The 144,179-nt window shown below is 38.4% G+C and overlaps 2 protein-coding genes across 5 annotated transcripts; one reads left to right on the forward strand and one right to left on the reverse strand.

The window, feature by feature from the left end:
- Positions 1–21,323: 21,323 nt before the first annotated feature.
- DCLRE1A (DNA cross-link repair 1A) lies at positions 21,324–41,924 on the reverse strand. 3 transcript variants are annotated; one of them, XM_024756096.1, is made up of 11 exons: positions 41,834–41,924; positions 40,189–41,312; positions 38,154–38,276; positions 36,582–37,724; positions 34,992–35,125; positions 33,782–33,900; positions 30,768–30,908; positions 29,059–29,204; positions 28,124–28,278; positions 22,914–23,055; positions 21,324–21,900 (listed from the first exon to the last, which is right to left on the reverse strand). In XM_024756096.1, exons 2-11 carry the CDS (start codon positions 40,652–40,654, stop codon positions 21,740–21,742), a joined length of 2,730 nt encoding a protein of 909 aa, XP_024611864.1. In that variant the 5' UTR covers positions 40,655–41,312; positions 41,834–41,924; the 3' UTR covers positions 21,324–21,739. The 3 variants fall into 3 exon arrangements, with proteins under 3 accessions (XP_024611864.1, XP_024611862.1, XP_024611863.1); XM_024756094.1 differs by having other exon boundaries at positions 36,582–38,276; XM_024756095.1 differs by lacking the exon at positions 41,834–41,924 and adding an exon at positions 41,647–41,706 and having other exon boundaries at positions 36,582–38,276.
- A 186-nt stretch (positions 41,925–42,110) lies between these two features.
- On the forward strand, positions 42,111–96,771 carry NHLRC2 (NHL repeat containing 2). Of its 2 annotated transcripts, XM_024755973.1 has the most exons (11): positions 42,111–42,506; positions 45,420–45,572; positions 57,840–58,295; positions 60,754–60,875; positions 72,132–72,261; positions 85,525–85,624; positions 88,780–89,011; positions 89,582–89,704; positions 90,618–90,827; positions 91,832–92,051; positions 96,355–96,771. In XM_024755973.1, exons 1-11 carry the CDS (start codon positions 42,329–42,331, stop codon positions 96,609–96,611), a joined length of 2,181 nt encoding a protein of 726 aa, XP_024611741.1. In that variant the 5' UTR covers positions 42,111–42,328; the 3' UTR covers positions 96,612–96,771. The 2 variants fall into 2 exon arrangements, with proteins under 2 accessions (XP_024611741.1, XP_024611742.1); XM_024755974.1 differs by lacking the exon at positions 57,840–58,295.
- The last annotated feature ends 47,408 nt before the right edge of the window (positions 96,772–144,179 follow it).

Below are 144,179 nucleotides of genomic sequence, written 5' to 3' on the forward strand. Positions count from 1 at the left end.
TTCACAGTTATATTAACCTTCCTATTATCTGTACTAGGGAGATTTAATTGATTTAGCTCAGTGTTTCTCAGTCTTGGCTACAATTTAGAATTCTCTGGTGAGCTTTTGAAAATATACCAATGCATGAGCCCCTCCCCAGACCAAATTGAATCAGAATCTCTAGGGGTGAGACTTGGGCATCAGTACTCTTGAAAACATCCCACGTTGTTCTAATGAGCAGCTGAAGTTGAGGATCACTGATTTACAGAGAATCTGACCCTAGAAACATGAATGATCACATGGTCTATGGTCTAGAAGATGCCATTGCAGATCCACTACCAGCAGGTAGCAGTAGAGGGAAATAAAAAACCAGGCCAGACGCCAGCCCTGGTTAAGAAGCCTGGCCAATGTGTTACCAAACCCAGGTCCGGCTACTCGCCGCTCGAAAGCCAGTTCTCGAGAGACAAGTGTTGGTAGGAAAGGAAAGTTGCTTTATTTCGGAGGCCGGCAACTCAGGGGGTGGGGAGAGGGCGGACGCCTGTCCAAAGGCCGACTCCCCCCTCCCCCGACAATCAGGGGGCAAGAGCTTTTATAGACAGAAGGAGGGGGCTACATGCAGAAACAATACAGTCAGCTCTGACAGTTATCTTGAAATTGGTCATTGGTGGTCTGACCAGTGTCATCTCGATTGTTTCGGGCATAGTTAATCTTCAGTTCCAGGGTCAGTTTGTTTCCATTTCTTAAAGGCCAATTCTTAGAATTGTGGCAGCTTGTGTCATGGCTACAGTCTTGTCATCATGTAGTTCATTTCTTCCACCTGGTGGGGCTTTCAGTATCTATAAGACAGCTCACAGGATATGGCTCAGAATATTATCTATAGCCCTTAAGGAGGACCTAAAGGTCCTTGACTATGCTTAATGACTAAACTATTATTATTTGGTGTCCTTTGACTGTTTTCCTCTGTTTCTGCATTTCTCACTTGTCTGATTAAACTTATTCTTTGGCTAAAGTTTTTCCACGGACAAAAGGCGGGCTGAGGACATGGTGGGGCAAGGACCATATAGGGTCCTACTCTGCTTCAAATGTACATTGGGCACCAAAAGGAATCTTTAAAGACTGGAGGACTTCTTAAAAATTATTCTCAAGTTTGTGTTTTTTGACTTTTTCTGAAACTTATCTTTGGGTCTGATATTTGGGAAGTTCAACACATTAAACCAAGGCAAGATATATGAAAGCCTGGAAAATGGAATGGGAAGGAAAAGAAATCACAGATTAAAAGATGTTTCTTTCTCAAGGACTTCTTTGCTTCCAAAAAATGCAAAGTTATTGAGAGAAATATCTGTATCTATCTATGTCTGTATTTATGTTCTAAACATTCAAGACTTTGGAAAGAACCATGGAATTTAAAATTAAAGGTGAAGGAATCTTGACGCCATGGCAGTGTAATCTTGAGCAAATTAATCTCTATGACCCCCAGTTTCCTCATTTGAAAAATATGGCTTAGATGGAAAAACAATTGAAATGCAAACCACGTACAAAATTTTCAAATGTGCAACTGCTAATTATTTTCTTTAAAGTTGGCTTTCGGGTATATTGGAATTTCAAGGTCAATCCCTCAGCTACCATTTTTTGAGTGTCTCCCACGTACAGAGCCCTATACTAGGGGCTTTGATCTAATGAAGGCCCTGACTCGTTACCAAGAATGGTTAAGGATACTCATCACAAAAGTAGCCATTGTTCTAAATACTTGTACATGCCTTGACTTTTTCTTAGTCTCAAACTAGCTAATAAGGAGTTAATAGTTCAATTAAAGTTACTTAAATGTGACTAAAATAGGACATTCTCTTCTCAGCAACTGGAAAGAGTGCTGGCTTCTGGAGAATAGCCGAGTTTTAAAATGTTTATATCCCCATGTCCTCCTGCCCCAAAAGGCTTAATAAAGATTCTGGTTGGAATTAAATTTACAATATGGTGACTAGACATTTCATTTTTACTGAGATGCAGTCTAATCCCCTTAGAGTATTGCATTTCATCTGTGTAAATATCTACAATTCGCAGATGCCTGTCCCTACTCCAATAAATTGCAAAAGACTGTTGATGATATTTGGCCTCCTAAGAGCTCACAGATTTTTTTTACAAACTGTATCCAGTATTATTTTCAAGCTCTGCAATCAGGATTGTGAGTCTCGGCAGTCAGCCGCTTGGGCATTTCATAACACATAGCCTTGGACTGATGACTTGACTCTTGTTTGAAAGCCTTAACCCCTCAACTGCACTGTAGTTACTGAAGGGCAGGTACCAGGACTTCTGTTTCCTGTCTGTCCTTACAGTCTCCTATATGTCTCATTCACAGCAGAGAGTCAAAGATTCTCCATAATACAGAAAGTACTGGAATTGGATGGAGTATGGGAGGCCATTTGATCTAATAGTCTTATCTTCAGAGTAAGGTTGAAAGACTCCAGAAAGTCAAAAGACATGCCCATGGTAACTCAGTAGCAAAATGAGAACTTGAACCTAGCACTCCTAACCCCCAGATTCACTGGATGAATTGGTAAGAAGCATTAAACATCTCATAGAAGATCTGATGGTTTGAAAGTCTGCCAGGAAAAAAAAGGAATAAAAAGTGTGGCGTCATTCTATTCCCCCAGCTCCCTCCAGGTTCCCTAAGATGGAATGACACTAGGTTACCAGTCTGAGTAGCACACATGAAAGCAGAAGTAGTGGCATTTGCAGGGATATAAGGATGTGGAACAAAAGTGGGAGGGGTCTTCTATTCCAACCTACCTCCAGGAACTTTCCCAGCTTGTGCAGACCTGGTTCTTGAAAGAGAACAAACTGATAACCAGAGCTCTAAGTAAGGACTTTTAGGACATCTGCGTATATTGGTCTGGATTTGGATAAGTGAGATGAGTGAGACAGGGATTTGTAAATAATAAAACACTAGACAAGCAAAAAGGAGATTATTGTCTATCATTTATTTTAATCCAAAAAAGGCATGGCTTTCATTTGTACTTTCAAAATTTGGAGTCAGAAGAAAACAGTACCAAGAATGGTACAAAAGTCAATCTCATGCTCAACATCACTAATCATTAGAGAAATGCAAGTCAACACTACAATGAGGTATCACCTCACACCACAACAACAAAATTCAATCTCAGCTTTTACAGTGCAGAATGGCCATATTTGTTCCCTTCATCACAGAAAAGCCCCAATTACTACAAGTGAAGTTCTCTCACTATTTTCTCATTCTAAGGTACCTAGAAAGTACATATCTTTTATTGGATTCAAATCCACACATGCTAAATATTTCAAAGGCTGACAAAACACAAGAACAGAAGGACAGCTTTTTGAGTAATCCTCGTGTAATGTAATGATTTTAGGCATTCCAGCACTTGAAGTTTACAAAGTTAAATGTCAGTTTCAGCTCTGTTACTTGATTCATGACAAGAAATCAATGACAGTTACAATTCAGCTAATAAAAAGCTACTTTACTTAGAAACCCCAGTTTTTTCCAATGGACTTTTTAACAGCCCCTCCCAACTTCCCCTTCTCCTCTATAAAAGTTTCCTCTCTTTTGTTTTACTAGACTTGCATGTGGTTCACCATAATTGCATGTCCTGAACTGCAATTCTTTGCTGCTCCCGAATAAACTTGTGTTGCTGATAAAATAACTAGCTGTTTTATTGTTTGACGTTAATAATAGTCAGTAGGTAAGCAGTATTTGTCAAAACCTATAAGGATTGTATAAAAAAGAAAAACTCCCTAATTTAGCAACATAAACCTTTATAAATACATTAAAAAGCAGAACTGTTTTCTATCCAATTCATCGTTCCACAAAATGTTCATTTAATCCACTCAGTGGATTACTGACCTACAAAAAACTTTAATTATTGATTGTTTTCTTCTTGGAATGTTCCATTCTTCAATCCCATTGTTTATTTTAAATGATCCTATTTTTGATAGAGTTAATTTGGTTTAATTTAAGTACATATAAGAATTTCTTTCTTCTACTCCTATCCATGAAAAAAAAAAGTTTAAAAGATGGGTCATTACAGAATACAAAATGGAAAGCATAGGGGCTTTTTTGGTTGGTGTTTGTTTGCTCGTGTCTTGAGTTATTCTCAGATACCAGGTTTTCAGGTGTACCTGATGTTTTATCTGACACCATGAGGTGGGTTGTCTTTCTACCCTTCTGTGGGTCATTTCTGATTATCTTCTGGAAGCCCCTGCACATTGAGTCCCCAGGAGAGAAAACCCAGAAACATGGGCTTGCATTTTGGGGATAAGCCAGCTACCTGGCCAGGCACTAGATCTCAATGTTTTTCCACCTCAAATTCATAGTACTATTCAAAGTCAGCTGCATTTCCTGGACCCACAACATGCAAACTGTGGGTAATGAGCTGTTGTGTCCACCACGAGGCAGGGAAGAATGCCTCCATCATGGAGAGGAGGCAGCCTGTGCTAGAAATTCACTGCAGTGAAGTCTGCTGAGAGATCCCTAACAAAGCCACTTCCTCATTCAAGCTTTGCTTTCAGGTGTGTCATCTTTTTCCTTGTATATAGTACTTATATTCTTAAGCCACCAGTAGATGAGCTTCCTAATTTACTTCCTTTTTGTGACTCAGGGTGCTGGTATCTTTCATGGTATCTGACTATGTATCATAGCAATGAAGCAACTGTTTTCTCTTTCAGTGTTTGTACACACACTTTTCTTTGATGTTTCAGGATGCTTAGAACTAAGCAACGCCTACATTTCTTGGCTAATGACGCAAGTGCTACAATACTGTTAAATTTTATCCTTTACAGGGAGAAAAATGGAGCTCTGAGGCCTATGGATTAAAGCAGTGATTCACGAATTTTGGGGGGCCGTAAGAATAATCTGCATCCTTCCTCCTTAAATACAAAGGAAAAAAAACCCTGCAGATTGTAAATCCCCAGATTCCCCCTCCACCCATTGGAGATACTGATTGAGGTCCAGGAATTTGTCTTTTTTTTTTTTTTTTTAAACTAGGGCCCCAGGTAATCCTGAGAAATGCCCACAGATCATACTCTGAGAAACCCTGGAATGAAGGAGAGCTGTTTTAGCTATACTCACCCCTTTATTAAGCTGTCGTCCGAGCGATCTCTAAGCTCAGAAGGAAACCCATGAGGAGTTAGAAAGTCCTTCTGTGAGTGAACTGAACAGTCCACAGTGGGAGGTTTCTGGATACCTGGGAAGAGATAAAGGCAAATGCTTTGTTACAAAAAATGGTCTCATTTCATCATCTGGTTGCCACCTTCTTCTCCTTCCTGCTGTCCCCCTCCCCCCTCATCCTGCTTTTCCTCCTCCCTCTCCTCTTCTAGGCACTGTATTCTTTTCTCCTTTCACTATCCAACCTCCTTTTCCACCAGCTGTTGCAAAGTCTGTCAGGTGACTATTTTTAAGAAGACAGAGTAGGTAGAAAGTATCATCTGCTAGCAGAACTTACAGGTGAGACTCAGAACTTCTGAAGAGCTGAGAGGCTGCTCTCTGCAGTCTTGGCATAATTACCTTCCTTATTTTTAGGAATAAAACTGGGAATAAATTACCTTTCTTATTTTTAGGACGAATCTGATAGGTGTGTATAAAGTGGTGACGAAATTCAGTAGCACCCAGTTGCTCAGATCCTAGCAGGGGAGCATTCCTCCCCCATCCCTCTCCACACAAACACTCCCATTACCAGGAGCAGGCAAACATAGAACACAGATTCACCATATCCCACCAGATTCAGAGCCATCACACACAGGCGCTAAGACTCCGCCAGAATGAAAACCTCCAGGAGCCGATTACCAAGGTTAGTCACCAGGGTGACACAGTCTAAGAAGGAGCAGGGCTTTTGAAGTAGCCGTTGGGGAATGCAAGGGTAGCAAGGCTAATTTAAGAGGTGGCTAACACAGACAAAGCTATTTACAAGCAAGGACTTTCATTCTTTTATCGGTGAGGCAAACCAGCCGCCCTGTTAGTCGTGACACTGTAATCTGACCCCTAAAATGACAGTCGGTTAACAACATCCTCTCTCACCAAAGCCAAGAAACGGTGAAAAACTTGTCTCCAGGGACCCCTTTAGGGATAAACAGAGGGTAGTGCTTATTATCTTTTGATCCTTTAGCTGTTAGGAGGATAGGTGTTTCCAAAATGGGTGAACAATGACCAGTGGAGATTGAATCTGGTGTGTTTGTCTCCATCTTACTTGTGGTTGAAAAGCTGGCTCTGGAGACTAATTGAGAGAAAAAGAGAAAGAGAGAGAGAAAGAATGGAACTTTAAAAAGCCACTCCTTTTTCCAAAAGCAAAATAGCTTGTCCTCTTGTGCTCCCACTAGGGGCCAGGCCTCTATCTTGCCTTATAGGGAATTAAGCTATTTTCCATCTGAGAATCTGGCTATCTTAAGCCTATGGAGGGTATCCTGAGTATATGGAAGGGAATGGGATGCAAAATTCCCTCCTATGAGTAGGAAATGAATGAGCAGTTCTTTTTTTTTTTTGGTAGGCGGGCCTCTCACTGCTGTGGCCTCTCCTGTTGCGGAGCACAGGCTCCGGACGTGCAGGCTCGGCGGCCATGGCTCACGGGCCCAGCCGCTCCGCGGCATGTGGGATCTTCCCGGACCGGGGCACGAACCCGTGTCCCCTGCATCGGCAGGCGGACTCTCAACCACTGTGCCACCAGGGAAGTCCAAATGAGCAGTTCTTACTCAGGGTCACTCAACTTCTATTCTCCCCAAAGCCACCCCAAACCTTCAAATATATCCTTCTTGTTGATGCCTCTTGGATCATCAATTTATTCTAAGTTCAGGGGAAGAGCAGATACTGCAGTATATTATTAACCAACAAAATCACCAGAGAGGTTGCATAGATCTGCCAGAACCTGTTAACGTACTGCACCACTAGGCTGAATCCGGACACTGCAGCTCTAAACTATGTCATTATTTGGCAATTGATGTAATATATAGGTCTTACCAACTGCTTGTATAACACCTTGTTTATCAAAATGAATAATCTGCATTTGTGGATTTGTTCTGCTCCTGTGTGCTCACTATCTCCTGAGAATGCAGAAGAATGAATGTACTCTGCTTACTCATTCTTTCATTCACTTACTGACGGGCAGGTCTATTGCTATTGGCTCCTCGTCCTAGTTTAGAGTTAATACAACCGTTTTAGTTAATACCACTATAAGGGATCAATTCTTCCATTACTTTACCTTCAAGGTCCCAAATCTAAACTGAAGGAAGTTCTGCTATCTATATATTTATATATATGTATAGATATGTATATATATATAAATATACACATACATATATATTTAAATTAAATAATAAAATTAATTGATTTAAAACATTTTCTCATCTAACATATTTTAATATTATAGAATATATATGTTGTGATAAGTAGCTTGACCAAAACCATCATGTCCAAGTCCTGGAAAAGCATGAAACACTCTGAACAAAATAGCAACTGAGCTAACAGACTCATAGAATTATATAGCCATGACCTAGAGATCTATCAGCCCTCTCATTCTAGTGGAGGAAACAGACCTCATTTCAGTAATTCAGGGAAGTGAATTCATCTGCCCAAGGTCAGAAATTAGTGGCAGAATCAGGCCTAAATTATAGTCTCTGGACACTAAGCCAAAATGTTTCATTACGACACCTCTCGTGTCAGCAATATCTCTTCTCAGAGAGTCATAAATTAATTACAAGTTGTATGATGATGATACCAATGGCCTTTTTGCAGAGCTAACACCTGACTCCTTTGAGCATCATGTAATGATGTTAGTGTTCCCAGCTCATCTGGCTAATTTCACCATGTTTAATTGGAGCTAGAAAAATTTCCTTCTTCCTTTGGTTGGTGGCCGTTCCAACCAAAAAGTTTTCATCATCAAAGAGCCACGGGGAGTGAGGGTGCTTTACACATTCATGTTCATCTCTAAAAGGTACTCAAGACCTGCCATCCATCACTTTATCTGCTCCTGTTTGGGCTGCTGTGGTAGGGACCACCATTGCTGTCATGGCTTTATCTACAGGGTTTTCCAAGTGTGACGTCTAATCTCATTTCATACTCTCCCCACAAACTCCTGTCTGTATCAGTGACTGCCCGAGGTTTCTCATTCATTCAGAAAATTATTGAATAGTTTCTCAGGCCTGTATTTGCTATTGAAATTTATAGCACATATGTGGTGCCTGCCACCGAGAAGGTGCTGAGTAGTACTGGAGTAAATGTTTTGATGACAAAACAGGTGGCATACAATTAGAGACATTTTGTTTGAATACAGTACAAGCTACCGCATAATATTCTTATGTAATTTGCCAACTCACTTATTGCTTACAAGAATTATTATAAAGAGAAAATCATGAAATACAAGACGAGAAAGAGATTTCGTGTTAAGGAGAAGCAAGAAGCATGGCTGGTTAATTACAAAGGAAAAGTAATAATATTATGGAGGTGTGCTAAAAGAGAAATAATGGCTTGAGGGAAAAAAGAAAAAGGTGGGGGAATGCTGTATTCAGGAAATATCCATGTGGGAATTCCCTGATGGTCCAGTGGTTTAGGACCCCTCACTTTCACCGCAAGGGGCACAGGTTCGATCCCTGGTCAGAGAACTAAGATCCCATATGCCGCCTGATGAGATCAAAAAAAAAAAGAAAAATATTCATGTGCTGAGAGTATCCTTAGTCAAGAAAATTTGGAAAAATACACAATCCAATTGTCAATCAAAAATATGACAGCAGCATAATTTGTACAGTTACAAAACCTATTATCTTTTTCTGGATCTTGAGTGTGTGTGTGTGTGTGTGTGTGCATGTGTGTGTGTATATCGTTATTCTAGGAAAGGTGAAAAAGACACATAGGAACCGTGGATGTAATCATAGAGCAGGAAGAGCCAAGCGTTCGGAGGACTGGTTTTGTAGGGCCACATTCTGACCAGCACAAAGTGCTGTCAGCTCACTGATAGTGCACTGATTACAAATGTGACCAAGTGGAAAAACCTTCCTGCTGCCAAATTAGTCACTGGAAACTTGATAAGAGAGCGACAATGTAGTAGTGGTTACAAGTTCAGAGAAGCATTAAAATTAAAAGGGGAAAACCCTAAAAAGGAGGAAAAGGTGGTAGCTCACTCCGTCAGTCTCCTTAATACAATAAAATGGTCCCCAGTCCCTATTACCTCATATATTCTAAGCTCCCCAAGTGATCATCACTCATGACCTCTTTGTTCTAAATACTACGGGCATTTTTCAGAACTGATCTTAATGTTCTATTGGCAGCATTCCTCATTTAATGCTGGTGACTCTCAAACCTATTTCTAGCCAAGATCTTCTAGCACTGGAGATCCAAATGTTCCCCAACTGCCTTTATGTCAACAGGCAACAGGAATCTGTAAGCCAACAAGTTCAAGCTACTCACTGGTCTCCCTCTCTCCACGCTGCCCCTCATGTCATTGCCCAGCGAACAGCCCATCAGTCACCCAGGTAACCTAGTCAGACTTCTGAACTCACCCTTGATTCTCTCCTCTTCTTTAGATCACAAATATTCACTGTGTCCACATGTACCAGCAACTGTTCTAGGTTGGAGGTCTAGGTTCCAGGATGGAGTAGTAAAAACCGCCCTTGACCTCACAGAGCTTATAGCTGTGAACATGCCCCACTCTCACCAATCCTGCTAACACTGTCCTGTTGTTCTTGAGGCAGCCCTCCTCTCTCTAACCCAGCCGCTGCTTTCCCGCTTTAGGAATCCATCATTTCTTGCCTTGATTACGTCAACTGCTTCCTGAATCGTTTCTCTGATTCTAGGCTTGGCTTTCCAAACCATTTCCACAATTCAGGGAGAGGAAACTGCCTGAAACCAATCTTATCACGCCATCCCTGCTTAACACATTCCAGTGGCTCCTTACCGCTCTTAGATTAGGGTAAAACTCCTCAAGAAATGGCGCATTAAGTGGCCTGTAGGACAACTAGGAAGGAAGGTAACATGGTGTCTCTTCAAACCTAAAGTCTTTAAATATTCATTCGACATTGTTAATCAGGAAAAAGCTGATTCTATTAATAAAACCTGAATATCCATTTATATCTAAAGTTAGGAATTTGCCATATGCATTGACTATAACCTAGCATCTTTTTTATGCATATATGCTTCATATATATACAAAAATGGATCCTGCTCTACATATTGATGTGTTATGTAACCTACTCTTTTTTTTTTTTTTTTTTTTGGAATACAAAAATGGATCCTGCTCTACATATTGATGTGTTATGTAACCTACTCTTTTTTTTTTTTTTGCGGTACACGGGCCTCTCCCTGTTGTGGCCTCTCCCGTTGTGGAGCACAGGCTCCGGACGCGCAGGCTCAGTGGCCATGGCTCACGGGCCCAGCCGCTCCGCGGCACGTAGGATTTTCCCAGACCGGGGCACGAACCCGTGTCCCCTGCATCGGCAGGCGGACTCTCAACCACTGCGCCACCAGGGAAGCCCAATAACCTACTCTTTTTATTTTCATATTTCCATGTCATTAAACATTTTTCTACCCCTGTGATGACCACACAGTGTTTTATTGATTTGTTTATTTTTAAATTTGATCTTTCCCAAAGTGATAAATGCACGTTAAAAAATCAAATAGTATTAAAGCGTTTATAATAAAAAAACAATAGCACCCTGTGCCAACGGTCTCCCCTCCAGCTCTGGTCCCCAGAAGCGGCCATTTAAGAATATTTTAGCTAATTTAGCTAATATTTTTACTAATTGATCTCTATATTTCCAAATAATATGGGTATGACACTTTGTATTGATTGACCTATTTTGTCTTTTGACTTGCAGTGTGATGGAGTCAATAATTCAACTAATACCTTTTACTCACTACTATGTGCCAGACACTGTTCCAGGCAATGAGCAAAACAGACAAGATTATTACGTTGTGAAACTTAATTCTAGGAGAAAGCCAATTAAAAAGCAAAGAACTAAATACGACAATTTAATATACTACTATGTGCTATAAAGAAAGTAAAACAGAGTAAGAATGACTTCAGGTAAGAAGTAAACAGAGTAAGAGTAAGAATAACTTCAGGTCAAGAAATGTTCCTCCGAAATGACATTCAAGTTGAGCCTGTATTGTGAAGATCTAGAACAAGAACGGTATTAATTAGGATAAGGGTCAGGTGCATGTAACAGACCCTATAACAATGGCCTAAACAAGTGACTTTGTTTTCTTTTTCTTTTTTTTTCCTTATGTAATAGCCTGAGGGTAGGCCAGCCAGGGGTCCAGTCTCCTTCTATTTTCTTGTTCCTCATCTGTAAGGTCCAAGGTATCTTCACTACATTCATGTTTCACAGAACAAGATGGAAAAAAGAGAAGGGTGCATCTCTTCTTTATAAGGGCACAACTCAGAAATTTCCCATGTCTTATGCTCACATACTTTTGGCCAGAACTTAGTCACATAGTCACAGCTAGCTGCAAGAGAAACTTGAAATGTGTTTTCTATTCTGGACAGCCATGTGCTGAGCTAAAATTCTATTCCTGTGGGAGAAAAGAATGGGTAACAGGGACCAACTTATTCTCTGACAAAAGAACATTTTACACACAGGAAAGATCAAGGGCAAAGGCTCTGAGGAGAGCAAGACCTTGACTTGTTTAAAGAAGAGAAAGAAGGCCAGTGTCACTGAATGATGGTTCAAGAGGGGAGGGTGGGAGGCTATGGGTTCAGGGAAGCAGACAGGGACCAGACCATGTGGGAATCTTAAACCATGATAAGGAATTTCACTTTTACTCTAATTGCATTCGGAACCCACGGGAGACTTTGCAGCAGGGAACTGATTTAACCATTCTCTCTCACATCTTCCCCTTTTCCATTCCTTATTAGCATTACATCACTGACTTTGATTAAACCATTATCACTGTTAACATCAGTGTTAATTTTGCTCATTGCAGAACCAAGTAGTTTAACTGAAGTTCATTTTCCTTTCTTGTGTAGCTTTTGGTTTGCCTCATGTTAATAGTATCATTTGTTTTTCACTTACATAATTATACACATATGCACACAATTACACAGCTTCAATTCATTCCAGAGTCTCTATCATACCATCTGTCATCTAGTCTGTCCAGTTGATCTTTTTCTGTCTTCCAGAAATTTCTTGTTTAATCTCTCAACCACTGATGGAATTATTCTTGTGAATCTATTTCTTTTTAATACCTTTACTACCATGTTAATGAATTTTAGGAAGGAGAGGAGAAAAATAAGCATGGTCTATCTACCAATTTAATTGAAATTCCATTAATATTAATTCCATTAATATTTTAGCTTAAGAATTCTCTCCTTTTACAATAACTTTTAACAAATATACATTGAAAAGAAGACTCCCCTTTTGATACTTTTGTGAGACGTGGAAGATTCAAAAGGCTTCCAGAATGTCTCTGTCAAGTTGTTGCTTTGAATGTGCCTGAATGCCAGGAGGGGATGCTCAGGCCACACTCATCTTTCAACTCCCAACTTGGACGCTATCTCTGCCCACACCATCCTATTTCCCCTATAATGTATTCAATATTATGACTCCCCATTTACTTTGTATATTCCACAAGCCCTGTAAACGCAGGTATCTCTGTATTTTTGGTTGTTTTCGAAATGTTCTGTTTATTGCCTGAACTCCTTTTGTGGACACTTAAATGTTTCTTGGCTGTATGGATGCTGCCCACCTAGTCCTTCAGTGGAACCTTTCTCACAAGCATCTTTGATTTTTTTTAGATACAACAGCCACTCTGAGCTTTTATCTTTTATGAGTATCCCAATTGTACTCATGTTTAAAATTCATTTTAAATGCTACCTGGTCCCCCTAAGGAATCAAGCCCCTTCCTCTGCCCAGCAGAGTGTCTTACAGATAATTAGCACCCAGTAAATGTTTCCTGAATTAATGAACTAAGTCATTCAATGAGGATTTAAATGAACGTTTCCATGCTATGTATTAAAAAAATTTTCAAGCTTCTACCATTAAATATTGAGCAGCTGGAAAGGCCAGCATTGTTAATGTTAAGCACGATTCCTAGCCTAGACACAGACGTGTAGCAAAAGGATATGTAACATTTTCCTTAATTGTTTATTTGGCACAGCAAGGGTAATGTAACCAAACCCATCTGTTTCCTCTTGTCCAGGGATTTCAAATGGTGACAAAAAGAACTTTATGCTGACCTTCTCACGACTCCTGACTTAACTCACCTGTTCTTCGTCAGACACTTGTTAAAAATTTTAATACATATGAATAAATTACTAGAACACAACCTGGGGTAAGTAAAAAGTTCTTATATAAACGTCAACAGCTTAGAAACAAAAAGATAAGTTTCTTGGCTGATTACTCTCATGACGTGAATAGCTGAACTGTTTAAAACACTATGCTTTATTATGTACTTAAAAGAACCTGGATGTTAACCAGGAATTATATAATTAGAGGATTTAAGACTAAACAGGACCCAAATAAGTTCTTTATCTCATTATCGAGCCTTCACAAAAGATCTTAAATAGCATGCTGCAATTTTATTTTATTTTATTTTATTTATTTTGCGGTACGCGGGCCTCTCACTGTTGTGGCCTCTCCTGTTGCGGAGCACAGGCTCTGGACGCGCAGGCTCAGCGGCCATGGCTCACGGGCCCAGCTGCTCCGCGGCACGTGGGATCCTCCCGGACCGGGGCACGAACCCGTGTCCCCTGCATCGGCAGGCGGACTCTCAACCACTGCGCCACCAGGGCAGCCCTTATTTTATTTATTTTTTTTAACATCCTTATTGCAGCATAATTGCTTTACAATGGTGTGTTAGTTTCTGCTTTATAACAAAGTGAATCAGCTATACATATACATATATCTCCATATCTCCTCCCTCTTACGTCTGTCTCCCTCCTGTCCTCCCTGTCCCACCCCTCTAGGTGGTCACAAAGCACCAAGCTGATCTCCTTGTGCTATGTGGCTGCTTCCCACTAGCTAGCTATTTTACATTTGGTAGTGTATACCTGTCCATGCCACCCTCTCACTTCGTCCCAGCTTACCCTTCCCCCTCCCCATATCCTCAAGTCCATTCTCTACGTCTGCGTCTTTATTCCTGTCCTGCCCCTAGGTTCTTCAGGACCTTTTTTTTCTCTTTAGATTCCATATATGTGTTAGCATACAGTATTTGTTTTTCTCTTTCTGACTTACTTCACTCTGTATGACAGACTCTAGGCTCCATCCACCTCACTACAAATAACTCAATTTTGTTTCTTTTTATGGCTGAGTAATATTCCATAGTACATATTGCCACATCTTCTTTATCCATTCATCTGTTGATGGACACTTAGGTTGCTTCCAAGTCCTGGCTATTGTAAATAGAGCTGCAGTGAACATTTTGGTACATGACTCTTTTTGAATTACGGTTTTCTCAGGCTATATGCCCAGTAGTGGGATTGCTGGGTCGTATGGTAATTCTATTTGTCGTTTTTTAAGGAACCTCCACACTGTTCTCCATAGTAGCTGTCTCAATTTACATTCCCACCAACAGTGCAGGAGGGTTCCCTTTTCTCCACACCCTCTCCAGCATTTATTGTTTCTAGATTCTTTGATGATCGCCATTCTGACTGGTGTGAGGTGATACTTCATTGTAGCTTTGATTTGCATTTCTCTAATGATTAGTGATGTTGAGCATCCTTTCATGTGTTTGTAGGAAATCTATATATTTTCTTTGGAGAAATGTCTATTTAGGTCTTCTGCCCATTTTTGGATTGGTTTGTACCTTTTTCGTTAGAAGATGTTTAATCACAGTTTCAATTTCAGTGCTTGTGATTGGTCTGTTTATATTTTTTATTTCTTCCTGGTTCATTCTCAGAAGGTTGTGCTTTTCTTAGAATTTGTCCATTTCTTCCAGGTGTCCATTTTATTGGCATATAGTTGCTTGTAGTAATCTCTCATGATACTTTGTATTTCCACAGTGTCAGTTGTTCATGCTGCAATTTTAACGTTTAAAAACCGGATAAAGATTTACATTTATATATTCACATCAACACTGTTGACCATTTTTATAAATTGCATTGCTTATTCAAGTCAGCTGCTGTTATCGACCGTAATATTTTATAACTTCCTATCTGAAGTCTTCCCTTCCAACTTATAATTATGAAGATCATTTTGCTTCCTTTCTGCAATCTGAGGCACTAAATCTGTGTTACCTGCATTGCATATAACCACTTCATATCTGCAATGCTGTTATGCATTTAAATTTATCTTATTATTGATAATTCAAATAATTCTCATCAGACCAAAATTATACACCTGTCATTATTAATCATCATCTTCTAGCAAATCAAGGCCACAACCTATAAAAACTGACTGTTTTACTTAGGCTTAAATAATACATTTTAGAACAATCATTTAATTGAGCTTTCTGTACAGTGCAATCTTTCAAGACAGAGTTAGTGGAAAAATGCTCAACATCATTAGTCATTAGGGAAATGCAAATAAAAACCACAACCAGATACCACTTCATATCCAACAGGATGGTTGTAATCAAAAAGGCAGATAATAACAAGTGTTGGTGAGGATGTGGACAGGTTGGAATCCTCATACATTGCTGGTGAAAATGTAAAATGGTGAAGCACTTTGGAAAACAATTTGGAGTTCCTCATAAAGTTTAAACCGAGTTGCCATATGACCCGGCAATTCCACTTCTAGGTACATACCCAAGAGAAATGAAAATATATGTTCACATAAAAATTTGTACAAAATGTTAACCGCAGTATTATTCACAAGAGCCAAAAAGTGGATAACCCACATATCCACTAGCTGATGAATGGACAAAGTGGGTATTTATAAACACTGGAATATTATTTAGCCATAAAAAAGGAATGGAATACTTACATTGATACATGCTACAATATGGATGAACCTTGAAAACATTGTCAAAAAAGCCAATAACAAAAGACCATGTACTAGATTCCATTTATATGAAATGTCCAGAATAGGTAAATCTATAGGGACAGGAAGATTTGTTGTTGCCCAGGACGAGGGGGTGGGTGGTAGTCAGCTGGGTGGGGGGGAGGAGAGGAGATGCCTGGGGAGTAACTACTAATGAGCATAGGATTTCTTTGGGGGTGATAAAAATACTCTAAAACTGATTGTGGCGATGGTTGCACAACTCCATAAGTATACCAAAACCCAACAAATTGCACACTTTAAATAGGTAAGTGATGTGGTGGTATGTGAATTATAACTCAATTAAAGCTATTTAAAAAAAAAAAAGAAAACCAAAACATAACAAAACAGAGTTTAGCACTCTTTCCATGGATAAAAGACACTAATAAAAAAACCTGACTGATTTAGCAAAACAAGAGTATTTGGCCTTTATTCCCCTTCCAGACACTGTTGCTTTTGGTTCATTTACAATTTTATCTGCTTATCCCACGTGATACCTAATCAGAGCTCAGAGCCTCAGCAGGAAGTCCACAACAGTTCTTTCAAACAAACTTAAAAAAAAAAAACAGTTTAATAACATTATCTAATAGTGTATTAAAGCATTGCTTTGAGCATTGCTTTATGATCTTAAGCTCCTTGCTTTCCATTTTGAAACAGCAGAAGGGCTTATACAGGTTAATGTAATTTGTCTTTACGAAATTTCCTCTTTCATTGAAAAAAAGTCTATCATATTTAGGACAAATAGTGTTCTTAGGTGTTTTAAATCCCTATGTAATCTACAATAGCTTTAAAACACAAAATGTAGTCCCAAACAGAACAGCAGCACTTATATAAACCAAGTTTGATCTAAATTAAATGAACTTCTTAAAGACCAGTTCAATTGATCACTCATGAATTGTTTACGTGCGGTTTTGTTTCTTAACTAGTTTCACGTGTATCCTATTTCATCAACTAGCTCATACAACTCCAACCTACCCCAAACTTTCCTTTCTCAAGATCTAAAACCACACTAATTTATCTCTTAACTATCTTACATATATTAGCTTTTTTCCAGCCCCCTATGGAAATGCTAAGCTCCTCAAAGGCAAGGATTTTGTGTTAAATGTCAACACCTCAGATATTCCATAATTATCGCGTTTCTCAAGGTTCAAGGCTTAGCCCAGTTCTCCTGTCAAGCTGTGTATATTCATATATGTATAAGTGTGTATATATCAATATCTCTCACTTTTACTTCATTTCCAACACATAGGTATATGTTGGCTGCCCCCAGATCTTCAAAAACTCTCAATATTCTTCAGAATAACCTCTAAGCTCCTTAGTACGGTTATCAGAGTTGTGTGCCATCTTCCTCCACCCATTCCTTCTAGTCTGAGCTCCACACGCCAACGCACGAATTGCTCAAAGCTCCTCTTGCACAACTTACACTGTCACAGCTCCAGGACTTGGCTGTCTCTTAGATTTCTCTCCAGTCTATGAAAGGTCTGTTAACCCTTAGATTTCTCTCCAGTCTATGAAAGGTCTGTTAACCCTTAGATTTCTCTCCAGCCTATGAAAGGTCTGTTAACTCTTAGATTTCTCTCCAGTCTATGAAAGGTCTGTTAACTCTTAGATTTCTCTCCAGTCTATGAAAGGTCTGTTAACCCTTAGATTTCTCTCCAGCCTATGAAAGGTCTGTTAACTCTTAGATTTCTCTCCAGTCTATGAAAGGTCTGTTAACTCTTAGATTTCTCTCCAGTCTATGAAAGGTCTGTTAACCCTTAGATTTCTCTCCAGCCTATGAAAGGTCTGTTAATGTTTTAAGGACTGTGTAAACAGGCATCTTCTCTATGGACTCTCCCTTATCAGAATTAATTTCTCCCTTTGAAGTGTTTGGTATTATACCACTTGTCATGGTGCCTAGGGACATGTCTTTCGCTCCTAATACTACTTTTCTGACATTTGAGACTATTTTATTTATGTGTGAATCCCTGAACAAAGAACATGTTTATACCCCCTTCACCTTATGCAGAATAATCAGTCAATAAATCCTTGTTAGATTGAATTACTCTTAATTTCCACACAACACCACGAATAGTGTGGGGTACACAGCAGTTACTCAGCAGATAGAATAAGTTCTAAGAGAGAGGATTCAAATACTCAGTGACTGATTTTAGTGACAATTAAACTAAAGTGATAGATCTTGACAAAAAATAAAACTTTATTCTCTAAATTGTTCCTACACTGAAGTCATGGACATTTTAATATACCCGAACAATCAACTGAGTAGTTTCAATACATTTTTATTTTTAGTGGTTCTTCTGGAATCACACTATTTTCACCTGAGGAAAACATGTAAAAGAATTTTGGAAGTCAGATTCTTAGAACATAGATGGATTTTTCACTGTTTATTCAAGATTCATTCAAGCATTTACCATCTGTTAGAACTGTCTCTGAACCAGACCACATACTGAAAAAGGTACTAGATCATAAGATGAGTAAGATATGAGCCCTGCCCTGAAAGTGTTTACAATACCCCAGCGGAAGGATCTCAAAGGAATCTGGGTTTTGGTGCTGGTATAATTAGCTCTATATCGATGAATCTGGAAATTCTTGAAAATGTACTCTCCTAAATTCAGATTACAATATTTATGTTTCAATGTATATTAAAAACAAAGCTCTAACGATATTCTATTTAGAAAACCACTTTGGATTCACCAAAATAGCAAAGAAACATAATTAGGTGCTACGAATCAGGACCTGGAACTAGGCTGAGGCAAGAGAGATTTCCTAGAATAGCGTTTAAGGAGACACTCACTCTCAGGGTCATGCAAGCGCAGGGTCAGCCTTAAAAAGGATTTTTACCTTTTGCCTCTTTAAATTTTACATTCTAGGCATCTCTCCTGCCTCACCCTAGTTCTGGCCTGGCTATGACTGTTTAAGAAAAGAATAATTTTGTGTTATACTTGGTGTTGTATAATTGGTCCACTCCATAACAAGTGTTTCATAAGATATTTCTGGCTTACCAAAAATAGAACAGTGAAATCATGGGGGATTGAGTTCCTAAGCAAAGCGAGTATGCCTACTTTCTGGAGAAGGGGTAGATACTAAGGGAAAGTTGAAATATAATTAGCATACAAAATGATTACCAAGTTAAAAGCTTCCAGCTATTCAGATTAGAAGGAATTCTCATACCTAAACCATTCTATTAACTATAACCATTAGCTTATGATTTTGCTGATTTCAGATAACTTCTTATTTGGAATTTTTCTAAGATCAATACCAAATGAACTGAATGAACAGCAATAAAACAACCAGAAAAGTTACAAGGCAATATCAATAGTCTTTCAAGACAGATAATTTTGGGTATTAGTACTTGGAGTTCCCTAGTCTAGTATAGATAGTTATTCAGGACCAAATAAGGAAATTCTAAATGCATTTGGTTCACAAGAATATAACTCAATAACTGAAGAAAGCAATAATTTAGTTTTTCTGAAAACCAGTTTCATATTTAGGCACATTAATAAATACAGGGTAAATGATAAATAACTTAGAAATAAAAGGCATTGACATCAAGTGGAAAAGGTTTTCCTATTAAATCAATGTCATGAGAACTTGAAAACATCCTGTCAAGTGTCAGTGCATCTAGTAATTCAATGTTTAGATAAGAGTGTAAAGGAGCTTTCTGAAAAGTTCCGAATACATGTAATGTATAGTAAAGCATTTTCCCCTTTGTTGGCTTAATTCTATTTCTTCTTATCTACACATGGTAAGGATGTTCAAGAGCTGCCATCCATTTATTTTGGGTTGATGGTAGATTTTTTTCTTCTTTTGTTTTGCTTTAAAATTGAACTTTTTTTTTTTTTTTTTTTTTCTGTACACGGGCCTCTCACTGTTGTGGCCTCTCCCGTTGCGGAGCACAGGCTCCGGACGCGCAGGCTCAGCGGCCATGGCTCACGGGCCCAGCCGCTCCACGGCATGTGGGATCTTCCCGGACCGGGGCACGAACCCGCGTCCCCCGCATCGGCAGGCGGAGTCTCAACCACTGCGCCACCAGGGAAGCCCTAAAATTGAACATTTTTACCTACCAAAGTGTTAGGTTATTGGAACTAAGAATTTCACATACAGTTCTCAACAGAGCCTTGAAAAGTTCGGTTGTTGCGACTCATTTGTAAAATAAATCCCATATTTGGGATGGTCCCTAAATGAGGGTTTGCATATTCTGCAATAATAACAGCAAAACAAATCATTTCCAAGCTGCCATAATGGTGCTAATTGTGTAGAAAGATGTTTTTGTGTTCGAAAATAAGACGGCTGAGGCTGCTTTTAAATAACATGCCTGGATTTCCAAAGCAAAACATTCAAAATCATGAAAAATCTTTTTACCAATGAAAAATGACAATTCTAGGAAAAAACTATTACTCAAAAAAAAAAAAAGACCTTAAATGACTTGGCTATCTCCTCTATGTTAAAAATATCTGTATTTGTAGACTACATGCAATTTTTCTAGTTATAACTCTTAATTAATGATTTATAAAAAGTTTAAAACACCAAGCCCAAAGAAGTCAAAATATTTTAAATATGTAATTGAAATCAACTCAGAACATAGTTACACTGGATTTATTACTACTGGGCCCCAAATGCTTTTCCTTCCCTAAACATGATTCCCTACTAACACCACCATAACAAAGCAAAATCCAAGTTTATGAAAATAAAGTTCATGGAGAGTACTATTCTTCTGGTGACCGAAATCATCACAGAAAATAATTTTCCATTAAAACATTAAGGAATCCCTAAATTAATTTCATTAGAGGCAATAGAAGAATACACATATATACACATGCATACTTTCGTTATGCTAGCCATTTTCTTATTTAAACCCCATAAAACCATTTTTAACATGTATTGCCCCAAATTTTCATTTTGGATCAGTTAATCTCTGTTGAAGAGATCAAGACTCATAAATAAATTATATAATCTCCTTTAAAAAAAAAATTGCGGGTTTCCCTGGTGGCGCAGTGGTTAAGGGTCCGCCTGCTGATGCAGGGGACGCGGGTTCGTGCCCCGGTCCGGGAAGATCCCACATGCCGCAGAGCGGCTGGGCCCATGAGCCTTGGCCGCTGAGCCTGCGTGCCCAGAGCCTGTGCTCCGCAACTGGAGAGGCCACAACAGTGAGAGGCCCATGTACCGCAAAAACAAAAACAAACAAACAAAGAATTGCAATCTAAACTTTTACTTATCTGATGTCTTGAGTAAACAATTCAGATAAACATTATTCACGCAAACTTTTCTCCATCATTTACTGAGTAGTTGTCTAGTCTCTTTGAGTCATCCTTTTCAGAGTCAAATTTTGACTTACTGTCACTGAAATTTTATGATTGCATAAATGTCAGTTATAAATCCTAAAAACCAAACGACACTATGGCAAATTTAAGATCAATTTTTTATTTAAGTATACATATCATAGAAAAGCTTTATCTCATAAAAATATGCCCCATATTAAATAATTTTAAAGATACGTAATTACTTACATATAATGCTTTCAACCTAGTTTATTATCATGAATCCTTTGGTCCCCAAACCTGCCTATGTTTACGCTCCTACTGTTGGATGCGGAATACAACAGCCCCACAGGGAGGGGCAAGAAACAAGGGTACTAGGCAGACCAGTCTCAATTATCACTGATGATGCTGAGCGGCCCTGCACTGTGAACACGTTATTCAAACATAAATGAGAAAATAAGCTGTATGAGTGACCTTCATGAGGTTTTTCACATAAAGTGAAATACCATATCACTGAAGATTTAACTACTAACAAGCCGGGCCGAAGTTACTTAACTACTTCTGAGTCCTCTGAGGTAACATCAATATCCAGCTTCCAACTTCCACTCTTCAAAATATTTCTCCATTGTGCGCCTGGATCTCAAGGTGCCAACATTCACGGTAGGTATGATTTTCTGCGGCTTCAGCCATTGAACAAAACGTTTCATCTCTAGGTAGCTGCTGTGTTCACTATAAGGAATCCCTGCAACACGAAAGACAGTGCCTACTAAAAATCAAGCTAATAAAGAAAACTGCACAAGCCCAAAATAAAATAAAAGAGAAAAGGGAAGCATTCCAGAGTATTTTTGCCAAAAATTCCTTGGTGCTTTTTTTCTGATAACAAAATCTGCTAGTATCTTTTACAAATAATAAATATTAAAATGATACAAAAACTTTTGAACATTAAAAAATTCTATTACTTTGCTATGTAGACACTTAATAATATGCATTTCTATAGATTCTTATTTATAAGTAGGCTTTTCTTTTTAAACAATTCTTCCCTTTAAGCACTTTGCCCAGCTATTGATTTCAGGAAAATTCTGGAAGAAATATGAGTAAAATTTAAAGAGTAACCAGCAGAAGACTCTTGATTTCCACAGCAAGTAAGCAGATTCCATCCCCAAGCTTTGTACACATAAAAAGAAAAAAAAAAAAATTAAGTACTAAAAATCTCTTCACCTTCTTTACTGAAGATCAAATACCTCAGAGAAAGAGGGAGAAAGGGTCCTGTTTTGAGTAAACTAGGATCCAAAAATGTTTCCATCAGCCATTATTGTAATAAGCCAGTCTCTGAGGACAGTGGTAAACATCCTCCAAAGATGAAAAAATTAAAGTCAAGTCTGTATCTCTTGCTGTCATCACATCTAATCCACTGTCTTCCTGTTCTCGGTGTCGCAGCGTCATTTAAACTTCCAGGACACGATGGCACTACCCACCCCTCCTTTCAAGTAGTTCTACAATCTCCCCTACATGTCACTGATCACACATATAGACTGATCTGTATTAGTCAATGTCTATTTACTACAATCATACTCCTTTATATGCACTTACAACATACTAAAGATACAGGTGTAGAGCATGAGGAATGATTTGAACCTGTTAAATTATTAAAGATTCTTTGGTGCCTCTTTTTCCTTGGATCTTAGTTTTACTGCTTTTAAAAAAAAATGTAAGGTAATTACAAACATTAAGAGTAAAAAAACTGAATAATTATACCATATATTGAAATGTTTCCTTTGGTCTGGGGAATAATACCCGCCATACTAGTTAACTTGTTAGAATGCGTCCATCCTGTAGGTCGAAAAGCCAAAATCTGATCATATTTCCCACCACACTTCTTCAAATGATTCTGTAAACCCTGTTAAATAAAAACAGGATATTTATTTAATGGTCAGTGAAGATGGTTTATATGGAATAAAACAGAATGATTAAAACGTTACATTGGCACAGTCACCGAGTTTTCACTTGGTGAACATTAACTTGGAAAACCTAGTGCTGTGCTCCCCCAAAAAATAAAATCACCGAAAAAAAAATCTTTTCCCCTTTACTTACCTAAGTTAAACAAGTTTAAGTACAGTCTGAGAAAAATAAGATGAGGCAACTTTAAAGATAAGTAATCATGTGTTTTAAAATTACAATTCAGATAGCTACCCAAAACAAACAAAACAAACACCTCTCCAAACCCTACAATTATTAGGATATTAGAGATACTAGCATCTAATACTATCCTTATGAGAGATACTGATATTAACACTGGTAAACATCAATCCAAACATATCCTCATACATATACACCAGTAGAGGTCTGACAGATGGATAAAATATGGAAATAACTTTATAATGGCATTATACTCAACTCAGACGTACATTTTAAGATGCATAGTATCTAGTGTTCCCTTTTCAAGTGTTTACTCCTTTTCACCCTTTATGCATGAACTAGAATAATTTCAAATCTTTTCACAGTGCTATGATCAGAAGTAATATGCTAATAAGTCTTGAGGTCAACATTAGTGAGGTCATCATTAGTGAGGACATTAGGTAAGATTCTCAGAAAATCAATGACAAAGGTTCAACCTTTGCAAGATAAGAGAAATCCAGATAAATATAACAATGACAAGAGGGATACAAAAAAACTCTAATACTTTTCGGGCTAAAGATTCAACCCAGAGTGTCAAAGGCTTAGTGTAAATTTATAATAAAATTTTAATTTTATTTAAAATAATAAAAAACCTAAAGTGTATATAGTATCATCTTGGATTTCTAGAAGTCTTCTTTAACCATACATACTCTACTGAATTTTTAAAAGATGCTGGTAGGAAGTTCTGAAGAAATGATAAAGACAAATTCACTCATCCATCTATTCATTCGTTCAATAAATATCTGTTCCAGTATTAACACCAGGTGCTGATGTCAGAGTGGTGAGACACAGCCTTCACCTTTTGGAAGTTTACAGCCTAAGGGGAAGGCATCAATAAACACCACCTTCTGAGTCTTTTTTTTTTTTTTTTTTTAATGGAAACCATCTGCCCTTTCCTAACTTTTTAAGACTCTCATCATCTATTATACCATCAGCACCTAGGAACTTACAGATTGATCTCTTCAGAAAGGACTCATTTTTTAGTATAAATTTCTAGAAATGGAAATAGTTGAGGATTTACCCTCTTTTCCATTATTATCCAAGTGGATGAAGAGTGCCAATTTCTCTGAATCTCAGCACAGGAATATTACCTTTTTTAAAAGTACACCAATTTGGTAGAAGACAAACACATCATTTTTTTTTTAATTTTTCTTTTTGATTACTATTTAAAGGTTGAACAGTTTACTGTGTCTATCAGACATTAAGATTTCACTTGACAAATTAATAATAACGCTTTGATTTCTCTTTTGCATCAAATAATGATCTTTTATTAATTTGTATACCTACCATTAAACAGTCATATTTCTTACCAACTACTACCTCCCAAAAAAAAGTTTAAGTTATATAGCTATATAACTAAGTTTTCATTACCATATCCCTGGCCCTGCAAATTTTCAGATTTTTGTCTTACTTAGTCTAAGATCTATTGTAATACTATTTGCTTAGTTACTAATCCCTCTCTCTTCCTGTCCTCACAAAGAAAAGGAAATAATAGGAAACAGGTTTAGGAGCAATTAAACACATAATATCATAAACTGAGAGTCCAGCTATCAATGCAGGTCATCAAACTTATCCATTCTTATTTGCCTCTGTTAAAACATTCGGGAGAACCCACTCAGAAGTAATTTCATGCTTTTCATGAGACAAATTAGAGTTACCATGAAAACATCATTAATCCGTGCCACAAACAAAAACATAGGATATTATCATATAAGCCAAACACACAGAGAAGACTGCTGACAGCCACTGGTCTTTCATTAACCACAACTGCAGAACTACTATCATGAGGAATTTTATTATCATTTAGTCAACATAACGTCCCTGATCTATGACTTGTCTCTCTGTTTACTGGTAACCAGTTTGTGATTAAAATGCATTCAGTAGATGCCCCTAAAGTTATTTTTTCAGTATGCAAATAATCATCTATAACATTACTGTCATAATGTTTTACCACATCCCATGAATCAGGTTTAAATCAGAGGTGATAGTAAACTATATACTTACGTATATGAACTTGGGATGTTGAACTAGGTAGCACGAATGGTTTCATTTATAGGGTTTCTAAGTCTTTCAAGCCTGCCTTAGAAACCCTGACAATTGTATCAGGTTTACATTTTCACAAAAAAGTCATTAGCTCTGATACAATAAAACTATTTTTGGCTGGTAAGAAAAACTGGCTTTAAGTACTAACTAAAATATAGTCTTACGGTAACTGGCAGCTTCTGCTCCGTCTGTATTCTGAAGATATGAAATTGTAAAAAATGTCATCAATATCTGGCCACTTGCATGGAGGAAGGGGAAGGGCTACTAAACAATACCAACAACTTATGACAAATAATGGACATAATACAGGCAATGATTTCAGATATTCCTTTTTTTGTTTTTTGTCTTCAAAGCAGGTAACTGCCAGGTTTTTGGGTGTTTCTTAAGCATACAGTTCAGTGGTTGTTGGTATAGCCACCAAGTTGTATGACCATCACCACTATCTAATTCTAGAACATTTCACCACCCCTCCATAACACCGTACCCATTAGCAGTCACTCCCCATTCCCTCTCCCTGAAGCCCTGGAAACCACTAACCTACTGACTTCTTCAGATTTACCTATTCTGGATGTTTCACATAAATGGAATCACACAATATGTGGCCTTTTGTGTCTGGCTTCTTTCACTTGGCATGTTCTCAATGCTCATTCATATAGTAGCATGTAGCAGTAATTCGTTCCTTTTTACAGCTGAAGAATATTTATATTTTATGTATATATAACATTTTGTTTATCCATCCATCATTTGATGGACATCTGAGTTGTTTCCAGGTTTTTTGCTATTATGTATAATGCTGCTGTGAACATTTGTGTAGAAGTGGACACATGTTTTCAATTCTCCTAGGCATATACCTAGGACTGGAATCGCTGGTCATATAGTCACTCCATGTTAACAAACTGCTTTCTAAAGCAGCTGCACCACTTAAAAATCTCATTAGCAAGGCATGAGGGTTCCAGTTTCTCCATATCCTCACCAACAATTGGCACTGTCTTTCTTAGCACACTCCTTGTGAGTGTAAAGTGGTGTCTCACTGTGGTTTTGATCTGCAGTTCCCTGATGGCTAACAGTGTTGATCCTCTTTTTATGTGCTCCTTGGCCATCTGCACACCTTCTCATTCATTCCGTAGCCCTCTGCTGTCACTGGCTTTCTCCAACATCACTTCACTGAAACAGTTCCTGTGCAGGTCATTTTTTCCTTATATGACCTCTCCACAGCATATGGCACTTTTAAACACTATTCTTGAAAAGGTCTAGTCCCTTCATTTCCATAATATTCTGACTTCCCCACCCCTTTTGTCCCCCTAAATGGATAATTTGTCCAAATGAAACTAAGTTAGCAGGAAATAAGGCTGTATTGCATGAAGTAATCTTTATAAAAATTATAAAAATATGCTATACTCTCCGCAGGATATCAGTGTTCATTTTATAATTAACCAACATCCTCATTAGCCTCCATTAAACTGGATGCCTCTCAAATTTAACATATGTTTGCAAAGCTGGCTTAAACACCAGTGGACAACACTATGACCTGATTATCCTAGACATTTTTATGAATTATATACTCATGAAAATAGGCCATAAAATTTTTACCATAATCTCATGAAAAGAGTAGTTACACCCGTGAGAATTTCCTTACTCAAGGGATAGAACTAAAATCCTCATTTTCTTTACACAATGTGTTATTATTTATAAGACAGATACAGTAATCAACACCTAAGCTATTTCAAAAAGCTCCATAAAAGCTATTTCATAAACATTATAGCAAAATTAAAAACATATTTTTTGGTGTACATTATGTTCTGAATTACTTTTTGGGGGTAGGAGTTTATTAATTAATTAATTTATTTTTGCTGTGTTGGGTCTTCGTTTCTGTGTGAGAGCTTTCTCTAGTTGTGGCAAGTGGGGGTCACTCTTCATCGCGGTGCGTGGGCCTCTCACTATCACGGCCTCTCTTGTTGCAGAACACAGGCTCCAGACGCGCAGGCTCAGTAGTTGTGGCTCACGGGCCTAGTTGCTCCGCGGCATGTGGGATCCTCCCAGACCGGGGCTTGGACCCGTGTTCCCTGCATTAGCAGGCAGATTCTCAACCACTGCGCCACCAGGGAAGCCCTGAATTACTTTTAATCCATAGGTTTGATGTATTCCATTGCAAGGTGTCAAAACGTTAGTAAATGGAACGAATCTTAGAATCTGAATAAATCTGACAAATGAGCCCCCATAAATCACAGGGAGGTCATGTCATATGTATCTTAATCTATATCTCAGAACCAGCACTAGAATTTTCTCTTTCACTTCTACTGTTTCATTTAATCCTCACAAGTATATTTTCAACGTATACTAATGTTATAGTGGCTTAATATTATACAGAATAGACCTGAAGAAAAGTAAGAACTCCCTAGAATTCTCCACTCATTTCCCTACACATCCAGGAAGAATGGAGAACAATCTCAGAATGTTTGAATGACCAGAGAGCTGCACACTTTTCTATTTTTGTTTCTTCCTTTATGACAGTTCTCTAGTTCTCAAACTCCTGGTGGGCATATGAGTTACTCTGTACAGCTGCACACACACACAAACTTAAAACATTTAAAATTCCACTTAAAAGATTTTCTAGGGCAAAGTTTACTTTGACTCCACTGTAACTGAATTCCTCTACGTTAAATGCAAGTAAAATGGGATTCTAGTTTACAATCATCAGATTGCCTTTTCTAGTTCATCCTAAGAAGACATGTCTCTTGAATGCTTACCTTAAAATTAATTTGCATCATTGGGAGAAGGTGAACCAGCGAATTGCACATGTCTGTAGTGATGAGGGAATTAATTTCTGGTATATTGAAGCACTGCAGTGTATTATATTTTTCTTTGGACATGCCCACTTTTGAACCTAAAACATCAGCAATGGCTAAAGGAAAAGTTCAAAAACAGTAAAATTACAGCTCATGAAAAAAAATAAAATTACAACTCAACTTTAAAATAAGAATTTACCAAATTAAAAGAAATTCAAAACATTCACACTTTTGCCATAATATCTCAAAAAGGCTGAACAGGTTTGTCAGTTAACTATGTAGAATAAATTGTGAGAAAGCCAAGAATCTATTTTTAAAGACCTAGTATTTAAAAATTGCATAAGATATATGGAAAGAGTTAGAGGGAGGGAAAAAACAAAATTTGGAGGAGTTAAAACCTTAGCTTTATCATTTCACGTCTTAATGTTTGACATTATGGGACCACAGTTAAGAAGAAACGGAAGTACTTTGCAAAATAGTACAATACTATGTAGACAAACTACAGTTACATATCCAAAAATCATTTAGGAACAAAAACTAAAACTGGTCTCTAAAATAATTAATTGATGGTTATCATCAAAGAATGCAGTGAAAGACCTATGCACTAGTCATCTTTCAAAGTTTACTAAAATACTAATGTAGCATGGACTTTTGCTCTATAAACATTTTGTAGATATGAAGGCTACCGTAAACATACTTATCAAATGTTTCCATTAAGTTCAGGCTTTCAAAATTTAAATGAATCAAACTCTATCAAATTTTTCTTTCAACCTCAAAGGTAATATTGAACTGTTTCAGGAAATAAATATCAACTGAAAGAACAGAGCCTGAAAGGGCTTTATGCAGAAAGAATCTGATCTTTAGAATACAGTAAATTAGCTACAGCTACCACCCACCTAGGAAGACTTTCTCTTTTCCAATAGCATAAGTGCCACAGACAACAAGAGCACGTGGGTTTAGAGTTACAGTCTCAAAGGCAGTGTTGATGGCAAACTGGATAACCTCTTGCTGAGACGGAAAAGAGTATTCTGGGCTGCAATATCTGTAATATGGAAATATGGTACTTATTAAAAGAACAACAAGAAAGTCATAGCATTAAGTTGGATGCTATTTTAGAAAACAAGCTTTAGCAAAATTACATACAACAGCAGTATAGTACATTAACGCCACCGCAGTTATCTCACCAGTGCCTGTGGTTAAAATATTTGTTACCAGCTATTGATTATTTATGATGGAACTATACATTTCAATATACCTTTTTAATTATATTTCTTTTATAACCCTCAAATAAAGAAACTGCATTTTTTTTCCTTCAAGAATATTTCTAGGTAGCTATTTTAGCTATGAATTATAAGCCTTAATATCTTTTTTTTAACCCTAATCCCTATCAAAGGAAATATGATTTATAGAGATTATCTTTTTGGACTAGAGAATTCTGATTTAGTTTTAAAAATTACATATATATATATATATATATATATATAAGGGAAGCCCAAAAAATATATATATATTTTAACATAATGAAACTGAACATGAATTTGGTGAAGTAGCATTAAATCAAACAGTTAATATTCATCTGGTTGTTACTTTCTTTTAGGAGATATAGAAATATATATAGTATTATGGGACTACAGCAGATCCAGTTGGGTCTACTTCAATACAATGAAAAATTGTATTGAAAAATTAACACTATTTTAATGAAAATAGTTAATGAAAAATTAACACTATTAGTTATAGATATTTGAGATGAAAATTAAGCACTTTTTCACGAAAAATCTCATAAAGTATACACATTAAAGAAATATTTTTCCAATTTTCAAAATTGTTTTTGCTGTTCAGCCATAATTCTTATTATTAAGAAAAGACTGAGTCCTTTCTCCTATAAATACTCACAAAGAAATCCAGAATTGTATGTAGAATTAAGTAACAAAGTTTAAAAAAAATTATTTTCTTAGTTCACCTAGTATTTAGGTGAATGGAAGAATTAACTATAGTATTAGAAAACTGGTTGTGGAAAGACCATCTCTTACTAAGATATGCCATCCAAACTCACTTCTTCTTAAAACAGGTTGAAATGGTTAACATAATTTCTGACCAATTGATGAGGTATTTTAATATATAAAAGAAGATAATAGCTTATACCATTATGTAGCACTTAGGAATTCAAGGTTGCCACTTATAGATTACCTTTTGGAGAAAGGAACAAAGTAAGTTTGAATATTCAGACAGAATCTCATTCTCTGTTTTTTTCTTCACAATCATGCTTAATAGTTACACAGACACTTTGAAAGGATAACTTTAAAGGGCGTTTTCCTAAAGTTTGCTCCCGAATTTTTCATCCTTGTTTCAGTAACAAGGTTTTTACATAAACCATATTTTCAAAAGGATATTACAAAAAAAACTGAGCTGGAGTCAGTTAAGCCATGCAATCCAAAATTTGTTCTTAAGTATATATTTTTTCAAATAGCATCCACCTAATACTTAAAATGATAATTGACAGTAAGCCATCATTTTGATTACCTAAGCAAAAGTTCAAATTATTCATAACATGCAGGGCAAATGCTGTTGGTGGAAAAAAGAAGTACACAAACAAAGTTTCTCTTACGTTGTATCTAAGTAAAGCGTGTGGACTTTCTGGCCTGCAAGAAGAGAACGTTCCATGGTGGGATCTGCTCTGAAGTCTCCAGTGTGTAGTATGACATAACCATTAGGAAGATAAAAAAGGATCATGACAGCACCTGGACAGCTGAACACAAACATTTCAAAGGAATATTCTTAACACAGGCAAAGCATCTAAAGAAAGAGTGTTCATTTCAATATCAACAAGTTAATATACTTTATTAGCTGACCACAATGACATAGCATCGCACTACAAAGGTATGTAGCATTTTCACTTAAAGAAGTTTATGTCACACACACAAAAAAAATGGTGTGCAGGAAAGGGTTAATTCAGCAGGCCAGTGTTGTGCAAACTCCACAGGTCCCCAAGAAAGGCCTGTCCTTAGGAATAGTCATTGGCTGGCCCTTGGGAGATAAGTTTAGAGTCCTTGAAATATTCTGCCTGCTAAGAGTGTTTTGTATGCCTGACACATTGGGCCATGTGTTACTAGTTTGATAAGATATTTTATGTTAACAGTGTGATCTATGGTGAATATCTGTCTTTGCTCTAGGGGACTGGCGTCTAAGTACCCCAGGTCAATCAGCATGGGTGTTGCATGTGTACATGACTGACCCTCAATAAAACCCCTGGATACCAAGGTTCAACTGAGCTTCCCTGGTTGGCCACACCTCTTATGTGTTGTTACACACTGTTGCTGGGAGAATTAAGCACATCTGTGCCACTCCACTAGAAGAGGACACCTTGAAAATTGCACCTGGTTTCTCCTGGATTTGCCTCCATTTTCCCTTTGCTGATTTTAATCTGTATCCATTCACTGTGATAAGCTGTAACCACAAATAAAACAGCTTTTCTGTGTCCTGTGAGTCCATCTGGTGAACCATTGAGCCTCAAGGTGGTCTCGGGGACCCCTGACACAATAGGGTTTGGAAATTACTGCCGAAACACAGAGAATTTTCATTTTAAATTCTAGGAAAACACAGGAAATAATTACAATTGTAATTAAAAACTTCCCCTTATCTCCCTGACTCCCAAATTCAGGCCCTGATGACTTCACTAGAGATTTTCCACTAAACTCTTAGGGAAGAAATAATAATAATTACTACATGACACCTTTTAGAAAATAGAGGAAGGAATATTTCATGAGACCAGTATTACTCTGATATCAAAATAAGACAAAAGTGTAGTTAAAAAAAAAACCCTATAGACCAATATACTTTTTAAAACAGACACAAAATTCCTTAACAAAATATTAGCATATCAAATCCAGCTATATATTTTGAAAAAGGGTAATACATGAAGACCAAGTGGGGTTTATCTCAGTAATGCAAGGCTGGTTTAAGTCCATCTTTGTCATTTACCCCATTAACATTATAGAGGACAAAAGTTGTATTATCACCTCAACAGATGCCAAAGAAACATTTGACAAAGTTCAACACCCATTCACGGTTACAAACTCCCAGCAGAATAGGAATAGAAGGGATTTTCCTCAACCTGATAAAAGGCATCTATGAAAACCCTACTGCAAACATCATACTTAACGGAGAAAGACTGAAAGCGTTCCCCTTAAGATCGAGAACACGGCAATATGTCTGCTTACATCACTCCTGTTCAACACTGTATTGAAGGCATAATCCCGTACAATAAATAAGAGAAAAAATATCATTCTAAATGTAAAGAAAGAAGTAAAACGAAAGCATCTTTATTTGTGGATGACATACGTAGAAAATTTTCAAGAATCTACAAAAAACCTACAACAACTAATGAGCAAGCTTAGCAAGGTCTCAGGATACAAGATCAATAAACGAAAATCAGTTGTCCAACAAGAAGTGAATGGAAAAAATAATTGTATTGTGTCCACACAATAGACAGTATTCGGTAAGTAAAAGGAACACACAACAGCATGAATGAATCTCAAAAACATGAGGAGTGACAGAAGCCAGATACAAAACAGAAGATACTATATGATTTCATTTAGATGAATCGCTAGTAAAGACAAATCTAATCCATAGTCATAGAAAACACATCAATGGTTTCCTGGGTCAGAGTCGGGGTTCGGGATTGACTGGGTAGGAACACAAGGAAAACTTTTGTGGTGGGGAATATTTTCCATATTTTTATTGTGGTGGGAATTACATGGGTGTTTATTTTTGTCAAAATTCAGCAAAGATTTAAAATGGGTCCATTTTATTTATGTAAATTGTCCCTCAATAAAGTTGACCAAAAAAAAAAAAATCAGAACCTGAGTTATCATAATTGGTGATTAAATAAATAAGCAGCAGCGAAGTTAGCAGACAAAAACTTATAGGCAACCTGAAAAAATAACAAGCCTGGATTTTAGGAAACCTAGGTTTAGTCTTAATTTTAATTCTCTAGGCATCTATGATCTCTAAGGTACATAAGGCTAACATTCTATGGAAATTACACAGATGCATAGCTGACTGACAGTTACATTTTGGCAATGTGAATCCTGACAGTACTTTACATTTAAAAAAATGAGGGAAAAAGAAAACCAATTTCCAAGAAAAAAATCTTCCAAGACTTTAGTATCAAAAACCTAAAGGATTTCTTAAAGGAAAAAAAAAAAAACCTCTAGAATCTGAATGGAGTTCCAGCTGTTAATTTGTACCAGCTGTTAATTTATGTAAGTGATATTAAAGAAAATGGCAAAAGGTTATCTCTTAAAGAACAGCAGCAATATGTTAAAAGATTAAAAAAAATAAGATGGAGTCTCATGTAAAGCACAGTAATTTAAACTGCATTAAAAAATGGGTTAGAGAACACTTAGAGAACTCTCTATGTTTAATTTTTGATCCTGTAATTGGGTACATTTTTTTTAAAAAGGAGAAACACACTTAACTGTTTCTTATCTTACTTAACTAAGACATTTATGAAATATCAAGCATAATAGTTCCAATAAAAAGTTCTTAAATAACCATGCAATGTGTTTTCCTTTTGAATATTTAAAAATAGGGTATTACTAAGGTAACTTTAATACTTACTGATTGGCATCTAGCAGAACAACCTTGACACCATTCACTATACATTCAGTGTCTGTTGGCAATGGATGGATGTATTGTTCTTGCACGTGAAGTTTGCTCTTCAACAGATTGCCAGTTATCTGCAAAACAGGATGTGCTTATTGCTGATACATTAAAACATTAAATATGTCTTTTATTTCGTATCTAGTTTAGAACCCAAACATCTTAATAATCTCCTGGTTCTCCCACTTATACTCGTGTAAACCCTCCAGAATGCCAGGAAGAACTTTCTAAAATGACTGTGTCACAGCTCTGCTTAAACACGGTCACTGATTCTCCCTCACCTGTAAAAAGTCCATCATCCCCATCACGTCATACAAAACCCTTCTTGATCTGGCTCCTACCCATTTCTGTGGATTTATCTCCTGTTATTCCCTATCTTGTCTTTACTGATTCTGAATTATGTGAAGTTCCTGGAATGGGCATACTTCTTAGGTGTCTGTGCCTTTACACAAACTCTTCTCTACCTGGAAGGCTCTCTCCTCTTTCCTCTACCTTGCTCTGAAATGAGACAGACCTGCGTTCAAATTCTGGCTCTGCCATTACTAGCTCTGTGACTTGGGGCATGCCACTTAACCTCTCCAAGCCTCAGTTGCTTCATTAATAAAAAGAAGATAATTCAAGAATGCTTGAGGATAAAATCAAATTCTAGCCAAAGCCCTTAGTAGTACACATTAAAATGCTCACCTTTTAATAATTATTTCAAGGTATCTCTTTCACCGTGAAACTTTTTCTAACTTTAGCCTAGGACACAGTAAAGCCCCGCTTCTCCCTACTTTTAGGCATTCTGTTCACTTTTCTATTACAATACAGATCCCATTGCGGTACTGTTTGTGAATGTGTAGCCTGAAAGCTCCCTGAAGTTAGGTATTTTGCCTTGACTGTCTTTTTAGGCATTCAGTAAATATTTACTGAATGAAACTTACATGTTTCAGTACATCATGAGGTATCAATATTTATTGTTTCCACATAACAAAGCATAATTTAAAAAATCTATTGTAACTATTGACAATAACTCATTTACTTTTAGAATCTCAATGTGGAGTCTGTTTTTTCATATATTTTCTAGAAGAATGATAGATCTTACAATCTTAATTGCCTTTTTTTTAACCAGACTGGTTAGAAATTTGCTGCATTCTACAAATTCAGGATTTAGAATACTAAAACTTACCTCACTACAATAAACAGGAAACGTGAAGTTTTTAGACAATCCAGCATAATGATCAGAATGAAAATGTGTGAGAAAATAGGCCGTGCAACCTTCAACCAATCCATACCGAAAGGCATCGACTGTAAAGCCAGTTCCTACAATGAAAACACCAACACAGCTGCTTGAGCGATAGCTAACTAAGTAAAAGCAACCCAATTTGCTTATATAGCAAACCCTCTGACACCTTTACATCTCATTTCCAACTTAACTTTACATTTTAATTTAAAAATCTACACCACATAAATTCAGCAAAAGGTGATACTAGAGACGAAAATGAGTCTTATAAGTTTCCATTAAATATCCCAGTATAGGCTTTTTAATGAATAACTGTACAAAAAAAATTAAAAATACTAAGCTACAAATGAGTTACCTTTTTGTTTTGCTGAATGTTTTCACAATACTTACTGGGCACCTAAAATCCTTTACTTCTGCAAAACAGCAAAAGGAGAATGCTAACTTTCTTTTAAAACATGAATTCTCAATGGGGGTGATATTGGTATGCTCCTAAGGGGCAAAAATGGTTGATGACCCAAATAATCTAATGGCCCTCCAAAGGGCCACAGTACAATAACACAGAAACAGGGTATCTGTAATATTTGAATTTCATTGTGGGAGGTGGGGAGGAGGAAGGGAAACAAACAAACAAACAAAAAGCCTAAACAGGCTCCCTAGAGGAGCAATAATGAAAAAAAATAAATAAAAAAGATTGAGCTGTTCTGAAATTTGTTCATGAGAAAAAACAAGTGCACTGGCTGTGATATGCAGGTAAATAAACATACCTCCACAATTCTACGGAGGCCTATCCACACATGGCCCACTAATTCTGGGCTCACTTAAAATACAGAAGATTAATCAAAATAATTATTAAAAACAGAACTGGTATTATGATGTACATAAATGCTTTTCTTTACATAAATATTTTGAACAAATTATACTGAATAGATTTAGAATATCAAAAAAGCATATTAAAAATTTTTTCTGAAACCAAGTATATTTGGGCAGTTTTATATTCTTTTCAGAAGAAGGGTACCTGTTTTCTTCAATAATAAAATTCATTTTACAACACATTTTTCTACTAACTCATCTATGACGACATGAGAAATTATAAGAACATGAAAAGACTGAGAAACTAAGTTATGATATGGTTTAAAAATGTTTAGCATTTATTATGACCTGTATAACCTGTGACATTTTCCTTCTTCGAAGCTATTTAGTACTTGCACTTTTCTTAAGTGCTTAGAGACTGTTATTATGGTTACTTACAGAGAGCCTTTCCTCCTTCTGTATTAAGCTGATCTATATGAATCTTTGTCAGATCTGTAATATCTATCTAAATAGTATAGTACCTTATATATATAATATGTTTAATAAAAGTTTGCTGAATTGGAGTAAAAAAGATTAAATAGGAAAAAAGTCTGTTACAGGTCAATGAGGTATAAAAAGTAAACACACAAAAAAATTGTTTCACACACACATAACATGGGCAATGAACATGTAATACAAAAAAGTTGCATCTTCGTAGATATAGTAAGCCTTGATATGTCAACTTACCAGGTATTTTCTTATAGAATGGACATGTCCTTTTCCTTAATTCTCCTGCATTCGATGACTCTGGGATTTTCGTGTTCCCTCTCTGCAGCCTGCCATGAGCTGATTTTACGAAGACTCTGTCTTTACTTAACTTGACTGTTCCAGGTTCTGTCTTGTTACAGTGACCTGAACTCTTCTGATGTACTCCTTCCTGCAATGAATCTGACTTTTTAAGTCTCTTTCTTTGATGCTGTGACCTCTTACGAGAAAGTTCCACAGAGGGCTGACTCTCACTTAAATTATTTGCTTCTAATTCTAAATCACTTAAAGATTTTTCTGTTTTCCTCTTGCGCTGCCGGGACCTCTTTCCATTAGGACTTACAACTGTATTTAAGTTCATCCCTTCTAATGCACTTTCCACCAGCAATTTCTCTTCTTTTCTTTTGGGTGGTAGTCCAAAATACACACCTATATCCATTTGCTTCATTACCTTAGTAGAACGTCGTGATGCATTACACTTAGGGCCAGGTAGCAATATTTTCAAAGACTTAGCAGCAGTAGGTGTACTAGAAAATATCGCTGTATTTAAAGCTGTAACTTTACTGTCCAGCATACCATCTAACGCCTTTCTGCAGAAACATGCTGAGTTCGTATTGTGCTTAGCATTGAAATTCTTACTTGATAATTCTCTAGTTTTACTTTGGGTTGGTTGGAAAGAATGACACCCTCCTCCCTGGCTTTCAAAAGGTTTTGACATTTTACTCTTAAGTAAGGGAAGAGAAATTTGACTGTAAACAGCTGATTCTTCAATTACCTGTTTCTCTTTATTTGATTGAGATGAGTGAAATTCTGGCTCATCAGGTTTTGCTTTAGTGGCTTGGTAACTAGGAGAAGTAAACCGCTCTGCTAATGCAGGTGGAAACAATATAAAATCATCAGTATATGCTGGATCATCACGTAAAATAATACTCTTATTTTGGAAAGTAAGTTGAGACGAATCATTTAGAGTGTTGCATTTATACGATTCTTCATCGTATTTATCCTGAGTTAAGAAGCTATCCACTTCGGGGCAGCTCTCCTCCTGGTCCTTCAGTAAAGGGTCATGGAGTTTTTTAGACAAAGTGGAGCTATTTTCATCTTCTAAGCTGCCATCTTTAGAGCTTTCTGTAAAAAATAGTTCCTGTTGTGAATCATCCAGCTTTTCATCTGTATCATAAGTTTCTTCATCACTTTGAAGTGGAGAATAGGAGATTTCACAGTTGCTAAAGTCATTTTCTGGCAATGTCAAATTTATGTGTTCTGGGCTGTTTTGACTGTCTAATTCTTCAGCAAGAGGCAAACCAAATCCTACCAGTTTGTCATTATTAACAAGCTCTGTAAATTGTGGGACTTGTTGGGAAGTTTGGATATTTGTCGAAGAGGAAACCTTTTTATCAGTTTCAGTTGGAGACTGAGATTTTCTTAGACATTGTGTCACTAACAAGGGATCAGTTGAAACATTTTTTTTTAAGTTATTTGTTTGTTTCTGATATGAAGACCATCTTTCCTTAAGGCTACAAAGAAAGCCTGAATTAGTCTCACCGAAACTCCCACCTGACTCATGGGATGGATCGCTGAAAGGACTATTACTAGCCCTGCTTTGAGCTAGCAGGTGATGAGTGTATCTCTTGTAATGAGAAGGAATTGTTGAGGAACACTGAAGAGCATCAGGACACTCTGAAAATTTTAATAAAGAAAAAATTATTACCAGATCAAAGCACAGACTAAGCTTTGACAGTATTAGCACTATAAATTAACATGTAAGTGGAAAGTCATGAGTCCAACTTTGAGGCCTTAGGACAATAGCTATCATTATATAAACAAAAAATCACACAATAACAGTAATCCAGTATGGTTTTGCAAGGTGCTAGTTATTATTTTTAAATCAATATATTCTTTTAAATTTCTTTTCAAATACTCTTCCCCCCCCCGCCCCAGCAAAATCTAAGACTAACACCTTTTTCTCCCCACTAAAACTTTCACAAATACGAGCTCCTCCAAAATGCATGTCATGCTTGCACTAGGTATTTCTGAAGCAGGTGCTACAAATTGATCCCATCAGTTTCACTCCGTCACTATTGCTCAAGCAATAAAGAGTAGAGAAGGCTGGTATGTCTCTCACAGACTAAAAGTTCTACCTCAATTTTTGTCTTATCAGGTAACACATACGTATGACAGTTGCAGTACCAAATTAGTTTCCGTTATTTAATATTCACACTGTATATAAAACAGTAATAGCAATCTTAATTACAGCTGTTCATACCCTAAACATTTTAGGTTCTGTTCTAAGATTTGAAATTCAGTTTGATAAACTGGTTAATAATAAGGCTTTAATAATCTGGAAACTATTCCCTGTCATACCTTTATGACTGAGAAACAGTCTGTAAAGCGTCTTGGCATACCCCACCCCTTGTATGTTCATTTTCAGGCCCATCAAAAAATGATCCACCCCCACAAAAAGAAGATGTCACATTAAACTGGAGACTTCATTGCTTAAAAATTAAGTTAAAACCACCTCATAAAAGTATATGTTATAGAATAAAATTCAATTCAAGAAGAATCCACCTGAGATTATCCGTTCAAAGGAGTTTAATCAGTGAAAAAACCAAGAGAAAAACTCTTTGAGGTGGCTTCACCTATAAGATATTTCACCCTGACTGCTCACCATGGGATTCCAGCTGCCATTTCTGACTTTCAAGCCACTGAAAAACAAATTACTAGCATTTGATGAGGCTTTCTCGGTTGTATAAGGCTAGTGCCAATTTTTTTTAAGTTATTTTGCATCTTCATGCAGTACTTTAAAATGAGAACTAGAAGTTAATAATAAAACGTATTCTGAATCATAGTTAACACGAAAGCCATACTGAATATTATTTTGATTCCTTGAGATTTAAAAATTTATGTATGGTATATATAACTTTTAAATAATCAAATCATCAATAACCATCCATTCTCCATATACTACAAGTAGGATTTTCTACATATTAAACATGATATTTATTATATAGTTTAAATGATAACAGAAACAGTATTACTTCAGTTCTCATTTGGCACAATTTTATTTATTAGAATCTTAATAACCAAACACTCCTTCCTAGTTCTTCTTTCTGTCCATTAGCACGATGACCCCAACACAGCCGTATTTAGAAGGCTGGACTACATTCATGATTCTCTAAAAGTCTGTTTCATAAAAGATAACAAAATGGGCAAGTTGTTTAGCTTTTAAGAACCCTCATCTATCAGATGTCAATACCACCTACCTTATGCAGGTGAAAATATCTACCATAATATGTGCTCAATTAACATTTATGAAAAATCACAGATTTTTAGGGACTCTTATGAAATAGTAAAATGCATTTATATTGTTTTCAAGTTTGCAACTTGAATTGACTGTTATCTTTTTACCCTTCACAAGAAGCGTAACAATGCATTACCTTGTTTCCTTCTGCGGTTAAGTCATTTATACTTTGAGTATCTCATCTCATTTTTGGTTTACTGCTTACCTGGCTTGTTTCACTGGACTGATATGTCTGGCCTAACGCAGGTCTTTTTGACTATTTAGAGTCCACTATCTTTTTTGGAATCTTACCTGTTTCGGAGACTGGTATGGAATCCAAACACTCAAAAACATGCCATCGAGGTGTCTGACCTAGCAAGGAGGAAAAAGGCATCTGGCAGTTTGGACAGTACCCATCATAAACCGGTCGTATCTTTGGAGACACGTGTTTGTTTTTGTGAGTCCTACAGTGCTTTCCTGGAGTGGCCTCCCTGTCTTGACACTGCTGAATACCGTCTCCACAACTAGAGTTCTGACTGGAAGCGACAGAAGTCTGACTGTCTGTTTCTCCAAGGCACGTTTCGGGGGCCTTAACCTTCTTTTTACCTTCTACAGTTCTTTTTTTATTTCTGTTTCGTTTTGACTGGTATTGTCCATCTGTTGCTTTCTCAACAGATTTTGGAATATTCTCAGAGCAATTATTTGGATGTACTGGTTTGGGTTTTCTTTTGGATTTGTATTCCCAGATGTCTTGTTCCAGAAAAGCATCCTCTAACATGGCAAAATGATTTTGATCATTAAAGAAGCACTAATCTTAAGTAAATTGAGGGTCTATGTCTTGTTTCAAAATTTTTTAATGGAATTATTTTGCTCAGGAAAAAGAAGTAACAAAAAACCCACCAACTTGATGAGAATCTAAAGCTCTGATAATGATTATATTGGCAAACTACAAACCTTATACATGAGAACACCTGCTGTTTCATTTATAGCACAATAAAATTAACATCTGAGTTTTCCATTGTGTGTATTTCGTTCAGGTATCTTGGCTTTTTCCAGGACTTGATTCATAAAAAGTAGTATCAGTAATACTTTGAACACTAAACCCCAATGGGAAGTATAGGTTTAACAGTTCAATCTTAGAAGGAGCTTCGTAAAATTGTTATAAAGCTCCTGTCAGCTCTCTTTCAACTGGACAATTGTCCAAATAATTCACAAACCCAACCACAGTCCCTGGGCAACTGGCTCAGCAGGTGTTGCAAACACTTAATGGCTACTTCAGTTTGCTAGTAACACTAGTCACACCATAATCAAATGTGTGTGATTGGCAAAAAAAAAAAAAAAACAAAAACGCGCCCTTATCCGTGACTGGTGGATATTCGACAACTTCAGTTTCCTGGGTCAATCCAGTATCTTCCTCCAGCGGTAATGAACAAACACTGCACAATGAACAAACAAAATTCAAGTATGTGAAGTTGTGCTTGCACTGAGGCCACCCACACTCCTATCTCCAGACCCCAGAGGTGGTCTGCCTGAAGGTGATCAGCTCTCTCTCCCGCAGCCTCAAAACCAAGCTTCACCTGCCTGATGCCTCCCACCGGCTCGACCGCCTCTTTGGGCATTAAAGGCTGCAAGGCCAGCAGAGTAGGCCCTCATCCCCTCCAGGGAAGGGAGCGAGGGAGCTGCCAGCCCAGCTCGCTCCACAAAAGCCACCAGTGCTCTCCACTTCTGAAGACAGAGGCCGGGCCCTCAGGGATCCCCGCGGTCGCCCACCTGCCACCCTCGCGCCTCGGGAGTAGCTCCAGCTGCGTCCGCTCCCATCGTGCCCCCTCCCCCTGCTTGGCTGACAATCTATTCGCACCCGCACTTTCAGCACTGCAGGGTAACAAAATGCTGCGTTTGCATATAAGCCAAGGCCATGGGCTAGTCGCTCACAACTTTAAAAAGCCTACTCCTTTACCTTTAGTGCCGTGGCGGAACAGCTTCGCGCTCCCAATGCTGTGTCGAATCGGCTGATCCTGGTCTAAACGTGAGACTTTAAAAAGAAAAAGAGTTAGGGCCCTTTTAAATCCTACGGATTTATTTTGTTTTGTTTTAGTTCTAAAACCTGCTAATTTCCAAAGTGAAGGGTGGGGAATTGTTCTCTTGGAGCTTCTAGAACGCTGGCCCAGAAGCCTTTTCCATGTTGAATCTGGCGCTCTGAATGTCCAGGCTCAGCTGCGGCGAGAAGATTTAGAAGGGGCGGGGTAGGTTGGGACGGTAGTTTAATTACGTGCCTGGGAATTGCGTCAATTTGTACTTTAGCATTTGAAAAAAGTGCTGTGAACGTGGAGTGGCGCTGGTGGAGAGTGAAGCGAATGTGCGGTTTTGAAACCAGAGGACCGTAAGTTCCTCTCCCTCCAAACGAGACCGTCCCGCGGGCTCTGCGGCCGCCCCTGGACCGTCCGGAGAGAACATGGCGGCGCCCGGAGCCCGGAGCTGCAGCCTCTCGGGCCTGCTCCCGGCTCAGACCTCGCTGGAGTACGCTCTGCTCGACGCCGTCACCCAGGAGGAGAAGGACAGCTTGGTCTACCAGTATCTGCAGAAGGTGGACGGCTGGGAGCAGGACTTGTCAGTGCCCGAGTTTCCGGAAGGTGAGGGGCTGGCTTCGGGGTGGGGACCCCTCCCGGAACCTCCCCTTCCTCGGGGACGGCGCCCTCCCCTGAAGCGGTGGGCGAGGCGTGGTTCTGCGGCCGCGCCGGGCAGAGGCGCTTCGCCCAGCCGAGCCTCTGTCCCCAGGCGGCGGCGGCGGAGGAGGAGGAGGAGGAGGACCGGGGGTTTGTGGAGGGCGGGCACATGTATCTTTGTCTCTGTTTCCTCCCTATCTGCCCGGGCCGTGTGTTAACTCAATAGACTTTCCCTGACTGTTTCGTGACCCCTGTTGGCAGTGATTCCAGTGTCCGTGCCCATTCAGTCTGGTTGCCCAGCATCGTCATCATCTTTGTGCATCATCCTAGCTTCCATTTATTAATCACTTCTTATGGGCCACACACAGCCCTAAACACAAGGGTATTATCTTATTTGATCCTCTCTGCGAACCATTTGAGGTGCTCTTCTTAGCCCTATTTTCTAGTTGGGAAACTGAGGCCCGGGGACAGGGAGGTTAAGTCGTCTGCCGAGGGCCTCACAACTGAGAACGGCTAGAGTTGGATTATACAGACACCCCTTACCCCCCCGTACTGCATCGGCCGGTTTCTTAACTGTGTCACACTCCTCCGTTCAAAGTCGTGAACCTTGTAATTTTAATAAATCTGAATCAATTATGGCCGGTTTCCAGGTTTGAATCCTGGCTCTGAATGTTTGGAGCACGACGGAACTGATAGTCCCAGCAGTGCTGTTTGTGAAGCTCATCTTGCTATGATAAATGAAACCGAACTTTACCTTCTTTGGTTGGGACTGGCATTGTTTTGACTGGTGGTGTTGGCGTGCCTCCTGGCATGACACTGAAACCACATGTATAGTTAATTGGTTCGATGTGGCAGGGTTCAGTATCTCATGGGAGGTCTATTGGAACCTTGCCTCTGACGACAGCCTCGTCTTTCGAAGCCTTTTGCTCTCGCCTTCATACGTGCTTACTTTATCTGTTATTAATCCTATACTGGACTTGAATTATTGTGGAATTCTATCAAAAGAATTGGGTGCATTAGTGCTTATTCCATCAAAGAAACTTTAAAAGTTTATATACATGAATGTGTATTTTTTTTAAAAAGTCTGTAAGAAGTTAGTTATATATTGTACCCTGTCGTAAAACGGGCATGCTAGCAGCTAGGATTTGGGCCAGTGTTTTTATTTTCTTGTTTGTATCTACGATGAGTGTATTTCATTACTATAAGATTTGATCTTTGTGACTCATACATAATACAACAAAATATTCAGGTTTCATGTTTGACACAAATTTTCTGCTGGACCTGATTATTGAGAACAGAATACTAGATGTGAGTTTTTTCTTGGTTTCTTTATCAGTTATTGTAATCAGGAAGTCATAAACATAACTCAAAAACACTGTGCTTTGTTAATTTCTTCAAAGAAACATGTTTTATGAGAAGCTGTGTGGTATAATGGATGGATTCAGACAGATCCAGAATTAAATCCCAGTTATTTCATTTGTCAGTTGCATGATTTTAAGCAAGTTAGTTGACTTTGCCAAGGCTTACTTTTCTCACTTATAAAATGGAAGCAATTATTTACCTTTCAGGTTTATTATGCAGACTATATAGTATATCTAAAGGTCTTACTTCATAAGGTAGCTCAGTAAATGTCATTGTTAGCAGCTTTTAAAGTTATATTCATTGTTATTATTGTTATTATAAAGTGAATTATTAAGTCTGGTAAGCACCTAGCACAATAAGTGACATGTAATTATACTTTCCCTGCCTCTCCAATCTAAGTCACTTGACTATTTACAGAAAATAAATTTGAGACAAATTCATAAATACTTTAAAATTAGGATTTGAAATATACATAATTAGTTTGAAGTTTTATAGGGTCACTTGATCTGGCATACTATTAAAACTTTATCAAAATGGATATTTAAGACCTCACTGTACCCTAAACCTCACTAGGTGTGACTAATTGGCAGAAATATTAGTTTGATTTGCAGACTTTTTTTTTTAGAATTTTGTTTTAATTGAGTAACTTCAGTTGCTGTTATTAGTTGTTAGCTGTTATTATTCATTTGTTCCACCCAGCTTTGGCTTTCAGTTTGTATAAAATATTTCCAAATACCTGCTTCAAGTTATAATTAATACTTTTAGTATCTGCATTTATTTACTTATAAGCAACAAACTCATTATCTTTGTTTCCTTAAATTGGTTAAACAGAGATGCTGTACTTTTAATCTACTTTTGTGTAACAAAATTTTTCTTCATAGTGCATAGTTAAAATTGTAAATCATGGTCAAGTAATTATAAATTCTAATTTACACAAGCACAGATTAATGAGATTCCTTTTTTCTTTGGAGGAAAGGGAACATGCTCTTCTTCAATATTAATGTTGCTTCCATGAAATCTATAATAATAGCAGTGTGTTTTGCTTAACTTTGCATTTAAAATATTTTGTATTTAAGGTCTCATTCAAATCCAGAGCATTTCAGCTCTTTTATGAAATTGGCTTAGGTATTTTGTATGTTTATCCTTATATTTTAACACTGTTTTTTGATATTTATTCTTAAGGTTGACCTTCATTCTCAGTAGCCCATTTGTACCTAATATGTACTTGAGTCCTTTTAATATTTGATATTTCCTCTTATTTTTACCTAAATATGTTAATCTTACTTCCTTTCACACACAGACTAATCTACCATTTCTGAAAGAATTTAGTAGCTTTTTCTTACTATATTTGCAGACTGTCTCATAGTAGTAGCTTTCCCATCTTCTTCCTCCCCACTCCCTTCCTGCCCTGCCAGTCCCTTCCTTAGAAATAATAATTGTTCACATTTTAATAGAAAGTTTTAAGTAAATTATCTTGATCATTTCCTTTAATCGTTTTTTATTTTGTGTAAATTTCAGGACTAGAATGGCTGAACACAGAAGAATCTATTTCTGTCTACAAGGATCTGTGTGGAAAAGTGGTTGTCCTTGATTTCTTCACCTACTGCTGCATAAACTGTATTCACCTGTTGCCTGATCTTCATGCATTAGAGCACACATACTCTGATAAAGGTATCTGCCCTTTAATTGGTTTCTAACAGTCTGTCCTGGCATAGTCACTGGAAGAGTAGCTGACTCATTTTGCTCATAGGAGAATGAAACATTTGGCAAGACTTCAATGATTCTAAAGTAATTTCTAATCTATGAATTAAGGACTCCATGTACCTTTTCGTGAAGAGTTAAGCTTAGTGATAATGGTTTGCCTTCCTAAAGAACCAGCATTTAGTCTGTGGTCTTTTCTTTAAAGATAGGACATAGTTTACTTTTTTCATGATCAAGTATTTTTAAAAGGTCATTTTATATACGTGGACTTACCTAAATTTGTTCTATGAAGAAAAGAAAAAATGAAATGTGTGACTAATTTTATATTCTTCTTGTTGTGATAAAAAGGTTTAAAGTTCTTATTAGGAAATATGAATAAGCTTCCTTTAATTTCAAATGACATAAACTACTACCTGTGCTAATATTTTGGAAGGCAAAATATTATAACAGATACTTTTTCTTTGACCCTGCTTTATTTAAAAACTATTTATAAAGGTTAATGTTTTCCAAAGCACACCAGGAAATCCTTTTTTATGGTATTACAAATTCTGAAAATGTAAGAGGTTATACTTAGTATTTTCTTTAGAACTTTGACATTTTTTCAGATTTTTTTCTTGTTTACTTCTTTCTAAAAAGAGAGCATATGGGATAAATGAAACTAATTAAAGGTTCCATTTAACTAGGCTTAAATTAATTGAAGCTGTCCTCTTGGCAGTGACTAAAAAGAAGAGGGGGTTACTGATCTTGTGAGAGTAAAGATGAGAATAGAGTATACATGTACAAAAATGAAGGATTTCTTGAAACTTAGTTTAAAACAAGGAGTGTTGGATATAACCTTCAGTGCAGGTGAAACTTCAGATGCTTTTAAATTGTAACAGACTATATCTTGGAATTGCCTATCGATGAGATTTACCAAGAACTCAAATATTCCCAATAGCTAAACCATGTTTTCAAAAATTCATCTATATTTAAGAAACATGAGTATTTCATTATCTCCTAGGTTTTGGATACTTGTGTGTCTTGTTCAAGTCCATGTAATAAATACATTTATTGAGTATTATGGGCAGGGTACTCTAACTGCTGGGGAAATACGTAACAAAGTTGAATTAAGGCATTATGGAACATGGGGAAAGGACTAACTCACTTTGCCTAGAAGCTTTGGAAAATATTTCTCAAGAGAAGGAGACAATTAAGCTGGAACTTGAAAAATGAGCAGGAGTGCAGCTGAAAATGAAAATGGGGCAGGAGGGACACTCCTGGCTGAGGAAGTGACAGGTAAACAAGGAGGGAAGCACAGAAGAGTAGGTTTGGAGAGTGGTAAATAGTTTAGTGTCGCAAGGTTATAGGGGCCCCTGGGAGGAGTTAAAGGGGAGGAAGGCAGATTAGGTTCAGACTTGCATTACGAAGGGCTTTGTATAACGTTCTTAATAGTTAATGGACTTTTTCATCCACTGAAAGTACAGAGACGTTTAAGGTTGTTTTTGATTTACTTGTTTAAGAGGAGGACGACAGTACGATTTGTGTTTCAGAATGGCACTTACAGACTGGGTTAAAAATCCCAAAGTTAACCATTTCCTACTTAAGATCACCCCTAATGGACTGTTTAACTTAATTGGTTAACCCCATACCTGCAGCAAATTCAGTGGCTTCTTAGAATGGATCCTTAACAATCTCTTTACCAGTTTACTGAAAATATTTTTATAACACATTGTGACAAAAAATGATAACTATTTTTATATATAAATACACGTCTGAAAAGTAAGATACTTTGTAAGTGGTTTCAACATGGTAATTTCAAAGAAACATTACTTCATTATTATGCTGCTGTATGGAAATGCTGGTAACTTAGAAATAAAAGATTTTTGTATTGCTTAGAAGATAAGTTCAGTTCATATTCACAAAAGCAGGCATACCTAGAGATTATCATATGAAAGTTCAGTAGGCTGTCACTAAATTTGCTTTCTTGCTGCTGTCTTTATTTTTATTGGAGTATAGTTGATTTACAGTGTTGTGTTAGTTTCAGGTGTACAGCACAGTGAATGAGTTATATATATGTATATATCCATTCTTTTTCAGATTCTTTTCTCATATAGGTTATTACAGAATATTGAGTAGAGTTCCCTGTGCTATGCAGTAGGTCCTTGTTAGTTATCTATTTTATGTATAGTAGTATGTATATGTTAATTCCAATCTCCTAATTTATCATGATGCCGTGTCTTACTTCATTACTATCTGATGTTTCTGAATTTATCTTCAGCAATGCTGTTTATGTTCTTGAAGAGACATTAAGCAGACTGTTTTTATTCCATGAAATATTCAGTTCATTTTATCAGTAAGCTGGAAATGCTCAGCTGAGTGAGGAAGTGCATTTTAATTCAAAAACACTCTGAAAGAAGCCCACTTTAATACTCAGCCTCCTTCCTCTGTAAACAGCTTTTAAAGTCTAGTGTGTAATGGTGACCAGTATCACTTTCACAATAGCGTAAAAGAAATTATAAATGCCAAAGATCTAAAGCAAAAGTAAAAAGATACTTAATAGTAATGAATGGTTCTGGTTTCTCCTTGAGGGTTTCTAATTTCTTTTACCTGTTTATGCTGGATGCATTAATGATATATAATACCCAAATTTAGCACAATGGCTATCATCTAAGGAAAAGCACTTGTTTTTGTTTTTGTTTTTTGCTGTATGCGGGCCTCTCACTGTTGTGGCCCCTCCTGTTGCGGAGCACAGGCTCCGGACGCGCAGGCTCAGAGGCCATGGCTCACGGGCCCAGCCGCTCTGCGGCATGTGAGATCTTCCCGGACCGGGGCATGAACCCGTGTCTCCTGCATAGGCAGGCGGACTCTCAACCGCCGCTCCACCAGAGAAGCCCTGAAAAGCACTTGTTTTATAAGAAAACATCTAGTAGGAAAACTTGGCATATTTTAAAATGTGTTTGCTAGGTGAATGTTAATATAATTAAATCAGACTTTAAAAACCTAAATGCCATAACACTGCTGAGTAAACACTGGTGTTCTCGTTATGTGGTATATGCTGTTTTTCACTTTATTAAAAATTAGAAGAATGTATTTCTAATTTATAGGGAAACTAAACCTTTTAATGGGTCAATATACAGTTTTACTCTGTGTCAGAGTTCCCAAAACCACCCCCAGGTCAATAATTCTTTAGGAGGACTCACAGGGTTCAGCATGTAGCTGTACTCATGGCTATAATTTATTACAACAAAAGGACAGAAAGCAGAATCAGCCAAGGGAAAAAACGCCTGGGGCTGAATCCAGGGGAGACCAGGAGCAAGCCGAATCCTCTCTTGGTGGAGTCGCCTAAGAGGTGCTTAATTTCCCCCAGCAAAGAGTTGTTACAGCGAGTTTGGATGTTGCCAACCAGGGAAGCTCACTAGAGACAGCACCCAGCACTTTAGGCCTTGTGAGCTACTCTCATCAGTTCTGGGAATGATGGGAACGCTTCCCAAATACAGGCAAAGACCAGCACTGTAAGCAGGTCTTTGAAAGAATAGTAGTGGGGCCTGTTATGTTAACTCTTTTTTGTACACACTTCACACTTTCTTTCTGCAGCACCCCATATACTGATTATTCTTTGTTCTTAAATAAAGTATGATGAAAATATTGGCTGATTTATGGCAAACTTTCAGAGTGTTTAATGTAAACACAGGGAAATGTCAGTTTTTGAAATTAAAAAAAAATTCACATATGCTTCTGGTCTCTGCTTTAATTTAGTGTTTGGGTGATTTTGATTTTTTTTTTTTTTTTTTTTTTTCGGTGTGCAGGCCTCTCACTGTTGTGGCCTCTCCCGTTGCGGAACACAGGCTCCCGGCGCGCAGGCTCAGCGGCCATGGCTCACGGGCCCAGCCGCTCCGCGGCATGTGGGATCTTCCCGGACCGGGGCACGAACCCGTGTCCCCTGCATCAGCAGGCGGACTCTCAACCACTGCATCACCAGGGAAGCCCCCGATTTTTTTTACTTCATGTTTCCATCTCTCCACATCCTTCTTCCCTTCCCTCCCCTCGGGGTGTTCTAGCCTCCGTGACCTGCCTTCATCTTTTCTTGCCTAGTAAAGTCGTGCTCGTCTTTTAGATCTCTAAATGCCTCAACTTACAGGTTTTGTAACGTCTAAAACTCCTTAAATATTTTTAGTTTTTGCATTGAACTAAGTTATTATACTGCCTGTGATTAAACTATACTGTTTGCTATATACTATATATAAATATGTTATATACTACTATGCATAATTGTATTTATATGTCTACACGTTTCTGAAAAATAAGACCTTTGTAGTTAGTTCCCTGACTAGGGATCTAACCCATGCTCCCTGCAGTGGAAACACGGAGTCCTAACCCCTGGACTGCCAGGGAATTCCCTGAAGTTTCTTAAATGATTTTAAAAAGTTATTTTATTACTAATATTTTAGAAGCAGCTGTTCTTTTTATTTGGTTTTACCTTTTCTCTTTCCCTTTCTTTTTCCCCTCCCTCTGGTCTCTCTCTCTTCCTTTTCTTCTTTCCATGTTTTATTTTAAATGTAGTAGTTTTGATCCATGTGTTGGCAAAAGATCCATAAAGGGAAGACTCTTTTACATCTTGTTTTTTATTCTGTATGATTAATAGAACAAGCAAAATATTTTAAGAAAAATTTCTGTACACTTTAAGGTTGTTGACACTGAAAACATGAGATGCATAGCTATTTGGCAGTTGTCCTTGTATGTAGATCAATATAGATATTATATTTAGACAATGTGATGTGGTCTATATATTGTACAAATATGTTTCTTCAGTATTTATGTCCTGTCCATTCATTTCCTATTATGTATGAGACACTATGCTGGTAAATAATAAAATAGTGTATGATCCCTAAATAATTAATAGGAATTACAGTCTAACAAGGGGAAAACATACAATCAAATAACCACACAAATATTTTTATAATTTCTGATTAGTGCTAAGAAGGAAAATTACAGGACTTCCCTGGTGGCGCAGTGGTTGAGAGTCCGCCTGCCAATGCAGGGGACACGGGTTCGTGCCCCGGTTCAGGAAGATCCCACATGCCGCAGAGCGGCTGGGCCGGTGAGCCATGGCCGCTGAGCCTGCGTGTCCGGAGCCTGTGCTCCACAACAGGAGAAGCCACAGCAGTGAGAGGCCCACGTACCGCAAAAAAAAAGAAAAAAAAAAGAAGAAGGAAAATTACAGACTGCTATGAAAACGAATAATGAGATTTACTCCAATCTGGAAGAATTAAAGAAAACTTTTTTAAGAGTAAAAATTGAGCTGAGATCTAAAAGACAGGTACGACTTTGCTAGGTGAGAAGGTTCCAGGCAGGGAGACACTATGTGTCAAGGCTTTAAAGCAAGAGGAATAATGATATTCTGGATGAACTAAGAAAGTCCTGGTCGCTACAGTACCCTGAGGGAGGGGAAGAAGAGTGGAAAAAGATGCTGGAGACGTGAGATGTGGTTTTTGCATGTGGTTTTCCATTGGGAGAGCCTAGGAAAGATTTTCTGCCAGAGGGTGATGTGATCAGATTTGTGTTTTTTAAAGATCAGTTCATCTCCTGGGTGGGCAGCTAATTAGTGGACAAGAAATGGATTGGTGACAAGGCTATCATGCTCCCTGTGAGATATGATAATAGCTTAGCCCGTTATAGATGTTAAGATCAATAGGACTCAGTCATGGATTAACTATGGGTGATGAGAGAGGGCTGGTTGGTTATTACAGAGATATCCTAGGTAGGTTTCTGGCTTGTATAATTGGAAAGATGGTGGTGCCATTTGGTGACAGGAAACGCTGTAGAAAGGACGTTTAGAGGGAAAGTTCGTGAGTTTAGTTTGAAGTATCTTTGAGACTTGCACTTCATTCTCCATCTGACTTCCATTGCTTTTAAGAAAAAGATCTCAATCCTTATTATGACTTACGAGACTGACCCTATCTGTATGTTTATTCTTGTTTTGTCCCATGCTCCCCTTTGTTCTCTGTGTTTAGTCACTTACCTTCTTCAGTCTCTGTTTTGTCCCACTTTTCAATGTGTTGTTTTCTCTCCCTGAAATCTCCTCTGTTGCTCTCTTCACATAGTTAACATCTTCTCATCATTTAGATCTCACCTCAGTCATCACTTTTTCAAAGAAGTGTTGGGATATATTGACCAAAGGAAAAAAATACATTTTTTGAAGTAATAAGATATATATTGTGTATATATATTATATATATAAAATATATTTGGACTCAACTCATGGTTTCTTTTTTAATTTATTATAGATCATCAATCATTTGTTTTGATTTTCAAATTTTCTGTATTTGACTAATGGGATCCCCTTCAAGCTATCACTTGTGTCCTTCTGACATGTCCTTATCATTCTCTGAGCACTTCTTTACTTGTCACAACAAAATATTTCCGGGTTCATCTTGTACTTTCCCAGCCGCATCTCTGAATCAGCCACTTCTCCGAGGAGCTCTCATTCCTTTTAGGATTGAACATTGGGAATGGTTTTGAGAAACCACGATCTGGGTACTAGGCGTGTTTGTTGCTACTGGGGTGTCTTTGCTTCCAGTCCCTCTCAACTAATTTAAAAATTACTTAAACTAGTCCCTCTCACCCACCATGAGGTTATGTTATTCATTTGAAATATAGCTAGATTCATTTGTTTCTGTTTGTACTTTTAGGCCCCCTTTCTCCATTTCTGTTGATTTTGTTTTCGAGTATGCAAAATTATAACATGGTCTGAAAGTCAGGACTGTACAGAAAGTATAGATCCATCCACCCATCTCTTCTGCCTGTTCCTACATTCTCATTCTTTCTGTCCCATTCTTTTTCTTTTTTAAAATTTCTTCTTTTTTTAACATAAAAACTGACATACTATTGACATTTTTGTGCACTTCACTTTTATCATGTGACATTTTTCCTGGTAGTCACTCCATATCAGTTTATAAAGAACTTCCTGGTTATTTTTAGTAGCTGCATAGTACTTGAGTGTGTGTATGTGTATACCATAATTTATTCAGCCACTCTCCTATCCTATGTATTGGCCCTTACTTTGTTTCTAATATTTAACAAACAGTGAGTAATCTTGCGGATACATTTTTGTACTGCTGGTAGTATATCTTAAGGGTAGATTCCTAGAAGTGGGATTGCTTGGTCAAAGTTAAATGTATATACAATTTTGTTAGATGTTGCCATGTTCCGTACCAGGAGGACTGCACCAGTTTGCATTCCTTTTTTTTTTTTTTTTTTTTTTTTTGGCCGCACCACACAGCTTTTGGGATCTTAGTTCCCCGACCAGGGATCAAACCTGGGCCCCCTGCAGTGGAAGTGCAGAGTCCTAACCACTGGACTGCCAGGGAATTCCCTCAGTTTGCATTCTTACTAACAGTGTATGGTGTCTCTTTCCCCGTTGCTGCTCCAGTAAAATGTGTTGACGTATTTTTACATTTTTACTGGTTTAGTATATGAGAAATGGTATCTCGGTGTAGTTTTAAATTGCATTTTAGAGTGGAGTTGAACAAGTCTTTTCATATGTTTATGGCTATTTATTGTAAATGGGGTTTTGTTTACCATTATATCCTCCAAAACTGGGTATTATGTAGGTATATAAAGTCCATTGATTTCTGTGTGTTAATTTTATATTCCACAACTTCCTGAATCTTTTATTATTTGGGTTAGTTTTGTAATTGATTCTCTGGAGTTTCCCTAACATGCTATCATATTGTCTGCAAAGAAAATTTCCAATTCTTACGCCTATAACTGATTTCTCTTGTCTGATTTTGTTGTCTGCTATCACCCTTCCTACTCATTGTTAAATAGTAGTGGAAGCAGTGGACATCTCTGCCTTGTTCCTTATCTTACTGGAAAACTTCTAGTTCTCCATTAAGTTAGAGGCTGGTTTTAGGACTCAGTTATATTTATTTACTCAATTAACAAATCATCAGAGTACAAAATTACTTTAAATTATATCTCAATAAACCTGATGTTAAAAATAAAAATCTATCTCTGCTACTTCTGGGTTTGGAGGAGAATGGTGGCTACCTAATTTTGAATCTCCCCATGTCCCTTTCCCTCGCTCCCCAAACATAAAAACAACAGGGAGAGTAAATAGAACCACACTTGATCCTACGTTCAGCAATACTAGGAGACAGAGAATATCATAGCCTTCAAATTACCTGTAAGTTGTGAAATAAACTTACTTCCATTAAAGATCCTGCTGCTACTAGCCAGCAGGTGCTGAGAACAGAAATGGGGGAGGCTTAAAAGACTCCATGAAAAAAAGAAAGCGGTTCAGAGGACTTAGGCAAAGCACAAACAGAGTAATCCCCTTACCTGCAGAAAGAGAAACTCCAACACTAAGTGCAAAATACTGAACACAGGTTTGGATATACTAGAACATAGTACTAGCTCTTGAAAGAGTGTGGGACTGGGAACAGAAGCCTCAGAGAAGCATCGCTTCTGGAAGAGAATCAGATATGTAGAGGTGTGTGTAGTTTCCCTTGGAGATAGTCTCCTGAAGGGAACGAAGAAGATAAGAGGGAAAAGTTAAGGATGCTGCAGAAACAAAAGAATATACACATCAACTCCTTCTTCCAACGGCGCGATCTGAAAAGAGACTGCACAGGAAAGGGGGACTGTCAGAAGAGGGCACTCTCAAACTAGGAGCTCTGTCCAAAAACTGATTAGGATTATCACATCCATATGAAACTGTAAAAAGCTGAAAAAGTGATTCAAAGTTGAAATGCTGATGAAAATTCTCACTTAATCAAAAAGTTGACAGAAACTATAACACAGTCCTCCATACTGAATGACATATCCTCTAAAAGTATTTAGGAATAATGAAAAAGCTTGAATCAGAAATTTAAAAACTAAAAACAGAAATGGACGTGCCCCCCCACCCCCGCAAAACAAAGGAAGAAATGAGTGTTGATTGAACCAGAAAAGAAATAGAAGAAAAAAGTTCGAATAATATTAGAGATAAAGACTAAATTACAGGGTGTCCAAGGGATAATAAATTCATGTAAAAATGTTATAAAGGGCATTGAGCTAAAGCAGGGATATAAAAACAGACTTAGAGACTGAAAATGAGCTTAAAAAAAAAAGTAGTAAAAAGGGTTAGAGAGGAAATGATTGAATTGGAAGACGAGGAGGAGAGGTCCAACATAGACTACTTTGGAGACTGGAGAAGAAAATCAAAACAACTGACCAGAACTAATATCTAAAATTAGAATCCAAGAAGACATTCTAGAAATAAAAGGAACCCTAAATCTACATATTGAAAGGGCCTACTAGATACCAGGGAAAATACCCAGAACAGCCTAAGAAGTATCCTAGTAAAGCTATTACACTTTAAATATGTTTTAAAAAAATCCTCAGGGCCTCTAGGAAAAGATGACTTTGAAAGACATGTAAATTAGACTGGACAGACTTTTCACAAATAACATACAAAGCAAGGTAACAGTGAAGCAACGTTTCTAAGAATCTTAAGGAAGTACAAACCAAGGATTTTATATCTAAGCAGCTGCCTTTCAAGAATCAATCAAGGTTATAAGAAGTTTTTTTTAATTTGTTTTAATAAATTTATTTATTTACTTTTGGCTGCGTCGGGTCTTCGTTGCTGCGAGCAGGCTTTCTCTAGTTGCCGCAAGCGGTGGCTTCTCTTGTTGCGGAGCATGGGCTGTAGGCGCTCACGCTTCAGTAGTTGTGGCACGTGGGCTCAGTAGGTGTGGCTCGCGGGCTGTAGAGCGCAGGCTCAGTAGTTGTGGTGCACGAGCTTAGTTGCTTTGCGGCATGTGGGATCCTTGCGGACCACGGCTCGAACCCGTGTCCCCTGCATTGGCAGGCAGATTCTTAACCGTTGTGCCACCAGGGAAGTCCTAGAAAGACGGTTCTGAATGTCCAAGAACTCAGAGAATACTGTGCCCATGTGCCCTTTCTGGTGAATCTACTTGAGGGAGATTCTAACCAGGTATGACTAAGGAAACTCCAAACAGATGAATGAAGACTTCATACATGTATTTGTAGAGCTGCGACCAACGAGGATGAGGTGTTTTGGTGAATCAGTCAGAGTTTGATCAGGGGAGAAGGAGTAAGGAGAAATAATAAGGATTTGTTAAAGGCACTTGACTATGTAGTTGTGGGAGCTGGTTAACTAGTCTACATGTATATAGCTGTTGCTTCTGTGTCTGATGCCTCAATTTGAAGTCAGAAGTTCAGGCAGTTGAAAAGGAAAGATGGATAAGAAGTAGGGGAGATCAAGGGTAAACTACAACCTGCATGCATGAACTGGAACCCGTAAGGATGAACTGGAACCTATGTAAGCTTCCAATTTAAATAATGAGGTGACCAGAAAAATAAGTTTGTACCCCTCATCAGGAGCTAAAAACTTGCCTGGCCCAGGAGTTGCAAAAGCTGAGGGAGGAGATCTGGCAGGAGCTGGTGCAGCTGCCTGGGCCCAGCTGCTGCCCCACAACCACTGAGGTGAGCCAGTAGATGAGCTACAGAGTGTGTAAACTGCAGTAGCACCTGGTGCCCTGCACCAATCTTCCAACAAGAGAGGATATGGCTGCTGCTGCCCTTAACACCTTCCAGTTCTCTCACATAATATCTTGTGGTCCAGGATAACCCAGAGCTAGGCAGGGAATAGAATACTGGAAAACAATTCCAACTTAGCTAAATTGATAAATCCATCGCCCAAGAGTAGAAGAATAATATAAAATCATATATTCTGACAAAATTAGAAAGAATGCAACTAAAGAAAGATGGAAAGAAAAAGGAGAGAGGGGAAACAGAAGACTTGATTATTGTATAGGTAATAAGTGGTAAAGGATGCCATTTAAAAATGATAGGTCAGATAGCAAAAGGTTATAAAAAATGGGGATTAATACTTTTATAATATTAAAAGTATTAATAGAAAATAACCACTGGAACAAAAATAAAACTTTTTTTTTTAAGAAAACTTTTAAAATAGAAATAAGTTGCTTCCTTTATTGCTTGGTACATGGATATTCCTAATCGTTTTATCTTTGTTGTGAATGCTTTTCACATTAAAACATTTCTTCCTTTGCCCTGTTTAATGCTTTGGGGCTTGAAATCTACCTTGTCGGGTAGATCCTACCTACCAGGATCACACCCTTATGTTCCTGTCGCTTTCACTTGCCCACATATCTTTGTGCATATCTTTATTTTTAGCTTTTCTGATCCAAATCATTTTAGTAGGTGAGTTAAACCCATTCACATTTATTTATAAGTAGTGTTATGTATAGTTATTGTGTTATTTTGTGTATTAGGTTTTATTTGCTGTTTCTCAACATGATGTGCTTTTTTGCTATTTTACTTTACTGATTTCTTTTGATATGTAGGAAGTGTTGTATTTCTCCTTTATTGGTTATCTTTGTACTTATAACTTTAAAAAATAATAATAATGAACATTTGTTGAAGTTTTACAGTAAACTAGGTACTATGCTAAATGTCTTATACAGATTTATCTTTTTAAATCCTCAAAACTGACCTATGAGGCAATTCCTGTTATTTTCCCATTTTACAAATAAGAAAACTGATGCACAGAGAGATTAAGTAACATGCCTGAGGTTAACATGTTACTTGGTAATCAATGCTGAGTTTTTCTCTGAATCCAGCCTAACACTTCATACTTTTTTTTTCTATATTATTTTCTTGATATACTGTATTGATTAGATAGAAGAAATATGTTGTTTTTAGTTTTTAGTTTTCAGCAGGTCTGCTGTCTACAACAAGGTTTGTTCTAAGAACTGTACAATAGGAATTTTAAATAAAGACCTTATGGAAACATCTTGCTTATATTCATTATGTTAATCTATAATAGAGTTAGGTCAGAAAAATTTAAGAGGATAATGTGATAATAAATACCAACAAAAAGCAATCATAGTCACTGTGAATTTCAAAGGGGATTAAAACAGGTGGAAAAAAGTTATAAAATTTCAACATCTTCTAAGAGAATATTATTTTAAAGCTTTATCTAGATAAAGGACACAGGGTTTTAAACTTAAAATAGCTGCATGGTTTTGATCATATGTGTTTGAATTTAGATTTAAATGTTAATTTTTTATTCATGAGTGTAAACGCAGTTGAAGATAATAATTTAGTTCTGTGTCGCCTCTTTTTTAATCTCTGACTGTTTATATTTATTTATGACCCCAAACCTAATATGTGGATGGTGATACTCAAACTTTAAAACTTCATCACGTTCAACGTATAACTTTTCCCGTTTAGATGGTCTTCTGATTGTTGGTGTTCACTCGGCTAAGTTTCCAAATGAAAAAGTCCTGGATAACGTTAAGAGTGCTATTCTTCGATACAACATCACCCACCCTGTGCTTAATGATGCAGATGCCAGCCTTTGGCAAGAACTAGAAGTTTCCTGCTGGCCAACTCTGATCATACTTGGACCCCGTGGAAACATGTTGTTTTCTTTGATTGGAGAAGGACATAGAGAGAAATTATTTTTATATACTTCAATAGCTTTAAAATATTACAAAGACAGGGGACAGATCAGAGATAATAAAATTGGAATAAAACTCTATAAAGATTCTTTGCCACCTTCACCATTGCTGTTTCCTGGCAAAGTAACAGTAGACCATGTTTCTAATAGATTGGTAATAGCAGACACTGGACATCATAGAATTTTGGTCGTCTGGAGGAATGGACAAATTCAGTACAGCATTGGAGGTAAAGTTTGCTAATTATGTTATATAATGTATTTTACATTATACATGTAAAAAACTAGTTCAAGGAAATGCATTAAAATTGAAATTTATAAATAAGAACTAATTGTAGAAGGGCAATATACACTGATTTTAACTTCATCAGAAATTATTTTGTTAATTGTGTCTGAATTAATCTCTTCTCACTCCCTCAAAAACAAACAAAACTACCCAAAAAAACTCCATTAAGACCAAAAGGAGGAAATCTTTTGTGTAATTTTCAAGTATATTCATATATCGCATCTTGTTTTTTCAAAAAACTGCCACAGTATTGTATCTTATGAAAGTATTATATACATTTTAGATTTCGGGCATTTTAAATGGAAGTATTTCACTTTCCATCAAAATATAGCCATATATATATATTTATTTATTTGTTTATGGCTGCGTTGGGTCTTTGTTGCTGCGTGCGGGCTTTCTCTAGTTGCAGCGAGTGGGGGCTACTCTTCGTTGCGGTGCACAGGCTTCTCATTGTGGTGGCTTCTCTTGTTGCAGAGCACGGGCTCTAGGCAAGCGGGCTTCAGTAATTGTGGCACGCGGGCTGAGTAGTTGTGGCTTGCGGGCTCTAGAGTGCAGGTTCAGTAGTTGTGGCACACGGGCTTAGTTGCTCTCCGGAATGTGGGAGCTTCCCGGACCAGGGCTCGAACCCGTGTCCCCTGCATTGGCAGGCGGATTCTTAACCACTGCGCCACCAGGGAAGTCCCTAGCCATATGTTTTTTAAGACCACAGCAATACCCTAGGAAGTTGAGTCTTAGATTATGAAATAACCTAGGATTTGTATATTATTATACTTTTCTCTCCTTCCATAAGAACTTAAGCATACTTCTGAATCCATTCCATTTGGTTGTAGTGAAATAAAAGTATCATATAGGCATAGATCATTTTCTTTCATATCTCCCTGGTCTTGATCTAAAAAGGGCTCTTATTGACATATAATTAATAAAATCTGTTAAGTACATTATTAATCCTGCTCACCAGGCTGGACTGACATCTGACAACATAATTAGTCAAAGAGAAAAGTAATTCATCTCTTTGCAATCCTACTTTGGTCACACATGCAGTGTTAGTACATAAAGTAGGGATATCAACATTCCTGATGCAAATAAACTAATAAATAAACTAGAAAATAAACTAATTGTTTCCTAAGTCCTGGGGCTATTCTTAGTATGCCAAGGTATCATTCCCTTAGCTCTTGAATTCATTTGTTTCTTATTTGTTGTTTCTGTTAGAGTATGTGTGTGTTCTATATTGTTTATTTTGCTTGGGCAACTTGGTAATTTGGTTAATAACAGGAAGTTATGACAGTTGTTACTCAAAAAGCATCTGTTATAGCAAATTACATTTAAATGGTTAAAAGTTTTTAATAGATTTCTAAAATTTTCTAGTTTAGATGGATATTCTCCTTTGTTAAACAGAGGAACCAGCAGCAAGCTACCTTTTCCAAATATGTTTCTAGGAATATTGTTATCTTGTGATAAATTTATAGTTATTCTACAGTTTTTTAAAAAGAATTCCGTGGTCAGATACACTCAGGAAATACTGGTTAGATGTGCTTTAAAAGATTTTTGGTGGTGGTGGTGTCACTGTACTCGGATCTTGTACTCTGCCTAACGTATCTCATGAATATGTGAGAGGAGGTTATAGTATACAGTATTTTCCAATCTGAAGTGATCACAGTACTCTCCCTTTTTTTTTCCCAGTGAACTCTCATCACCAGCAGTAATAAATAGTATTAGTAATAATAGTAATAATAGCAAACAAAAATATGCCTGGCATTATTCTAAGCACTTTACCTGTATTAATTTTTTTAGTCCTCACAGTGCTATGAGTTAGGTATATTATTAATTCCATTTTACAAAAGAGAAACTGAGACACACAGAACTTGCCCAGATCATCAGCTAGGAAGAGCTAGGGTTTAAACGAAGTCTGTTAACTTGGGATTCATGGGCTATTAAGAAATGCTTGAATGATCCTCATGATTTAGGAACCCCTTGAAATTCCTGTGACATTTTATGGGCATGTGTATTTTTGTAAGGAAAGGGTTCGTAATTTTCAGTTGTAATCAAAGGAGTTTATCTTCCAAAATTGTTAAAAATCATTCATCTAGATTGTAAAAGATTTAAGTTATTTTTTAATTCTTTCTAGTCTAGATAATAGGTAATTCAGATGCTTTTTGAAGTAATTTCTTCTGCTATATACTACTAAAGTGTACTAATAACCATTATCTAGTAAGCCCTGTCATTAGCAAAACTTACACTCTTGAGAAAAATAGGTATCTTGGGGTACAGTTTAGTTTTTAGGTAGAAGTATCAAGTTATTTATATTAAAATCCCAGCTTTAAATACAAATTTTATTTTTTCGGTGTTAATTTGAGATAACTTTAAGTGGAAAAATTTTGTCTTACAGCTATCTTGTCTTGTAGGACCCAACCCTGGAAGAAAAGATGGAATGTTTTCAGAGTCAACTTTTAACTCACCACAAGGTGTAGCCATAATGGATAATATCATATATGTGGCAGATACAGAAAACCACCTTATAAGAAAGGTAATTTTCCATTTTAAATAAAGTTTTAATCCTTCTAATCAGAAAAACTTTATTTACTTGCTACATAAATATTTTAAGTGAGAGGGTGTTGCTTAAATACTTCAGATCATCCTCATTCAGTTTTTTTCAGAGGTTTCTTGCTTTAACTTTATTCTTAGACAAACCCATCAAACCGTTTTTTAATCCTTTATTTTAAAGTCATGTGCCTAATCACCCAAAAGCTCCTCATTTTGAGGTATTTTCCTAACTACTATTTATAAAGAGATGCTTTGTCCTTTTTCAGTTAAATTTTCTCAAACTTAGAAAAAAAAAACATACCACTCCTGCATCCCTTCAGCTCTTATGCTTTGTCTGGGAATATTTATCTGTCAGTTAGTCTTAAAATTTATTTTATCTCATTATAAAAGTAATATATGGTCTTGTTTTTAAAAAAATGAATTAATACATAAAGGTAACAAAGGTCTCCTAATCATCTATTCAAGCTCTCCAGGGGTAACCAACCATTGTTAAAATTTGTGTCTTCAGAACTTTTCTACTCATGTACGAATAATTTTATATTGAAAGGACTGTCTCTAGAGAATCTTCTTTAAACAAATGGAATCATGATGTACATACATAATTCCTACCATTCTTTTTTTAACTTTTTTTTTTCCATGTTAGTCATATGACTATGACTGCACAGTATTACCTAGTTATTTTAAACATTTCTTATTGATGAGTATTCTGACTGTAATCTGTTGGTCTTTAAGTTGTTATTTCTGTTTGGAAAATAAGTAAGTTCATCTAAGCCATTCCGTCTGAACATATATGTACTACATATTGTACCTAAGTACATTTAGGTACTTCCTTGCTTTTCTCGCTATTTCTCTCTCTTGATATTTTTGCCCATTTATATTATAAAAATTATCAACTAATATATATATAATAGGAAAAAACATATGTAGAACATTTAATAATAACCACTGTAATGTAAATCTCCACGAGGGCATGACATTTGTTTTCTTTACTACTGAAATCCTAAGCACCTAAAATAGTGCCTGGCCCACAGTAGGTGTTTATTAGATATTTGTTGAATTAATTTATAAGCAAATAACATCTGTTGAATGAAGCATTTTCTAAAGTATGAATCCCTCTTAATATGAAAAGATGTTACATGAAAAAAGGATTTTGTGGATTTATAAATTAAAGCTGACTTTTTTTTTTTTTTTTTGCGGTACGTGGGCCTCTCACTGTTGTGGCCTCTCCCGTTGTGGAGCACAGGCTCCGGACGCACAGGCTCAGCGGCCATGGCTCACAGGCCTAGCCGCTCCGCGGCACGTGGGATCTTCCCGGACTGGGGCACAGACCCGCATCCCCTGCGTTGGCAGGCGGACGCTCAACCACTGCGCCACCAGGGAAGCCCTTAAAGCAGACTTATTTTTTGAAAGTCTTGCTAATATATTTTAATATGCTAATATATTGTGAATACACTAGTGGGGGGATATGTGTGTGGTATTTCTAAACTTATTTGACCAAGGAGCCCTTTTTAGGCAGAACTTTTCATAGGATGAATTGCTTAATGTTGTATACTCTAGGAAGAGTGCTTTTATGTTACTAACTCCTTAGAGGTCAGTATTTCCTTATCATTATCTTTTGGGGGTTCTATGCTTCTAAAATTCATCATAGTGTCATAGATATCTAACAGGATATTGAAGTAGTAATATATGTAGCCCACAACATACAGGGAGTACTTGTCCTTTTTTGATTTTATGTTATTTCTCTTGCTTTAGGACTTAGGGGGTTTTGGAGTATTGACTGCATTTCAAATACTTTTTAAGTAGCATAATCATGATAACAAATATAGGTTACTCGAGGTCATTTTTATGACTTAGTTTAGTGTCTGCAAAAATGGAAATGAGAGAATTATGATTTCTTCCTTTTGTTTTAAAAAAAACAAAAGTTTTAAAAGTATAAAAATATTTATTGTATTTTACATTTGTTTAAGATCTCATTTGCAGAGGGTTGATCATACTCCTACATTCACAGCTCGTGAACATCATCGTTCCATGCCGACCTGTCTCTTGTTAGAATAACTTATTTATTAATTTGTAAATTCCTCTTCATCTCCATTCCCATTTCCCCTGCCATTCCCTGTACATAAGTACTCCTGTAGACAGCCTTTCTGATATGTTTGATTCACATTTTCTTATTTATCTGTGACCTTGTAAAACATGTAGTATTTTGTGTGTGGGTTTTTTTTTTTTGGTGTGTGTGTGTTTATAACAACTTTATTGTGATATATTTTACATAGTACAAAGGTCACCCATTTCATGAATATAATTCAGGAATTTTTAGTAAATTTAACAAGTTGTGTAACCATCACCATAAATCATTTTTAGAACATTTTCATCCTCCTAGTAAGAACCCTCATGCCCAATTACAGTTAATCCCCGTTCCCACCCCCAGCCCTAATCTACTTTTTGTCTCTGTAAATTTGCCTCTTTGAACATTTCATGTAAACAGAATCATACAGTATATGGTCTTATGTGTCTGGCTTCTTTCATTCTGTGTAATGTTTTTGAGGTTCATTGATGATGTAACATGTCAGTAATTAATTCCTTTGTATTGCTGGGTAGCATTCTGTTGCATGTATAAACCACATTTTATTTGTTTAACAGTTGGTGGGCATTTAAGGTGTTTTCCAATTTTTGGCTATTTATAAATAATTCACATATAAGTTTTGTGTGGACATACATTTTTATTTCTCATGGGTAAGTCTGTAAATACTGGAAGTGTTGATTCATATGGTTTATATTTTGTGTTTAACTTTTTGAGAACGTGCTAAACCACAGTGGTTGCATCATTTTGCATATCTACCTGCAATATATGTGGGTTCCAGTTTCTCCATATCTTCACCATTACTTACCATTTTCCATTTTCTTTTTTTTTCTTTTTTTCATTTTCCATTTTTTTTTTTTTTTTTTTTGTGGTACGCGGGCCTCTCACTGCTGTGGCCTCTCCCGTTGCGGAGCACAGGCTCCAGACGCGCAGGCTCAGCGGCCATGGCTCACGGGCCCAGCCGCTCCGCGGCATATGGGATCCTCCCGGACCAGGGCACGAACCCGTGTCCCCTGCATCAGCAGGCGGACTCTCAACCACTGCGCCACCAGGGAAGCCCTCATTTTCCATTTTTAAACTTCTAGGCATTCTACTAGATGTGAAGTGGCCTATCATTGTGGTTTGGAATATGTGTTTCTCTAATGAGGAATGATGTTGAGCATCTTTTCCTACGTATATGGACCATTTGTTTATCATCTTTTGAGAAGTGTCTATTCAGATTCATTGACAATTTTTTATTGGGTTTTTGTGTTTTTTATTATTGAGTTGTAAGAGTTCTTTATATATTCTAGATGCAAATTCCTTATCAGATATATGATTTTCAATACTTTCTCACATTCTGTGAGTTGTCTTTGTTATATATATACAAAAGTCAATTGCTTTTTTTTTTTAACATCTTTGTTGGAGTATAATTGCTTTACAATGGTGTGTTAGTTTCTGCTTTATAACAAAAAGGATTGTTTTCTTTATTTCAGTTTCAGATATTTCATCATTGGTGTATAGGAACGCAAGAGATTTCTGTGCATTAATTTTGTATCCTGCTACTTTACCAAATTCATTGATTAGCTCTAGTAGTTTTCTGGTAGCGTCTTTAGGATTCTCTATGTATAGTATCATGTCATCTGAAAACAGTGACAGCTAGGGTAGAGTAATCTTGGTTGTAGGTTCTTCCCTTTCATCACTGTAAGTATATCATGCCACTTCCTTCTGGCTTGTAGAGTTTCTGCTGAGAAATCAGCTGTTAACCTTTTGGGAGTTCCCCTGTATGTTATTTTTTGTTCTTCCCTTGCTGCTTTCAGTAATTTTTCTTTGTCTTTAATTTTTGCTAATTTGATTACTATGTGTCTCGGCATGTTTATCCTGCATGGGACTGGCTGCGCTTCCTGGACTTGGGTGGCTATTTCCTTTCCCATGTTAGGGAAGTTTTCGACTATAATCTCTTCAGATATTTTCTCCGGTCCTGTGTCTCTCTCTTCTCCTTCTGGGACACTTACAATGCGAATGTTGTTGTGTTTAATGTTGTCCCAGAGGTCGCTTAGGCTGTCTTCATTTCTTTTCATTCTTTTTTCTTTATTCTGTTCTGCAGCAGTGAATTACACCATTCTGTCTTCCAGGTCACTTATCCGTTCTTCTGCCTCAGTTATTCTGCTATTGATTCCTCCTAGTGTAGTTTTCATTTCAGTTATTGTATTGTTCATCTCTGTTTGTTTGTTCTTTAATTCTTCTAGGTCTTTATTAAACATTTCTTGCATCTTCTCAGTCTTTGCCTTCATTCTTTTTCCAAGGTCCTGGATCATATTCACTATCGTTATTCTGAATTCTTTTTCTGGAAGGTTGCCTATCTCCACTTCATTTAGTTGTTTTTGGGGGGTTTTATCTTGTTCCTTCATCTGGTACATAGCCCTCTACCTTTTCATCTTGTCTGTCTTTCTGTGAACGTGGTTTTTGTTCCACAGGCTCCAGGATTGTAGTTCTTCTTGCTTCTGCTCTCTGCCCTCTGATGTAGGAGGCTACCTAAGAGGCTTGTGTAAGTTTCCTGATGGGAAGGACTGGTGGTAGGTAGAGCTGGCTGTTGCTCTGGTGGGCAGAGCTCAGTAAAACTTTAATCTGCTTGACTGTTGATTGGTGGGGCTGGGTTCTCTCCCCATTGGTTGTTTGGCCTGAGGCAACCCAACACTGGAGCCTACCTGGGCTCTTTGGTGGGGCTAATGACACTCTGGGAGGGCTCTCGCTAAGGAGTACTTCCCAGAACCTCCACTGCCAGTGTCCCCATCCCCACGGTGAGCCACAGCTCCCCCCACCCCTCACCGCCTCTGCAGCAGACCCTCCAACACTAGCAGGTAGGTCTGGTTCAGTCTCCTACAGGGTCACTGCTCCTTCCCCTGCGTCCCGATGCCCACACTACTTAGTGTGTCCCTCCAAGAGTGGAGTCTCTGCTTCCCCCAGTCCTGTCGAAGTCCTGCAATCAATTCCCACAAGGCTTCAACGTCTGATTCTCTAGGAATTCCTCCTCCCGTTGCTGGACCCCCAGGTTGGGAAGCCTGACTTGGGGCTCAGAACCTTCACTCCAGTGGGTGGACTTCTGTGTTATAAGTGTTCACCAGTCTGTGAGTCTCCCACCCAGCAGTTATGGGGTTTGATTTTACTGTGATTGCATCCCTCCTACCATCTCATTGTGGCCTCTCCTTTGTCTTTGGATGTGGGGTATCTATTTTGGTTAGTTCCAGTGTCTTCCTGTCAATGATCGTCCAGCAGCTAGTTGTGATTCTGGTGTTCTCGCAAGAGGGAGTGAGAGCACGTCCTTCTACTCTGCCATCTTGGTTCCTCCCTCCTCCTCTTTTCACTTTCTTAATCATGTCTTTTGATGCACAGAAGTTTTATATTTTGATGATTCCCAATTTATCTATTTATTTCTTTCATTGCTTATATTTTTTTGTGTCGTGTAAGAATCCACTGCCAAATCCAAGGTCACGAAGATTTATTCCTATGTTTTCTTCTAAGATTTTTATAGTTATGGCTCTCACAGTTAGGTCTTAGATCCATTTTTAGTTGATTTTTGCATATGGTATGAAGTAAGGGTCCAACTTCATTCTTTTACATGTGGATATCCAGTTATCCCAGAACCATTTATGGAAGAGACTATTATTTCACCATTGAATAGTCTTGGCAACCTTTTGAAAATTATTAATACATGCATGGGTTTATTTCTGGACTTTTAAGTCTATTCCATTGATCTATGTATCTGTCCTTATGCCAGTACCACACTGTTTTGATTGCTATAACTTTTAATAAGTTGTGAAATCAGAAAGTATGAATCCTCCTACTTACTTCTTTTTCAATATTGTTTTGACTGTTCTGAATCCCTTGCAATTCCATATGAATTTTAGGATCAACTTATCCATTTCTGCAAAAACTTCTGTTTCTTTCTCATGTACGTAAATTATATTTTTTGAAGGAACAAATGACAGTTTTATCTTTTCCCTTCTTATTTTTATACTTCCCATTTCCTTTTATTATATTGCTTTTAAGCATTACAGCCATAGTGGGTGTCTTGTCATGCTCGTAGTCTTAAATGGAACTCTTGTAAACTTTCTCCACAAGTTTAATATTTTCCATAGCTTTGGGAAATAAAATATTTATGAAGTTAAGAAACTTTATTCCTTGTTACTAAGAATTATTGTATGATTTTATTAAATGCATTTTCTACATTTATGGAAATAATTGTATATTTTTTTGCCCTTAGTATTATGATGTGATGAATTACATTAATAGATATTTTTGATGTTGAACCATCTTTTTAATCCTGGGATAAACCTTACCTAATCATGAATTTTTTAAAAAGTCAAATTGGATTTGATTATCCAAAATTATATTTAATATTTTAAAATTAAATGGCTCTATATTTTCTTGTACTGTTCTCACCAGATTTTGGAATCAAGGTCACACTAACCTCATCAAATGAGCTGGTTTTCATTCTTTTTCTGTTTTTTGGAATAATTTGTCTAACATAGGAATTAATGGTTTTGAATATTTATTAAAACTCCCTTGTAACATCACCTGGGCCCAGGGCTTCTTCCAAGAGGATTTTTTAAACTATCCTATCAGTTTCTGTGATACATTTCTTAAATCAAGGTCTATTTCAAGGCCCATCTGTAGCTGCCTATGGTATTTTTGCAGATTATATTTTGCAGATTTTGAATTCAGTAAAAATATAAATAAAGTTACACTGATGAATATTCTTTACGATTTCAGGATATTATAGAGCAGCTACTAAAAAAAATGCAAGAGGATTTCACCAGAATAAATCTGGTGATAAATGTAATTCACCATAGTAACAGAATAAAAGATGATGCTCCACTAGATTCAGAAAAACATTGGAAAACATTTAAAACCTAATCATGTTAAAATTAGTAAACTTCAAATGGAAATGAATGTCCTCAATATGATAAAATCAGGCCATCTGCAAAAAGCCTACAGCTACACTTAATGCAAAGTATTGAATACTTTCCCTTCAAGAGGGGGGAAAAGGCAGGGATCCCCACTCTTACCATGCCTATTAAACATTGTACTGGAAGTACTAGCCATTATAATAAGGCAAGAAAGAGAAATAAAAGATATAGAGGATGAGAAGAAAGAAGAATAACTCTATTTGTCAGTGACATGACATGTACATAGAAAATTCTAAGTAATCTATACAAAGTTACTTGAACTAATAAGTGAATTTGGAAAGGTTGCAAAATACAAAATCAGTATATAAAGATCAACTATATTTTTATTTTATTTATTTTATTTTTATTTTATATTTATTATATACTAGTAATAGTCAACTGGAAATGGAATTTTAAAATTCTATTTACTTAGCAACCAAAATAAAATACTTAGAATAAGTTTTTAGAAGTATATACAAGCCCTGTATACTTCAAACTATAAAAATTGCTGACAAAAATTAATATTGGATTGAAAAACTCAGTATTAAAATTCAGTTTGCTCTAAATTGATCTATAGATTCAGTGCCGTCCCAATTAAAACGCCATCAGGCTTTTTTGGTAGATATTAACAAACGGGTTCCAAAATGTATGTGGAAATGCAAGCAAAGGATTATTATATCTAAAACAATATTGAAAAAGAACAAAGTTGAAAGATTTACACTACCTGATTTCAAGATTTGCTATAATGCTATGCTATATACTCATGCTGTACTATGTATAATCAAGACAATGTCATACTTTCATAAGGGTAGATATATAGATCAGTAAAAAAGAATGCAGCACCTAGAAGTAACCTTACACCTGTGCAGTTACTTGATTTTCTTTTTTTTTTTTTTACAGGAAGCTCTAAGGTAATAGCTTGGAATTTTGGTGATGTGGGTTTGGGAGAAAAGTGAAAAAAAATGAATTTCAGTCTATGGGTGTCAGTATTCATGGGAGTCATCTTAAGAAATGTGCACTTACTGAAAGAGAACTCCATACTAGGATTTCTTTTCCTTGAGGTATATGTTAATGAATCACCTGGATAAGTGGTAATCAGAATATTGCTTCTAAAATACTATTTCTATAGAGCATGACTATCAATTAGTTAACTGAAAACTCCTTTTTTTCACACACACACACACACACACACACACACACACACTGTATTTTATTTTTACAAGAGATAAATAAACTGACACCAAGCATTGTAAATGGATGACCACAAGAAAAGCAACAATGATTGCAATTACCAAACACGAAACACACTCATACTATGTCATAATATTGACATTCAGTCCAGTAATTCTCCACTGTAACGGCTCCTTTACTTTGCAGAGAAAATTGATTTGTATATTTTTTCCTCTGAGTCCTTGTGGGATTTTTTTCTTCTTTTTATTCAAACAGAAAGTCACAAAAATTATAATCATCCTCATCAGTTCACTCAGTCCCATGTAATTAATTTTTTTCATCTTGATCTTTTGTTAGCACTTCTATGAATTCATCAGTTTTCCATTGGAGTTCTGAAAATGCTTATTCATTCAGTTCAGCAGTATAGTCAGTTACCAAAAACCTATACTTTTCAGTCTTTTCCATGAATTCCTTGAAGATGAAACCCTTTTCTAGGAACATTTTTGCAAAAGCATCAGAGTACACCCAGAACTGTCTGTAAATGACAAAAGACTTAAAAATGACCACGGTTAAAGATTTGATGAAAGATGATAATGCAATTGACAAGGAAATTTAGTTATTTCTGAGATATACATTTTAAAGTAATAACTAGAATTATGACTTATAACATTATACCAGAACATATAAGATTTTTAGAAATTTCATGTAATGTCTGAAACATATTAACATATTTCCATACAAATAACCCAAAGTAAGTTTAGTATTAGTTGTTTTTTGTTTGTTTTTTTGTACTGCAGGTTCTTATCAGGCATCAGTTGTATACACATCAGTGTATACGTGTCACTTGATTTTCTAAAAAGCATGAAATCAATCGGGAGAAAGGAAAGTCATTTCTGTACATTGTGCTTGAACAACTAAATACCAACATGGGGAAAAAATAAATATGACACCTACTTCACACACCATATACAAACATCAATTCAAGATGCATCACAGACCTAAATGTAAATGCTAAAACTATGAAGCTTTTACAAGAAAACATGAGAATATCCTTGTGACTTGCATGTAGGCAAAGGTTTCTCAAAGACGGGACACAGAAATAATCATAAAAGAAAAAAACTATAAATTCAAATTTATCTAAATGTAAAACTTCTATTAAACTTCACTGTTAAAGTGAAAAGCCACAGGCTGTCAGAAAATAGTCACAAAAATTCACAAAAACACATCTATGTAGGGGATTAGTATCCATGAAATATAAAGGCTTCTACAACTGAAAAATGAGAAGGCAAACCAATGAAAAATGAGCCAAAGATTTGAATATTTTTCAAAAGAAGATATAAGAATGACCACAAGCACATGGAAAAGTGATCAACATCACGAGCTGAGAAGGAAATGTACATTCAAACCACAATGAAATACCACTGTATATCCAGTATAATGGTTAAAATGAAAAAGACTGACAATACCATAGGCTGGCAAGGATGTGGAGCAGTTTGAACTCTCATACATCATTGGTGGGAATAGAAAATGATAGAGCACTGGAGAAAAACCTTTTGGGAGTTTTTTTGGGGAGATTTTTAATCAAACTAATCATATACTTTCCCTATAACATAGCAGTTACAGTCCTCTGTGTATACCCAAGAGAAGTGAAAGCATGTCCACAAAAAGGCTTATACAAGAATATTAATAGCAACTCTATTTGAAGGCCCCCAAACTGGAAATAGCCCAGCTGTCTGTCAGTAAGAAAATATATAAATGAACTGTGATGTATTCCTTATATGGAATACTGCTCAGCAATAAAAAGGAACATGAATAAATCTCAAACATGTTAAATGAAAGAAGCCTCACACAAAAGAGTTCATTACTGTATGACTCCATTTATCTGAGATCCTAGAAGAGTTACAACTAATCTGTGATGGAAATAAAAAATTAACACTGTTTGCCACTGGGGTCAAGAATGACTGGAAGGAGGTATGAGGGAACTTTCTGGAGTGAAGGTAACATTCTGTATATAAGTTGGGGCCACACAGGTTTATGCATTTTTGAGAATTTATCAGGTGATAGACTTAAGATTTGTGCATTTCGTTGTAAGTTTTGCCTCAAAAAAGGAAAAAGGAGATCTGAAAAAATATGGAACTCTAGTTAATGACAAGCCTACTGAAATATTTAGGGACAGTGTACTAATGTTTATGATTTACTTTGAAATGCATCAGAAAATGTAAATGAAGGATTGATAGCTGGATGAGATATGTGGTAAAGCAAGTCAGTGAACTGTTGATATATGGATGTTTGGTGCAATATTCTTTCAGCTTTCTCTTTGTTTGAAAATTTTCATGATAAAATGTTGAAAGTGTCTCAGGAGATGAAACCAGAGCATCTTTTTTCAGTAGAATGCATTGATTTTTTGGTTTATGAAGCAGAGGCTATGTAACATAGTAGAGCTAGAACTGGTTCAAATCCAAGATCCTTGACTTACTAGCTGTGGGATCTTGGGATCTTACTGAATGATCTGTGCCTCAGTTTACTCTAAAGTAATCAAAATCACAGTCATAGGGTTATTAAGATGGGTGGATGGATGGATGGATGATACTTGGATTAGTTCTTACCATATATTAAGCTCCATATGTGTCAATTACTAGCCAAGCATAATTGAAATACATACATTTAATTTAAGAAGCAAGTGTTTTCCTTGATTCTGCTTTAAATTTTCAAATTTCACCTTCTTTTAAAATATTTTATAGTTGAGATGAGATCAACAGCAGTTCTGGCATGATGAGGGAGGGGAGTAAGAGGAAAGTGGGGGAATGGACGGACGAAGAAATGAAAAGGACTGAGTTTTATGCATTTCAATAACAAGGTCACCATGTACTTGATTAGCCTTTTTTTTAAGCTTTTTTTTTTTAAGTATGTTGCACATGGGTTTTTTTTTACACACTAAAAACCACTCAGTTTTATTAATTAACATATAATAAGTTCACACATACTGTAAATAAAGTACATGTTTTCTGTATGTTCTACGGGAAATAGATGCATTGCATAAAACCTGTATTAATGTCTATAGATTGACCTAGAAGCTGAGATGGTGAGCACTGTAGCTGGCATTGGAATTCAAGGTACAGATAAAGAAGGTGGAGCTAAAGGAGAAGAGCAGCCCATTAGTTCTCCTTGGGATATAGTTTTTGGAAGGTCAGGTATGTAAACTTTTGATATTAAATATAAGTAAATTTTGCTAAGTAAAAGTTTTAAGATATTATGGGAACATTCATTTTTGACTAATTCTTTTACTAGTTATTTTATGCTTTTATACCAATGACTTGGGATTTGTTAATTGCATAAAAACAAAGCCAGCAGTAATATAGAGAAGATAGAGTAAATATATCATTATATATTACATGTAACATTACATACCTATTGTATTTTATACACAAGATAGGGTATGTATTTCTCTAATGTTAAAGAATTTCATCTTAGTTGCAGCTTCCAATTAACATAGTTCTGAATATTCTGAAATTGGACAGACTATAGTTTCAGAATTTCAAAAGATTATTCACACACTATACTGTTTAACAATGTCCTTTTTATTTACTGTCATATAAAAAATCAAGAAATGACAGAGGGTGTTTTTAGATTATCAATAAAATTTTAATTTAATTATTATAGCTTCTTTTGAGTAGTTAAAAAAACGTTACCTATATACAATGGAATATTACTCAGCCATAAAAAAGAATGAAATCTTGCCATTTGTGACAACATGAATGGACCTAGAGGGTGAGAAAGACAAATACTGTATAATTTCACTTATATGTGGAATCTAAAAACAAATGAGCAAACATAACAAAACAGAAAGAGAGTCATAGATACAACAAACAAGGAAGGGGATGGTGGGGATGAGTGAAATAGGTGAGGAAAATTGAGGTACAAATTTCCAGTTAAAAAAGAAATGAGTCACAGGAATGCAGTGTATAACATGAGGAATATAGTCAATAATAATACAATATCTTTGGTAACTAGACTTACGGTGATCATTTTGCAATGTATAGAAATATCAAATCACTACATTGTGTACCAGGAGCTATCATAGAGTTGTAGTCGATTATACTTCAAAAAATAAACAAACGTATAGAAAAAGAGATCAGATTTGTGGTCACCAGAGGCAGGGGTGGGGGATTTGGATGAAGGTGGTCAAAAAGTACAAAATTCCAGTTATAAGATACATAAGAAGTAGGGCTATAATGTACAACATGATTAATACAACTAACAGTGCTGTATGTGTATATGAAAGTTGTTAAGATGAGTAAATCCTAAGAGTTCTCATCATAAGGAAAAAAATTTTTTCTTTTCTTTTTTAATCTATATGAGGTGATGGATATTCACTAAACTTAATGTAATTATTTCATGATGTATGTAAGTCAAATCATTATGTTGTACATCTTAAACTTATACAGTGCTGTATATGTCAATTATATAAATAAAACTGGAAGAAAACGTTAAGATTAAAAAATAAAACTTAATTTAAAAAGTAAAAACTTTATCCTACTGAATTACTTAGAAAATTGAAAATGAGATTTGCCTTATTTTTACAATCTTTGTTACCTATATATTACTTGCCGAAAAGATAATCCAGCAGCGCTAGTACTCTTATTTTTCACTGGCCCTCAGCGTTGCTGACATGGTTATCTACGTGTTTAAAACCAGAGTAATGAAGAAAGAAATTTAGTAGAATATATTGAAAATGGAACTTGGAGCTAAATGGTTTGTATGGTTTTAATATATTTATAGAGTGACTTAAGCACCATCTTAGTTGGATGATTTTACATTTGAGATAATTTTTTTATGATGCCAGTTTGGTTATAATTCAAAGACCTTAATTTTTTCATTGTGATTAACTTTTTATAAAGCTTTTAATATTTATAAAGTAACTGAATGAACTTCTGGTACTACCTGCACTTAATATATGTAACTTAGGTATTTTGCGTAAGTTATTTTTGAAAATTCCATTTTTGGAATTTGGTGCCCTAATAATGATGAGTTGTTTTAGTGGCTCACAGTGGGGAGGGGTTGAGAAGGTAGAGGGAGCAGTGTGTCTCAAGAGCAGTCAATAAGGAGATATATTATATGTAGAGATTTTTAAAACAATAAGAAAACCAACTACACCTCGATCTTCTTTTTATCACCATGCACCAGCAATTCTAAATAATTTCAGGGTTAAAAATACTCATCCCCATCAGGACTTAACCGGACTTGCCTCCCTGCTTTTGGTACACACCTGAGCTATTTGAACATAATCTTATAGATGGAAAAACAGTCTGAAATATATCTGTTAGTAAAATATAGTCAAAGTGGATGAGAACTGTTATTTTGGTATGTTATTACCTTCCCTCAAGGAAAATAAGAATTCTCTTAATATGTAAGCCCCAGTGATTTATAGTTAATAGTCCATATAGCAATTCAGTTATTGATATTTATGTTTTACATCTTACAGCGTGTATTTACTGTCTGTCAGTAATTGCCACAGTAAAGCTTCATAAGAAATCATCCCCAAACTCATATAAACCTAAACCTTTATTTCTCACTTACATACAGGGTTGGGGTTCAGTTGATCAAGGCTGAGCCTGGGCTTGGTTCCAGACTGTTTTTTGGGTCCAGATCTGCTCCATTTGTTTCTCCTTTTTCTTGAGCCAGTAGCTGACTGAGGTATATTCTTTTGGCAAAAGGCAGGAGCACAGGAGAGTAAGCCCAGTTACACACATTTAAAGCCTTTGCTCATGTCATATCTGCTTACCTACTGTCATTAAAGCAAGTCACATAACTAAGCTCAAAGTTACGGGGCAGGGATATGCACTTTGCCTACAGTGAGGCAATGGCAAGGGTGTGGTTGTATTATTACCACAGAGGAATAAAGACTTGAGACCAGTAATTCAATCTGTTACATATTTCAGAATTTATATTGCTTAAAAACAGGGTGTACTTTACCGGATGCTTTACTAAGTTGGATTTATTTAATAAAGTACTTACATATTTTTATAGGCTAAAAATTTTTCAGTCATACTTTATGGCATGGAATTTCTGGTTGTTTATCTCATATTGAGAGTGTACCCAAATTGCTTTCCAAGAAAAATATTGGCCCTGTTGACAAGTACTCCCTCAGCTTCCAACTGGAGTGATGTGCTGAGGCTTGTGTCTTTATTAAGCTCAGCTTTTAGAAAAGGAAGTGAATCCTACCTTAGCTCAATAGATCATTAAAAGCATATGGTTCCACATTTAACTTACAGTTTAAATTAGCTTCACTCCAGGTACTTGGCAAGAGGAGTAATCTTGAATGCACTTAAATAAGCTCAACACCTTTCAAAATGCTAAGAGAAAATGGTTTTCAAGTACTGTATGAAGGACCTATAATCACAATGACTACAAGAGTTTTTAACCTTGAGTTATATACTCAAGGCATTCATGGTTAGATTTTGCGAAGTACTTAAATTTCCCAGAAATTTTATTTAAGGTTTGGGGGAGTTGGTCAGATTCTCATCAGTTTCGAAGTGGTGTGTTACCCCAAAACATTTTAAGAGCCACTGCTTTAAATCACTCTGAAGTCTAATCCTGGATTAATGCATTATTGTCAGAGTATGGGGAAACTGGATCATAGAATAATTGCTCTCCTTACAATTGTTTTTACTTAACTGTATTTTGACATCATGTCATTCATTTAAAAATATATTAACACATCAACATATCTTACATTCATTTATATATGTATATGTTTCATATTATATATTTCATCAAACCACAGTCCTGTGGGACTTCTGAACTGTTTTTACTACAAGGGTTTGCTGCTAATTTCAGTTATTATCTTATAAATAACCTCTCTGATTATCTACTAGAGAATTTTTCTGTGTTATAGATAATTGTGTTTTTTTCTAAGTATCAAGTTTGTTTTTAAGCTCCTGGATAATTTGAATATCATAACTGATTGTGTTTGCATTGTTATATTGATTCCTAGGAAACTTAGAGACAGATTTGTCTCTAGCAAAGTGTAACGGAAACATGACATTCATTTTTTTCTTTAACATCTTTATTGGGGTATAATTGCTTTACAATGGTGTGTTAGTTTCTGCTTTATAACAAAGTGAATCAGTCATACATATACATATGTTCCCATATCTCTTCCCTCTTGCATCTCCCTCCCTCCCACCCTCCCTATCCCACCCCTCCAGGTGGTCACAAAGCACCGAGCTGATCTCCCTGTGCTATGCGGCTGCTTCCCACTAGCTATCTACCTTACGTTTGGTAGTGTATATATGTCCATGCCTCTCTCTCGCTTTGTCACAGCTTACCCTTCCCCCTCCCCATATCCTCAAGTCCGTTCTCCAGTAGGTCTGTGTCTTTATTCCTGTCTTACCCCTAGGTTCTTCATGACATTTTTAACCCTTAAATTCCATATATATGTGTTAGCATACGGTATTTGTCTTTCTCTTTCTGACTTACTTCACTCTGTATGACAGACTCTAGGTCTATCCACCTCATTACAAATAGCTCAATTTTGTTTCTTTTTATGGCTGAGTAATATTCCATTGTATATATGTGCCACATCTTCTTTATCCTTTCATCTGATGATGGGCACTTAGGTTGTTTCCATCTCCGGGCTGACATTCATTTTTTAATATTACTTGGCTGCATCTTTCTTTTCTACTCTATTTACCTATTGTTTCAATTTTCTTATTTTAAATTTATTTATCTTACTAGGGTTTATTTCCTTGTAAACTACCTGAATACTTTGTGAAATAAAAGTAGAAGTAAATAAATCCAGTAGAATAATTTATTTTTATTTATTTATTTTTTGCTGTATGCAGGCCTCTCACTGCTGTGGCCTCTCCCGCTGCGGAGCACAGGCTCCGGACGCGCAGGCTCAGCGGCCATGGCTCACGGGCCCAGCCGCTCCGTGGCATGTGGGATCTTCCCAGACCGGGGCACGAACCCATGTCCCCTGCATCGGCAGGCGGACTCTCAACCACTGTGCCACCAGGGAAGCCCCAGTAGAATAATTTACTGAACTGATTGGGTATGATAATTGATCCATGTGGAAAAAAAAAATCTGTTAATCATAAAACTAAAAATGCTTTAAGAACTATAAATGTACATTTATAGAATGTACTTTTTTTTTTTTTTTTTTTGCAGTATGTGGGCCTCTCACTGCTGTGGCCTCTCCTGTTGTGGAGCACAGGCTCCGGACACGCAGGCTCAGCGGCCATGGCTCACGGGCCCAGCCGCTCCACAGCATGTGGGATCCTCCCAGACTGAGGCACGAACCCCTGTCCCCTGCATCAGCAGGCGGACTCTCAACCACTGCGCCACCAGGGAAGCCCTATAGAATGTACATTTTTAACCAGTCTTTTGATGTTTAAGTGTGTCTTTTCTGACAGTCTTATACCAATCACAGTGTATTGTTTTGGTTTCCTTAAACTGTGATGAGTTTTTAAAACACCTGCAAAGAAAACAGGGCTGAAATTTTTAAAACCTATTCTTTCCAATTGTCTTTCCACATCTTATTCACTAACAATTTGACTTTGCTACTTGGCTTTATTGTCTTTCCAAAGTATTAACTTTGTTTTCAGAGGAAAAACTTCCTTCCAATTCATTCATATTGAATTGGTTTGAATATATTTAAATTATGTAATTGTAAAACTGGTTTAAGCAGATGTGGGATTAAATGCAACTTGAAGGGGACTGTGGTTAAGAAAAATTGTTCTTGTAAGCACTTAAATTTTTTAATACTTTAAGAATTATATAGAATATTTCTGAAATTCTACCATAGTTAGGAATATGAGAAAGGATGGAATTATCAGAAGGGAAACATGAAAAATAGATAGGGTATTGTGGTATCATCATATATTAAGCTGTTCTGCAGTGCAAACAATGGACCACAGCTACACCTGACAGCATGGAGAAGTATCAGGAAATCTGTTGAGTGGAGAAAGCACCTTTTATAGAATGTTCAGTAGCAAGCAAGACTGACTATACATTGAGAGATCCATTCAGACATGGTAAAATTTTAAAATCAAAGAAGATAATGAAAAACACAAATTTTTAGACTGGTAGTTCCTTCTGGGAAGAGGAGGAGGATATGCTCACAGAGGGATGCAGGAAGTTTTCACATAATCTTCCCTTTTCTTGAGCTGGTGTTGTGCACATGGATGTTTAGTTATTATTTAACCTTTATGTAGAACAGTTATCCATTCATATGCATATTTAAGTAAAAATTAAACCTTAAAAGGAAAGAAAATAGATCATATAAAGAGAGTGAAAAATAACAAAGACAATATGCAGTTGAATATATACCCCACCAAGAGACTCAGATAATGAACAGCGTACACTTCAAAAAGAGATTAGGGAAAGGGACTTGAAATACCTCTGATTATTTTAAATATATATGTAATATGTAAATGTGTGTGTGTTTGTATTTTTAATAGTACCTGAATATTTAACCTAATTATGCCATTACAGTGATAAAAGCATGGAAATAATTCACATACATTGATTTTTACAAAAAATCACTTTATAAAAGTTATTTTCATCTTTGTCCATTTTTGATTATCACTCTAAATATGGTCAAAACTTTATAATGCACTAAAAATAATTAAAAAGAACTCCAATAAATTCATTTTTTCACCAGAAACATTGCCATGTTTCTAAAATGCATACCAAGTCTGTGCTGTCTCCACTCATGCCCTACAATAACCTGAGAATTTCTTTTATCGTAAAGGTCAGAACCCCTGCTAGTCTCTAAGTACTTCAGACTTCACCTGATTTTAAATCATTTACAGAAAAGATAGTGTGCCCAAATGCCATTAACCTTCCTTGGCCCTTTAATCAGCATTTCCCTAGATAGAAATTTAGTTGTACTTATTTGACCTTTAATGATTGAAATCCAACTATTTAGTATGCTAGTCTGGTAATCTACAGCTTAGATAATATGTTTCTCTGACTTCCATTAGTATGCTCTAAATAAAATACATTTATCCTCTTATCGGATAATACAAAATTTTTTTGAGGAATAAATTTTATATAATGTGACTAGTGTGTTTTTATTTTAACAAAATAAAAACAGTAGTAGTATTTTTATATCTGAATAACTATTATCGCACTGACTTGGTGTTTATAAGGGTTTTTTTTCAGTTCGAATGATGAGGTAATAATTTACAGAAAGTAACATTTACCCTTAATAGGTGTAAGTTCTATTATGAAGAATCTTTATAACCATTGCTACAATCAAGATATAGAATATTTCCATCACCCCAAAAAGTTCTCTTATGACTCTGTTCAGTCCTCCCTCCCTCACCCTCTACCACCCACTCTACCCACTCCACCCACTGGCAACAATGATTCCTGGTTCCTCTGTATAGTTTTGTATGTCTGGTTTCTCTCAGTTACCATAATCTTCTGCGATCCATCCATGTTCTTGCATGTATCAGTAGTTCTTTTTTATTGCTGAGTAGTATTCCATTGTATAGCTGTACCACAATTTGTTTATTAACTCACCAGTTGGTAAGCGTTTCAGCTGTCTCTGGTTTATGGCAATTATGATTAAAGCCTCTATAAACGTTTGTGTGCAGGTTTTTATGTGGACGTATATTTTCTCTTGGGCAAATGCTTAGGAATGAAATTGCTAGATCACATGATAAGTGTATGTGTAATTTTGTAAGAAACTGCCAGACTGTTTCCCAACGTTGCTGATTTCTTAAAAATCCCGTGTCTGGCTGGAGTAATTTTGCTTTTGCGTGTAGAACTAACTTTAACATTTCTTGCAGCACTTGTCTGCTGACAGTGATTTCTCTTGGCCCTTTCTTTGGAGGGGGAGGGTCTGAAAAAGTAATTAGCATTCATTTTTGAAAGCTATTTTTACTCCATAAAGAAGTCTGGATTGGCGCTTTTTTTTTTTTGATATTTTAAAGATGTCATTCCACTGTGTTATAGCTTACATAGTATAAACGAGAAGTCTGATTTAATTCTTTTCCTAGTTCCTTAGTATAAACAATGTGTTTTTTCCTCTGGCTGCCTTGGAGATTTTCTCTTTGGCTTTCAGCAGTTTCATTGATACATCGAGGAGTCACCTGCTCAGAATTCTTGATGTCCTTCGTTATTTGGAAAAATTCTCAACCATTATCTTCTCAAATAGTTTTTCTGCTCCTTTCTCTTCTTTCTGGGATTTCAGTTACTCGTATGTTAGATTCTAATATTATATTCAACAACTTTTACATATTATGGTTTTGGGTTTTTTTTAATGTTCACCCTTTATTCTCTTTGTGTTTCAGTGTGCATAATTTCTGTTGATTTAGCTTTAGGGTCATTGAATTTTTCCTCAGCTGTGTCTAGTCAACTGATGAGCTTGTTGAAGGAATTTTTCATTTCTGACATTATTCTTTTTCTAACAGTATTTCCATTTTAATATTTGTTAGAGATTTCATCTATCTGCTCAAATTCCCCATCTATTTAGGTATGTTGGCCATCTTTTTCTCTAGATTCTTTACCATAGTAAGCATAGTGATTTCAAAGTCTATGTCATAGATCTAAATTTCAGGTCAGCTCTGAGTCTGTTTCTGTTGATCGCTTTGTCTCTTGAAAATGTTTTTTTATTTGTTTTTTTATTTTGTTTTGCTTACATTTATGTGTGTCTTCTCATTTTTTTGTTAAATTCCAGTCATGCGTGGAACTATGGAGGCTGAGATCAATAGTATTTGTCATTATTATGGGAGGTCGAGTCAGTTTAGTCAGAAGCTGGCCTGGATCTGGATTTTATTATTGCTGTGAGTTCTGTCAAGTCACCATGGCTTTCACAGTCCTCTAGCAGTGGGCTGTTGCCTAAGCCTGCGGGGCTAGATGCTAGAGACTTTTTCTTAGTGTTAGTACTCCACCGTCAGCTTTCAGTCAGCCAGCACAGATCCCCGAGGGATAGACTGCTGCTGTCTTTCTGTACTAGGTTGCATTGGGGCTAAGGGAGAGTTCTCTGTTGTTCTGGTGAGCCTCAGTCTTAGGGAGGCACTGTGTACCTGGGCCTCCATGAAACAAGGTGGAGAGCTTAGAGCTTTTTCAGTGATTCTGTTCCTTCTCTCTCTGGCAGCTTAACTCTCTCTTACATTTGTGAGTGGTTTTGAAGCGTTTCCTGCTTCTCTCCCAGCAGTGGGAAATCTCTACTTGGTGTCTGGGGTCTTTGGCCAAAGACATTTCCTTGCCCCTCCACCAGAGAGTTTTTTTTTTTTTTCCTCTCCCCCTCCTCCAGTTATAATTAATCTTTTCCTGTGCCCTGGCAGTGACAGACTTTGTTGCTTTTTCCTAGTGGATTAAGGCTTTGCTTTACAGGGGAGATTTAGAAGCTGTGCAGAAAAAACCATTTACACTAATGGATGATTTCACAGATGCCATTAAGAGGGTTCTAGTCAGTGGGATCTATTTTGATCATAGTTGCTTAAAATAACACAGAATTTGTAAAAGCTGAACTGCAGGTAATTTTTATATTCATATTTCATTTGCTGATTTTGTTCCTGTTTTCTGAAACTATTTCACTAATCCTTCTTGATAATTGATAATTATGAGGCATTTTGCCTTTAAAAATACTTAACTCCCAAAACCTTTTTAGCTATTGGCATTGTCCTTTTTCTATTTTTAATTTGTGACTGCTGTAAGTCAGTGATTCTAAGGACACTTTTTTTTTTTTAATAAATTTATTTTATTTATTTATTTTTGGCTGCATTGGGTCCTCGTTGCTGCACGGAGTCTTTCTCTAGTTGTGTCGAGCGGGGGTTACTCTTCGTTGCGGTACAGGGGCTTCTTATTGTGGTGGCTTCTCTTGTTGCAGAGAACGGGCTCTAGGCGAGTCTTTCTCTAGTTGTGTCGAGCGGGGGTTACTCTTCGTTGCGGTACAGGGGCTTCTTATTGTGGTGGCTTCTCTTGTTGCAGAGAACGGGCTCTAGGCACATGGGCTTCAGTAGTTGTGGCTCACGGGCTTAGTCGCTCCACAGCATGTGGGATCTTCCTGAACCTGGGATCGAACCCATGTCCCCTGCATTGGCAGGCGGATTCTTAACCACTGCCCCACCAGGGAAGTCCCAAGTGCACTCTTAATTTAAGGTTGAAATGTTCATGATTGCCACATTCTTGTTAGAATGAACTAATACCCATACTTGGTGATACCACTATATACTTTTTTTTTTAAATAAATTTATTTTTATTTTTTGCTGTGTTGGGTCTTCATTTCTGTGCAAGGGCTTTCTCTAGTTGCAGCGAGCGGGGGCCACTCTTCATCGCGTTGCACGGGCCTCTCTTGTTGTGGAGCACAGGTTCCAGGCGCGCAGGCTCAGTAGTTGTGGCTCACGGGCCCAGTTGCTCCACGGCATGTGGGATCACACCACCAGAGAAGTCCCACAACTATATACTTTAGATTTAAAAATCCAGGATGAACAGTATAAACATGATTATTAGTTTGATAGACATTATAAATGCCAGACTACACCCCCCCATTTTTTTAAACTCCCATTTTATTTACAAGAACAAACTCTTCAGCCCTCACTGAAATGGTTAGGTGGGTAAAGACTTCTTGAGTGGCAGTTTAGCAAGGAAGTGATGAGCCTGGACTCTGGGGCCAGACCACTTGGGTTCTAATTAGTTTCACATCTTAGCAGTTGTGTGACTTTGGACAAGTTACTCAGCCTCTTGATGCCTCAGTTTCCTCATCTAAATGGGAGATACTAATAGTATCTACCTCAAATGTTTATTGTGAGAATTATGAGAATTAATATATGGAAAGCACCCAGAACAGTGCCTGGCACATAGAAAGTACTATATAAGTGTCCGTTGTTATTGTTGTTTGCTGTAAGATTCTCATTATGAAAATCTCAAGATGTTGATAAGCTGAACCAAACCAAAAATGGAAAGGCAAGGGACTGGAAAAAATCCTTGAAAGAGATTATTTGGCCACAGCCTATTCCAGAGGCTACAAGAAGAGAAGGGCAGAAGGAGTGACCTAGCCACAAATACTGGAGTATAAAGCCTTGGTTACATTTGATCAGATCTCAATTTCTGATCACACATTAAAGTACACTTGGGTAATTGAATCCAAAGCTAAGTCCATGGAGCAGGGGTGGAAGGGAGGGAGAAGAGAACGGGCCAAGCAGAGTGTTGGCCAGAAGAGCACAGGCTCACTTCTGTAGTTCCTTCGTTCTGATCAGAGCACTAATAATCTGGAATTGGACTCACTAATGGATTATTATTCCAGGTTCAGCTGTGTGAATACCAACAAATTATTTAACCCCTTTGAATTTCAATTTCTTTATAAAATGGAGATGATAATAACTAGACTTGCTAATGTTGTTAAAGGAAATAATCCATATAAAGCGCTTATTATTAGCTCAGTGCCTTAAACAGGAAATGTTCCGAATGGTTTTCATTTTCACCACCATGCCCCTCGTCATTATCATCCTCATCAACTGGTATGTAGAATCATAAATTCCTGAATCCCGACCTGACACAGCCTCTGCTTCTACACTATTTCTCATACCTCCAGCTTCTAAAGGAAATAAGTACACAGAGACCAAGACCAAACAGATGCTCACACTAATATTACGATGAAGCTCTGGCCTCATAGGTAGACCCTAGTTGAACTAGCCTGGCCTGTTTGGAGAAGTAGATAATGGAGACCTGATTTGGTCTTTCACTCCTGTATATACCAACACAGCTCTTCTTTGGCAAAGTAGAGAGGCTTTAAACCCATGTCATCTTCTAATGATTATAGTTTTATTTCCAATCTTTATGCTTTTTGCTTCTTTTTCTTGTATGAATTAGGACCTTCATATGATGCTAAATAAGTGTTGATAGCAGATCTCCTTGTCTCATTTCTGTTCTCAGGGGGAATGTCTTAGTTCGGGCTGCCATAACAAAATGCCACAGACTGGGTGGCTTAAACAACAGAATTTTATTTTCTCACAGTTCTGGAGGCTAGAAGTCCAAGGTCAAGGTGCCAGCATGATTGGTTTCTGGTGAGAGCTCTCTTCTGGCCTATAGATGGTCACCTTCAACCTTTGTCTTCACATGGCAGGGGCAAAATAAAATAAAAGAATATAATAATGAAAAGTTTTTGATCTAGTTCTAAAGTGATTAAGCAGAGACTTGAGTCCCCAGAATATATGGATGCACTGTCACTTTTAATTTATGTTTATTAAAAATATTTGACTATGAAAAATTAAATGGAAATAAACTACTTTCCTTTAGATTTCATATGATAGCAATTAACACAGCAAAAGAGGCAGCATGTTAAATAGATTTTCTTGTTGGACTTCCTGGGTTCAGATTCCAGTTCCTTCATTTACTAGCTCTGTGATCCTGGCAAGTTAGCTAACCTGTCTAAGCCTCAGTTTCTTTTGTAAAGGGCCTGTAAGAAGGGCTTTTTGAGAAGATTTAAGTGATAATCTCTGTAAAGTGCTTGGCACATAGCAACCACAGTTTATTGACTGTCAACATTTTTGTTAAACAAAATTTAAATTAAATAAACAAAATTTAATTTTGTTAAATTAAAAGACACTTGAAAGTAATTCAAGTTAAGGAAGAAAAATTCCTTCTGGACGCAACTACTTGAAGTTAAAGAAAGTACAAATAAAATAGCCTTTCCGATATATTTATTTTAGCATGTGTCTGACCAAATTATTTTAGTGAAAATGTCTCAACTACATGTAAAAGTAGCTTCAGAATACAGCTTAATTAAATATTTTGAAAATAGAATTAATTTGAGAAACAGAGCCTTGTCACATTGTAATAAGTTGTAATATCAGTCTTAAAAAAACAGAAAATTATTAATTTTAGAAAACAGCTATATTGTAATATAGTGTACTCTTAGGTTTATTACATGTCAATCATATCTTTTTGAAAAAGGTTCACAACAATTAAACAGTAGATTTTTAAAGAGCAGCAGTGATGTGAGTCTTAAGTCTAAAAGCTAATACTGGGGTAGAAAAATATATTTCTTAAACTATTAAAACATACAGTCCTTTCATGAGAAATTGTTCAAAGAACTATTCCTATATTCCTAAAGCATGTAATTTAGGTACTTGAGTGCCAGAGTTTCTTTGGAGAGTGTGTGTCAACGCATTTCTTCTGTTACATAAAGTAAGAAATCAGATGTTTAAAAACATTGTGCCCAGAGATGCAGAGGGACATTTTGCTATTAAGAATACTTCGGATTTCTGTGAATGTAAATTTATAAGTCTAAAGAAGTAAACTTTTCACGAGGAAAATGGAAAAATTTCCAAAATGACTTAAAACGTTGCAAATATTTTTACTTGCAAATATTTTTACTTTCTTCTATCAGATGATTTATAAACATACTACTGTCTTCCCTTAATTTAAATTTCTGAAAGATTGGGAATGTTTGTATTAACCAGATATATCTGTAGTAATTACTGTTTATTTTCATAAAGGTCCAGAGGTCCAAAGAGACGACATTCTGTGGATAGCCATGGCAGGGACTCATCAGATATGGGCATTCCTGCTGGACTATGGCAGATTACCAAAGAAAAAGTAAGTGGTAACTTTGGTAACATCTCTCTTCGGATAAGCGTGGCGTTCACAGAACTCCTTTTCCCGAAGTTTCCATCCTCGTAACTCTCACTGTACTGGTCAGGATGTGCTGGGCTGTGCTCCCATAACCAGCAGCCCAGGTCCCCGGTGGCTTAGGACGAGGTCTGTTTGCTGGGGGAGCACTACTCTGCCCCCCAGGCTGATGCAGCAGCCACCGTCTGGAGCTCTGCCAGCTGTCCTGGCAGAGAGAGACAGAGCTGGGGAGTTGCTCACTGGCTCTGAAAACTCCTCAGAAGTGACACACATCACTTGTACTCGTCAGCCCAAGTAAGGCTCGTGACCACACCCAACTTTGGGGAGCTTGGGAAGAGCGGTCCCCCCGAGCATCCACAAGGAGAACTGGGAGCATCTTTCATTTTAATGCGCATTTCTAATATCCCTGATCATTAATTCAGATATTTGAAGACTGCATAGCAGACTAGTTAATAGCTCAGGTTTTGTAGTCAGGCCTGAGATTGAGTCCTGGCTTTGCCACTTACTATCTACATGAGCTTGGGAGAGTCACTTTAACTTTCTAAGCCTCAGTTTCCTTATTTATATCTACCTCATAGGCTTGTTTTGAGAATTAATGTGTGTGAAAGGCTCAGCCTGGTGCCTGGCGTGTACAGTAAATGTTGGTAGCATTGCTGCCACTGTTAGGGGTATAAAGCTGGAAAAGTAGTGTCTCTACAAATTTTCTTGTATTTTTTCTATAGAGCCTTTCCTATTCTCCCTAACACCCCAGCCTTCCCCTTCCCTGCCCTCCCCTCCCATCTCTCCCTTCTTCCCCTCTCCCTCCCTCTCACCCCTCTCTCTCTCTCACCTTCTGTTTTTGGTTGCACTTACTTGTTTACATAACTGTTTTCTCCTAGTAGACTGCCTCTTAAAGGAAAGGACCCTTTCGCATTCACTTTTGTGTCCCCTGTACCTAGCACAGTATCTGACACATGATAGGAGCTCAGTAAGGGTCTGCAGAAGAAATAAATGAATGAAAGTCATAGACCATAAAGACTGTCAAACCACCCTAGAAAGCAAGTGTCAGTCACCTCAGTTACCTTTATCAGTAGAAAGGGGCAGTCATATAGATAATCCAAAATATCAGATATTCTAAAGAGTGTATGTGTGTGTGTTGCTTTGTACGATGTTTTGCAACATTTAATCATTCATCTAACAAATATTTATTAAGCAAACTAGGCACTGTGCTTGGCCGTAGGGATGAAGTGATATGTTTACTATATTAAGAATAAAATGAAAAGATGTGGTTACTGTCCTCAGCAGGTTTTCAGAGGAAGAATCAGATCAGCAAAAACAAACAAAAAATAGTTGGGAAGTACAGACGCTGTGTGCAAAAGGAATCACTGCAGTAGTCCTTTAAATGGAAGTTGTCCCTTACCTAAATAAGAGGAACACCTGATATAAATAAGATCTGAGGTATCAAGGAAGGCTTCCTGGAAGATGGTACTAAACTAAAACCTGATAGAGAGTAGAAAGGAGTTCAGAAGAGTAGAGGTTTTCCAGGCAAGAAATGACCCTAGTGATGTCAGTAGCAGCCAGATCATGAAGTGCCTTGTGAGTCTTTTTTTAGAGATTTGAAAGTTATTCTGCATATACCTTTATAGGAAGTTTTAAGCTGGGAAGTGACATAAGATTTGTGTTTTTGAAAGGACACTGGCAGCATTTGGAGCGTGACAGTACTGGAGACAGAGATACAAGTGAGGAGGCGATTGCTGTTATCCAGGCCAGAGCTGATAGTAGCCCAAACAGCGACAGGACCGATAACATAAGATGAGGAAAAAAGTAGTAGCAGAGATGACCAGAATATGCTGTTGTAAGCGATGACTGTTTTGGACCTAGATGGTCAAGAGTGGACTAAATTTCCACATAAGTAGAGTTGTCACTTGTTTGCAATAGTAAAGTGTCCATTTGGATCACATTGACCTGTATTATAATTTTAAGGACCCTTTATCGTTATTTGTTACTGATCTTCAAGTGGTAATAGCTCCTGAGCTTTTAGAAGTTACCGTTTCTCCCCACTCTTTCTACCTTTAATAAAGGCAACTCCTTTTTAAAATCGTTGTAACTCCTTTATTTGTTTGGCATATTGGTTATTACATGTATTCCTCTGAGTAGGTTATTTTTACGAGTTCCTTGAATAAATGGCTGTATTTATACATTTTGTGTCCCTTTGCCTCCACTCCTGGCTCCCTACCAAAGTTAGCATTGGGATCATATCAACTAGTAAATGATATGATGGTCATTTTAGACTTTTGCATGTTGTGCCCTATTAGGAAAAGATATACATATAGTCTCTCGTTATTTTGCATCTGAAGTCAGCTTCTTCCCTCCCCTCAACCCAGGACGTTACCATGTCTTCCTTACAGTTCCTCTGACATAAACTTAGAAGCCAAGGTATAAAACTTTCTCTGCATTACAAAAGGAATCATTACGATAGTCCTTTAAATAGAAATTTCCCTACTGTATATAAGAAATGGATTTGTACAATCGATTAGTTAAAGCAGTGTAGTCATATTATTATCTTAAAATGAGTACCTGGCTATCTTTCACAAATTATTCTTTTAATTCTTTTTTCTAGTCTCTACTTATATACAAGGAAATAAAACATTTTTAATGAAAATTTAAGCTTTACGCTAGCAAGAGCTAGAAAAGGTTACCTAGATCTTTTTAATTCCCTTTCAGAACCTAATGTTGCATGAAGCTAAGAAGAGGTCAGGAAGTAAAGGTGGGATCTAGCTGTACCTACCTCTCATCACTTGGAGGAAAAAAAAAAAAAACTATCCCATCAATGATATGATCTTTATTCTTATATTTCTAACTTTGTCAGTGGTTTCCTGTCTTGCCATTGAGAATAGTTTCACTTTTGTGTATGTCAAAAATTTAAAAAGGTAGAAAGGTCTCTACACAGTGGATAAATAAGTTAATGATTAGAAATGACGGTGAAAGGTGATCTGCACAATTTAGGCCAAGATCACTGGATTTTTTTTTTTTTTTTTGTATATAATGCTGTCACCATTGATTTCATCATTTACATTCATTTGTTTAATGAAATTGGACACAGTATAACAATGTTGACTTCACTATGAATTTGTCTTTTTTAGTGAGTTAAAAAAAGGAACCTGCCTTCGGTTTGCTGGAAGTGGAAATGAAGAGAATCGAAATAACTCATATCCTCACAAAGCCGGTTTCGCCCAACCTTCAGGTCTTTCTCTGGCCTCAGAGGATCCCTGGAGCTGCCTGTTTGTAGCAGATAGTGAGAGCAGTACAGTGAGAACCGTCTCGCTGAAAGATGGAGCGGTGAAGCACCTCGTGGGAGGAGAGAGAGATCCTATGGTAATGAGAAGCACCCTCGTGTGGTGTGCCTGCTTAACAAGCTTGTGACTTTCTGAATTGTGAAGAGTTAATAAAGTTTAGGAAGGAGAAAGTTCTTGGCTTATCCATGTTAAAATGGAAGTCAAACCAAAGGAAATGTGAGTATGAAGAAATACAAGTAACAAAACCACCGAAGAAAATAAAATGACTCGACTTGATTATATATAAATGTCAAAGTTTCAGGAGAAAAAGAAGGATAAAATATTGATTACCAAGCAAGGGGAAAACGTAGATTAGATATTTGGCAGTAGGGTGGAAAGAGCACCAGATCAGTAGACTTGACCTGTTCCTGATCAGCTGTGTGATTTTTGTGAATAAAATTCCTAAGCATCACAAATTAATTCAAGTTCAGAATTCTATCATTTTTTTCTAATTTCAGTCAAATGCCCAACCCTATTTATATGAAATCAGACTTCTTCCCCTTTAAGTAGCATATATAGCTATCTTAATTTTCACTTTATACCCTAACAAAGCACTGTAAAAAATTTTAATACATGCTGTTTCTTTCTTTTTTAAAAAAAAAAATAAAAGAATTTATTTGCTTTTGGTGATGTTGATGGAGTAGGAATCAATGCAAAGCTTCAACACCCACTTGGAGTAACTTGGGACAAGAAAAGGAATTTAGTTTACGTGGCAGACTCTTACAATCACAAGGTAAGTCTTGAAAGAATTATATAATACCCTGCTTTTCACTTGCAGTATTTAAAATGCTGAAAGATCTGTGAGCCTCCTACAATTACCGCTAAAATATAGCGAGGAATGACAGTTTTGGACAACTGTACATAAGCCTTTCTGTTCTTTTCTTGGTCCTTTCTTGCAGAGAGGATGTGATGGTACTCTGAGCTGGGGGGAAAGGACTGAACAAATTCCCAATGACTAGCCAAAACTTGTGAATTGCAAGCCATTAAAGCTGCTTAGTAAGGTTGAGTAAATGAGGACAAGGCGGGTAGCAGGGAAATTAACACGTCAAGTAACGAATGAACATTTTTGAGCCTTTGCACGGTTGCCACGCCTGTTAGCAAGTAATTCCATTTTCATCAGCATTTCCATTTTTTTTGTCTCTACTGCATTCTTACTGTGCATTTTTCCTTTTTATAAAATCAGTGGAACCCAAATGTTAATATTTTTGTGATGAGAGACTGAATTTAATGTAATTGAAACACAGCGAGGAGTCATTAAGTTTAACGATAGTAGCCAAATCCTCAGCCAATGTTAGATATTCATGAGAAGAAAGTCAGTGCCACTGTCCCATTGTGAGGGGAAAGAAGAACATTAAAAATTTTTTTAATTCCATAAATAATTTTATCAAAGATTGCTTCTAGAAGACAGGATGTAACTGGGGATTTTATAGGCTTAGCCCTCAGAATGAAATATCTCCCCTTAGACTGTAATTTGAATGTTTGGCTTTTTAAGAAAATATGGAAATGTCTGTTCCTTTTCTGAGATTTATTAAGAATTCTAATGTCAATCAGGAATTCTCTGGCTTGCTTAATATGATACTTTTCCTTACTACAAATGTGCAGTTAGTTGAGCTTCAGATATATAAATTTTTGTTCTATCTTCTTAGATTAAAGTTGTGGATCCAAAAACAAAAAACTGTACAACATTAGCGGGAACTGGAGATGCAAGTAATGTTATCGGTTCCAATTTTACCGACTCAACTTTTAATGAACCAGGAGGCTTGTGTATTGGAGAGAATGGTCGGTTATTATATGTGGCAGACACCAATAACCATCAAATTAAAGTGATGGATTTAGAAACAAAAACAGTTTCTGTGGTAAGTAATCTTTAAGTGAAAGGGCATCATTTTAAGAAAGATTCTAAGATCCTCAGCAACAACAGAGGCACTTTTGGTTAGGCCATCTCTGGTGGTGAAAGTGAAACGTGGGTAGAGTAGTGAGTGGGTGCCTATTCCAAGGATATCCTGTTATTTTTAAAATAAAAATTCCATTTGTGCCAAGAGTGTTTGAGAAAGATTCTAGAAGTTGGAGAGAATTTGATGAACTTTCAGAAAAGGAAAAAAAAAAGGACTCATCTATTTTTAAATGTATGGACATACTGATACACTACACATACAAACTATGTGGGTTGGGTTGTTTAATCTTGGGTGGTTTTTTTTTTTTAATGATCATCTGACTAGTGGGTAATCTTTGTTTCCTGTGGTGAATCCATTACCAAATAATCTTTAAAGGAAGCTCTAGGAGCCACATTTCTCAAGACTTAAGAATAAGATTGGAAGAAACTTAAGTAAGTTCTAATTTTAAAGATATGGACATGGTCTCTAATACAAGTTACCCCTTTATATATCACATTTGCCTGGAAAAATGCAAGTTTTTTTTCTAAAATTCTAGGAATTTCCAAGATGTGTTCTAAAATAAAAACACAGATTCCCATCATAAGTGTCATTTCTCTTGACATAGATCTCTGATATAAGATGAATGACATCTTATAGTTGGCAATGAAAATTATAAGAGGGTGTATATTATATCCACTACATTTAAATTGATAGTTTTATATTTCCTGCTATCTATAAACATATCGGACAGTTAATTCAGTTTCATTCATAAATGTTGGCAGTTTTTTGGCCAGGATGAAATATTTTTCTGAACCTACAAAATAATCATGAGGAAATTTAAACAACTTCTGATTCAGAAGAGAAGGGCAATTAAGTTTCCTTGACACAGAATCTCATGTTTGTACTGAAGTCTGAAAATAAGCTCTGTCAGTCTATAATACTATAAAGTACTTGGCTTTAAAAAAACAGATTTTCTTGTTTTCTAGCTCCCAGTCTTCAGATCTGAAAGTGCTATGGTGGACGGCTCATTCCCAGCAGAAAAACAGAAGACCTTACCCAGATTACCTAAATCTGCTCCAGGCATTAGACTTTCCCCGGTGGCTGCATCTCCAGGGCAAACTCTTCAGTTCAAGCTAAGATTAGACCTCCCATCAGGAACAAAGCTAACTGAAGGAGCACCCAGTTGCTGGTTTCTATCAGCTGAAGGTATGACAATAATCTTGCAAATGCAAATCTTTCATAAATTCTTGAGACTTGATCTAGTAATTTTTCTCACTTGTGATAGGTTTACAGTTGGGCAGGATTTGAGGAAGGTCTTGTAAAACAAAGATCCAGACTGAACCCCACTTTAGCAGTTTTCTTTAGCCTATGAGATTCTTTTACTAAATAACAGTGTGACTCACCTGAAGTTAATCATAATTGCCGCCATTTGCTATCAAGCAAATTCATTACGTGAGACAGACTCGTGTGGTCTTAGAATGTTAGGCCCTTGAATATTAGGGCTGAGAGGCACCAAAGGACACCATCTGTTTTAAGACTCTTATTTTATAAGTGAGGAGACTAGGGGCTCAAAGAGATAAAGTGATTTGCTGAAGGGCATATATTGAATTAGGTCAGAAGATGGAATTTGAACCCAGCTCTGCTGGCTCTTAGTGTAGTGTCTTTTCCATTGTGCTACTCCATCTCAAACTAGCTCTAGGGTTATTAGTCCTAAAAACGAAGTTAGTTTTTTAAAGACATAAAATTCAAAGCCACCAGTTATGCATTGGGATGTTACAAAAGTTTCCAAACCTCACTCTCGGTTTCTGTACTTAACTCACCATGGTTTGTGAACCAGCACCGGTCCACAGACTATACTTTGGTGACCCTGTTCTAGAGCACTGCAGCATAAAGAGATCAAGGAGGGAGGTAGGGACCCACATGGAAGACTGAAGAGTGAATAGCAAGTAGAAGCAAAACCAAGAGGGAGGGTAGTTTCCTGGAGTAGGTGTTTTACGGAGCGTGATCAGCTGTGTTGAGCGCGATTGATAGATCAGGTGAAATAAGGACTAAGAATTGATCGTTGATTCAATGTTACAGTTAATTGATGTCCTCCACCAGGGCCGTTTCAGAGTGATGGAGGAGGTGCCTGATTAGAGCAGGTTAAAAAAGAATTGAAGGAGAGGAACTGGAGAAAGTTAAACATAGATAGCTCTTAGAGGAGCTGAGCTAAAAAGATAAGGGAAAAGAGAGCAGTTGCCCTCAGGGGAAAACGGAGTTGAGAGAGCAGTGTGTTTGTTATATTGATGGCAAAGATCAGTAGAGGAAAGGACTGATGGTATGTGTTGCGGGGTATCCTAAAGGATAGGAGGATAGGAGAGGTGGCAGGCTGGCCTTTGCCAGGAATGTGGACCTCATTTCCACGGTAAGGAGGGAGGGCCCAGTGTGCGACTCAGAGATCTAGATGGGTAACTGTGAAGTGGATGCTTGTGGAAGCACTCTTCTGCATGCTTCTGTTTTCTTAATTATTGGGAAGCACAGCCATCAGCTGAGAGTGGGAGTGAGAGGGGGAGGGGGAGGTTTTGGCGGTTTGAAAAAAGAAGAGGGTCAGGAAGGTGGGAGGGTGACTGCATGAGGGAAATACAGTGTGACTGCTGAACGGCCGGGAGGCTGTGTTTGAGGCTGGCTGTCATGAATTGAAAGTTAGGCTAGTCCACGTGGAGGCTGTTTGTCTCCAGCCAAGGTGAGGCACGAGGGAGCAGAAGTGTAGGTATTGGCCGGGCAGTTTAATCAGCAGGTGTCTGGGGTCCTGACCCAGTATTGATTACGAGCACCACCGTACCGCTAGATCTCACGGATTCTCTTCTAAAGAATTAAATTGATTTTTCCCTTGAGTTTGATTTTTTCTAATATATTCTTGCTTTTAACTGAATTAACTTGACACAAACTCTAATTCAGTTCCTTGGTGGTTTTATTATTATCTTTCACTTTTCCAGATGGCGTCTGTCAAACGCTTTAGAGCTCTCAGTTGCTGTTCATTTTATTTCAGTAGTATCGTTAGGACTTGACTTACCAGTTATTAAGCCTGAAGCTGTGTTTTCTCCTCTAGGGATTCCAAAGGTAGAATTTGAGCCCCATTAACTTTCTTGCGACAAGAATGCCAAAGCCATTGCTTAAAAGTATGCCATTCAAGTAGAAGAAAAAACATTGTTGGAGGAGGATGTGTAATTAAGTACAGATGAATTACTATGATTAGAGTCCAGGCAGAGCCTTTGTCCTCAGTCACTAATTTGTGATCTTTTAATCTCAGAACATTTCCTGTTTGAGTCTGTTCTCCAAAGTATTCAGTTACTGTAAATTATGTAAAGAATCACAGTGTGAACTTATTTCATGAACTTATAAGTAATCAGTGTACTGCTTGTCTTCTAGCAGTGCTTTCCAACATCTCTAAGAGAGTAGGCAACAATTTGAAAGTGAACAGTAGTAAGTTCCGGTCCCTAGTGATCTTGCTGTGTCCTAGCCTCCCGTGCTCTTTCACAGGTTCTCACTCAGTTTTGAATTTGCTGCCCGACTCCTCCTGTCTCAGGCCCTCTCACACACTTTTCTTTTGTACGTTACCCAGGTCCGGGCTTTATGCCTTCTTACCTTGGTACCTTCTCAGAGCAGCAGCTACTGTCCTGCAACTGCCCGCTTGGTATCCACACCAGGAGAACAGAGAGATCTGCCGGAAGGAACTGCTGAGTTAGAGTTTGCTGGCTCTGGAGTGACTGACTGAGCCTGTGGGGAGATCACCCCCATCTACTCCCCACAAAGGAGAGGGCTGAGCCATGCAGTACTAGAGGAGGATGTTTGGGCAGAAGAGAACTCAAACCCTGGCCATTCATTCCACAGTCCTCTGTAGGTTCAGAGCAAGTCCTCAACTGCCAGTTTAACTGTCCTGCCTGTGTCCATTAGTCTGAAAGCATTGCATCATTTGGAGATAACTGCTTTAACCGCACACAGAAAAATTAAAAACAGAGTATTTTTTTAATAGGATACTGGTAAATTAACATGTTTATTTTAACTCTAATACACAAGTTAATTAGTATCAAGTTATTGGAGTACAAAACATGGATAGTATTAAAGGAAAGTGAAGTGATCTAAAGAGAAAAATTCTTAGCTATTTTTAGCCATCTATTTTAGATACATGTGATGTGTCCAAAAATTATCTAGAGAAACACTGTTTTATTTCTAGAATTGGACATTAAGATAGTGTAATTTACTATTTTCCTGTTTTTATTTAACATATAAGAAGTTCCCCCACTAGCCTGCTATCTAACAAAATCAAACATTAAAATAAAACATATTCTTCAGTCCAGAAGCAAGCAAAAAGGCCAGAGAATTTTAAAAGAATTGTTTAAAAGCTCTGCACTTAACTCTTTAGATTCTCAACCTTTCACATTCTCCTTACTCTTATTTGATATATGTATCTCAGATTTAATTTTTCAATCAACAGAATATTAGGAGCAATAAACTAAAGGAGAGATAAAGAGGACCAGTAGAGGCAGGTGCTCTAGTCTGTTGACTCATCCTGAGGTCAAAAGAGAGAAAAGCTAAAAAGTAGACATGGAATTTCATCACTACTCAGTAGATGGTCCACTTTTTGTACAGATGGCCCCGAGTCGTTAAGTCGTTAGATTACGTTCAACGTGTTCTATTTAAGATGGCAGGAAAGCAGGTCCTGCATTTCCCAAATGATGGCTCTTAATTAGCTAATGCTGAGTGTCAGCCTAAGTATGCACTTCCTCAATATGACGCATATGTTCCTTCTGAGAGAAGGCACTGGGTGAATAAAAACATTTTAAAAACTTTAATACTAGAAGACTTAATGATTTTTAGTGGGTTTTTAGACTTTTGTTACATAGATAATCTATGTATTTAAGTCTCAGGAGTTTTATGTGTTAAAATGAGGTAGACAAAATCTATTCATTTTCTACATTGAGTCCCTTGGAATAATGTATTCAGTGTTACTTGTTTCTTAAAAAAATCAATGGCTTTTTAAAATTACCACCTTTGGATATTCAGTAGTTCATCATCTTGAAAGTCACTGCAGTTGTACATACATTTGTATTCCCTGGATTATTTTGTAGTTTGCATATTATATTTCTAGACACTTATATGGTAAAAATGATCTATTTTCTGAAGTGTCCTATGTTTATTTCTAGAACTTATTAATAGTTTTCATTTAAAATTCCATAATCACATTTTAAATCTATAACCATATTGGCAGTATTCATCTGGATTTCAGTAGAAATAACTTTATAATTTATTTTACAGTGTTCAAAGGAAGAATTTTAATTTGACATCAAGATGATTAGACGAGGAACTTCTTCTATCTTATTTTGTATCCTCCACACAGAGCACAATGCCTGGCACTTAGAGGCTTTCAGTAAATCTTTGTTGATTGAACGAATCTAGTGTTCGTAAGGTTTGTCCACTTTCCTACTTGACTTCTCATGCAGTCTTAATAATTTACCTGTTTATTTTCTAGGCAATGAATGGCTTCTTCAAGGACAGATACCATCTGGAGAGATAGAGAGCATTTCCAGTCAACCAACAATCTCACTGCAGATCCCTGGGGATTGTTTATCACTCGAAGCCGTTCTCTCTATCAGCGTATTTCTCTATTACTGTAGTGCAGACAGCAGTGCCTGTATGATGAAGGGAATTTTGTTCAGTCAGCCTTTACAAATAACCGATACACAGCAGGACTACATACCTCCAGTAGAACTCAAGTATATATTTTAGCAAGCTGCCTAGCATCCCAGTGCCTCCTGTTCTCCATCCCCACCATCACTGTGTAATTTATGAAAAGAAACTTTATTTCTGCCTCTGGGTACCCAGAAACCCATCGTTGAGTTCTAGCAACTGATACTAAAATAAAGCTATGCTCCTTATTTATTTATTATAGACAAATTCCTTCCTTCTCACTGTGTACCAGCTAAGTCATTGACCGTGATTTGAACCATGATCCTGTAATCTGTGCTGCTATTTGGCACAAGACTTAAGTCCACATTATAGGACAGAATATTATCATGGGATAATTTGCAGTGAATACTGATAACAATAATGATACAATTTTTTTTTTTTTTTTTTTTTTTTTTTTTGCGGTACGTGGGCCTCTCACTGTTGTGGCCTCTCCCGTTGCGGAGCACAGGCTCCGGACGCGCAGGGTCAGCGGCCATGGCTCACGGGCCCAGCCGCTCCGCGGCATGTGGGATCTTCCCGGACCGGGGCTCGAACCCGCGTCCCCTGCCTCGGCAGGTGGACTCTCAACCCCTGTGCCCCCAGGGCAGCCCCGATACCAAATATTCTAACTAATCAGGCAGCACATCTGAATGTGTAAATTGCACGATAACTAGACAGTTAAGATCCAGTCCACATATAAGGACGCCTGCCATTCAAGGTGCAAGTTCTGTTTTAGGCCCCCAAACACGTCTTTTCATCACAGTAGCAGCTTAAAGAGTACCTAGGTGGTAAAAATGTTCTTTGTTCTCTTCTGCGATTTTCTCATTTGAGATATATTTATTCAGTCTATTTTAAATTATTTGCTATTTTAACATACCATTATTAATGGTATGTTAAATATTCTGTATGTTTCTATATACAGAAAATATATTTCTATATTTCTAAAAGTTAGAGTCTCTAAGGACATACAGGCTTACTCCTTTAACTTTTTTCTGAATGAACAGTCTTACCAAATAACGGATGAATCCACAGAAATGTTATGCCTTTCAAGGAGAAAGGGACTTTGGGACACATTACTGTCTGTGATACCACTTAAAGAACTGTGACACTGAATCTGATGCAAATGGGTATGTATGTTGTCTTAGAAGTTTACACTTCAGTTGAAGCGTTAAATGCAGATGTTGTTGGGTTTGGGGGTTTTTTTGGTTCCCATATTCAGAATTTAAATTATGATCATTTATTGTGATGTTTTTAAAAATTACTGTCAAGCCTTCAAAGTGAAAATTTCAATGTGAAGCACTTTCATGCTATTAATATGTATAGTATATCTTAATATATTACTTTAAAATATTAAGGCTGAAACATACAGTGATTTGATGACACAGTCACCAGAAGATATTGAAAGGTTTTTTTAATCATAATTTCTCTTTATAACTATTTTAGAAGCCTCTGCTTGTTTTTACTAAAACTGATTCAACATGTTTGTGGTTTAATCAACTTACAAGATTTTTAAAAACAGGAGAATCGTATTTATTCAGTAAATATTTATAGACGATATAGCATAATATGCCTTCTCCCTTCAAAACCAGTGCTCAATTTGAAGTGTAATTTTTAAGCATGCTCATCTGCCCATATCTTTACATTTTTTTGAACTATAGTTTTGAACGTACTATTCACTTCTTTTATTCAAGTTACCTAAATCTGAAGTAAGGAAATGCATAGGTCATGACTTTCATTTAATTTGTAGCCTGCTAAAGATATTTTTAAAGAGAAGTATTATAAATGTAAAGTTAAAAGGAATTCTAAGGAATTCTGTTTAAAATTATATATAAGTACCACATCAACCTTTTCTCTCCATAAAAAAATATGTTCTGTAATAAAAGGATATATAACATTAATTTGCTCTTTTATGGAGAATAGGCCATGGTAATTTTTTAATCTCATTTTATTATAGTTCTCACTTCCAGTTGGATAGGATAGTTTGGCTTAATTTTTTCCTATTTAAGGACAATAATTTCACTCTCTGAAAGAAGTATATACAGTTTTAAATTGTTAATTCAGGAATGCCTGATAACTATTTTTTCAGTATTATACACAAATATACACACAGTATGTATTTTCACGTATTTTCATACTAAAATCCAAAAATATTTCTTGTTCACTTTATCTAGACAGAGTTTTCTGTTAGTATTAAGCTTATGCTCTTCTTGAACATTCTTATTCTTAGCCAGCCACTAGTCTGCATTGTTTTCTACATGCAAAATATTATTTATATGGATTGGTATGATTTTTTGTAAATCATATTAAGCAATATAAATAGGCTCCTAGAATTTATGACTAACATAAATCTCTTACATAAGAGGAAGCACTAGAAAGTCTATTTTTAAAAACTTTGTGATTCCTGACTTTGTTTTCTGTAAAGATTTCTGCATATTTTTTAATTTACGCGTGAGGAAAAGCAAAAGTTATGTTCAGTGATAGTTTAAAAAAAGATTTTAGTGTTAGTCACTGTAATCAAAGTGCCGGTAGTGTGGCATTACATACACTTAGACATGATACCTGGGATCTTTGCCCTGAATTATTCTGCTGCTTTGTCACCATTTTTTCTGCCACTCGTTACGATATCATTTCACAAATGGTAGAATTTTCTTTTCTGAATTTGTACTCAGGATTGATAGCTCTGAAAAGAATTTTGCTTATCTTGAAAATGCTGTCTGAAGCAAATACTTAACCTCTTCACAAGGGGAAGCTTTACACAGTTTAATCACCCATAAGTGTAACTTTGGTAAAGTTCAATGACTAAACAATTTTCTCCTTAACTGTTCTAATAATATATTTAGCTATAGTGTTATCAGGCCTGCAGAAAGCTATAAATCTTAAAACAGCCAAAAAAAGCTTAGTATATGTAGATGAGTGTATATATATATATATATGTGTGTGTGTGTATGTATGTGTATATATACTTATGCAGATACAAAGATCAACTCAATTTCTCACATGGCCAATATACTTTGGAGCTAGTACCACTGAAATAAGTTATTCTCTGCTTGTTTTTCCATAGTTGGAAAATTTGCGAAGACATTAATAATACATACCTCTGTAATATAATTTTCTGCTTACCCGACATTTAGCATTAGTTTATATCTGCCAATTAAAAACAGTCTAGCCATTATATTTGGCATCGTGTTTAAGAACAGTCATCAGAAACTAATTTCATAGCTCACGAGTTGCATAAAAATATATATGCAGAGGGACTGTGTCAGTGGCGGACTATGAATGGTGGACTTGTGAATATTTTTGTTTTCTACTTTTCCGTAATTTTTTTTTAATTGAGCAATGGGTTATTTAAAAAAAAAAAAAGCCCCCACCTGGGAATGTGCTTTAAAGATTTAAAATGAACTGAACAGTAAGGACTTGTTCTATAATAGCTTTTCTAACGTCACTTTTATTACCAAAGATCAGAACACAGTTTAGAGCTCTTTGATCTACCACTTCTCTTAAGTATGTGATCTGGTGGAGACAGAAATGATTATGGCTTTTTCTGCTGGAGTTTTTATTGTGTGATGTAGCATAGCGTTTATGAGCACAGACTTTGCAGTCGCTTGGATTCTGCCCTATAAACTGGGGTTGCTATACCTGCCTTACGGAGTTGCTGTAAGGACTCAATGAAATAGTGTTTGTATAGCAGTTAGTAAATAATGAAACTGCTAGTTATTGGCTTAGTTAATAATAATGATAATAACTTCTTATGTCTGTAAACACATGGCTTCACATTTTATTTACAACCACAGTTTCTAAAGGAAACGAATTTCTCTATCAACTGTTTGGTATTTAATACTCTCCATAGAGTTGGAATTCAAGAAGAGAAAGTTTTATAATAAACATATTACTATTTTATAAACGTTGTTATAAAGAAACACCTACAGTTTTGTTTTTTTAAGACCTGGAACTGAGTAATAAACTTCCTTAGAGGGTCCAGACATACCCTAAACCACATTCCTGGAACATACTCTGACGGTGCTTTCCTAAATCTTCCAAGTGCCTTCATGCATTTTGCCTCATTTGAGCTTCCGAATAACCTTATGAATCAGACAGGTAGATCTTATGTCCATTTTACAGATGAGGAAGCAGCTTTAGAATGCTGGCAGCGCGTCTCGAGATCAGCGCTCCCCGAGTAACGGCTGATGCTGGAGTGGTGCCTGGTGCAGTCAGTTGCTCAGCCAGTTTTGTTGAATGACTAAGGGTGACTAGTGAGTGATGGACCTTTTATTTGAACACAGATCTCCTAATTCCTAGCTGTACTACATGTAGAGTGAAAACAGACTGGGATTAAGAGTACTTTTGTGAATGCTTTCTTAAGCCTTTGGCAGTACTTAAAGTAATAATAGCTAAATTTATTCAGTGCTTACTATGTGCCTGACACTTTTCTAAGTGCTTTCTGTGTATTAACTGATTTAATCCTCACAACCACCTTATGAGGGAGGTACTATTTTTCCTTATTTCCCTGACGAAGAAACTGGGACATAAAGAAGCTATAAGCAGTTACACCAGTGTAATGGAGATCACACACTTAGGACTGGCCGAGCACGGGTGCGTCTACTCAGCTACCGTGCTGTGATGCCTGCCTCTCAATTTTTTTTTTTTTTTTTAAGCATAAATCTTCATAGTTATATATAGTAACTAATCAACACAAAGAACCCCCAAAATCCTAGTGGTGATTGAAATGTAAAGTAAATCCGTTTAATCTTACTAGCTTTGGGGACTTTTCATTATACATAGTTATCCTTCAGGGTTTGGAACAGTCTGTATAATTGTTTTTCCCAGAAGATTTTATGTACCATTCTTTCTTAAATTCAGATATTATCTAGTTTTTCTTAGCAGATGGATGTATTAAAGAATTAAATAGCTTTTCAGTTCTAGTTCCAAAAGTGCTATTTTAATTAGTCTTCAGAAGGTAATTGTAAGACCTTCTCACAGAATTCTTAGCACAGGACTCTCTCAAACCCTTAAAAGCTTATTCATATTTAAGAAAATACCGTTTTAGTAACCAAAGTGAGCCCTAGAAACGTAATATTTGGCCAGTCTGTTAACACAAAGTCATCTGCCTGCTTGATTCGTAAATAGCACTGAAGTACGTAGGCCTCACCCCACCCCGCAAGACTCAGATATTTGCAGTTTATTATAGTAAAGTTTTCACCAGGTCAACCTATCATTCCAGCTTTAGGTACTGTTAAAAGGTATGAAGTAAAATGCTACATACCATTGATTACGATTCATGGTCATCTAAATACAAGAATGCAGATGTTTTTCATTTAAATCGTTTGCTAATTTAAATATTATAATCTGTTAACATCGTTATAAAACTCCACTTCTGAAACCCTTAAAGAAATGTACATCGACTTGAAAAGGTAATGATAGCGTCATACTTTAGAATTCACTGTTAATCACCAAGGTTTCCTCCTCTTCCGACTCCTGTGGCACATGGTTTTTTTTTAATGAATTCACGCTAACCACAAGTCATGATTTTGTCCTGAATAATTAAAAGTTTGCTTTCTTTCCCCCCATTTCCTTGCAATAGGGTAATAGAAAGCATGGCGTTAAGAGGTAGAGCCTGGACTGATCTCCTGTGTGTGTTCTGTGACCAGCAGACCTTGGCCCTTTCACGTATTTAATTAGACTGCAGGTCAGCCTGGCTGCTTCGGGCCGAGGCTGCCGGTCTGACCGCAGCCTGGGAAAAGCAGAACAGGAGGCAGCGTGGTCAGCTTCTCTGACTGCATCCCCTCCATTTCTTAGTGTGCTGATTTGGTTTAGTGTTTTTCAAAGGTTGGAGTTGGAAAATGCGAACCCTAGATACTTGTGGAATGTTTGTCCGGCTACAGTTATTCCTTGTTTGGTGTGTCCCTCTTCCTCACTGGCATGTTGCTCTCAAGTGGACCGAAGGACATTTTGTTCTGTTGAAAGCCCCACGACCAAAAGGAAAGAATCGCAAGTATTTCCAAATCTACTTCCCAGCCTATACCAACAACCATATACTAAGAAGCACTAAACAAGCACAGCGGAGCGCCTAACAGCCATATACTCAAAAGTATTTCTGTAACATGTCAGGGCACGGTATGAATTCCTTCCTCTTTAAGCAGCAACTTGCAGACCTGGTGTTTTTCAGTAATACAGAATTAAGCAAGAGTGTCAGATTTTTTTATGAGTTAGATGGACAAGCAGAATTTACTACCTTTTGCTTTTAATATACTTGGTTACATTTGCAGTAAAATGAAATGAGACCTCATAATACTGAGGGGGAAAAAATTAGCCCTCAGATTTGAATAGAACCAGTTTAAACAGTATTTTTTATTCTTTATCTAGTGTGCTATGCTCATGAAAAGTATGTGTTAAGGTATATAGGGCAAAACAGTTGATAAATTATGGTAACGAAGGGTAAAAATAGACACGTTCCTTTCTGAAAATGAAGAAGGGCTCAGCCTTGGAGCTGTCTTCCATTTTTAGATGTTGTAGTCATTATTCTTAATCCCACCAGAAATATATTCATTCTGTGAGCACGTGCAGGATGGCTACCTGTTGTGTTCGTTACACTGTTCAGACACTAACAAGTGTGTGTTTGTATGGAGTTGGAATGTGTTTTCCCCGAGTGCCTCTGAGGTTCATCATCCAAATTTACCTGTAAAAACACACGACCACTTCCTCTCCACACCTTAGGCTTCACGCTTTTGGAAAACAATAGTATAGTAGTTTCTATAGAAGTTTCAGTGAGGAACTATATGGTTCCAGAATAACAGATGCAGTAGATTGGTTTTGCTGTGGTAAATTTTTCTTCTAAAATTCCTAATACGTCAGTTTCCAAAGGAGAACAGTACCCGACATGACTTTAGAAGTAATTTCTCTCTACTTGGAGGTGTATGTTTCTAATTATGTTATACATAGGTTAATATTTTTTTAAAGTTTGAAATGTTCACTGTTAGGGTACATCGAGAGCCAGTTTAGAAGTGTTTTAACTGCTGTCATTACTTCACGTGTGGATTATGGACAAATCAATATATCACACACATACACATATACACACATCACTCAAATTGTAACATTTCATAAATTTGTCAGATTTAAACTCAGACCTGTGTATAAACTTGTGATTTTATTTTTGAGAATAGAGTTGGTCTGCTGTGCTAACTTCATCTCTGTCATTCCAAGGGTTTGATTATATCTATTTTTTCTTCAAAATAATGAAAGCAATGAAAATCCAATTTACAGGGTCATCTATTGATATTTCTAGACATGGTCAAGTTCTAAAAGAATTTACTTGGTCTGCATTTTTAAGCATTTCATGTAGAGTAATATATTTTTATACAACACTGTTTCTACGTTTATTTCAAGTCTATTTTCAGTGACTTTTTCAAGTGCATGTGTTAACAGAAGATGGAATGAGTACACAGTGGCCTTCGTTACCAACTCAAAAGAAGTGTATAATATGTGTGATTATAGAAAACAAGAATCTGTTGATACTGTACACTGAAACCTAATGCCGCTTTTCTAAAGCTTTGTACATTACTTTCAGGAAATAGATTAAATATTTTCCCTCTAAAGCCATGTTTCTCTCTTCTGTGCTGTTTTAAGTATATCATGAGATGAGATAATTTTACTGCTTAGAACCCTGTAAGTCATGATACTCTTTCTATAGCATTTTAAACAACTGAAAATATTTTAGGAATATATAGATAAAATTCTGTCAAAAAGGAGAAACAAGGAAATGATAACTACCAGATTAAGACTGGTAGGTAGTTTGGGTGGGAGGCAGGGAGATGAGGGTGACCATTAGATGCGAGTTGTATCGACAGCCTAGCTTGTGTGTTAAGTGACTCAGGAGTTTTTACTGAGAGAGAGAAAACCAAGGGTTATGGATAATACAATTTGTACACCTGCATTCCATTAAAAAACAAAAGGCAATGAGGCTGGCACAAACTTGCTGAGCTGGGTGGGGGTCAGGAGGATGGGGACAATGTCAGAGGGTAGGCAGCAGCCACATTTTGAGCGATTTGCATTCTGAGTTTTCGAAGTTCAGCTAGAAGCCCCTAAGGAATGTTAAACAGGGAGTCATGTGATCTAGTTTATGTTTTTGAAGATCACTGTGGCTGCTATGTGAAAAATGGATTATGAGGAATGGGGCCAGGAGAGAGGAAGCAGTTAGGAAGCTATTAACCCAGGCAATAAAGAGTGGATTATGAATTGGGTTAGTATGGGAGAAGTGGATAGAACTTGACACATTGTAGTAGAGGTAAGCCCAATAGGATTTGCTGATAGATCTGACTTTTTGCCCGTGAAATTGGCAAAATTTAAGAAGTCTTGGTGAGGGCACATGGAAATGTGCACTTTTGTAATGGTTTAAAGGAATATAAATTATACATCTTTTTCAAGGGCTGTTTGGCAAATATCTATCAAAATTTTAAATGCATAAATGTCTTGACCCAGTAGTTGTACTTAACAGAAATCGATTCGTTCAAGTACTTGCATATGTGCACAAAAGTGTGTCAGCAATTGTAATAGTGAAAAACTGGAAACAACCTAAATGTCCATCAACAGAATTAATGTAAATATCCTCTTTTATTTTTTTAACTATATAATCAAAAAAGACAAGCAATGTTGGTAAGGATGTGGAGAAAAGGGAGCCCTTGTGCACTGTTAGTGGGAATGCATTAAAATTGGTGCAGCCATTATGTAAAACAGTATGGAGGTTCCTAAAAAAATTAAAAATAGACCTACCATATGACCTAGTAATTCCACTTCTCGGTATTTATCTGAAGAAGATGAAAACACTAACTTGATAAGATACATACACCCCCATGTTCATTGCAGCAGCATTTACAAGAGCCAAGACATGGAAAAAACCTGTGTCCATTTATGGATGAATGGATAAAAAAATGTGATATATGTGCGTGTATATACGTGTGTGTATATACACACACGTATATACACAAAATAGTCATAAAAAAGGAAATCTTGCCATTTGCATCAACATGGATGGACCTTGAGGACATTATGATAAGCAAAATAAGTCAGACAGACAAATACCGTATTATCTCACTTTCACGTGCATCTAAGAACAAACAAAAACCCAAACAAACAAACCAAAAAACTGAGCTTATAGATACAGAGAACAGACTGGTGGCTGGGAAGTGAGGGATAGGTGAAATGGGTGAAGGGGGTCAAAAGGTACCAACTTCTAGTTAAAAAAAAAAAAAAAACAAACTAGTTCTATACAGGTGCATATTTGTTTACACGTGCACACACACACACAAATGACATAGACAATCTTTGTACAGTAATGCAATATAAAAATGACCATGCAGGGACTTCCCTGGTGGCGCAGCAGATAAGACTGTGTTCCCAATGTAGGGGGCCCGGGTTTGATTCCTGGTCAGGGAACTAGATCCCACATGCATGCCACAACTCAGAGTTCGCATACCACAACTAAGGATCCCGTGTGCTGCAACTAAGACCCCACACAACCAAATTTTTTTTTAAAAAAGACCATTCATGTAAGCTGAAACTGCAAAGCAATCTTAATTATCAATGGGAGAAAGTATTATTTTCCATGACCTTTAAAAAATTAAAATATTAAAAACTCTTAGTGTTATAAATGTATGGGAAAATTTTAAAAATAAAGCTAATATTTAGCACACTGTAATTTAAAACATTACAAACATTGAGAGTTTAAGTTTTCATTTCTTTGTTAAGAAAACTTATCAAGAGTATTTGAACATTGTTTGCTTTCTTCCCATCATAAATTTATGAGAGCAAGTACCTTTCCTCTGCCCTGGCAAATTGTCACACTCCTTTCTAAGTCTGGATGAGCTACCAACATTTTAATTTTTGTGCTTTCAGTACTGTGCTATATTCTCCAAGAGTTCCTTTAATGTGAAGTGTTTTTTTTTTTTGCCAGTGTCACTTCCTCTGAGACATCATCATTCTTTTCATCACAGCCACTTTCCTCATTTATGTTAATAAGTTCGCTCAGTTTCTCTGGTTGTGTACCTAGAGTCCATCAAACATTCCCATGGGCAGCTGTTTCCTCTGTAACTCTATTTACGTTCCATTCAAATTTCACTTCCAGTGTTTTCACTTTTCATTTCTTTGCTGTACCTTTTGTCTTTTAAGCCAATTCCCTCTTTCGATTTTCCGCTTTTGTAAAATGTCACATGGCTCTATCACTAGAAAACAGTAAGGCAACACAACTGCATGATTTGCTATCTGCATGAACTAAACGTGAACAATGACTAGTCACTAACAGACTTTGAAAGTGACATTAGTCATGGTCATGGGACACATCCGTTATTACATAGTGATTTGTGGACTGAAGAGCTGGCAGTGAGGTTTGTACATAGGTAACTACAGTTAATATACTGTGATAACTGAAACTGGAGTTGTGTTGTTGGGGAACTGGCGTTAAACTATACTCACTGAAACTGTGCACATCAGAATTGTTCAAAGCAAGGGCTGCCTGCATATACAGAGAGAAACAAGAAATAGCTAATTGGAAGGACACAACAAATTCCTAATAACTATATAGAGTTAAATACAGAGCATAGGGAAAGACTAGTATTTATTGACCTGATATATTTTTGTATTGTTTGAACTTCTGCAAATTAATATTTCTAACTTTTTGGAGCAAATTGAAGTGGGAAAAAGATTACTTCTGTTTCCCACAATTGCACTGCTAGCTTTGTGGGTGGCCTGGTAAGGGTAACCAGAGGGTAATGAGAAGTAATATGAGAAAGAAAATGTTTGTTTGGGGGTAGGAGTGAGGAAAGCCTGTGATGGTTATCTTAGAACATGCAAAGAGAATTCATGTAAAATGAGAGGGAATTTGTCACACAGCATATAGTGTCATGTCTAAAACACCAATTTGTTCCAGCTGACCTGACACTGTCACTTAATAACAGAATGGCCTTGAGCAAGTTACTTCACCTCCAACATTGTTTCTTCATCTAGCTGGATATTAATACCTCACAGAATTATTTTTTGATAATATTAGAAAAGCACTTAGCCCAGTGACTAACAACCAGTCCATGCTCCAAACATTGAGTCATTCATGCCACAGAGAGCACCGAGTTCTCTGCCCATGAATGTCTTCAAACAGAGGCTATAAGATAGTTGGATCAAGTATTTATCACAGTGGGTGGGAAATGAAACCAGATGACCTCAAGTTCTGAATCATTCTAAGATTCTGTGATTTGGAATATATATGGAAAAATCTTTTTGTTTAGTTTTACTTCAAAATAATAATTTGTTATTTATGCCTTAGGACTTTATAACATTTTCTAGAATGAAACACACACTATAAACCAATTCAAATGTCAATATTTTTATAAAGATACACAGATTTTTTAATAGGACCCAGAAAATGATTTAAAACACTTTTAGGTAACCAAATGTAACTTTGTTATTATAATTTTGTGCAAATCCAATCTCTACCTAATGCAATTGCCGTTTTGAACTCCTAACGCAGTAAGAAACTTCTTACTAAGAAAAGGATCTTGGGCTTCCCTGGTGGCGCAGTGGTTAAGAATCCACCTGCCAGTGCAGGGGACACGGGTTTGAGCCCTGGTCTGGGAAGATCCCACATGCCGCGAAGCAACTAAGTCCATGCGCCACAACTACTGAGCCGGCGCTCTAGAGCCCGCGAGCCACAACTACTGAACCCGAGTGCCACAACTACTGAAGCCCATGCACCTAGAGCCAGTGCTCCACAACAAGAGAAGCCGCTGCAATGAGAAGCCCACGCATCGCAACAAAGAGTAGCCCCTGCTCTCTGCAACTAGAGAAAAGCCCGCGTGCCCCAACGCAGCCGAAAATGAAAGAAAGAAAGAAAGAAAAGGATCTTGAGTTTAAAAAAAATTGGATATTCATCCCCTCCCTTTTTTGCTTTATGAATATGCAACAATAAATATTTTAAATATCCTTTATGTATATAAAACCTTACTTAGGATATTTTTGAACTCCATTAAAATGAAGGTTTACAGGAAATCACGGGCTGCCCAACGTACAGTAATTGTGCTATTTTACAGACTTGTGACCTTGATCTTCAAAGCTTTCCAAAGAACATATTGCTCTTTATTATGTGATTTTTTTTCATGACACGTGGAATACATCGACATTGGTGATATTTTGTGCTCAGTCCTTATCTTGTCAACTGTCTAGGAGCAGATATAATCAAGGAACCTGGATAACTGAAATGACAGGCAAATGTATTTCCAAACTCCTGCAGTCTGAAGTTTGCCTTTCAGTACGTGAAACAACACTTTGTCAGCATCCACGGATGTGTCAGTGCAGCTAGTTATTTTCCAAGAGGGGGATAACCCCTCAAAATAAATAGGATTGCTTCAAATCAGCTTTTAACTCACTAGGTTTTAGTGAAACTAAGATGAGAATTTTTTTCACATTAGTGAGTACTGTACTTTTGCTGTTCATCAAAGCACTTTAAGTTGACTTTTAGCTCAGATAGAATTTAGCTTTTTAGCTTAAAGACATCTCTATAAACTTTAAACCACTTTTATGCCTTAGGACTCTATAATACTCAATATATACTAACATATATATTGATCACTATCTAAATCTATATATCTATATGTATATAATCATGACATACATATATAATTTAGTATGTATAATTTGTGTATATATTTCACCAGCTGTAGTTACTAGTTTTCCCTTTTTGACCCCAAAGTCAAATTCTAGTATCTTAGAGCACAACTTTAATAAGTAGTAATTTTAACCAAACTTTGCAAATTACCATTTAAATATATGTTCCGTATATTTTCTGTTGCTAAGAGAAGCTGTCAGATAGTATCACTATATCTGCTACTTCTTCCTCTTATTGAAGAAATTACTGAACTGCCACTGGAAGAGTGGGAGGATCCCAAAGAAAGGCCAAGTTCTATAATCTTGCCAACATATGAGAGCATGCATTTCCCCTAATATTTTTGAGATTTTAATTTGCAAAGAGGCATCTCATTAAATAATATCTATCTTTTTAAATTGAAATTGTTCTATATTTGGCATTTCATTTGAAATGACACCACAACCAAGTCCCTTGCTAGAGTAAGCAAGATAAGGAGGATAGGGCTTCCCTGGTGGCGCAGTGGTTGAGAGTCCGCCTGCCGATGCAGGGGACACGGGTTCGTGCCCCGGTCCGGGAGGATCCCACGTGCCACGGAGCGGCTAAGCCCGTGAGCCACGGCCGCTGAGACTGCGCATCCGGAGCCTGTGCTCCGCAGCGGGAGAGGCCACAACAGTGAGAGGCCCGTGTACCGCAAAAAAAAAAAAAAAAAGATGAGGATAAATATTTGAAGTAGGGTTTATCTCCTCATCCTGGAAAGGGAAAAACAATAGCTTACCCATGTTCAGGAAGCTGACATGCCCTAAGAATCCAAGCATTGCCAGGGATCTAACGAGGCTGTTTACCCTGTGCCCCAGTCTGGGGAGCAACAAGCCCAACTCAGCCTTTTGCGGAAAGTCAAGTAGGAAAGACAGCTGCTTTTATTTGTTTAGCTTTCTGGAGGAAGAACAAAATAATCATCCACGTGGCCCAGAACCTCATTCGGTTTAATTGCACTTTGCTATTAAAAACTTTAAAATATTCGTGGGTGTTTCACTCTGGCTCAGTGTTGTAGGTAAAAGGTACAACACTGATGTTATTTTAATCATTTATGTTAATAAAGTACCTCTGTCAAATTCTACCATAATGAATGTGGTGATGGGGAAGCTGCATTTTAGTCACTCAGGAGATCAACCATCTAAAGTAAAGGATCCAGTCTGTTTTAAAATGCTATTCTGCAACCTTTATGGGCAATATGTTCTATTATATAACAACCTTGCAAAGAGATTATGTGTGTCTAACCTATGTGTCTTGCTCTGCATTATAAGCATTCCACTTTGTACTAAGCTCTTCATAACCTTAACCTTCTCTTTTCAAAGTTAATCATATCATATTTTAACATTTTTTTCAATTCAATATTAATTCCCCACATATATGCCTCCTACGTTGTCTTTCTTTTTTTTGGGGGGGCCTCTCACTGCCGTGGCCTCTCCCGTTGCAGAGCACAGGCTCCGGACGCACAGGCTCAGCGGCCCTGGCTCATGGGCCCAGCCGCTCCGTGGCATGTGGGATCTTCCCGAACCGGGGCACGAACCCATGTCCCCTGCATCGGCAGGCGGACTCTCAACCACTGCGCCATCAGGGAAGCCCTGTTGTCTTTCTTAGTCTCCTGTTTTTCACCAGCCCTCCCTGAACTGTCCACAGCCTAACTGTCCATAACCTAAAGTTATAAAGCCAAAACTTCAAGCGCATTCTGTGGAAAGGCAAGCTAATGCTGGAGATTAGGCATACTTCTGGAATGTCACATGAGGAGTTCTGAGGACCCTCTCTCCAGTGAATCATAACTGGTGAAAACTATCTATCAACAACTATCTCTGTAAATTGTCCCAATTGCATACAGCAAAGGAAGCAACATTTATTCAAGAAAATCTACTAAAACCTCAAGAATCCATGGCACTAGAGCCATAACCCATTCCCTTGCTCCCTTTGCCCCAGATCGGTATAACAGAAGCCCCACTCTGGGTGGGTGTGGCCTCTCTCCAGTTCCCAGGTAAGGGCTGCAGTAGTTCCCCAGGAGGGCAGGCTGCCTGCATTCTTATCCCCCTCCCCCCGCCCACCTCCCTCTTATCCCTGCCTCTATGCTAAATTCCAGGTGACTGCGGCCAAGAGTCACGGGCTGCCTTCCTTCTCCTAGCCTCACTCATACAGTAAAGGCTCTACCCCAGGCACAGCAAGCCAAGAACGCTGGGGCCCTGAACACCTCACCCCACCTCATTCATTCGACAGAGGTTCCACAGCATAAGACACAAGCCAAGAAGATGAGAGGCTGCCACCCCCACTCAGTGCCAGCTCACAAAGCATGAGTGTCGCTCCAAAAACGTAGGGCACGATCCCCACTACCATCTCCAGAACAGTGATACAAAGAAGCAGAAATGAAAGAGGGGACACTACTACTGAACTTACAGAAATAAAAAGGATTATGAATGAATAAAACGAATATTTTAACAGATAAAATGGACACATTTCTGTAAAGACAAAAATGACTGAAACTGACTCAAGAAGAAATCAAAAGTCTTAAAAGACTTATAAAAATAAATAGATTGAATTATTAATTGCAAAACTTCCCACAAAAAAATCCCAGCAATAGATGGCTTCACTGGTAAATTCTACCAAGTGTTCAAAGAGGAATTAACACCAATTCTTCACAAAACTCTTCCAAAAAAATAGCAGAACACTTCCTAATTCATCCTATCAGCCTGCTACCAAAAAGAAGACAAAGACATCACAAGAAAACTATAAACCAATCTCTCTTATGAATATAGAAGTAAAAATCCTCAATAAAAAATACCAACAAACTCAATCTAGCAACATATAAAAAGAATGACACACCATGACTGTTGTATAACAAATATTATATTTATCTGGTCTCTGCCCAAGGTTCCTGGCATGGAGCTTCTAAAACGCTTATAATTTCCTGAGTGATGAAGTATCTTTGTTATTTATGAGCCCCTTGGATTACAACTAAATTTATGCCAATGAGTTGACTCACAGTGAGCCCCTAGGTGTCAATAGCTTCAGGATGGGGGCTGGTCATGCTGGAAAGATCAACCATGTGATTAGAGGGATGGAAGTTTGAGTCACATGATATCAGCCTGACCTCCTGACTTCCAGGGAGGAGAGGGAAGGAAAGAGCTGGAGACAGAGTTCAATCACATGTCCAATGTTCAATAAATTATGCCTATGTAATGATAACCTAATAAAAACTGGGCATGAATGGTAGAGCTCTTGGTTGGTCACATCATTGAGTCAGAAGGGTGACATACACTGATTCCCTTGGGAAAAGGCACTGAAGCTCTGTGTTTGGGGTCCTCCCAGACCTCACACTGCATGTGTCTTCATTTGCATGTAACTATAGTGTTGTCCTGAGTTCTGCGGCTTGATACTGAATCCCACCAGGCTTGTAGTCAGTTGATCTAACGTAAGTTCAGTCTTGTTGTAGACCATGTCCTTCAACTAGTGGGTTCTATAATAACTCCATCTGGTTGACAGTTTTTATCTTTGAGCACTTTAAATGTTATTCCCCAACCTCTGGCCTCCATTTTTCTGCTGAGAAGTCAGTGCTTACTCTTACGGAGATGCCCTTGTGACAAGTTTTTTTTTTCTTGCTTTCAAGATTTTTCTCTTGTCTTTGACTGTCACCATTTTTTACTATGATATGTTTATTTGTCAATCTCTATGTATTTATCCTACTTGGAGTTCATTGAATTTCCTGGATGTGTAGGTTGTTTTTCAATAAATTTGGAAAATTTTGTGTTTTTTTCTGCTCCTTTCTCTCTCTCCTCTCCTTCCAATACTTCTGTTGTGTGTATACAGACATGCTTGATGGTTTCCCCTATTTCTCTGAGGCTGCATTCATCTTTCTTCATTCCTTTTGCTCTCTATTCTTCAGCTGGCATATTTTCTATTTCTGTGTCTTCAGGTTCACTAATTTTTCTTCTGCTAGTTCAAATCTACATTTGAGCTTCTTTAGTGAATTTTTAATAGACTTTATTTTTTAGAGCAGTTTTAGGTTCACAGCAAAATTGAGCAGGAAATACAGAGTTCCCATATGTACCCTGACCCAACACAGGAACAGCCTCCCCACTATCAACATCCTGCACCAGAGGGGTACATTTGTTACAACTGATAAACCTACTCTGACACATCATTATCACCCAAAGTCCATAACATACACCAAGGTTCACGCTTGGTGTTGTACACTCTATGGTTGGCAAATGTATAATGATATGTATCTACCATCACAGTATCATACCAAATAGTTTCCTGTCCTAAAAATCCTCTGTGCTCTTACTGTTAATCCTTCCCTCCCACCTAGCCCTGGGCCACTGGTGACCTTTTCACTGTCACTATAGTTTTCCCTTTTCCAGAATGTCACATGGTTGGAATCATGCAATATGTAGCCTTTTCAGATTGGTTTATTTCATTTAATAGTATGCATTTAAGATTCCTCCATGTATTTTCATGGCTTGATACCTCATTTATTTTAGAGCCAAATAATATTCCATTGTTTGGATGTATCACAACTTATTTACTCATTCACCTACTGAAGGATATCTTGGTTGCTTCCAAGTTTTGGCAATTCTGAATAAAGTTGCTCTAAACATCTGTGTGCAAGTCTTTGTGTAGACATAAGGTTTCAACTCATTTCGGTAGATACCAAGGCGTGCAATTGCTGGACTGTATGGTAACAGTATGCTTAGTTTTGTAAGGAAACTGACAAACTGTCCAACGTGACTGTACCGTTTATTGTATTCCCACCAGTAATGAATGAGAGTTCCTGTTGCTCTGCATCTTTATCTGATTTTGATCTTGTTGGTGTTCTAGTTTTTGGCCATTCTAATAGGTGTGTAGTAATATTTCATTGTTGTTTTAATTTGCATTTCCCCGATTACATGTAATGATGAGCATCTTATCTGCCATCTGTATATTTTCTTTGGAGACGTGTCTATTCAGGTCTTTCGCCCTTTTTAAATCAGTTTGCTCATTTTCTTATTATTGGCTTTTTAGTCCTTTATCAGATAAGTAAATATTTTCTCCCAATCTGTCACTTGTCTTTTCATTCTCTTGATCTAGTGATTCTTTTATTCCAATTATATTTCTAAAGTCGAGAACTTCCATTTGCTTCTTTTATAATTTCCTCTCTTCATTGCCATTCTCTGTTTAATGCAACATGCCTTCCTTTACTTCCTTAATCACGCTTTCCTTTAGTTCTGTGAACATATTTATTGTAGCTATTTTGAAATCTTTTTCTGTTAAATCCAACATCTGGTGCTCTCACACGCAGTTACTGTTGGCTGTTTTGTTTTGTTTTTTCCTGGTGTATGGGTCATACTTTCCTGTTTCATTGCACACCTCATAATTTTTTTTGTTGGAAACTGGACATATTCAATGACATATTATAGCAACTCTGGATACTGACATCCACTTCTTACTGTTGTTTTGCTTGTTTAATGTTAGTAACTGGCTGGATTCTTTTACTGCAAGTCTCTCCACCCCTTCCCCAACCCAACCCACACACACATTGATGACTCTGATTTTGTTCCTCAGGAAGGTGCAGCTCTGGGTGTGCCTGCCGGAACCCCTGAGTGACTGCGGTATAGAGAGGGCTTTTCTCCCCGCCCCCCCACCACACCCAGCTGTTTGTTAAACTCTACTAATCTCCAGCAGACTGCTCTATTGTTTTCAACAGTGCACTCAACTGCTCTACAAATGAGTCCAATCAAATGGTGGCTCCTTTAAAGGAACAGTCTCTGAGGTCAGCATTTGTGATGTGTTCTGACCTCACGAGGGCTCCTCCTCAGCTGTTTTATTTCTCAGTTCTCTCCTCCAAGCCGGCCACCCCACGGTCTAAGCCAAATCTTTTTAATCTAGGCTATCCTTTAAGTCCATGAATCACCTCTGTATTGCCTTTAACCACAGCCTCCACGGTTCTTCAGAGTGCCTTTATATTTGCGCTTTTTCACTCTGTTATAAATAAAATCAGTTCCTTTGGAAAGAGATTAGGAGCTAACTGTTTAACAGCCTGCTCTCCCCCTCTCCCCCGGGGCAAAATCTCTGAGCCGGGGCTCTGGAACCGGGAATGACACAACAGCTTCTCCCTGAGTGACATTCCTGTTTTGGGGTTAAGTGCTCAGTGCAGGTTGGGGTGGCCGCAGCCCGAGGTCCTCTTGGCTTTGCCTCTACCAATACCTCAGGAGCCAGGCAAGCGCAATAGGGGCCCCAGTGCTTCTGGTGCACTTTACCCAAGGTACAGCCTTCATTCCACAAGCGAGGGCTGGACAGAAGCAGGGAGCACCCACCTCCTGCCCACACTGGCCTGGGACTCAGCCTCAGAAGCAGGAAGCTGGGAGCTGGAAACACTCAAGTCCTGCTTTTTTGCAGGAAGGAAGCCCCCCCATTTTGGAGCTGGGGGGTTAGGCAGCCTTGTGCTCTTGGCTACAGCAGTCTGGAGTGGAGTCCTCACCTCACTGAGCTGGAGGGATGAGGGAGGAAGCAGTCTTGTTTCAAATACCACAGACTCAACTCTTCACCACATTCTTGTAGATTTTTCTTGAACAGACGTTTCTTCATTTACTGTTTGTCCTTAGGACCATTTCCAGAGGTTTTAATCGTTCCTTTCTTATAATTTTAACCAGTTTCACCGGGGAGTGAGTCAGCCAAGCTCTGCACACTGTCATTCCACAAGGGACCTCCTCTCCCCCATCCTCTTGGGTTGTACTCCAGGCAAGGACCATCATTCCCGGCCTAGTGCTCATGAGATTGTTGTTTCTTTTATGACTGGCAACTGTAGCCATCTCCAAAGTCATCATAAATCTTTTAAAGTTGTCAACGAAAGAAGGCCTTTATCCAAGAGCTAATGAAAATGTTCAGCAGCACTTGTAGAAACTCCAAACAGTCTCCTAAAGCCAAAAACTCATGCGGCATTCAGTGGTTCAACATGCGTGTGTGTGTGCGTGTGTGTGTGTGTGTGTGTGTGTTGAAGATAAGAATATTACTTACTTTCTTAGCCTGTTCAGTCTGCTTATAACAAAATATCATATACTGGGTAGCTTGTAAACAATATAAATTTCCCAGAGTTCTGGAGGCTGGAAGTCCAAGATCAGGGTGCCAACATGGTTGGGTTCCAGTGAAAGCCCTCTCCTGGGTTGCAGACTGTCAGTCTCTCATGTGTCCTCACATGGTGGAAGGGAGGAGCTAGCTCTCTGGGGCCTTTTTCATAAGAGCTTAGTCCCATTCAACAGGGCTCCACCATCATGACCTAAGCACATCTCAAAGGCCCCACCTCCTAATGCCATTGCCTTGGGGGGTAGGATTTCAACATATGAACTGGAGGGGGGCGGTGAGAAGGACACAAGCATTCAGACCACATACCTACATCTCTAGTTTTATTATTTTTACTGGATACAGAGGGCAAATTCTTAAACTGATCTTCCCCAAGGTATGTTCTAGGAAATGCAAGTCTGAAAAGCTTATATGAAAAAAGATTCCGTGCTTAATAATTTTCATGTTACATGAAAATAATTCCACAGGAAGTTTGACCTCCTATCTTACTAGATCTCAGGAGTAAGACTCAAAGGATAGATCTTATTGGAGAACAATTAATAATACATCCATTATACTAAAACCAGACAGGAACAAGAAATGTGATTCCCATTATACGGATGGAAATGCAGAGCCAGTGAAATGGTAACGGTCAGAATGTGACCTTATTTGGAAGTATTTGATGATGTGCTTAGTTAAGATGAGGTCATAATGTATTAGGGTGGTCCTAATCCAGTGACCAGTGTCCTCATAAAAAGAGGGGAATTTGGACACAGACACATGAGAGGGAAGACCATGTGAAGACACAGAGATCCAGAGACACACAGAGATCAGGCTACATAAAGACAGAGGCAGAGGCAGAGGCAGAGACTGGAATGATGCATCTACAATCTAAAGAGGGACAAGGGTTGCCAGAAGCCCTCAGAAGCTAGGGAAAGAGGAATGAAACAGATCCTTCTCTGGACTCAGAGGAAGCATGGCCCTGTCAACATCTTGAGTTTGGACTTACAGCCTCCAGAACTGGGAGAGAAACTTTTCTATTGTTTTAAGCCACCAAGTTTGTAGTTCTTTGCTACAGCAGCCTTAGGAAAACAATACAGCAACTATGTAAATTAACTCTATGCAAACATTTACTATTGTATAAAAAAATAACAAGAAGGCAATATTGAATTCTAACTGGGTAGTGCTTCCTTACTGGTTTAAATTTTACCTCAGAAATACAGTTGATTTAGAGATGTCTCTACCCCATAGGTACTGTCATTACTATTATCTGTGGACCTTTAATTGTGTTCTCTAAAAGAATTGTGGGCATTTGTTTCTTGTGGGTTGAAAGCTCGTGAATTTGGAGTAAAATCTATATTCTCTTTCCAGTCCAGCTTAAGTTTTAAAATTTTTATTAATAAAAGAAATTATTAAGCATTTTTGCAGACATTTCTGCAATTATTTTCTCATTTTTCTGGCATATTGCCAACGTTAGTCCAGCTTGTCCTCAAAATAAGGTCTTTTAGTTAACTAATCCTTCAGAAACAACATATGGTGACTAGATTAAAGATTAAAACAAGGGCATGAAATTGGTCTTTGTCAAAGGACTATTAGCTTGGTTTTTCTTAGCCTCAAAATTTATTACAAATGAACATAATCTTCTAACCCACAGCAGGCTGCTGGCCCTCAAAAAGAAATGAGAATAGCCCAGAAGTTCCATGGACATTTATCCAACCTACCTCCTCTTCTTTCAAAATTATTTTTTTTGGAGATTGTGATTCTGTGGGGGGAGGAGGGGTGGGAAGGGAAGGGATTTTTTTTTTTTTAAATAAATTTATTTATTTATTTATTTTGGCTGCATTGGGTCTTCATTGCTGCACGTGGGCTTTCTCTAGTTGTGGCGTGCACGGGCTTCTCATTGTGGTGGCTTCTCTTGTTGCGGAGCGTGGGTTCTAGGCACGTGGGCTTCAGTAGTTGTGGCTCGCAGGCTCTAGAGCGCAGGCTCAGCAGTTGTGGCGCACGGGCTTAGTTGCTCCACAGCATGTGGGATCTTCCCGGACCAGGGCTCGAAACCATATCCGCTGCATTGGCAGGAGGATTCTTAACCACTGCACCACCAGGGAAGTCCCAGGAAGGAATCTTTTAAAGACAATTTTAGGTCCCCAAAAGAAAATATTTTCCTTAAAAATGTGTTTTGTCCCAAAGGCATTAGAATATATCTGTTGCTCTTGCTTTCGGTGGTAGTGGCAGCCCTTTGCTTTCTAAGGGGAAACTCAGCAACGGTCTTTGCTTAAGAAAAACATCCTAATTGTATTTACCATAGGGTAAGGAACAGGTGCAGACAATGGTAAGTATGGGTTGGGTCGAAATGAATGCACTCGCTTGGTGAACACTCCCTTTATCCTTGCTTCAAAAGCACTCTGGGATTTTTCGTATCTTATGCTGCGGACAAGGTTCCCTTTCCTAAACTCTTATCTGAGAGACTCGTCTACCTGTGAAGAATAAGGGCTAAATTCAACAGAAAATCTTTTCCTTTTGTCTCCGGGTGCCTTCAGATTTGTAAAATATGCTGGATAATTCTTTATATTTTTTTATACACTTGCCTTTGTCATGTGCACTGAGTTCATGTTTTGGTAAAATACACAGCGGGCCGCATGGTTTTGCAAGAAAGAATCCAGAATGATAGGTTTGGTCCGAATCCATTCCAGAAGCTCTGGACTCCTAGCTGACTCCAAGAGCTAGAGCAGCACGCTGAGCATCACTGGCGTGTGGAATCACTGCCCTACCCCATCCCCACACCTTCGCTCAGAAGCACTCAGTGATTCTGGATGTGTGGAAGGCAGAATAAGGGCTCCCTGACAATGACCACATCCTGGCCCTTGGAACCTCGGAATATGTCACCAAGGAATGTGGGCAGCTTCCAGATGCTGACAAAGGCAAGGAAACAGATTCTTTCTCAGAGCGTCTAGAAGGAACGCAGTCCTGATACCTTGATTTCAGCCCAGTGAGACATTTTCGATTTCCCACCTCCAGAACTATTAGAGAGTAAATCTGTGCTGTTTTAAGCCACTAAGTTTGTGGTCATTTGTTACGGAAGCAACAGGAAACTAAGACAAGTAGGAAGTTCTGGTTTAAAGAAAAAAAGAAGGAAAGGAGAGAGGGGAAAAAAAGGAAAGCAGGCCTTCAAGCCTCTCCCGTCTTAGCCCAGCGAAGGTGTTGCCATCTTGTATCAACCTATTTTATAAAGCTGCTCTCCTTGAAAAGGCTGGTGAGTCTGAAGCCCAGGCTGTGTGCTCTATATAAAGGTACCAGGCCTGGGTGGAAGGCATTCATTCACTGATCCGTGGACGGTTTGTCACAGTCTCACAAGTTCATCGCTTCTGGGTTTTTTTTTGTTTGTTTTACTTTGTTTTTGTTTTTAGCACCATCCTGCACTTAGCTTCACCAGTATCTAGGTGTGCCCCTCATAACCACACATTCAACCCCGAGTCTCAATACCAGCCTTTGCTTTTAAGAAACGATCGATTAAATAAGGCCTTCCTTCTTTAAACTGGAGTCAAGGATCAAAATAAAAATAATTAAGAGAACAGCAAGAGTGTCACTCACTTTGTGGGAAGCAAGACCTTGACGGCGGCAAAGCCGAAGGACTTCTCGTGACACCCTTACTACAGATGTCACAGTAGCTGGCGAGCTGATGGAAGGTAAACAGCTTACTCGGGGAGTGAATTATGGGAAATGAGGCATTCTTTGGGTTAATTCTGCTTACGTAGCACTTTAAAAGGACGGCTATACCTTGACAAATCATGAGCAATTAAACCAGACACACGACCAAACTGGCGGCCTGTTTTCCTGCAAAAAGGCTGCTTCCTCACATAAGAGCCACAGAGATCTGCATTTGATTCTCCAGTTCTTCTGGTTAGGGCGAGTGGACTCTGCTTTCAGACGGAGCAGGCACGACAGTGTCAAGTAAACCCACGTCAGGAAGAAACAGTAGCATGCGCTCCCACTGAGAGACAGCTGGCCGGTTTGCAAAAGAGTGACTAGCATGTGTAGCTTAGAACTAAATATGGAAAGTTCTAAAACTCCCTGTGAAGACCTTGCATCCTGCTCACGGAGACTGGCTAGGTTTTGTCGGCCATCTGATAATCACCGCAGGCTTCAGTTAAAGGTGTTTCTCCTCCAAATGGAGAAGACTCCATTTAACCGTAAGTCCCATCAACCTCATATTCCCCAAGCGGATCCCGATGAGAGGTGATGGCTGGGCTGCCTTGTGTCACCCCAGAGCACAGCCAGTGGAGTCGTTTTCCCTAGACACAGATATCTGGGAAGAAAAACACATCTTGCCTTGAGCCTTTTTCTGAGCCTGCTGCTGTCATAAAGTGCTTTTATGAACCCCCAGAGTGGGAAATGACAGCTGTTGAGAGCTGATTTGAGGACTCAGAGGTTTACTGGACCATGGGGACCAACTAGGCAAGCCACCATATTCTCAGAGGGAATCAGACCCATGGAGCTTGTGACTTATCCCAGTCCCACTGTCAGTGGCAGAACTGGGCTTAGAACCCAGGAGCCCAGAAAGGCCCATCCAGGACTCTTATTTTGCACTCAACACATGGTCTTATTTACTGTACCCCAGGTGCCCCTAAGGCTGCTGAGATGCTCACACTGCTATTTTCTCGCTGTACACGTCAGAAAAATTGGAAAAAACAACGTCCTTTCATCTACTGTTTGTCTGAAGACTGATAAAATATTTCCGTACCCATAACAAAATGCACTTGCTCCCCATGAGATTATATCTGTTATTTACTTAGGGCTTAAACCTGGGCACAGCCGGGGTGCTCTTGCTGTCTGGTTTGGTCCTAGGAAGCATGATAGAGAGGAGAGACCTTTACAGATGCAGGCGTTTGCCTGATGAACTGGAAACTCTCAGTGCCATTTTCCTCAGAAATCCCTGAACGAGCTGATGTTCTTTGCACCATGTGCCCAGCCCTGGTATAAGTGGCTGTGTGCATTATGTCATCCTACCCTTCACAGCACCACGGGAAGTGAGGGTGTTATTATCCCCCATTTATCAGCCAGGAGACAGCACTTAGGAGTCATGCCCCCAATGTCACCCAGAGAGTGCTGCCAGGACTCAAACCCAGGTCCCTGAGACTCTACAGCCACCTATACTGCTTCATAGAGGGCAAACCCTTTCTGTTAAGATATTGTCACTTTAGAACCTGATACATTTAGATAAATCAAAGGGTAAAAAGATCTTAAGAGGGAGAGTTAAGATTACATACAAGAATAAATTCAAAAAGCAAAGCCCATAAAAAAGACAAATGACATGTTAATTACAAATAGTTGTTATTCTTCCACTTGAGCAATTCCCCCAAAGACCTCCCTCTCCCAAGCAATTTTCTAGTCCCCTAGGTTGAGAGTAAGGAAGCTGCATTTCCTTGATAATAACCTAATCCTGACTTTGCATGCATTCATTGGGTCAACCTTGACTTCTCACCCGAAAGATTACTTTCCTTTGTTAAAATACAAGAATAGGCTTTAGGGCTTCCCTGGTGGCGCAGTGGTTGAGAGTCCGCCTGCCTATGCAGGAGACACGGGTTCGTGCCCTGGTCCGGGAAGATCCCATATGCCGCGGAGCGGCTGTGCCCGTGAGCCATGGCCGCTGAGCCTGCACGTCCGGAGCCTGTGCTCCGCAACGGGAGAGGCCACAACAGTGAGAGGCTCGCGTACTGCAAAAAAAAGAATAGGCTTTAAAGGGTAACAATTAAGACAATTGATACATCCTTGGTGCCTGGAAATAAGAAGCCTTCAGAGACTCACAGGAAAGTAAGAGGGCGTAACAAAGCCACACCCAGCTCTCACGAAAGTCGCTAACTGTCCTCGCCTAAGAAACGAACATCAGGCTCCAGGAAAGCCAGATGTGTTCAACGTCTGTGTCCGGCATTTATTTCTGTTCGCCATCCAAATCCATTTTTTCTTTGATGTCCCTTTCCCTTGCACGTGCAGGTATAATATAACTTAACTTGAGGCATCATCAACCTGGCTTTTAAAACCATCATACTGCTATAGTCTACAATTAGGGTTAGGGCACTTGAAAAGGTTCTTACATTTGAAAATTGGTATCTGTGGTGCTTGTTCATAATCCTCATTACAATTGCTCCTGGGAGTTAAAAAGGGTGGGATTGCTTTCTCATTTGGAAGAAACGGTAAGCTGATTTTCATGATGCTGTTTTTGGGGCAGGGCATTCTAGCCATGTCTGAATGAAATGCCCTCTTTAGCCTGGCTGCGTGAAGAAGGATGGGGAAGTTCACTGGAGAACTAAATAGAAATATGCCACTGGGGCAATTTAAGGAGCAGTGAGTCTTCCTGCTGATGTACTTCTCATTCAGGGCAAGGTGTGGTCAGAGAAGTGGGTTGGTGAGAAAGTGGAAAGCACATTCGAAACCAGGCAGAGTTCTGAAATCTTATTTCTGTTGAGTCATTGCCAAATCACTAGAGTGCCAGGGAGATTCAGCTTTGGACAACAAGGAGGGAAGGATGCAGGGAAGCCCATGGAAAAGCCCAACAGCCGCAGAGGCGCCACTGCACCAGGTCAGTCACACATCCCACATGAAATTGTTTCCACAAATGCTGTGCAAGGTGGGGCTGTGTCTACACTGGCCCTTGAAGCAACCGGATGCATGGGCCAGAGAGGAATCCATTCAGCATTTGGAGGCCTGGGCTGCTGCCCATAGGACCTCAAAGAGGCGGCCCCAAGAAGTGAAGAAAATGAGAACACCCTCCGCCGATCCCATTTACGGAACCCAGAAGGATCTGAATTCTTCTCCTTCGTGTTGTGACGCAAATCCAAATGGCTTTAAAGAGAAATTTTAGAATCTTTTTTGAGAAATCCTTAAGAGCCCATCACCCTCCGTCATCATGATGTGAAACGCAACTAATAACAGGAATCATTCGAGCAGGGCATCATTTAAAGAAACCCGGGTGTGTATTCAGTGGCTGCCCTCTGGTCTACTCAGTTTGCATCTGGATGAGAGAAAATGAACATTTTTAGTCCTTTCATCTCACCTGCTTCCTCACTGGGTTAAAAGAATAAAAACTTCAGAGAAGAGAGATGTCAAGACCAATTAAGTGTACAGCACACAACTTCATTTTTCTCTCTCCCAGGAATCCTCTGCATTATCATGAATCCAGGCAGAGCCTGCCACGCTGTAGTTATGCAAAACTGTCATAAAAACATTTGGTCCTTGATTTGTTCCTCTTTGTTCCTTTTCAGTTAACTTAAAAAAAATTTTCCCCCAACCTCTCCCACTTCGGGAAAGACTCTGACAACCTGTCACAAGCCCGCACATTTTGTGACAGATCTATAATTATATTTAAGCAGGCGTGTCAGGGGAGGCACACGCAAGCTTTTTGTTGTTGTTGCCTGATTTTAAACAGTGCAGTGAACTCACGGAGGTTCTAATGAGAGCCTTCTGCACTTCAGAAAGGAATGGAAAATGGGTGGGACTTTCTGAAGGTGATGGTTATCGTTAATATATAAAAGCAAAATAGGGAGGAGACCTTCAAGACGGCAGAGGAGTAAGATGTGGAGATCACCTTCCTCCCCACAGATACATCAGAAATACAACTACATGTGGAACAGCTCCTACAGAACACCTACTGAACACTGGCAGAAGACCTCAGACTTCCCAAAAGAGCCGTGTGGCAGACAGGGTCTTGGTGCTGCAGCTGGGTGTCAAGCCTGTGCCTCTGAGGTGGGAGAGCCGAGTTCAGGACACTGGTCCACCAGAGACCTCCCAGCTCCATGTAATACCAAATGGCGAAAGCGCTCTCAAAGATCTCTGTATCAACACTAAAACCCAGCTCCACTCAACGACCAGGAAGCTACAGTGCTGGACACCCTATGCCAAACAACTAGCCAGATAGGAACACAACCCCACCCATTAGCAGAGAGGCTGCCTAAAATCATAATAAGCTCACAGACACCCCAAAACACACCACCAGGTGCGGTCCTGCCTACCAGAAAGACAAGATCCAGCCTCATCCACCAGAACACAGGCACTAGTCCCCTCCACCAGGAAGCCTGCACAACCCACTGAAACCAACCTTAGCCACTGGAGGCAGTCACCAAAAACAATGGGAACTATGCACCTGCAGCCTGCGAAAAGGAGACCCCCAAACACAGTAAGTTAAGCAAAATGAGAAGAGAGAGAAACACACAGCAGATGAAGGAGCAAGATAAAACCCCACCAGACCAAACAAATGCAGAGGAAATAGGCAGTCTACCTGAAAAAGAATTCAGAATAATGATAGGAAAGATGATCCAAAATCTTGGAAATAAAATGGAGAAAATACAAGAAACATTTAAGAAGGACCTAGAAGAGCTAAAGAGCAAACAAACAAGGATGAACACACAATAAATGAAATTAAAAATTCTCTAGGAGCAATCAATAGCAGAATAACTGAAGCAGAAGAACAGATAAGTGACCTGGAAGATAAAATAGTGGAAATAACAACTGCAGAGCAGAATAAAGAAAAAAAGAATGAAAAGAATTGAGGAGAGTCTCAGAGACCTCTGGGACAAAATTAAATGCACCAACATTCAAATTATAGGGATCCCAGAAGAAGAAGAGAAAAAGAAAGGGACTGAGAAAATATTTGAATAGATTATAGTTGAAAACTTCCCTAATATAGGAAAGGAAATAGTCAAGTCCAGAGAGAAAAAAGAACAAAAAACCCCAAAAGTTAGCAGAAGGAAAGAAGTCATAAAGACCAGATCAGAAATATATGAGAAAGAAATGAAGGAAACGATAGCAAAGATCAATAAAACTAAAAGCTGATTCTTTGAGAAGAAAAACTAAACTGATAAACCATTAGCCAGCCTCATCAAGAAAAAAAGGGAGAAGGCTCAAATCAACAGAATTAGAAATGAAAAAGAAATAACAACTGACACTGCAAAAATACAAAGGATCATGAGAGATTACTACAAGCAACTAGAATAAGGACACAGATGTAGAGAATGTACTTGAGGACACAGGGAGGGGGAAGGGGAAGCTGGGATGAAGTAAGAGAGTGGCATGGACATATATATACTACCAAATGTAAAATAGCTAGGTAGTGGGAAGCAGCCACAGAGCACAGGGAGATCAGCTCGGTGCTTTGTGACCACCTAGAGGGGTGGGATAGGGAGGGCGGTAGGGATATGCAAGAGGGAGGAGATATGGGGTTATATGTATATGTATAGCTGATTCACTTTGTTATACAGCAGAAACTAACACACTATTGTAAAGCAATTATACTCCAATAAAGATGTTTAAAAAAATAAAAATAAATAAAAGCAAAATAAACAAACATACTAAGCTACACTAAATAAAGTCTAGCTGGACCTAACCCTCACTGGAAACTAAGGCAAGGCAAGCTTAGCAGTCAAGTCAGTAAAGGGATCCATGGGGGGAGTAACTCCCCTGGGACACAGAAGTCTCCAGGTTTTGTTCTGGTAGCTTTGGAAGCAGCTGTCCATGGATGCAGCAGGAAAGCAGATGCCCTCATTATTATAGAGAAGGGCGAGACAACAATTAGACACATCTGTGAATGGAATGGACAGGAAAAGTCATGTCGTCCCCGCCAAAGGTGTTCAAGCAGAGGCTGGCTGATCACCTGGTGAAGAGTGTGTGAAAAGTGATTCTCCTTTGGGTTAGAGATGAAACTAGATCATAAAAGACCAAAGGTGACTTCCCTCTCTAAAAACATATACTTCCATGGCTTTGGACAGTCAGTAGCCCACTCTGGTCTCAATTGTCTCAGTTTTCTTATCTGGAAAGTGAGGGCTTTGATACACAATAGACATCTAAGGTTCTTCCCAGCCAGAGGTGATATAAACGTATCGCCTGGTAAATTGGCGTATGTGGGAGGCCATGCCCGGCATTCTCACTCACTGTCCAACCTGGAAGAGGTCACTGACCTTCTCTGGACCTTGCTTCGAGGTCTTTCCTGACCTCGGTCTTCCTGACAAGATTGCTGACTGAGAGAACACAGCCCACCGAGTGCTTGAAGCACCACTGCGGAAAGCAACCGGTCATTTGACTGAAGTTGAAACGTTGATAAAAGAGAGGTTTTCTGAACTTTGTTTCAGACAATATCAATGGAGAGGAACATTGGTACAACACTTTAGATTCCTTGTAGTGGCATTTAAGAGAGTCCATCAGGAGCCTTGAGTTGATGGTGTAGCTTATAGAGCAGTTTTAGGTCTAAAGAGGAAACGCCCCCAGCAGGCATGAATCACAACTTCTGCTTCTTTCCCAGAAGACTGTGACACCATGCCTCACGTCGGTGACTCTTGGCTTTTCAGCCCCATTAGTGTTTGGTAAACAGTTGGTGCTCCAAATATGTTTAGATGAACAGAATATGTTTTCTTTTTTTTTACTTTATTTATTTATTTTTGGCTGCATTGGGTCTTCGTTGCTGTGCGTGGGCTCTCTCTAGTTGCGGCGAGCGGGGACTACTCTTCGTTATGGTGCGCGGGCTTCTCATTGCGGTGGCTTCTCTTGTTGAGGAGCACAGGTTCTAGGGTGTGCAGGCTTCATAGTTGTGGCACGCGGGCTCAGTAGTTGTGGCACGTGGGCTCAGCTGCTCCACAGCATGTGGGATCTTCCCGGACCAGGGATCGAATCCGTATCCCCTGCATTGGCAGGCTGATTCTTTAACCACTGCGCCACCAGGGAAGTCCAGAGTATGTTTTCTTGTGGGAAAATGTCTGTTTATAACAAATCTATGCTAAACTTGTACATCCACCTAGATATGCACATTATAGAACATATTTATTTTTAAATTACCTTGACAATTGGAGTTGAAACAGCAGTGAGGCAAAGTCTTTGGGGGGGATGAGGACCTCTGTGACAGCACAGGGACATGTGTCAGGACTACCAGGCTGGATAAAGCTCTGATGCCTTGTGGCCACTCCCTGGCATGTTCCCTGATTTCTGGTTAAATTTTTCCATGATTGCATGAATATTTGTCTCTCAGGGAACCATTTGTCCCTACACATAGAGAAAAGGTATTTGCACTAAGCTAAAAGGCAATGTTGACTTGTTTCCTCTCTAAGCTGTCGGGGAAAGAGACAGCAGGGCTCCCTTTATCTATAAAACTGAAACACAGAGACTTGAAAGACGCTGCCTTGTAATGGTTTGTCTCCAGGCCCCCATCCGGTAAGCTCCTGTCCAACAGAGCTGACGCTGGGCAAAGTGATGAAATGGCCAAAAGAATCCCTCTGATGCTCTCCCACTTCCCATGATCTTCTCTCAGTTTCTTCCCAGTCATCCCCAATACTTGTTCCAAGTCCCAGTGGTAATATCCCCTAAGCATTCAGTTGGTGCTTCTTTCATGATATTTATAAGATTCCATCCCCTATTCAGCCCAGTAGCCCAGAGCTCCTGGACATACTTAAGCACCTTTGTATCACCTGTGCAGTACCCCATCCAAAGCCCATCCAGAGCAGGGCTTCAGGTGATGGATGAAGATGGACCTGATATATGGCTTAGGGCATTACCCTTCCAAGGACAGATACATTGTAACAAGGTTGAAGTCCAAAGAATGAATCTGTCTGAGTCAGAGAAGGAACACAGCAGAGAAGACAGACTGGGTCGAGGAAACCCTTGACTGCATGACATCCAGCTTTTCCTTACCAGTAGTCAGGATGCATGAACTGAAAAGAATATTTTAAATCAGAGCTATTTTGAAAAATTCAAATATATATTCCACAAATTTTTCAAATTATATAGGTCAATAGAGGACCATGTCCTCTAGTTACAATTTCTTCTCCACTTCTTCAAATGGTTTGATAGGTGGGAGCTAGTCTGCACTCCATTGAAGGAGTCTTGTTGGAGGTCCAGCTACTTGCAGACAAGTTTTCTCTCTCTGATTAGACTATAAGCTCGTTGAACAAGGATCTTGTCCTAATAATCTCCACATCCATGGTTCATAGTGGAAGACTCATAGCAGTTTGCTCAATAACTATGTGATGGGTGGATGAATGGATGCTGGAGCCCACAACTTAAACTATAGGTGCTGTAGGAATGGAGATTGAATTTAAGAAGAAGACAGCAGAGGGGCAAGTAGGGAGAGAAACAGAGCAGAGCCCTTGGACCATCTGGCTCAGGGGTAGGACAGGGAAGGTTCTGAGTAGACAGGAGAGGGTTTCTGTGCCTTTGCTACTCTGTCTGCCAAATAAGTAGGCAGATCACTCTAAGGTCCCTTGTAGCCCGAGAGCCTTTTGGGCCATGGATTGTGAATTACTAGTCACTGGGAGCTGGTGGACACAAGTGGCCCAACTACATTCACCAGGAGATGAGCTGGAGAGTGGCGGTCATTTTTAAGCACTGTTTTAAAGATAATCCTTAAATCTTAATCATAATTCACATGATGAGCTATTTGTCCTCCTCTGAAATTCTCACAGTTCAAAGACTCTGCAAATAGGAACACAAGCCCCTTGCTGTGGCACTAAATCTGGAGAACATCCTTCTAGCCTCCCTCTCTGTGGCACAATGCTGCTGACTCCTCTGTGTGAACCTGCCAACTTGGATGCACAGAACAATGTGTCCCACAGCCACTCTCCACACCCATCTCTATTCCCTCTGAACCCTGACCTCTGCTTCTTATTATAAACCAGCACAATTACGAGGAAGCCGGGATGACCAAAAACTTTACACACACATACACAGAGCTGCTGTGAACAAATTGCCCCGAGTGCATTCAAGTTCAAGAACGTGACGGGGAGAAGGGAGGAGGGATTCTAATCTTTGGTCTGTCACATGGAAGAAGAAAAACATCTCATGTACCCATGCTTCTGTCCTGAGATCACAGGCAATGAATCTACTCACTGTGTCCCTTCTCCTCCTCCATCCCTGGGTTGGGGCTCTGGCCTGGGATTAGAGAAGACAGGATGTCCCTCCCCAGCAGGGGAACTGGAGACTGAATTCTAGATGGAGCCTCCGGGGAGCTGGTAGATGGAACCTAAACCAGGGTAGCTGTGCATCTTGACTCATTATCAGAAGCCCCTCCAACACACTGTAGACACTGGGGAAGCTTGGCTGGAATCTTTCCAGGGAGATAATACATGTCCTGTTTCTAGGGCTGCCGTAACAAATAACCACAAACTGGGGAGCTTAAAACAACACAGATCTATTGTCTCATGATTCTGGTGGCTAGAAGTCTGAAATCAAGGTGATGGCAGGGCCGTGTTCCCTCTGGGGGCTCTAAGAAGGAGTCCTACCTTGCCCCTTCCTAGCTGCTGGTACTGCTGGCATTCCTTGGGTTGTAGCAGCATCACTCCAATTTCTGTCTCCACTTTCACATGGCTATCTTCCCTCTGTGTGTGTCTTCACAGGGTCCTCTTATAAGGACACTAGTCATTAGATTCAGGGCCCACTCTAATCCAGTATGACTTCACCTTAAATACATCTGCAAAGACCCTAGTTCCAAATAAGGTCATGTTCGGAGGTTCTGGGTAGACATGAATTTGGGGGGGATATATTCAACCGAGTACAATACAGTAAATTGCAAAGGCCGTAGCCTAGAATTCAGAAGACCTGGGTTCAAGGTCTGGCTTGACCTCACTTACTAATTTTGAGGAGTTAAACAAGTCATTTAACTCTCAATGCTTTTGCTATAAAATGGAAATAATAACAACAGTAATAATAATACCTACACTCAAGGCTGTCGTGAGACTAGAGTGGGAACGACTGTAGGGTCTGTGGTGTGGGAATGACCTCGATGCAACAGCAGCCTCCAAGTCTACCACCAGGCTGGCTAAGCCAGAAGTCATAGAATGTTAGGTGGCAGGCAGCTTCTAAGACGACCCCCAGGAATTCCCACCTCCTGGTATTCACATCCTTGTGTAATCCCCTGCCCTTGAGTACTGACTGGATCTCATGACTTACTTCTAATGAATCTGGCAAAAGTGATGGGATGTGAATCCTGAGATTAGGTTATGAAGAGACTCTTGCTTTCTCACTCCCTCCCTGTGATGGAAGGCAGGTTAATGTTGTAAGTGGCCCTATGGAGAGGCCTACATGGCAAGAAACTGAGGGAGGTCTCTCTCCAGCCTGTGAGAAACTGGAGGATCCTGCCAATACCACTTATGCGGGCTTAGAAGTAAATCCTCCCCAGTTAGCCTTGAGAGGACTGCGGTCCCTGCCAACACCTGATTACAGCCTATGAGAGACCCTGAGCAGAGGACTATATCCTAACTCACAGAAATTATGAAATATTACATATTTATTTAAAGCCACTAATTTGGGGGTAATTTGTTACACAACCATAGATAATGAACTGCTATGGACTGAATGTTTCTGTCTCTCCCAAAATTCATATGTTGAACCCTAATCCCAAGTGTGATGGAATTGGGAAGTGGAGCCTTTCGGAGGTGATGAGGTCATGAGGCTGGAGCCCTCATGAATGGGATTAGTGCCCTTATAAAAGAAACCCCAGGTTGCTCCCTCATCCCTGCCACCACGTGAGAACACACCAAGAAGATAGTCATCTATGAACCAGGCCTTCACCAGACACTGAATCTGCCAACACTCTTATCTTGGAATTCCCAGTCTCCAGAACTATGAGAAATTTCTGTTGTTTATAAGCCACCCAGCCTATGGCATTATGTTACAGCAGCCAGAATGGACTGAGCCATTAATACAGTTTATTAAAGCAATTTAAAAATTAAGAAACAAGAGGAAGGAGATGGGGTAGGTCTGAGTGGAATGAAAGACCACATTTCCTGAGCCCTGGATTATGCAATATTCACATATCCAGCCTCTGTCAGCCATATCAGGCTTCCTCACCGATGGTTTGATTATGAGAACCAAAGTTGAGGTTTTGAGCAAAGGGACCCATAGACAGAAGGTACCTGGGCCAATAATGCACACTTGCTCCACAGGGAGATGCCGGGGCAAGCACTCAGGGACACAGCTGTACCTTCTCAGTTAGCCTGTTGAGCAGCTATGAATTTTATCTGGCAGAGGACATATGGGACCAGAATGTGTGGCCATTTTAAGACATGATGAATACTGAGTGTCTCATATGTATGTACTTATGTATGTTTAGGGTATCATGAATATTTGGTGCCATGTATGCTTTATGTGTATTATGAATACTTAATCCTACTTGGTCTTTCCATCCCTTCTGGGGGTTTTTCTGGTTAAAAAAGTACTTTCTGGGACTTCCCTGGTGGCACAGTGGATGAGACTCCACACTCATAGTGCAGGGGGCCTGGGTTTGATCCCTGGTCAGGGAACTAGATCCCAAATGCATGCCACAACTAAGAGTTTGCATGCCACCACTAAGGAGCCTGCCTGCCACAACTAAGACCCAGTGCAACTGAATAAATTTTTTTTTTAAGTACTTTCTTAACCTTAAAATACAGAAGTAGGAGAAACCCTCATTATTGTTTCTCATGTCATCTACTTTACTGGCCACCCTTTGCCACATCTTTTACCTTGCCTTGAATACTCTTTGCCATGACCATCAAACTCCTATCCATCCTCCAAAGCCCAGCTTAAGTCTCACCTTCTGCAAAATGCCTTCCCTGACACTGTAGCCAGTTTATGCTGAATTTGGTTCACACCAGCTCAAAAGAGCCAGTTGGTAATTTTTTCAGGGATTTTGCAAGCTGATTATTGAACACAGGGATAATTAAAAATTAAGCATATGTAAACTTACAATGAAATAAATTATATTTTTAAGAAGGTAGTAAATGCTCAGAACTCATCACTTCTGAATTATTATAATACATTTGACTGTAATCTGTGCTCGCATTTATTTACATTCATTGTGCCTTTGTGGTGGAACTACTTTATCATGGTATGTCCTTGTGTGTCTCTTCCCAGCTCCACATTCCATGAAGTCATCTTGGTGACTTGAAGTTGACCATGTTGGAAGTATGGTATTTACACTATGGAAATTGGCAAATGCTACACAGGAAAACTTTTCTTTTCCTCCCAGAGAGCCAGTTGTTAAATATTTACCAGCACGACCACTGACCCCAACCAAAGTAATCTCTCTGAATTCTAAACTCGTATAGCACTTCCTGTCTTTTCTATTCAATAAATGGGCATTTAGCTTTTGCTCCCTTAGTTATCAGGAATATTTCCTGTGTGTGCCCATGTGTGTGCAACTTCTCCTCCTAACTTGGGTTGTTACCAGTTTTAGGAGCAGGGCTGGTGTCCCTCTTTAGCCTTCCTGAGCCCTCTTTTCTTAAATAACTGAGCAAAATGCAACCCCCTTCCCAGTGTGAGGCCCAGCACCATCTCCAGACTTCCTGACTCTCCAAGGGGCTCACATTCTCACCATCTTCCCTACTCCTGTTCTGACTCCTGGCCACCCTGCTGCCGCTGTCCTCTTTCTGTCCCACATCAGCTCCCACTGCTCCTCCTTTGTTCCCCACAGAACCATGGACACAGCAATATATCTTTACTAAGAGTTTGGAGCAAATGGGTGGGAGAACAGCACAGGAATCAGTAATAATTCAACATCAGGCATCACTTCCCTGATATATTAATTCCCATCACTGGGCATCTCTCCCTGCTCCTTTTCTCCATGGGCTCCTCTCCACCAGCAATGTTATCTCCATGTCTGATGGTCCCCAAACTCCAGTTTCCTTACCCACCAAGGGAAAACCACAATTCATCTAACTTTTTGATATCAAGAAATTTGCTCTGAATCCCTCCCCAAATAAAGACCCATCTTTGCACATTAATTTTTAAAAATTACAATAAAAACTCTTTTAAAAAGTGGGTATAGAGGGAACATACCTCAACATAGTAAAGACCAGATATGACAAGCCCACAGCTAACATCATACTCAACAATGAGAAGCTGACCCTATGCTAACACACATATATGGAATCTAAAAAAAAAAAAAAATGGTACTGATGAACCTAGTGGCAGGGCAGGAATAAAGATGTAGACATAGAGAATGGACATGAGGATATGGCAGGGGGGAGGGGGAAGCTGGGATGAAGTGACAGTAGCATAGACATATGTACACTACCAAATGTAAAATAGATAGCTAGGGGGAAGCAGCAGCATAGCACAGGGAGATCAGCTCGATGCTTTGTGACGACCTAGAGGGGTGGGATAGGGAGTGTGGGAGGGAGGAGATATGGGGATATACATATATGCATATGTCTGATTCACTTTGTTGTACAACAGAAACTAACACAGCACTGTGAAGCAATTATACTCCAATAAAGATGTATTAAAAAAAAACAATAAAAAGCTGAAAGCTTTTCTTCTAAGATCAAGAACAAGACAAGGATGCCCATTCTTGCCTTTTATTCAACATAGTATTGAAGTCCTAGCCAGAGCAATTAGGCAAGAAAAAGAAATAAAAGGCACCCAAATTGAAAAGGAAGAAGTAAAACTGTCTCTATTTTCAGATGACCTGATATTATATACAGAAAACCCTAAAGACCCCTCCAAAAAACTGTTAGAATAAACAAATTTGGTAAAGTTACAGGATAAAAAAATCGATTTTGGTAAAGTCACAGGATAAAAAATCGATTTTACAAAACTATAATCAATATAAAAAATCAGTTGCATTTCTATACACTAATAATGGACTATCAGAAAGAGAAATTAAGAAAACAATCCCATTTACAACTGCATCAAAAGAATAAAATTCCCAGGAATAAATTTAACTAAGGAGGTTAAACTATAAGACATTAATGAACAAAACTGAAGAAGACACAGATAAACAAAGATATTCCGTGCTCATAGATAAGAATATTGTTAAAATATCCATACTACAGATTCAATGCAATGCCTACCAAAATTTCCATGGCATTTTTCACAGAAATAGAACAAACAACCTCAAAATTTGTATGGAACCACAAAAGACCCCAAATAACCAAAGCGATCTTGAGAAAAAAGAACAAAGCTAGAGATATCATGCTTCCTCATTTCAAACTATATTACAAAGCTATAATAATCAAAACAGTATGGTATTGGCATAAAAAGACAAATAGAACAATGGAACAGAATAGAGAGAAGTAAATATAAATATATATATATGTGTGCGTATATATATGTGTGTGTATATAATATATATATTTAATTTATGACAAAAAAACCCAAGAACACACAATGGAGAAAGAACAGTCTCTTCAGTAAAAAATGTTAGGAAAACTGGACAGCCACATGTAAAGGAATGAAATTGGACCACTATCTTACACCATGCACAAAAATTAACTTGAAATGGATTAAAGACTTTAATATAAGACCTGAAACCATAAAACACCTAGAAGAAAACATAGGTGGTAAACTCTTTGGCATTGGTCTTGGCAAGGATTTTTTTTGGATTTGACACCAAAAGCAAAGGTAACAAAAGCAAAAGTAAACAAGTGGGACTACCTCAAACTAAAAAGCTTCTGCACAAAGAAAACCATCAACAGAATGAAAAGGCAACCTACAGAATGGGAGAAAATATTTGTAAATCATGTATCTAACAAGGGTTTAATACCCAAAATATATAAAGAACTAGGCAACTCAGGAGCAAAAAAATAAAGAATCTGATTTTTAAAATGGACAGAGAATCTAAATAGACATTTTTCCAAAGAAAACATACAGATGGCCAACAGGCACATGAAAAGATGCCCAACATCACGAATCATCAGGGAAATGCAAATCAAACCCACAATGAGCTATCACCTCACATCTGATAGAATGGCTATTAACAAAAATACAAGAAATAAAAAATGTCAGTGAGAATGTGGAGAAAAGGGAACCCTGTGTACTGCTGGTGAGAATGTAAATTGGTGCTATGGAAAACACTATGGAGTTTCCTCAAAATATTAAAAATAGAACTACAATATGATCCAACAATTCCATTTCTGGGTATTTATCCAAAAGAATTGAAAACAGGATCTTGAAGAGACATTTGCACATCCATGTTCACTACCACACTGCTTACAATAGCCAGGAGGTAGAAGCAACTTAAATGTCCAACAACAGATAAATGGATAAACAAAATGTGGTATATACATACAATGGAATATTATTCAGCCTTAAAAATGAAGGAAATCCTGTCTCATGTTACAACATGGATAAGGATTGAGGATATTATGCTAAATGAAATAAACCAGTCACAAAAGACAAACACTGCACGCTTCCATTTATATGAGGTATCTAAAGTTGTCAACCTCTTAGACACAGGAAGTAGAATGGTGGTTGCCAGGGACTAGGGAGAGGCGGGAAAGTTGGAACTATTCCATGGGTACTGTGTTTCAATTTTGCAAGATGAAAAGTTCTAGAGATCTGTTATACAACAAGATGCATATAGTTAACAATACTGTAACGTACACTTTAAAATTGTTAGAAGGTAAATTTATGCCATGTGTTTATTAACCACATTTTTTTTTTTTAAGTAAAGGAACTAACTGATCTTCCCATTCTAAAAATATGTGATTTCGTAACAGGACTCAAGAAACAATACAAGACAATCACACGTGTGCCTGATATAAATTATTTTTGCACCATCTGTGGTTTTGAAATATCCAGGTCACTCTTTACTACCATATAAGTAAGAGATATGTTTAATGAGGTGTCCCAGAGTTTTGGCGAGCCCACTTTTAGTCCTGGGACATTCTGTACACTGTATAACCTTTTTTATAACTGAAAAAAGTCTTCTCCCATGTCAGAAATGCATACACACGTGGCAGACACGGTAAGGGGATGGCATCACATAGGGAGTATTGGAGAGAGCTGGTCACCCATTACCACCAGCCAAGGCTCTCCTGGCGCCTGGCCCAGCATCTGATGCTGCTGAGCCTCCCTCTGTGTATCCAGATCCCAGACAACCTCTGCTCGCCACATCCTGGGAGATGGGCTGCCTTTCTACCTGTAAGCAGCCTGTTGGGAAACCCCATCCTACTCAAATGAACTTACAGTAAATCCTTTAGAGAAGTGAAAAGTCCCTTTACGCTTCACTCTTTACTTTGTGAATTAAAATTTTTGCGAACAGCGTTTTCTTTGAGCAAAGTTCCCTCTACAGTCACACTAAATGGTTTGTCTGAAGCTCATGCGAAAGGGTGGCCACCCATAGTCATGCCTGCTTTGCTCTTCCCCTACAAGAAAAACATTTTACAGCTGTGTCAAAAAAAAACCCAAACAACCCAATCAAAAAATGGGCAGAAGATCTAAATAGACATTTCTCCAAACAAGACATACAGATGGCCAAGAGGCACATGAAAAGATGCTAAACATTGCTAATTATTAGAGAAATGCAAATCAGAACTACAATGAGATATCACCTCACACCAGTCAGAATGGCCATCATCAAAAAAAATCTACAAACAATAAATGCTGGAGAGGATGTGGAGAAAAGGGAACCCTCCTAAACCATTGGTGGGAATGCAAATGGTTGGTAAGTAAAACCATCATGGAGAACAGTATGTAGGTTCCTTAAAAAACTAAAAATCGAACTGCCATATGATCCAACAATCTCACTCCTGGACACATACCTGGAGAAAACTCTAATTCGAAAATAGACTTGCACCCCAATGTTCATAGCAGCACTATTTGCAATAGCCAAGACATGGAAGCAACCCAATTGTCCATCAACAGATGAATGGATGAAGAAGATGTGGTACTTACATACAATGGAACATTACTCAGCCATTAAAAAGAATGAAATAATGCCATTTGCAGCAACATGGATGGACCTAGAGATTGTCATACTAAGTGACATAGACAGAGAAATACAAATATCATATGATATTGCTTATATGTGGAATCTAAAATAAGGGTACAAACGACCTTATCTACAAAATATAGTTACAGATGTAGAAAACAAACTTATGGTTACCAGGGAGTAAGTTGGGGGAGGGATAAATTGGGAGATTTGGGATTGACATATACACACTACTATATATAAAATAGGTAACTAATAAGGACCTACTGTACAGCACAGGGAACTCTAGTCAATACTCTGTAATGACCTATATAGGAAAAGAATCTTAAAAAGGGTGGGTATATGTATACATGTGACTAATTCACTTTGCTGTACACCTGAAACTAACATGACATTGTAAGTCAACTATACTCTAATAAAAATTTTTTTTTAAACTTTTTTTCACTTTATTCCCCCCCCTTTTTTTTTTAAAGGAGACCAGCAGATGTTTGATGTGGGGTCAGATGTTGTTAGAGACCAGTTTTTCCACAAGACAGTTCCCATGTGGGAGTTGTCCTGTTTCTCCCCAGTGTCTCCAAAGCAAAGTTTCAGAGACTGTTCTGACAGCCTGGACTCAGGCCGATGCCATTGTAGTTCCAGGTCTGCAGCATCCCTGGAGGCGTTTTAATGTTCCTGACAGACTATCTATTAAAATATTGTGTCCTCATTTGGAGTTTCCAGCTCTGTGTTTGCACTGAGCCCCATCCAGCTAAAAAGGGAAAGAAAATACTTGATGTGTTCTTTACTGCAGGGTCCAGGCAGATACAGACCAAACTTTATTGTCAGTGGCACCAAATTCTGCACCATCTGCCCAGCCTGGAGACTCCAAATGGCTCCCCAAGGCCACGAACCTCGTGTAGACTTGAGGTTTGGAAGAGGTCAACTTGGTTCTGGCAAGTGCACTGCAGGCCACCTCCCAAGGCTGAAAACATTCATTAGAATGATTTTAAGCCCAAATTAACATCAGATGGTTTTAGCCACAGTTGCCCCCATTTATGTTATAAAATCATGCATTTTTAGAGCTAGAAAGGATCCCGGAGAACTTCAAGGTCAACAACCTCATCCTACAACGGTGAATTGAAAAGGGTCATTGAAGGACACCTTCTGGTTGGTAACAGAGACGGCGCCAGAACCCAGCCCGGCCTCCTGACTCCCCACAATTGGATCTTCCCACTATAGCCCAAAAGTACGTGACTTAGCTCTCAAAAGTGAATCTAGTCTGGGCCCTTGTCCTCAGGACGTTGCCTTTCTCCTGGAGGCCTGATAAAGGTCACACAGGGAATGGAGTGGAAAGAAGCCGATGACCCCTGGGTGGCAAACAGTGCCGGCTTGGCAGACAGAGCAGTGGCGGAGGTCCCCCGAGACCCAAGAAGGTGAAAGCTCCTAGTTGATGGGACGGCACACAGAGGCTGCCTGTGGTGAGTACATTATGGAAAAATTAGATTCAGATCATCTTTTGAACTCTTGTTCTGTCCTGACCCCAATAATTCAGAGATGGAAGATTTGTACAGTCAGTTTTGCAGTTATTTCAAATGGTAATTCCTTACATTATATGTTTCACTTGTAAATTTTCAAAATGCTTTCGTGAACTATCTTTGGTTGGGTCCCCAGATACAGACTCAGGAGAAGATTCACATGTAGGTGTCAATAATTTACAATGGAGATGCTCCCAGAAGAAACCAGCCAAGGGGTGGGAGCAGCTCCAGCAGCCCAAGGACCGTCCTCCAAAGGAGGTCTCAGGTTGGAGCCTTTGGAAGCAAAGCACTCAGAAACTGGGGGACAGGCACACGGAACCAGTCAGAGGGCTCTAAGGAGGTCTGGATTCAGCACCCATAGTGTCTGCTACGCCTGGGCTAGCTCACTTGGTCCTTAAGCAACAGGAGGGAATGCATCCTTCATTTACAGAACACAGGAGCTAAGATAAAGAGAAGCTATGCCCAAGGTCACACACTCAGCGTAAATAACAAGGCATACAGGACTCACCTGGATGTGCCCCGCCCTCAAGGCTCTTCTTTCTCTACCACGGGAATGCTTGCAGTCCATGATAGTTTCCCACCTGGCTCAGGTGATGTGCGTCCGATGTAATTAGGAAGTCAAATCAGCTGCATTCCAAACCAACTGGAAACTACTTTTGGATTTGTTGCTGTCGATTATCTAGCTTTCTAGTCCCTTAAATCAGAAGAGATAATCAGAATTTGGAGAAGTTTTGCACTTATTAATCTCAATGCCTCTGGGAAACAGACATCAGAATAGTGTTGTTTTAGGTAAACCAACTCTCCACTCTCCTAGCATGACTTGCCGCGTCTCACCTTGTACCTATGCTGTTCTCACCTGTGAGATGTACCACCCCCCACTACTACTCAAGACTCCCCACCTAAGCCTCTGAGCAAGTCTTACTGGATCCCCCACCACCACCCCAAGGTCTGACCTCCCCTTGGACCTCGGCTGTGTAGCCTTTTGGTGGCATCTCGCCCTGCCTACCTTTTTAACGGGTTTGCTTCTTTTTGCCTAAAGCGAAGATCTGTTCCTTAGGACTGGGCTCACATCCGATGCCACCCTGTATCCTCGGCCAAGTCCAGCAGGATGCTTCAGAAACAGATGTTTGAAGAGCTTTTAGTCACTCCATTTTCAGACAGAAATATGGAAGCAGCAAAAGCAACCTGCCCAGATAAATCACAAGCCACGGCAACGCTCAGCTTGCAGACGCTTCCTCTCCGTTTTCCTCAGTGAAACTGAAAAGGGCTTAAGAGACCACCCCTATTAGGGCTGGTAAGAAAGGGGCGGGCTCTGGAGGCCACCTGCCTGCCTGAGTGATTAACTGTGCGACCTCAGGCAAACCTGCTTCACTTTTCTCTGTCTGTTTTCTACTCTGTAAAATGGGGTTAATAATAGCACCTGTCTCACAGGATTATGTGGATTAAGTGAGCTTCACGCATATAAAGAACTTTAAAAGGTACAGAGTGAGCACTTTAAATAGATTTATCTATTATTATTACTACTGTTCTGAGTCCAGAAGGATAAGGAATTTGCCTAAACATTCCATCTCTAGGAAGATCATGCTCAAACATCACCTCCTCAGTGAAGCCTTCCCTGACCACCCTATGTAAATGGCAACCTTTCTTCTCTGTATTCTTTGTCCCTTTCCCTGCTTGTCATCTTTTAACCAACTGTAATTTACTTGTTTTGTTCATTATTTGTTCCCCTCACTAGGGGGAAGGCAAGGGCACAGTTTTCTGCCCATTTTGTTCACTGCTGTATCCGCCAGACTCTGGAACAGTGCCTAGCACACAGTAGGGCACAATAAATATTTATTAAATGATGAAGTGGCAAATCTGGGATTCACCATCACCTTGGTGGCTGTGAGTACCACCACATACTGGCCTGGGTGATAACTTGGGGTGTGGCCTCCGGTGGACAGCCCTCCTTCTCTAAGCCCCCGCTCCCAACACCCACAAATACGCAGTGACACTTACAGGCAAATCGCAGAAGAGATTCTGCTTCTGCCCACAGACGCTAGTTAGGCTACCAGTCAGAACCACATTCAAGGCCCAGCTTGGCCTCTATGTAGGTGTGGGCCTTGGGCAAGGCCCTCTGCCTCTTGGAACCCTCCTCTTGGGCATGGTGGTCTCCAGGGCTCTCCCAGCTTCCTCTGTCGTGGCTTCAAGCTTTGCTTACTTGCAGAACCCAAGAACACCGAGGTCTCCCTGGCCTTCCCCATTACACCTGATTTAAATCAGCAGGGGCAGCTCTGGACACAGCTGCTCTCAATGCAGCCCTGGCCCCCTGGAGAGGAAGGGAAATGAACAGGCCTCTCTGCCCGCCCCAAGCTCTCTCAGGACTGGCCCTCTGCAACCCCAAGCAGCAGAGCCTGGACACTTGCTGAATCCTTTGAAGCTGCGATAGTTGCTTGGGTGGGGCAAGTGTCTGCATGGGCAGGTTTTTTTTTTTTTCTTATTTCTGAGAATTTCCACTTCTAATGGCATTCGTCTTTCCCAGAAACTCCCTTCAGCTAAAAAAGAAAAAGGAAACAAAAGAAACCCTCCCTGAACAAGGAGACTTTCTTTCTCTGACTGTGAGTCCCTGATAAGAAAAACCCTCTGCCAGTTGTGGTATCCTGTTCTGGACCTGCCTGCTATCCCTCTCCTTGGCAAGGCCACTGTGTCTCTCTTCCACAACCATTTTTTTTTTTTTAATTTATTTAGCTTTTTATCTTTTGGCTATATTGGGTCTTCGTTGCTACGTGCAGGCTTTCTCTAGTTGCGGCGAGCAGGGGCTGTTCTTCGTTGCGGTGCACGCGGGCTTCTCATTGTGGCGGCTTCCCTTGTTGCGGAGCGTGGGCTCTAGGCACGCAGGCTTCAGTAGTTGTGGCTCGCGGGCTCAGTAGTTGTGGCTTGTGGGCTCTAGAGCACAGGCTCAGTAGTTGTGGTGCACGGTCTCAGTTGCTCCACAGCATGTGGGATCTTCCCGGACCAGGGCTCGAACCTGTGTCCCCTGCATTGGCAGGAGGGTTCTTAACCACTGCACTACCAGGGAAGCCCCATAACCACTTTTAATAACAACTTATACACTTTGCCTGCTAGACATTTTAAAAAGATAAAAATGATCATATTATCTTTTCTATTCTTAGATACCTCTTTCACTTTGGTAATAAAACCGACAGGCCTGGACCCACCAGAGACTGAATTCTGCCGTATAGGGCAGAATTGCCATCCAGGATGGAAGCCACCTGCCACATGTGGCCTCCTGAACACTGGAAATGTTGTTAGTCCAAGCTAAGATGGGCTGTAAGTGTAAATATACACCAGATTCCAAAGGCTTAATACGACCAATATGTAAAATAGCTCTGTAGTAAGTTTTATATTGATTACACGTGGACATGATAATGCTGGGGATATACTGGGTTAAATGAAATATATTATGGCAATTAATTTTTACTTATTTAAATGTGACCGCTAGGACATTTTAAATTTTGTATATGGCTCAGGTTACACTCTATTGGATTGTGCTGATATAGAATTATTTCTTGTTTTCTTAGAATTATTTCTAGTCTCTAAATTCAAACAAGGAAGACCAACATTTTGCCTTGCTTCCCTGGATATTCAATCCATATTTCCCAGGTTGTATGATGAGAAAAAGCAGTCCTTTATTTCTTGCTATTTACTCCAAAAGTCCCGAGAAGGGAGGTGAGCACAGGACTTTCATCAGTTAGTCAAGTTTCAAGAGGAATTAAGTTTGCATTTTCTTCCTCAGGGAAGCTATGGTAGTTTCTGCCATGGGCGACCTTCATTTCCAACTGTACCTCTTACTTAGAAATACTCATTATTTCAGAATCTTCTTTGTAAAAACACTGTTCTACTAATTAACCAATTAGTAGAAAGTGCTTGGAAAGCCATTTATGAGCAGCTGAGTTAGGGATATCTCTGCTGGAAATGTTTAAGTCATCCTTATTGCTACGTGCTGCCTTAACGTGAACCTCCTAAGAGCAGTTTCTAAGACTGGGATTTGGGAGACACGAATGTCAGCACCAGCTCTTTTTTTTTTTTTTTTTTTTTTTTTTTTTTGCGGTTCGGCCGCGGAGCACAGGCTCCGGACGCGCAGGCTCAGCGGCCATGGCTCACGGGCCCAGCCGCTCCGCGGCACGCGGGATCCTCCCGGACCGAAGCACGAACCCGCGTCACCTGCACCGGCAGGCGGACTCCCAACCGCCGCTCCACCAGAGAAGCCCCAGCACCAGCTCTTTGACTTGTAACTGCATGACCTTAAGAAAGCCACTTCCCTGGGCTGCAATTTTGTCATCGATAAAGTTGGCAGGTGGCTTCTAAAAGTCCTTCTACCCTTCGTACTGGATTTAACATTCTAAGACTTGAAAATAAAACACTCAAGATGCAATAACAAAAAATTGAATTTTTGTAGTCAGCTTTTTGGTATTATGCAGGTGTTTCTGATTATCTTATAAAGATCTTTCCTCTTTTAAGTTTGGGGTTATCAAATCTAAGCAGTAGAAGGACTGTTCCTGATTATTTTATAGTAAAAACCACATCCAGTTCGTGCAATCACCCCAGGGTAGTAGTTTGGTAATAAATATCAAGAGTGGCAAAGCTCTTCTCCTGTGATCGTTTCATGGAATCCATCATAAGGAAGTTATAGAAATTTGAAGAAAGATTTGTATGGAGACACAATATTGTAAATCAACTATACTCCAATATAAAATAAAAATTAAATTTAAAAATGATTTGTATGGAGAGTTAGTAAGCCAGGCTACTTAACATATAATAATCATAATAACAATAAAAATAAGAAAGATCAGATGTCCAGTAGCAGGTAAACAGTAAAAATAGATAAAGTAACCCATACAGTAGGATACTGTTACAGCATTAAAAATTGCTTTAGAAAGCGATTTCACAACATGGGAAAGTGTTTCTTCTATTTTTTAAATTGGAAGAAAATTCTTCAATCCTAACAGTAATTTTCCCCAAGTAGTGGCATTTATGAGTGATTTTTATTTTCATAGTCATACTCTTCTATATATTTTGCAAATTCTTTAATAATTCCAATTACCATGATAATCAGAAAAAATGACGACTTTAAAAAAGAAAGCCATCGAATTTTCTAAGCCCTACAGTGTTCAAGGCTTTGTTTGGTTCTGTGATGGATGCATGGCTGAAGTGGAGAACATGGCAATCTACGTGCTTTAGAACAGGACATACATAGAAGTGCTCAGTAAAGGTTTGGTTAATGATAGAATGAAGAATTGGAGAAAAAAATAAAATCATGAAGGGTTAAATTTTAAAAACTTAAATTTTTTAGGATTAATTTTCAAATGAATGGTACAGACAATGATGAGTTGAGAGGAAGAATAATTACAATGAACTTCAGCTGAAAAATAAGTCTTTATGGAGGACACCTGTGTTAGTTTGTTAGGGCTGCCATACAAATACCACAGACCAGGTGGCTTAAGCAATAGAAGTGTATTTCTCACAGTTCTGGAGGCTGGAAGTCCGAGGTCAAGTTGTCGGCAGGTTTGGTTTCTCCAGAGGCCTCTCTCAGCTTTCACATGGCTACCTTCTCGCTGTGTCCTCACACGGCCTTTCCTCTGTGTGTGCATCTCTCATGTTTCTGTGTGTCTAAATCTCCTTTTCTTATAAGGACCCCATTCATATTGGAATAAGTCCCACTCTAAGAGACTCTTTAAAGACCCTATCTCCAAATACAGTCACTTTCTGGG

The sequence above is a fragment of the Neophocaena asiaeorientalis genome, unplaced genomic scaffold (genome assembly GCF_003031525.2).
Source record: "Neophocaena asiaeorientalis asiaeorientalis breed wild unplaced genomic scaffold, Neophocaena_asiaeorientalis_V1.1 scaffold85, whole genome shotgun sequence".
Lineage (NCBI taxonomy): Eukaryota > Metazoa > Chordata > Mammalia > Artiodactyla > Phocoenidae > Neophocaena > Neophocaena asiaeorientalis.

Coding starts and splice junctions, on each gene's coding strand:
- DCLRE1A (XM_024756094.1), bottom strand. CDS start 40,654: ATGTTAGAGGATGCTTTTCTGGAACAAGACATCTGGGAATACAAATCC. Junction 29,205..30,767: donor ACGCTTTACTTAGATACAAC/GTAAGAGAAACT, acceptor TCCATATTACAG/ATATTGCAGCCCAGAATACT. Junction 28,279..29,058: donor AAAAGAGAAAGTCTTCCTAG/GTGGGTGGTAGC, acceptor CTTTTCCTTTAG/CCATTGCTGATGTTTTAGGT.
- NHLRC2 (XM_024755973.1), top strand. CDS start 42,329: ATGGCGGCGCCCGGAGCCCGGAGCTGCAGCCTCTCGGGCCTGCTCCCG. Junction 89,705..90,617: donor CAGACTCTTACAATCACAAG/GTAAGTCTTGAA, acceptor CTATCTTCTTAG/ATTAAAGTTGTGGATCCAAA. Junction 92,052..96,354: donor CTGGTTTCTATCAGCTGAAG/GTATGACAATAA, acceptor TTTATTTTCTAG/GCAATGAATGGCTTCTTCAA.